This window comes from Vanacampus margaritifer, chromosome 1, assembly GCF_051991255.1.
Source record: "Vanacampus margaritifer isolate UIUO_Vmar chromosome 1, RoL_Vmar_1.0, whole genome shotgun sequence".
Classification (NCBI taxonomy): domain Eukaryota; kingdom Metazoa; phylum Chordata; class Actinopteri; order Syngnathiformes; family Syngnathidae; genus Vanacampus; species Vanacampus margaritifer.
The window spans coordinates 19284110-19428288 of NC_135432.1; the positions used below are offsets into that span (position 1 = coordinate 19284110).

The following is a 144179-nucleotide window of genomic DNA, read 5'->3' on the forward strand; positions in this document are numbered from 1 at the left end:
TCAGAAAGTTTTTTTCATCCTCTACCCAGCACTGCTCAGCAGCAACTCCGTAGAGTCGCTTGGATGGACAACACTGCAGCCGGACAACCAGAGATGCCAAATCCAGGTCCAGAAAGTAAAAACCCTGCCACAGTTTGGCTTTAGCCTCAGGTACTAGTTAGCTAGCTCTCTAGCTAGCTCCCATTAGTGCTGGTTTACCTACTAGGGAGCTAGCCAAACTGTGGCAGGGTTTTTACTTTCTGGACTTTGGATTTACCACCTCTGCAGTCAACCATGTGCTCTTACGCTCGTGCCCAGCCGAAACGAATGGACCGGCCGTACGGGACTTTTCCTGAACTTCCTGATGGCCAACGCCTCTGGTTAAAATCCAGTTTTGACAGAATGAACCAGAACACAGTTTAAAGGTAACAATATGGTTGTTGTATTTATCAAAATAGATTTATCAAAACAATATTCAAATGCCACGTAAATATCCAAGTATGAAAAGAAAACGAAACAACACTGCAAACAATGGAGAACCAAATTAAGCACACTTGGTTAGAACAGTTGGCGCAGCAGTTTTATAATAAATGAAAAAAGTGCATCTCAAACAAACATTGCTGCACAGCAAACACCTTGTAAACAACAAACGTGGAAGGCTCAACAGCAGTTAAGCTGCTTTTCCATTTCTTCAACATTCTGTGTGTCAAGTTTGGGGATTCTCTTCCCTAGGGTATTGAGAGAGAGAGAGAGGAAAAAGAAAGTGTCAACATCCTGGTGTTTACTGTCCATTCATGACATTGAGGGTGCGGGAGAGTAAAATGTACCAAAATGCATCTCAATTTGTCTGATGACGTCCATGCCGTACTTGCTGTCCACCATGTTGATGGCGAAGCCACGCCTTCCAAAACGTCCCGTGCGGCCGATCCGGTGAAGGTACGTCTCGTTATCGGCGTTGCCTTCCATGTCCACAGGGAGGTCAAAGTTCACCACCACAGATACCTGTTCCACATCGATGCCTCAAAACAAAACAAGCAGAATTTTGAAACTTATATTCAAATACATTAAACTCATGACATTATTGACCAGTTAGGTTGCTTTTGGCAAAAGCATCCGGTCACTATTTATTTATTTTTTTTAATTTATTCATTATAATTTTTTTTTAAAAATCTTTGTACAGGAGACATTTGTGAGTTTACAATCACGAGTATAAACACAAATAGCCATGCCCAGCTTATCATTCTTTGATGCTGTGAAGCATCTGTCAGGCATCTAAAAGGACATTTAAAGGACATTTAAAGTATTAACGTCAACATTCCCTTCCAAATGTGCAACAGTGAGTGAGGATTTTTATTTTTGTTGCTATAGAATGGAATCATTTGGCTTTTTTATTTCAAAAGATGAAAATGAGAAAAGAGCGACAGTGGCCTCTTCCTGGATCTCATACACAACTTAGACAAAAGCTTGATTTATAAAGAAACTAAAAAAAAAAAAAAAGACGAGTTAAATTTACTTACTGTGTGTAAATATGGGGAAATACATATAAAACTAATACTCAATCAGTCTTTAAGCTACAAAAAAGAGCCATACGAGTTATGAATCACTCAAATTGAAACCAACAAAGCTTTTATTTTATAATTTGTATTGCATTTACGTGTATGTTCAATATAGCCCCCCCCCCCTAAAAAAATAAAAATTATTATAACAGGCATTGACAAAAAAAATTGATTTAAGAGAATAAGACATTCAGTAAAACCGTTCCATGTTTACCCCCCTTTGTTGTTTTGGAAGCGTTTGTTGGGTCATTATTTTTGCCAAGAAATGTAATCCATAAATCATACAAATTTTCAATGATTGAACCAGATTGACCAGTGTCCCAGAGACTGTCAACCTTACTTTCCTTGGGGTCTCTTTAAACTTCCAATCTATCACATCGAGATTTACCCCCCACCTACATTCTTTTCTATAAGAAAAAAGTGGAGGTTGACCAGCATTCCCGAGCGGATTATGCTCAACCTTAGAGTTCCAAGTAAATTAACCATCAAAGACCAACCTAAATATGCATTTCCCTTAAAAATGACAGTAAAAGCAGTTTGGCACGGGACTTGTTTCTCTTACCCCGGGAACAAACGTTGGTGGTCACAAGCACCTTCTCTTTGCCATCTCGGAAGCGTTCAATGATGCTCGCTCTCTGCACCACAGTTAATTCCCCACTCAGCAGCGCCACACTGTGGCCTTCCTTGGTCAGGTTAGCAGACAGCCAAGATGCCATCTTTCGAGTCTGCACGAGGAGAAATTACATTTACATAAAAAAAAGAACCTATTCATCATTCCATGCAACTAACAACACTCGTGTCCCAACCTATAGTGAGCCAAGTCATTTCTGATTTACATGAAGAAAAAATTCACAGTGCAGCACCAAACAAAAATGATTGTGTTAAGTAGTAGTAGCAAGATCCGCCGGGCCTGTTGCTCTTCTTTTGTATGAATCACAAAAGTTGCATATGCAGGTTAATTTCGGGGGTCACCAATACGGGGCTCACGGGCACCAGGTAGCCAAGGACCACACGAGTAACCAACATGCCTGTTCTAAAAATATATCATCAGCGATGGGATACTGATAGGAATATTGTAAAAGAGATCAATTGAAAATTCAATTAACATTACATTTGTTTGTTTGTTTTTTCTCAGATGTATGTATCAAACTTGCAGCCCTTTGCAGTAATCTGTCCCCAAAAAGTAGCGCTTGGTTTCAAAAAGGTAGGTGAGCCCCTCAGTTCATTGTTCCTCCTGCCATCTAGTAGAAGAGCATTTACTGGTAATTGTTCGGCCTGTCACTGGCATAGATAGATGAACAAAGACCGGGGCATTGCAATCATTTTCATAAGTGGGGGTGGACAAAATTGGTCAGGAGTAAGCTGCCATTTTTGAGCTAATTATCATCCTACCACATTGAACAACTCCTTTCTAAGAATTAAGCTTATGGTTGAGTTGACACCAAGACAAGAAAGCATAATAAAACAGAATTATTCTCAACTCACTTCAAGCTTCAGTATGGATGAGTAGTTTTCAACCACAAAAAGGAAACATCTAGTTATACACATGTATGATTTGTTTGGCAAGTGACATGTATGTACCAACTTAGTTCATAATTAACTCATTCGCTCCCCAAAACATATAAATATGTTCTATTTTAAATGTTTTAAGTCTCCCAAAGACGTATTTATATGTGTTTTATGTTTTTTTTTTTAAGGTTTTTTTTTTTATGTAAGAGCATACAGAAGGCTTTGATGCAGCCTCTCAACTGCAGAGAACGGTTGAAAAAAATGGTAGTTATTACAAAACAGCCAGCAGGTGGCAGCAGAGCAAAAGAGATCAACCAGTGCCATGTTGAAAAAGGCTCATTTACCCACAGTTCTAATCACATTTGTGGATAGTGATGAAATTTAGCTATATTCTAATGCTAATTGTTGCAAAACGGAAACAGATAAAAATACTTTTTTCTGATGAAAGAAGAGTCTCTAATCTGTCTTTCGGTAGGTTCCATGATTTTATAGAAATAGAACACACATATTCTGTGGGCCTTGCAAAATTTGTCAAAATCCAGTAAAACAGCCGGGAGTGAAGGGGATTGCTTCAGTTAAAAATGCCTGGGAGTAAATGAGTTAGGTAGAGTAAACGCACATACACACTATATGCTTGGTTACAGTGCAAGACTTACATGACAGAAGATTATGGCCTGCGCCACAGTCATACTCCCATACAGGTCGCAAAGTATTGTAAACTTGTCCTCCTTGGTACGGCAGAGGACATAAAACTGCTTGATGGTGTCCAGAGTCTCCTCCTCACGGCGCAGCCGGATGATGTTGGCCTCAGGAACGATCACCTCCGCAAACCTCCACACCGCCTCTTCAAAGGTCGCAGAAAAGAAGAGCATCTGGCAGTCTTTTGTTAGCTGCCTGCATTAGCATGAAGCAGAAGGGAAAAAAAACATTTTAATGTGTTGAGGTGTACTGTGTTCAAGGTTAATTTATTTCCCCAAGGTTCAGATATCTTCCCAGGTTTAACAAGTATTTGTGGGCTGTTTTCTTAAAAATGCATTTCTCTTTGAAGAATGGAGAATGAAGCAATATGCAGTCGGACCACACTTTGTGTTCTTGCAAAAGTAAACCTTTTTCCAAATGTCTGAACAGAAAACATGCTACAAAGTCAACTTTAAGACAATACTGAGTATAAATGTATGTGCATGTACTATCAGTCCTATGTAGACAAAGTAAACAAAAACATGTTTTAAAGGTCCCATAGTAGGAAAATGAACTTCAGTGGGGTTTTCTATTAATAATATGCATCCCTGGCTTGTCTACAATCAAACCAGGTATGAAAAAAGTCCGTCTGAGACTTCTTTAGCTTTCTCCTCCTTTCTAAAATGTGTGCTTCAAACGGGCAGATTAAACTTCCTGTAAACTGTAAATATTTTTTTTATGTTAATTGACAAATCAGATTAAAACAAACATTCTATCCAAATGCCCATCCTTTTATTATATAAAAAAACAGCACTGTATTTTAAATTGACTGCAGAAAATGCATTATGATTCAGTTTGGTCTATAACAAAAGGGGCAGGGACGCGACACTGCACACAGACTGCTTTCTAGTTAGAGTTGAAGCATGCCTTTGAAGATTGGGTCTATCCATCCTACTGTATTTATTTGACTGTGATGTTCCTGACCTGTGGATGCGGACGCTTTGGTCACGATGACCCTGAGTGGCAATCATCACGTCAGCCTCATCCAGGACAAACATGGTTATCTTCTTGGGATCAATGACTTTAAATTTGTAGCACCAGTCCAGGATGGTGCCCGGTGTTCCTACGACAATCTGCTCCTGCAAATGACTGTTTCGCTCCACTGGGCAGAACACAAGTGAAAAGGTCAACTCTTTGATTTCTCACATAAGCGCAGAGACGGTGAGCTAGACTTTCTTACCTTTGTTGCCTCTAATACCATATGCCAGCTTGATATCAGGGCAGTGTTTGCCCATCTGCTCCATCACCTGACCGATCTGCAGGGCAAGCTCGTATGTAGGTGCAATACAAAGAGCCTAGGAAAAAAGGGAAAAAAGCTTTGGCAAACAGTCAACAAATGAACATAACAGGTCACATTGCTTACCTGAGTCCACTTGTGGGCGGTGTTCACGTGGCTGAGCATGGCCAGAGAAAAGGCAGCAGTTTTGCCTGTGCCCGACTGTGATTGGGCAATCAGATTCTGAGGTCTGGAAGTAAAGGAAGGAAAAAAGTACAAGTGTTATTTTAAATTCTTTAAAAAATTTCAGCCCTTCTGTCCAAATAAAATCTGAGATTTAAGGGTTAACGGGCATTGGAACAAGCTTCGTCCCCTTCTCGTTCCCAAACGCATGGATGTACTCCGTTGTGGCGTATTCCGGACCCTGTCGACTCCTGGCTGCTACAGATCGTCGGCTCACCCAAAAAGCTTCGGTCGTGCTGCAGCGTTTTGGACGCGGTGCCGACCTCCAGCTTCTGAAGGAGCTTCCTCTAAACCGCCGGACAGAGGGGCCATGCACCCTTGCTGCTCTCAGAAGGATTGCGCTGTTAAATGCGTGGTCTTTGACAAACAAAACATTTATTTTGAGGGAGTTTTTCCTTTCCAACAACCTGGATTTCCTCTGCCTGACGGAGACCTGGACTGTCGCTGGTGAGTCCATCGCTATGATTGAATTACTACTGCCTAGCTGTGCTTACTTAGACGCTCCGAAAATGTAGGGCTGAGGTGGATGAATGGCGACTACTTAAAAAAACAAAAACAAATTTGAATGTAAACGATGTCTATTTACCACATCGATCACAGGCTGTGATTCACAGTTGAAGCGACCTTCTTTGAAGTCGGCCAAACTGTCACTATGCTGTGCTGTGTCATTTACCGACCTCCAAAATACAATAAGGACTTTTTAAACGACTTTGCAAATCTTCTTGCCAAAATCATGCTGAAATACGATCATATCCACTTTATGGGAGACTTTAATATTCACGTGTGCTGCCCTGAAAAAACACAAAGTTGAGTTGAGTACTGTTTATCCGCGTTGTCACTTGCTCTTCTTGCCCTGTGCGCTGATTCGCTAGCTAACAGCCAATCGCAGTGATCAAATGCCCCAGACGCCGATTCAACGATGTCAATTATTTTATTTTTTTTAGTAGTTATGTTTATTACTGTTTTTGTTTTTATTATTTTTCATGTTCAAATAAACTTAAACTCAAATCCAAAGATAGACGAAAATATGTTATTCCACATTTAATCAATGAGACGCCAAAGACTTGTAATGCCTCCTGGCGCTAATCGGAAAAAAAAAGATGCGACGTTACGTCACAAACAGGTGTAATCTTACTTTTCTCTACACGCGATGTTACTGTCTAGAGATCACTAAGCTTTCATTTTTATCCATTTGTTATTTATTCATCGGTCTATAATGATAAGTTGAGTGATTAAGACTGGATGGACTTTTGTTTGTGTTTTACTGACTTACAGCATAATATATACTTATGTTGACGCCACACCGGTGTGGCAGAATTATGTTGTCAGAGTATAAGTTTGTACCTGTAATTTTAGTAGACAAACGGATCTGATATTGTTTGCTGTAATAACAATGTATTTTTTGTTGAAAACTACTTTAGAAAATGACCTTGCAAAAAATAAATCAGTAATTAAATCCAAATTGCTATTGAGGGGGGGAAAAAAATTGCAATTAGATTTTCCATAATTGTTCAGCTCTAAAACCTCATATATTGTAAAAGTGTAAAAATGGACTCACGGTTGTGCCAGCATCATCGGTAGAGCTTTCTCCTGGATCATGGAAGGCCTGTTGAAGCCCATGCCGTAGACCCCTATCAACAGGTCCTGTTTCCTATTCATGCAAGAAAAAAATAAATCAAAAATTACATTCTTCCCAAGAAAGGAGTGGGGGTAGTGTGATGAATGATTGTTACTACTGGTCCAACTCTGTACACCCGTCACTATGGGTGGGCCATAGGTAAAAATTTCAGGTAAATTACTCTGTACCTTCTATTTTTGCTTGAAATTTAAACAAAGTCAAAATGTAACATTTCAGATTTATTTAAGAAAACTATTTACTGTAGAAAATAGGGAGTTATTTACTTGTTTATTAATGTTAAAGTTTTTATTAAACTTTTTGAAGACACGCTAATGACCCTGTGAGGTCTCTGAACTTTTTGTTAGAATTTTAAAACCAAGATGTCTATTGAAGTTATTACAAAACTAAAAATATATAACTATATATTTTATACATCTTAAAAGTTGTTGTTCAATAAACATACATTTAAAAAAATAAATAAAAATTAATAGGTGGAGTTTGTATTTTGACGCCACAATTTTTCCTTTTAGTGCAAATAAATATCAGTTCTTATTATTGGTTATATGCCTATCTGACTATTAATTGTATCGGCCGGGGGGACAAAAAAACCCCGAATTGTTCTGTCTCTAGCATGATTCTCTAAAAATTAAGTGCATACATTATTTTATCATAGTAGCTATTTTATGTGGTGCAGTAACTAGTTTGTCACCGAGATATTAAACATTTAAGGATACAGTGGTGTTATTTTTTTTTTATTGGCCAGTGCAAGATATGTATTGTAAAATGACAATTTTTTTAATTAACTACAATTAACCACAAACACTAGCGCACGAGCGCTAAGTTATAGGAGCTTGCTTCTAGCAAGATATAGCGAGGGAGAAAAGAGAGAAAATGTTCAAAAAGAAAGAAGGCATGTCAGAAGGAAATGTGTGATGCCGAAAAAATAAGATGGAAGAAAATAAAAATGCTTCATGAAAGTGCAGCCAAATGTGCAAAAATGATGGAGCTTTTGAGTGGAGGAAGGGGGCCCCAAGATGCTGAGGCAGGTTCCAGCAGCACGTCGACATGTAGGCCCGGTGGAAAGCACATTTAATATGGCTAAATATTAGACCAAGTCCATACATTTAATGCAAATTAAAAAGTTACTTCCATTTCAGCACGTCTCAAAAAGCACCTCATGAGAGCGTAAATCTGAGTCTAATAGTAACGTACCTATTGAGGTCAATAGCGCCACCCAGCCTATCGAATTGTGTTACTAGCTACTCACTGTGCATCAATTTATTATTCTGAAATGGATTTGCCTCGACTTGGTGAGCAGTGTGACCAATTAGGTGTTAGGACATGCCCACCAAACTTTGATGGGTGAGTTTGACAGATAAAATAAATTAATGAAACGGCGCAACACAGTGACCATGAAATAATTATTTAAATAGAGAAATAATTTTATATATATTTACAAATAATCATAGGTAATTTCATTAATTAATGACACATTTAATAACATTGATTTATTTAATTTCATATTTAATTAATAAATGAAACATTTAATTAATTATTTACACATTTATTTAATGTTGTATTCATTTATTTAATTTTGGCACTTTTGGTCCTCCATAGAAATAGAGTCTGAACTTTATGTAGAGTATATATATATATATATACTCTACATAAAGAACAAAAAGGAAAAGCTGTGGTTGTGTGGACAGACTCACAGGCGCAGCTCTTCGAAGGTCTTGACCGAGAACAGCGGTGACATTGGGTCCCGCTGCAGGACCTCAACCTCGTGTCTACCACTCACAAGGGCGCAACGGATTAATTTGTTGAGCAGGGACGCTTCAGCCGGGTCCACTTTGTCACCTTCCCACTTTTCCCGCTGTTTACTCTCGTCCTTTTCGAGGTTTCCTGTACAGTCGCCAGATTAAATAAATAAATTATTCAAGTTTATTTATTTAGCCCTTCATCACACAAGAGTCTCAAAGGGCTCCACATGCCCTCAGTTGACAAATATCAACGACATCCCCTAATCGAACTACAAGAGGGCAAGGAGGGGGGAAAAAACGTGGCGTAATATGAGAAACCTTGAGAAGAGACCGCAAATGTGGTCATCGCCCTTCCAGACGAATGTATGCCGAATGGTTAATTGTTAGCTGATGAACAAACAAGAGTAGAAAATATATTTCATATACCGTTTACATCTGTGGAGATCCACGAACGATTAGCTACACCCATCTTCTTTGTGGGCTCAAACTGTTGAGAAAAAGTTGAAATTAGTTTTCATGTTACGAAAGTGCGAACCAAACTATTAGCTAGCCCTCATTAAGCTCCCATTAGCCGCCCTAAAAATCACCTGCTCGTGGACAGAGTTCGCCTCCTGGATGTCTGCCTCGAACGCCCACGATTCCTTGAACATTTTACAGTATTTTTGCACTTACTAGTTTATGGTGATAAAAGCCGGAGCCTTTTAGCAAAAGTTTGATGGTTGGTGTGGCCTGATGTCCAGTGAGCGACGTGACAAGCACGGGTTGTCGAGTAGCGCCAGCAGTGACGTCATGCAGCAGACTAATTGGGAGGACCCCGCCTAAAGACCTTAATTTTGTGTTCTCATTTTGGTGTTTTTAATATTTCTTAGTTTAAGACCCCTGGCATTTTTAATTATTACCCCCCCCCCCCTTTTCCCCCCTTTACTGTTATTGTGAGATTGTTGTGTACTGTGATGATGATTGTTTGCTTAATGTTTGCCATGTTTGGCTTTTGATTTCAATTTATTAAATGAAGCAAAAAAAAAAAAAGCCGGGGGGCAGCCTATCTTTTGTAATTTTGAGCTTTCCTTACCGAATGTTTTTTTTTTAACTATGACAATTCATTTGAAAAAAAATATTATTTGATTAATCTTTTAATTTATCTTGTTAAGTTTTATATTCATAAATGTAAATGTGTAAAGTTGAAACCTATTTTTTTCTGTTTTTGAAAAAGATAGATGTCAGTCTCTACTTCCAAAAATAAGAACGCTATCAAGACCTTAATTTTGTGTTCTCATTTTGGTGTTTTTAATATTTTTTAGTTTAAGATCCCTAACATTATTTTTCTTTTTTCCCCTTTTCCTTTACTGTTATTGTGAGATTGTTGTGTACTGTGATGATGATTATTGTTTGCTTAATGTTTGCCACGTTTGGATTTTTGATTTAAATTCGTTAAATAAAGCAATAAAAAAAAGGGAGGACACAGGGAATGGGGTAGATGCCAAGGACTTTCGACTTCCGTGTTTTACACGTCAGCGCCGTTTGCCGCCACTGCTGGCTGCGTTCCAACATTCGCACCCCGACCCCTGCGTCCCCCCAACCACTGCTCCCGCTCATCGGCGGGAGGGCGTTTCGGCTATCTGAAAAGCTTCGGACGGTGAGACAGACACGACTCACTCGCAGCCTCGCACCCGTTGACGAGAACATGCAACCGAGGGGCACAAAAGGCGGAAGCGAAAGTACTGGGACGCGGCCCACACGTCGCAAACTGGAAAAGGAAACTAATTTGATGGGTGAAAACCCGGAAGTCCCGCCTCCTCCGTGACATTATAGTCCATTAGTGCCGACGAGAAACGACCACAACCTGCCAGACCAAATAACTACCACTGGTCATTGTTGTCAAGATGCCTTCACTGACATCCGGTGAATTACTTTACTGAGTGTGGGCCGATGTTTTGTACCCTGATATGTTACATAAACTCAATACATTGAGAAAAAAACACGCTATTGGGGGCTGAAATTTCCCGTTTGGTTAAAACATGTACATTGGGGGAAAAAATGACATGTTGAATTTACTCAATTTCATTAGGGCGCGAGCAGCGACCGCTGAACCATTGCTTCAATTTCAAACTCATGCTCTAGATTTAGTATTTCTATCTGCCGCAAATACATGAAGCCAACATCTACTTCATAGTCTTTTTGTTGTTGTTGTTTTGCTTTCTACTTGTATTAGTATTGCCCTAAGTGTGTGTGTTCTATCTATACTGTAAATGTGCAAAAGCTAAATGTCACTTAAAGCCACAAAAATGCTGTGAATCATCACCAAAATTCACATACACATCTCTACTCGTGTCAACTTCAACCTTTGAAAATATCAAAACAATTTCCACAGTATTTTGGATTTAATGGGCATACGAATAATTAGATGGCTCATGTTAGGCCTGTGTAAAGATGGTGACCGATGAAACAGCCCAGATGCAATGCAAAGGGGTTCATCAATGACTTTTTTGACTTGCGTTGCTGCTGCGAGTGAGCCCTGTAAGCTGCGTTGGGACTTTTGAAAAGTGTGTGTTGGGAGTGGCAAGTGGGGCTCTCATCCTGCTAGAAGCTGATGTGAAGCTGATTACCCCCTCTCAATAGACTGCTGCATAATAATGCAACTGAAGTGCATCAATGATTCTCATCATTGACCACATACAAAAGTATTACGATACGATTTTTCGAGATTGAGCACTACTGTATGACATCAACCTGATCCAGGCAATTTTGAGCTTAACTTTAGCTCAGAGTTGCTGTTGAGCAAATTACTCTGTTTATGTCAGTGTCACAGAGTATATTTCTCCTTCTCAATGTCGTTTTTATTACTTTCAGCGAAAGTGTTACTTCTTGAGTCTCCGATATACTGAAAGAATAGCATATTATAGTGAGAAGTGGGAACACGCTTAACTGATGAGCTATGCTTTTTTTCATGAATAGGCTACTGTACACATAGTCAGTTAAATAAGAAAATCATTAAAAAACATTATTACTACATATTGAATTTTCCCTTAAGAAATTATCATTAAAATCACATCACAATTACACTACGTTCAATCTTATTTTACAATGCATTAAATTCAAGATTCAGATTCGATGAAAACTTATCTGTTCTACATGGTAGATACTGCAGGGGTATGTAACCTGCCACATGTGACTTTTTAGTCCCTCTCCTGCGGCTCCCTGTGGATCTAAAAAAAAGAAGAAGAAGAAAAGTAGAAATGAATGGTTTTTTTTGTTTTGTTTTAATCAAGTCCATGCTTCGGCCTTCCTGGTTGGAGTTTGCATGTTCTCATCGTGCTTGCGTGGGTACTCCAGTTTCCTCCCACATTCCAAAGACATGCATGGCAGGTTAATTGAGCACTCCAAATTGTCCATAAGTGTGATTGTGAGTGTGGATGGTTGTGTGATGGTCTCTGTGTGCCCTGCGATTGGCTGGCAACCAGTTCAGGGTGCACCCCGCTACTGCCCGAAGCCAGCTGGAATAGGCTCCAGCACCCCCCGAGACCCTTTTGAGGACAAGCGGTTAAGAAAATGGATGGATGGATGGATGTTTAGTTTTGTTAAAACATTTTTGGGATAAAATCCTATTTAAATTAATTAATGATAAAATAAAAAAATAATGATTCAATATTCAAAAATTGTCAGAAAAAGAGAATCATAAGGTGGATGAAAAAGTTGTTATTTTTTTCAATACCTAAAAATGTCCAAAAAGGAAGAGGAAAAGCCGAAAATTAACATAAAATGACCATTAAATTGCCAAAATGACACAGAACTGAATAAAAAAAAATGCAGAAAAGAAAATTTTAAAAATCATAAAATTTCCAATAAGAAATCCCCCAAATTACCATAAAATGTCCACAATATTGCCAAAAATGTCCCAAAAATTATAGCAAAAAAGGCAGGAGGGAAAAATGTCACACCACGGTGAGGTTGTCTCATCTGGGCTTTTACTGTCTTGTCATTTCCTGTTTTATCTTGAAAACTCTGACTCTTCTTTCGCTTCAGGTCACTTGCCTTTCCTCATGCGGTGTCAGTGTCAACCCTGATTCCTGATGGTGTCCACCTGTTTCCCCATTACCTTCATGTGTTAAATGGTCTGCGTCTCTGCTGTTTTATGCCAAAGTGTTTTCGTCAGAGTCACTCTAGCCAGTCACAGTCGTAGTCCTCAGCCTTGTTGTCCTGTCTTCTGTGTGAACTTTTGTTTGTAACTTTGTATAGCCACAGTATAGTTTTAGTTTAGGAGTGATTTTGTTTTGTGTGTAGATTAGACATCCTCCCCTTTAGAGCGCCTTTAGTTTAACATTTTATAGCCTTTGTTTTCCCCTCTAAACGAGGAGTTTTATGTTTAATAAATATCTGCCTTGGCGGCAAACTCCTATCTCTGCTCCTGGGTCCTAAATCTGCCACGCCTGTCACAAAAGATGGCCATAAAATGTCCAAAAAAGGAACACGAGAGACGGAAAAGTACCATTTGCCCATAAAATTGCCAAAATGTCAGAAATTTGACAGAAAGGCAGAAAAGTCTAAAAATGTATAAAACAAAAAAACTGAAGTATGAAAAACTGACCCTGAATAAGCAAAGTGGTAAAAAAAAGAAGAAGAAGAAAGTGGGTGAATGTTTGTCAGGTGTGCACAAGAAAGAAAGCAAGTGTGTCTTTATTAGTATTTGTGGCAGTGTGAGTGTGGAGGGGTGGGTGGCTGGGGTGCTGATTCTTATTGGCCACAGGTTAATTCTGTTTTGGGGTGGATGCACACACACGCACACACGCCAACTGCAAAATGAGTGTATAAACACACTCTTATTGCCATGGTAGCCTTGCAAGAAAACAGATGGATCAAACAACGTGATAACAAAACACGGAGGCAGCCAAACGCCCACACAACATTTGAAACGCTAAAACCACCCTCAGAGAGCAGAAAAAGGGTCCTTAGAGTTGATAATGGGGTGCAAAGCTTTACCCATCTGGCCTACACTTTCTTTAACCTGACCACAGGTCCTCTTTTTCCTTTTTATATTAGCATCACAGATTTCATGACCAAAGACTTCAAATTAGTTTTCTTAAATTCAACAATTTCAAGGTCAGATCTACTTAGTTACTGCTTGCATTACTCTGCAGCTTTATGACCCCTTGTTTCTGGTTAAGTCCCGGTTTCCTTCCTAGTCTGACTGTACCCAAATGATTATATTTAAATTGTTGGAAAATGTTCAAAACAATGTTTTTAATACAAAAAAACCCATAAGACATTAGACCCCCACCTCCTCACTATATCGTGACTTATCTATCCATCTATCCGCCCGTCCATTATCGGAAACCGCCTAACCTCACAAGCGTCGCAGGTGTGCTGAACCCAATCCCAGCAGTCCTTGGGCAGTAGGCAGGGCAGTAAACTCACAAGCCAGATTGATAATTGTGATTCACTCAAGGGAGTTCTTCACATTACCAATCTGGAACTTCACTCGGCAGATCCTTTTGGGAAAGGAGGAACTCGCTGTACAATACTTCAAGCTGATTGGACGATGCGGCATCTTTGTACGTTTGCTTTGCCAATCAAGGCAACGGATGAAAATGTCATCTTCGGCCTCGTCTTAGGGGGGGAAAAAAAACACGAACAACCACTCACACTCACTCCTAGGGACAATTCAGAGTGTTGAGGTAACATACCATGCATTTTTTGGTACATAGAAGGAACTTGGAGTACCCGGAGAAAACCCACACAGGTACGAGGAGAATATTTAAACTCCACCGAGGAAGGCCGAAGCCCGGACTCAAACCCAGAACCACCGAACCGTGAGGTGGACGTGCTAATCACTTCCTATTCTAATAAATTCATGACGATTCTCGTACATTTATGACTCTCATGTACACTAGTTATATTTTTTTAATTTTCCGTGTGACCATATACTCCTTAATAGACGTTTATTTTGGGGAAACCAACCCTCTTAAGAAGATTGAATTCAAAGGATACATATTAATTTTTAAGCAGTTTGATATCTATAATTTTGGCAGTGTTTCCTTGTTAAATCATGCTATTGATACACAACCCCCAATTTCAATGAAGTTGGGAAATCTCTGCATTAGACAAAGTAAAAAACTGACATTGAATGCCTGTGTCTTTCGATCCCTCAGGCAACACTGCATTAAAAAACAGCATCATGGCAGAGAGGATATTTGCAACATGCGCTCAGGAACATTGCAGAAAAACACTGTCAGTTAAAACAGTTCATCTACAAAATGCAAGTTAAAACGTAACCATGCAAAGCGGAAGACATACATCTCATAGCTAATCTGAGATGACGCAAAGTGGAAAAGTGTTCTGTGGTTTGACGAGTCCACATTTCAATTTTGTTTTAGAAATCATGGAACATGTGTCCTCCAGGTCAAAAAGGAAAAGGATCATCGATTAATTTCTGTACAAAGTTTAAACGCTAGCATGGCTTGGCAAGGCAAACTTGCACATCTGTGAAGGCAGTAGGCACCAATGCTGAAAAATGCATGCAGGTTTTGGAGCAAAATAAGATGCCATTCAAGCAATGTCTTTTTCAGGGACGTTCCTGCTTATTTCAAGTTATATTTGGCATGTGCTACAACAGCGTTGCTTCATAGTAAAAAAAAGTGTGAGTGCTAGACTGGCCCTCCAGCAGTCCAGACCTGTAACCTTTTGAAAATGTGTGGCACATTATGAAGCATAAAATACGACAACAGAAACTCTAGACTGTTGAGCAAATGAAGTTGTACATCAACTGCAGAGCGCCAACAATTAGTGACCTTCCCAAACACTTTCTGAGTGTTATTAAAAGGAAAGGTGATGTGACGCAGTGGAGCCTGTAACTGATTAAAAATGATGATGATTGATTTATTTAATTTTTAAATATTTTGTCTTTGTAGTGTATTTAATTGAATATGGGTTGAAATTATTGTATTCATTTTACACAACATCCCACCTTAATTTGGAATTTTACTATATGGACTGCTTATTAGCACTTTTTTTTGCACCATATGGTATCAAAGCACTTGAGAAAGCCTTGCATTCACACACCAGTGGTCGACTGCTGCCATGTTGCAGCAAACTAGGGTTTGGTGTTGCTCAAGGACACTTCAACATAGTCACAAGGGCTGAGCATGGAACCCACAAACTCTCACATGAGAGACAATCACTCTTCCACTGACCCATGCCGCCTTTATGGTGGAACGTCACTCTCCACCTAGAAGGTCCACTTTCCCTCCAAGCAAAAAAAAAAACAAAAAAAAAAGCCCACTGCCCCCACCCTGCACCCAGTGCATTGTAACAGATTACCTTTCTCATTAATATGAGTGAAAATGGATGAGTGTCTTGTGCTCTCTCTCTCTCTCTCTCTCTCTCTCTCTCTCTCTCTCTCTCTCTCTCTCTCTCTCTCTCTCTCTTTCAGCAGCACTGTGAGGAGGAGGAAGCATCAGCCAAGCATTTTTTTTAACCACATGTTGCTGTGCTTGATGTGAAGTGCTGCAGCAGCCTTCTTTTTCTCTCGCAAGCTGGCTGGCTTCTGTCACCACCTGTAGCAGCAGTTCTCTTCCACGTTGCATGTGGAACGAAACGCAGCGCTGAAAGAGCGTGGTCGTCGAGGGGGGACGATATCTTTCATCATAAGTGGACTTGCGAGTCGGAGAGCTCCTCAGTGCAGGCTAAGTTGACGCAGATGAAAGGTAAAGGCTATGCTGGCCTCATTTGGCTTTGAATGAATGAATATGTGCAGTCTCTCTCTCTCTCTCTCTCTCTCTCTCTCTCTCTCTCTCTCTCTCTCTCTCTCACTCTCGTGTGTGTATAGAATAAGGTAGAAAAGGCCAGGGAGATGATTAAAGGCAGTCTGTCTTACGTCTTGATACTGAAGCCATCATCCAAACGCCTTTCAACAGGTGGTTACCACAGTAGCAGGGCTCTGCATTGACACTAATGAGTTCACAACGCTGTGACGATACCGATCTGAAACCCTGAGAGCGTTGTGTGTGTGTGTGTGTGTGTGTGTGTGCGTGTATGTGTCTTAGATGAGGCGAGCGAGTCAATAGTCTAATAGATGCCATTCCTAAATTAATGCAGGCCACACCATAAAATAGAACAAATAAGCGCAGAACCAGAAGACAAAAAAAAATTAAATTTACATTAACAAGTAAATTATACTGTATGCAACTTTTGCAATTTTCAAGAGCTTAAAAAGCTGTTAAACATTTCAACATTGACCCCAAAATAGTTCCGAATTATAAAAAGGAAAATAATGATCTGTAAAGATCTGTTTTGGGAGAAATAAAGACATTTCCGAGGAGCTGGATTGCACGTTTGTAGAGTGAATTTATTCAATGAGTAGTGAATGTGTGAAGCCTTATACACCATAACAGTATAGAGCATTACAATCCATACACACATTAATGGCCCTGGCTCCCCTGACCAAAAATAACTTTACTGCATGAGAGGTAGAAAACATTACAGACAGCTCTAATATATTTGCGGGAGTTGCCTCATCTGCGCAGATGTCTTCCGTTGTTGCGTTTAAGACGATAGGCTGCTGGCTCACTTTGGGTCAGCCTGCGGGCTAGTAAGCTGAACCGTCTCTATGGAAATGGATTTCGTCATAAGTTGCCATCAAGCGCTATGATGGAGCTCTGTTGTGTGCACGCCCTAGATTGCAGGTGCAGGATGCAACATGAGCAATGATGCGACATGGATAAGAGCCATGTGGGATTTTATTGATTCATTTCCATAATTGAGAATGCTGCCTTTTGTGCACATAATTTTGTCTCTCCCTTACATGGAACAGAGTGTTGCTTATCCTCTCTTTGGTGTGTTTGTAGGCTACCAGATTCAATGCATTTATTGCTTTGCCCTTTATTTACCAGTCTCTGGTAAATAAACCCATAAAATCCCATCAAGCCTGACACACTCAATTGACAGTTGCAGTTTAACTACTGAACTTGAACGGTGTACAATTTGGAGTGTGACCTATTATATCTAATATTTCACTGGTCACACAAAATGTCAAAAGTTGAACACCGTCATACATGGCAAGACACCATCAACTGTCAAACCAGCAAGTGTGTTTAATTTTTTTTTTGTTTGTGTGGTTTTTAGGTGCTAATCATTCATTCATTCATCCTCCCAACCGCTTAGCCTCACTAGGGTCGGGGACAAACTGGAGCTTATCCTAGCATAACGACAAAGCAGGACATGAATTCTCAGTTTCAACTGCTCAGAACAATATGGCTATATTGAGTTGAAACGAGTGATGGACATTTGATTACTCCTGGGAGAATCTCTCTGCAAGTTAGTTGTGACATAGAGATCTGTGATGTTATGTTGTTCTTTTTACCCTGCAAATTATTTGCAATTGAGTCGACCTCTGCTGCCTCTGCTGGTTGAAATCAAGTAATGCACTCTATTTAGCCTCAATTACTCGGTGTTGTTACCCATCAGTTAATTAAAACGCCTAGCCATATCTTTTGCAAATAATACAAGACGGACTGAGTTTTTACACTTGTGAGAAATTACAATACATATATATTTTTATTCTTTTGAACCTGGAACATATTATTTATGTTACTATTACTTTCATTAAGAGAAAATAAATTCCAAACCACAAATCAAAGGTGCACCAGTGTCCTGACTCCCTGACTCAGGAGATTTATGTTCGACCCCAGACGTTCCACTGTATCTTCATGTAATTAATGACCATGTCTCTCTATCCTGTACCTGTAAATACTCCTAACTGCAGTGCAATGCCTGGACTCATCAACAAGGAAAATCGTAGCGCTCTACCTCTCAGTGTCTCTGACATCACTTCCTGTGTCAGGGGCTACACTCAGGCCATGACCGCGTCCATGACATATGAAAATATTGAGGATCATGCCATTGAAGGTACGTTTATTTTATAAATCCTCTGAATAGCCATCATTATCTGATCTAATTATTCTATTTTCTCTCGGTGGCCTTGCAGGTATCTTCATCTATCCGCTGGAGGAAAAAAACATTGTTGTAGGCTTTGAGGCGATGATCTCCAGTCAGATTATCACGCTGCAAATCAAGGACAAAGCCAAGATTGATGACTGTTACCGTAATTCATGCAGCACACCAAATGGAGCTCCACCAAGTGGCACTGGTGAGTATACTATCTTATTCTATCTAGCTTCTTTTCTTTTAAGACAGTGTACACAGCAAAATTGCCAGTGTTAGATTAACACTGAGAGTGTTAAACCTAACACTAGAAAAGTATTTGTGTCCACACCAATGAGTGTAAATCTTACACTTTTTAAAACGTTACTTTTTTCCACACTTAACCTGTGTTACTCCAACACTGTATGGTGTTAAAAATCTACACTGGTAAATCTACACTGGCAGTGTTGAAAGTACTCTACATTAGTGTCAGTGTTATGAATACAACTCTAATTACACTTAACTCTGGTAAATGGTCCTTAATTTATGTATCACCTTTCCTCTTTACATTTTGACTAAGTATGACACTATCAGAAGCAACTGGGGGGTTCTTGCTCAAGGACACTTTGACATAGTTACACTGGCCTGGGATCAAACCCGCACTCTCAGGATTGCAAAACAACCACTAACACTGAGCCACGCCACCCTGACAACAACAACTGGATGTATTGCTAATGAAATGGCGACAGGGTGCTGGAAAATTGGAAAGTTTTTCCTTCACCGGAAATGAGGGTGTGGTTAATTTAATTTAACACTCAAGGTAGTGCTATTCAGGTCACACCCAACATCTACACCAACACTTAAGAAAATTTACTCTGACAGTGTAACTTTTTATCTTAACAGTGTTAAAATAACACTGCTTACAGTATATTTGATCGAAAACTGGAAATTTAACAGTGACCGATTTGCTGTGTACATACATAGCTCGTTTGGTAGACTGGATTGGTAGGATTGGAAACTACTGGTTTGAATAAACAATCTAGTTCATAGGTGTCAAACTTCGGTCCTGGAGGGCCGCAGTCCTGCAGGTTTTGGATGGTTCCGTTCTCCAACACAGCTGATATATGATTAGCTCAACAGCAAGCTCTGTATAAGCCTGATAACGATCCTGCTGATTGGAATCAGCTTGTGTTGGAAGAGGGAAACCTCCAAAACCTGCAGGACTGCGGCTCTTGAGGCCCGGAGTTTGACACCTATGGTCTAGTTGAAAACCTCCTCCGTGTAATGCTCACACCTTGGAAACATTAATAGCCACATGAATTGACAAATCTGGAAACCATTTTTATAAGTTACAGGAGGTTGTTTGAGGCAACTGATTTTTTTGGGACCTGAGGGCGGCCACACCATCTTCCCTGTAGTTCATCTCCAAAAAGGTGCTTGCACCACATTTGCACCCCACTCATCCAGGCCCGGCCCAACCTAATCTTCCCCAACATGTAGTTCTGCTACTGATGTTTATTTATGATGTTTCAGTTTGCTATCTATATTTAAAATGGATTAACGGACTGGTCCCTCTAAATTGTGGGCCAATCTCTTGTAGTAAAATGTAGGAAAGTAATAATTAAAAGCACTGCATCGGCCCCAAAAGATGCCGGCCCATCAGGCATCTGCCCGTTATGCCAGATGGCCAGTCCATCCCTGCACTCATCCAACATGCATATACTGACCTTACTCGCACTAGGGCACAGTCATGCTGGAACAGAAAAGGGTGTTCCCCAAATGGTTGAAAAGTACAATTGTCCAAATACCTTGCTAAAATGAAGAATTAACAAAAGGTCTCGTGACCAAATTGAATATTTTTTTGATTAAGAGTTGTTTCCCAAAACATTTGTTCATGTAATGCAACACCAGTGATTCCTGACCAGTAGAGTGTTGTGAGAGATTATAAAGTGTGTGGCGGGAAATTAGCCCATTTAACCTCATTTGTCTGAAAATTATTAATTTGGTATATCTTTCTATGCTAGTGACATATAATGGTGACAGGTAGTGCAATTAAATGCATTTCATAGGTGGTAGAAGGTACAATAAACCTGATGCCATTCATACGACAGAACTTAGTCATATTTCTATGAGTATGTTAGCTTCATGTCCAATTCACACTGTGCAAGTCAATTTGTGGGTAAATTGAGACGAGATCATCATTATTTCAGATTTCATATGTGCTTTTTTTGGATGTTTTTACTTGGTGGTGTTTTGTGAGAATTGAATTGTATTGATGTAAAATGGGTGCCTTGGCTCAATGAAGGTTGGGAAACACGGGACTCTACACTATGGGCTCTATTTTCGTAACCAGTGTAGATCATGCACTGCGCGCAGTCTGTGAGGAGGCGGGTTAGACCCGTGTTGGTAGTTTCACAGACGAGCGCAAGCTGGCTGCAAAAGGGAGGTCTGCGCTGCTTTGGGAATGGTCACAGTCGACTTCAGTAATGGCCAATCAAAGCATGGTGGAGATGGGTCTGCAAAATTGACAAATGTGCAGCGAGCCTTGCGCTGATGTGAAAATCAGGATACATTAGCATTTGCGCCATGGCGCAGGTGCGCTGTCTACAAAAATAGAGCTCTATATGTTGAAGAGAACTAATCCAGTTGGTCTTCCAGGACATATACTTCTGGATGAAGATTTGGAGAGGACAGTGCTTGTAGTAAACCTGGGGATCATTCCTCCTTTGGAGACAGTCCAAATTCTGGTCAGTACCTCCTGTGAGCTGTCAACTCTGCCCAGCGGGGGCATCAGTGTGACCACGCCGCCAGTGTGCACACCCCGCGTACAAAGGAGCATCAACGAGGAGCAGGGCTTATCCCCAAACGTCTCCAGAATGTAAGAAATACACAGATAGGTTTAACTGGAAAAACATTTTTCTTTAAAAAGTCCAGTCCAGAGCAATTGTCATCATGTTATGTTTTCTTTAGTATTTGTGTACTTTAACTGGGAATTGAGTGATAAATTCCAGTTTCTAATAGAAAATCGACTGTGGTCATGATGGTTAAACATGCTCCTTTCCAGTCAATATTTCCTTCCTTTTAGGAGGGAGAAACATCAGTGTGGCTCCAGCCCGCACGATCGTGCTCCCACCTCAGCTCACTTTTGTTTGTCTGCTCTGCTGGAGGATGAGGCCATCAACTCCATGGATTACCAATTTAACTTCCAGCTGGAAATACGAGCACCCTACCTCCTTGCAGGTCAGAAGTTGAGCAAAAATCCTAGTCCATGTTTGCTATTGAATATGTATACCAAAAAACCCTAATGGCAGTAACAACTAAACAGACTGACTCATGATGTCATGTTTATGTTTAAGAGGCAGATGAAGGTTGAAGAAAAAAGAAAAGTGACTGTTGATATTTGTGTAGGTGTGGAGAGCCCGTCTCACGCCATCCGAGCCGACGCTGACCCTTTGGCTCGCTCAGCCACCAGTGTGGTCATCACTCTGGCAGACAAATACACTTACGACTGTCCTGTTAAGATCCTCATCTACCCCAGTGGTACGTCTACAAGGTCACACTCAAGATGGTTTAGCGCTCGCTCCAAGCTCCTCCAGGCCACTGATGATGTATTCGTGTGCTTTATGTTGAGTGCATGAGAGGGCCGCAACAAAGTCCTTGTATTTAGTCCATCTGAGGATGCCACTGCGTGGGTGAGATGCTCCGAGTCTTTGTTGTTGTTCTCTCCCAAAGTTTCATCTTGTTGTAAAGTACCCGTGGGCCGCTTGTCTCCCAGAGGTAACAACCTTTTCTGCTGATCCTCTATGTCTCATGAAGGCTTTACTGGCAGACAAACCCACACGCGGTGGTGGCCAGTTTAGATAGATAGATAGATAGATAGATAGATAGATAGATAGATAGATAGATAGATAGATAGATAGATAGATAGATAGATAGATAGATAGATAGATAGATAGATAGATAGATAGATAGATAGATAGATGGATGGATGGATGGATGGATGGATGGATGGATGGATGGATGGATAGATAGATAGATAGATAGATATATAGATAGATAGATAGATAGATAGATAGATAGATAGATAGATAGATAGATAGATAGATAGATAGATAGATAGATAGATAATTTATTCTTCCAATGAGGGAAATTAGATATTATATGTTTTAACCGAGCTCAGTTTAACGCTTGAGTCATAATAACAATATTGGTACTTAAAAACCAAACAAAAACAAAACTCAATATTACTTTTTATACTCTATTTAAGTTCAACTAACACCCGATTCACGCCCAATTCAGACTGACTGCGGAACGGACGTGGTGCGTTTTCCGTACGGCCGCCGCAAGGAATAGATTCGCGTCTGCGTGTCAGTTCACACCAGCTGCAGTGCGTTGTGTACGCGGTGCGGAACGAATGCGGAAGGTTTCCGCAAGCGTTCTATTTTTTTCTGAACGCCGCATGCGGATTTTCATGAAGCTGAAAAAATTACACGAGCCGGACAGGCCGGACAGCAAGTCGAGCGTCGGCATAAAGGTAGATATTTCAAAATAAAACCGTTTGCGAACTCATTTTTTTGGGGGGAGGGAAGCTAGCTAACTACATAGCATGACATGAGTTGGACATTTAAGACAAAAGACGAGCTCAGAATAAATTAAACATGACAAAATAACACTATTTAAACACAAAATGTACTTCATACTCAGCCATCAGCGTGTCTCAAGATGTCTTCAGATGTCTTAATAAGCAAAATCAAGACATCTCAAGACATTTTGGAACATCAAGACGTCTTAAGACAAACATTTGAAGACACCATTTCTTGACAGAGCAGCACATAGGATGCCCCCCAAAGGGATGTTTGTGTCTTGAAGACATTGAATGTCTTAAGACAGCTTAAGACATATTTAATGTGACTTAAGACATGCACATCTTAAGGTGTCATGAGACATGATATGGATGACTCAAAGAAATGGTCAAGCTATCTTGTTTCAATGTCAGTATTATGATGATAATGATCTATTGATATTTTGCTGTAAAACCTTATATAATGTTATTGGAGTGTCAAATAAAAATTAAATTTTTAACTTACACTATTTATAATTTCGAGCCCTGTGTAAGGGAATTATTATGGTACAAACTAAGAATAATGAACTAAACAAGTTATGAACAAACAAGCAATGTTGCTTCACATGGAACAGGATATGGTGCTATAGTGTGATTTTTTTTTTCCTGCAACAAATATTCTCAAAATAAGATGAAGATAAACTGGAAGTTAAATAAAGTTTTTTTTAAGTGCTTAATGAATAAATGACTGAACTAAATTAATATCACACAAAGAATAATCCATTTTAAATATACAATAACACATTAATAATGATTACAACACTATGTCATAATGTATTAAATTAAATGTTGTCATTCAACTTAAAATATAGATTTGAATAAATTAATCTATGTAATACCATAGAGATTTGAGAACAAAACAAAACACAATCAAACCAATTCAAAACGCGCGCGAGGGGAGGGGCGGGGCTGCGCTTCCACAGGTGGACGTCGGTCGCCATCTGATGATCATCAGACGCGTCAAGGAGGCAGCGGTTTTTTCTTTAGTTTTTTTTCATGCTGTTCGACAATCCAGAAGGCAACTATACGGCGAATGGAAAGGTGGGTAAAATAATTATTTCTTCGTACTGTGTATCTGTTTCAAATACCCCGGGATAACAAAGTGCAAGGTAGAGCTGCCATCACTGTTGCGGCAGTGTCGTGTGTTAAAAAAAGTTTGTCAAAGTGGCTGTTCGCTAACCAGGTACAGTATGCTAGTTCAGTGTAAAAGTGAGTATTTCTATGGCTTTACCGTGTGCTACAAACAAATAAATTTCAATTATTGTGGTTACGTACAAGGTTTTCGAGCCGAGGCAGCAGCGAGGGAATCAAACAGTTTGTCTCCCACCCAGCCCCTCTGGCTAATAGCTAGCTAACAACGATAGCTATTGCAATATAAAGTAGAGCATTTCTGTCGTGTTACTTTGAGTTACCCTCAAACAAATGCATGTTTCGGGTGTAATTTTATCTCACGTTGGGCTTGTGCGCGTGTGTGAGGGAGAAGGTTCAGTAAGATGTTGTGTAGTACTGTTGAGAACTCAGGGCAATTGTCCAACTTTTTGGTGCTCACAAAATAGCAATACATCTGGTCAACTTGGTTGACTCTAATTTGTACCAGTAGGCTGGACTGATGTGATTTTTTTTTTGGTGTTGTGTTATTTATACATGCTATTTTAAAGTTGCAGTGAAGTATGAAGATGCAGTACTAGTAAGCATTTCTCAAATCAGTCATGACAAATTGTTGTTGACAAAGTGATTAATTCTTTTTTTCTTGTGTTCTGCTGCACACAAATTTTATAGGTTAAAGTGAAGATTAAAGAATCAGTATAAGAGTAAGTATTTGTTCATATCTTTTTTTAAGATATAGAAGCCAATACACGTAACTGTTGTTGAGGGATTGTTTCTTATGTTACAGTGAAGTGTGGAGAGTGTGAGTAACATCTGAGAGAAACCAGTTGTCTGAACTGATGTTGATGGTATGTGATTGTTGTTTATTTTATGTAATATATGTATTATTTAATTTGTACTGTATTTTGTGTAATATTGTTTATTTTTGCAGTTGATAATATTGTATATTATTTTATCTGAGAAACTCGAATGACTCGTAACTTGTGCCAGTAGGCTGAACTGATGTGATTAATTCTTTACATGTGTGTGTTGTGATATTCAGGTTATTTTAAAGTTATGGTGAAGTATGAAGCTGCAGTACTAGTAGTAAGCATTTCTCAAAACAAAAGCCAGTATTCTGAACTGTTTTTGACAAAGTGATTATTTTTTCTTGTGTTCTGCTGCTCACATACAGATATTTTATAGGTTGAAGTTAGAGTGAAGATTAAAGAATCAGTATAAAAGTATTTGTTAATATCTTTTTTATAAAAGCCAATACACATAACTGTTGTCGAGTGATTGTTTCTTATGTTACAGTGAAGTGTGGAGAGTGTGAGCAATATTCAAAGAAAAGCCAATCGTCTCAACTGATGTTGACAGCACGTGATTGTTGTTTCTTATATGCAATATAATATAATATTATTTTGTACTGTGTATTTTAAGCTATTTTGTGTAATATTTTATATTTTTGCAGTTGATAATGTATATTATTTTCTCATGTGTTCTCTCTGTTTTTTGTCTAAAATATTCATTTATGACTAATTTGTTTTATCTGCACATTTTTTTTGAATAATTGTTGCATTTTTATATTTACAAATATCTAATATTTGTATTTTTCCTCACTTTCTTTTGATCAAACTTTTTTGCACCATAGCTAGCTAATATTTTTGACAAAACACACATAAAGCAGTTTTGCTTTGACTCGTTAGATATATTACTATTATTGTTGTTGTTATTATCGTTGTCGTCGTTATTGTTATTATTGTGAATGCGTATCAAGGTTTTTAGGGTTAGATCCAGTTTCACCTTGCTTTCAATGTGTCCAGTTACAAGGTAGGGAAAAAAACATCTTGTTGGATTCTCTGTGTTCATACCCTGTCAAACGGTTGAAAATGTTGCAATCAAATAAATGTTAAATTTGAATGTGTTGATAGTTAAATTTCTTTCTAGGTTCTGCCTCAATCAAAATACTGTAATTACAAAAAAAAATAAAAATTAAATTACAAGTAGCAGGATGCAAATTAATGTATGCTCACCAAATATGTTCAGCGGTAACAAACATTAGCATTCTGTATATACTGTGCAACAGGGCTTTTCATTCTTTTTTTGACATTAGTCATTAAGTGTGAGGATTAAATGTCTTTTATGGTATCACTATTCACTGTTCCTCTTAATCAGTTAGATTTAACATTTTATTACTTTTGTCAGTTAAGCCCATGTCTCACTCAGGCTTGCGAGGGTGCGCGCACGTAGCGAGAGTTTGTTTTCGTCAGGTTTCATTCAAGACTGCAAAACTTTGCAAAGACGTTCTGCAGACCTTCCGAAACCATTTTTATGCTCAATTTTCTTGTCGCCATCAAATTTTGAAAATGTTAAAAAAAATTCTTTGCGACTATAAAAATGGTTTGCAAGCATAAAAATGGGTCAAGGTTCTGGAAAACACTTGGCAAAGAGCCGACGAAATGCCATCACTCGCAATGCGCGCACCCTCGCAAGCCTTTGTTGCTCAGTGAGACACGGTCTCAACTGACAAAAGTACCGGTGATAAAATGTTAAATATAAAGAGGAACAGTAAAATAGTGAGGCCGTAAAAGACATCTTCAAACGTGTGAAGACATCTACAGACATCTTGAGACCTCTCAAGACATTCATATTTCCAAGACATCTTAGGGCATCTTGAGGCATCTTAAGACTCAAGTCCATAGACATGTCTTATAGACATCTTGATTTATCAAGACGTCTCATTACATGCCTATAGACACATCTTATAGACATGTCTTGACTTTAGAAGACATCTCAAGACGTCTCAAAAATATGTCTTAAGACATAACTTATGTCTTGAGACACATTGTTGGCTGAGTATGTTACCCATAGTAGAAGAGTCATGGTAGAAGTCCCAGAAATAATGTCCAAAAGCATATCGATGTGACAACAGGCAAGTGTTGCTATTGTTTACCAATAGGACTCTATATACACGGTTGTTATCGCGTGATCTCAACTCTCCAGCGTGAACCCTCGTGATCTTGTGGTCTGTCGGGTGCAGATTTCCGGACAGAGACAACTCGCGCAGCGTACTTGGTGTGAATTGCAGTCCGTGCGGATGCTGTACGAGAAAAACATAACACAACATTTTTTTAAGACAAAACTATGGCCTGCCTAAATGATGCTCCTCCCCTCAGATCAACTTTGGTGCTTGGCACTAAGATGCAACCAGATAACACCAAAGCAACTTCTTAATATGAGTAATAGTTTTTATTTGAAGCTAATAGGTGAATTTTTTCAGTGAATGTCTGAGCATAGGTTCTCCGTTTGCACCGTATTGACTTATCTCACTATCCTAACAACTTTTTGTGCTAATGTTTGATTCTGGAAAGCTGGAAATGTACAACTTCTGACTAGAAAAAAAAAACTCGGGAACCCAGGGATTTACAGTGCTCCAACTTCTGCAAGATCTAACAATCAGATGGATCACTTTATGCCTTTTCATAAACACTAAACCTGCTGTTATCCTACCTTCCTCAATTCTTTCCACAAATGCAAACTGGCTTGCTGCAATTACATTTTAAGGACAACTTGTACCAATGAGATATTTGACAAATTGTATCAGAAGCATACAAACACTTCTGACTTGGCCTGGCCCAATGTGATTTCCCGCAGAACCTCACGTACCGGAGGTGATCATCGAGAGCGGAGACATGACGCAGGATGAGTATGATGAGTTCGTCCACGGCCGCAGCGACTTCATCAAGGCCACCAAGAAGGACTCCAGCAATGAGAGGAAGGTAAGAGTGTCATCAAGCAGCTGAGCCGAGTGCCTGAGCGGTTTGCGCACAAAACAGAGTCTGTCCATTACAAAGATGGACCACAGGACCGGCAAACATTAGCGAAAGCTTTTTGAAGCAACGTCAGTCTGCTCCCGTGATTGTCAACCACACAATGACTGATAACAGTGCAGTGAAAACAGAAACAATAAACATTGTCATAGTACTCTGAAAATTGCATAAGAAAACTCATTTCTGTTTTAATGATTATATTAATAAAACAGAGTTGCCTGAACTACACAGACATTACACAGATCACATATATGCCCATCCATCCAGTACACATTTTTTATTCATTTTATTATTTTAGACGATTAGAGAATTAACTGTTGTTTGCAGTATTACATATTTGTTGTTACTTTGTTCACGCATACCAGACTTGCATCTCTCCGTTAATGACTTGCCATTTGCCATTGTGGCTAAAAGAGACAACAAGCTTTTGTATGATTTAAGTGCCATATATTCACAAAAATTGTAGTTGAATTCCAAATTACATGCCCTCTCATATCGATTTCCGAAGTTTTAGTTTGTAAGTTTGCATCGAAATGAATATTATAATTGTAAGCATTATTGTCCTTAAAATGAAATCAAATGTATCTAATGTACAATGTATTAGTCAGTCAGTGTATGCGCTTCACCAATTAATTTACATCTGCAGCATATTTTGAAGATAAAATAGCCTATAACCTATATTTGCCCCACAATGGGTACATCTGAACATTTACAGTAAAAACAATCATCTTGTCAACTGTTTTCACAAGCGCATGCAAAGCCTCATGATTGTTCTTTACAGCTTTCACTGGTGCGGTCATTTTCACATCTCAGCACAACCAGCTTTACATTCAAATTCTGTTTCCATGGAAACTCACCAAGGAGTCCACCACACTCGGCCTGGAATTTTGCTACCATTTGAGTTCATCACTCATTGCATCTGTGTGTTCCGTAGGTGGAAGCCATTCACAGGCGGCTGCATAAGGACATCCTCCACAACCCTGTGGCCATGCTCAATTTCTGTCCCAACCTCAAGCCTGTCAGCTCCGACCTAAGGAAGGTGCACGGAGAGTTCATCTTCCTCATTGACCGGAGTGGCAGCATGAGCGGAGTCAACATCAACCGTGTGAAGGTACTTTGCTCCCTGGGATTACTTTATGGCGTCCATATTAGGCCATTTGGGCCATTTTAGGCTAAATGACATGGGTTGTATTATCAAAACTGATCATAAAGTAGTCACTCTCCAATGGTAAGATGAGCCTTTTCATCATGCTCACTCATTTGATGTGTCACACTCTGTCCCAGGATGCAATGGTGGTGATTCTCAAGAGTCTCGTACCAGGCTGCCTGTTCAACTTAATAAGCTTTGGCTCTACCTTCAAATCTCTCTTTCCCAGCAGTCAGAACTACGAAGAGGTAAAATTGAGAGCTTCCTGTTTTGCATGTGATATTGTCATTTTTTTGTTTGTGTTGTTAACAGCGCTTTTGTCTGATATAATATAGTATAATATACTTTTATTATAGTACAGTGCAGGTGAGCATTGTGTGGTTTCAGTGCATTCAGCAGACATGCGTACAGTGTTTTAAAGCAGAGAGAATAACTTGATTGTTCATGATTCTGAAGCCTAATGTTAAATATTTATTTGTATTATTTATTAAGTATTTATTTTTCATTCAAATTTGGTTGGTTGTGAATAATACATTTCTGCGGTGTCGCCGGTGTGTCAAAATTGACAAAATATCTATTTTCGCTTTACAGGGACTTAAACTATTAAAAAAATAAAATTAAAAAAACTGCCACAAGAAAATGGTCTTATATGAGCATTCTTTGTTTGCACTCACCAGGCAGAGATTAGCCGATATAAAAAACAGTGATATTACCTTAAATTCGCAGTGGGGCTCTTCTTGTCTGAATTTTGGATTTTTTTTATTTAGACACATGACAGCGCATGACATAGCTGTTCTTTTTTGTACTCTCTAAGATGAACATACATAATGACTTTTTGGCCGGGGTTGTTGTGCATTGTTTTGTTTTTCAAAACTTTGCTTCTGTGTGGTGCCACAGAGACTGTGAGTGATCATGCGACTTCCTGGATCTGTTTGATTGGTGAAATGGAATCCAACTTGAGGTTATGCTGGGTTGATCTAACAGTCACATGACAAATCAAACCAAATACAGTAAAATGTGCAAGCAATAATACCGGTACTGTAAAAGTAGCAAGCAGAGTGTAGCTCAGTGTAAAGCACTGTTTCTTCTGAACAAAAGTACTAAAAGTAAGTAAAATAGATCAGAATTTTTAGTCAGTCAATTGACTTGTCAATAATGAAGTGCTACTTAGGAGGCTGTGTCTTGTTGGGGTGTTGGTAAATTACAACTCTTTAAACATCAACTTAAAACCTACTCACAAATGTGTTAAATACATAAATAAATAAAATACAGAAGGCAATAAAATTTTTGAGGTGCCAAGCACTGTTTCAGGTCCAGCACATAGTGGGGTAAAATAAAAGTCCCAGCCGGTTGCAAATTTTTTTCTTTAAGCAAAATGCAAAGTGAAAGGAGAGACTTTAAGTCAAGGTAGATTTATCTCCACTGCAGGACTGTTTCATCTGTCTTTTGTGTAGCTTTTACGATATCACCTCAGCTTCATATTTCAAATAAGTCATGTTCAGTGATGAGGGCAATGGGGAGCTTTTTAAGGTTGTTATTGGTCTGAAACAAAAGCCGACATATTACTCAGGAGCTAAAGTAGGTGTCAGGAGAAATTAGATGGATAAAAATTAGATTTTATTTTTTATTTTTCTCTTGGCAGCCACTGTAGTGTTTTCAGTGATCTTAACATACGTGTCTTTGTAAATAGGACAAAACATTTAGTTGCCAGAGAACAAACAAGTAACGTACAGGTTTACGAACATCCAATACAGTTTAGTTTCCAATGAACAGTGATACACATTTTGGTCTAGTTCTCAATAGAGTACTAGCGGTTGTTGCTTGGTCCTCATTTGAAGACACTGGATAGACTTTGCGTATAACCATGCAATCCGCTTATTTGGCGCAGTGGTCCCCACGTCTTCTTTTTCTTTTCTTTTTTTTCACAGGCCTGTTTCACTTAAACATATTAGGGCTGGGTGATGTGTGAAAAATCCTATCACAATAATTTCTCCACACCAGTCCATATAAATATATCACAATATAAAAGAAATCCTTCTCTTTTTTTTTCAATCCTAAAAGTTTCCTGTTACTCTTAAATACATTTCGAACATATAGAGTTATTTTTAACTTAAATATTTATTTATTTATAACATTTGAACATGACATGGAACATTGTACAACGGTGTCAAACAAATAAAATATGTATGTAAAATATGTAAAAATTCCAAATGTGGCCTGCAGGCAAAAGCTTTCAAGGTTTCCAGTTCGAATAAACGCCCAGGGAAGTTGGTAACAACAGTCTATTAGTTTAATCATCCCCCTGAATCTCTTATTTTCAACCATGCTTCCTGGCACCATGTCTTTTGCGTTATAATACCGGGTAGGTTACTACATTTGTGATAGCTCTGTGTCTCTTCAATTCTTCATCAATAAGGCTTAGAGGTGAAGGTAGTGGACAGGATTTGTTTTCGAGGGGGATTAGCTCTTAATTTAGTCTGGATTGTAACGTCTTGCACTAAGTGCGCTGTAGCGGGCGGGTAGCACTGCTTCAGGTGGTAAAAAAAAAATATTGGTGTTATTGCCTTTTTTGTCAACAATGTCATGGGTTGAGAGAGAACACTTATTTTCTTTTTATTTATTTTTTGTGCTCTCCGACTGCCAAGGTACAAACAGTGCCTGTTGCGAAAGGCTGCTACTGTACTGTTTTGGTCAACCTAACTCGACATGATTTTAATCACGTTACATGACTGGTTCAGCGCAGTGCAACTCTCATTATCTTTGGTTATCATATTGTCGAGCAAAACGTGGATGAATGCAATCTATCAAACTCGATTGACCAAGTCTCATATGTCTACTAAAGGGGAAGTCAACCGCTCAAAAAATTCTTGACAACAATAGCCGCGTTTTCACCGCAGGAACTTCGGGGTAAATTCACGGCTATGAGTGTGTCTTCACTGCAGGAGCCTTCCCAACCGGGCCACATTTATAGGAATTTACGGGGACGAGCGGAGGTCCTACTCAAGGGTAGGTCCTACTCAAGGGTAGGTCCTACTCCGGCCCAATAAACTCCCTATCAGGCTTTCGTGCTGATTGGCTAAAAATGATTTAGTATAAAAAATTATCTGACCTTGAAGAGGGTTTTCTGCCCAGATTTAGTCATAACTGTTTTAATATATTTATTTCCTCAGTAGAACTTTTATCTGTGGATGTGTCTTTGTGAGTGATGTCGCAATTTCTGCCAAGTGTCTGTAATCAATGATGTGTTTAAAATCTTATCGTCATGACTGGGATCTCATGACTGGGATCTCATGACTGGGATCAATTTCCACAACAATGGGCCATTGTCTGTGGTTGAAGTTTCTGTAATCAATGATGTGTTTAAAGTCTTATCTCATGTCCGGTGAACTCCAGGTGGACTGTTTGGAACCGCCCTTCAAGATAGTATAAAAAGGTTGTAAGTGTCTGTAATCGACACACTTGCGAGATGATGCCACCATTGCTGGAAGCTCGCCTGTGTCCGGAATATTCTGTAAAATAAAACCTTTGAAGGAACTGTTCACCGATCTCCAGTCTGTATTCAGAAAATCAACATTCTCTCTACCTGAAAAACAACGAACACGCGGAAGACAAAGATAGTCTTCTAACACTTTCATGCGCGACGATGATGCATTCTTGGCTTAAGTCTCTTCCACCAAATCAATTCTCTTAATAATCCTTTGCCTATTTTCGTTCCACTCTACTGTTAGCCTTTTCAAATTCTTCATATAGACGCCGTCTCCTCTCACGCAAACCATCCATCCACGCCAAGTGCATTAAAAAAAACGGAAAAAAACGTCAACTGCCACAAGTTTTTCTCTTTCCTCGTTCTGATTTTTGCGGCGCCGTGCTTGGGTGACATCACATAAACCGTCACAAGATTACGTGCCGATCGAAACTCGTGACTTTTGAGTGAGCCTTTTCAAATTCTTCATCTAAACGCCTGCATAAAAGTGCATAAAATAAAAAGCAGAGAAAAACAGCAACCACCTAAAGTTTTTTCTTTCCTCGTGATTTTCATCGCGCGGTGCTTGGCTGACGTCACGGGAGAAACCGTCGCATGGCGTTTACGTGTCGATCAAAACTCGTGATGTCACTGGGTCATACTCCGCAGTGGAGACACAGCCACAAAGGCCGGCTAAGAGGACGGTTCCTGTGAAAGTCCCTACCTCCCTCCCCATACCCGAACATCCTGTGGTGGTAACGCGGCTAATATGTTCTAAGCAGCGCCATTAGACTAAATACGGTATTTTGGTTAATATTGCGTTAGTAGAATATGAGTTAATAAATGCAGCCATTTTTATCAATATGAGAAGGCGGCCATTGTGCCACTTGCTATTGAGTGAAAATGACATCACAGTTGCTCAGGTCTCAGGTAACAGCCAATCAATCACAGCTCAGCTTTAGAAAACAGGTGAGCTGTGATTGGTTAGTTGCCTGAGCCCTGCGCAACTGTGATGTCATCTTCAGTCGACAGCAAGTGTCAAAATGGCCACCCCCTGAGATGGATAAAAACGGCTGGATTTTGCTGCATAACTCATATTCCACAAATGTAATATTAATCAGAATGTTATGTTTAGACTAGTGAGGTCACATATAACATATTATTGTCAAGAAAATGTTTAAGGTTGACTTCCCCTTTAAAGAAGTTATTTTGCAATATATATCTTTATCGTTCAGTACTTTTTCTTTTTTTTGTATCAAAAGATTTCCTCGTTTGAACCAGGTTTGTAATAGTTTTGGATTTTTCTTTATACAAAGCAGTTAGTTCTTAATTTCATTTTAATTTTTGTTGTTTAGATTTCTTCTGGAAAATGTTTCACTTTAGTTGAGTTTTTATTCATTTTCTTATTAGATTAAGTTGTTTTAATATATGGAATATTTATTGAGTCCAAAGTAAAACCAAAAAGTATCTTAAGTATAGTGTAGTAAAGTAAAATAAACTACAATTCTCAAATGACTGTTTGACCTTACTTCTTCTGTATGGGCATACAACAATACCAAAATAAATATATTCAAAATAAACCCCGAAAGCTCACGTATGATATTAATTATAGTTAGTTTTAGTTAGTTTATAAATATAAGATCTAGTTTCAATTTTAATCTTTCAAGTTTTCAATAACCTTGTCACCACTAGGCACTAAGAAAACAGAAGTAAATAATACATAAACAAGATTATTGAAGTACTGAAATATAAATATATGTATTATTGTAATTTTACATTTGGATTTTAATAATAATAATAATAATAATAATTATTATTATTATTACAACCATCGATTTAGAGGGTAATCTATATATTACACCACAGGAATGAGTTAAAAAAAAAAAATCTTTTTTTCCTTCAACGTGATCCAGGAAGCATTAGCCCTGGCTTGCGAGTACGTTCGAAAGATCCGTGCCGACATGGGGGGCACTAACATCCTGGCACCCCTCAAATGGATTCTGAGACAGCCAATGTTTCCCGGACACCCCCGTTTGCTTTTTCTGCTGACTGATGGGGCAGTGAGCAACACAGGAAAAGTCATTGAGCTGGTGCGCAGTCATGCGCGCTACATCCGGTAGGTCAACCACATGTGTGCATCATTTTGTTTTTCTGACTGTTTTGTACACAGCACATGCGTACAATGCTCACTGATCCCATGGCGAAGCATTTGAGGAATTGTCAGGCTTTAATTGGAACAGCTACTTATTGATGGTGCTTTAATCCCATCAAAATGCAATTTGTGAACGTGCAACTGAAATAGCACCCCGACTAATAAGATGTCAAAGGCACAATAGATCCACCGCACTGTGGGAAATCATCTTGTTTTCATGCTAGGCTGCGAGTCTCTAAATCCTTCTCTGGAGTCACTATAGAAATGGAGTAGGCCTACTGTACACTGCCTTTGTCTATTCGCTGTTATTGAGCGACTGCCCCCAAATAGTCATGCACACAGAGCTAGCCAGTTCAGACATTAAATCAATCTCTCTTTCCATTTATTTTTATTTTTCCATTTATACTTTATTGGGTTTATCCATCCATCCATTTTCTACTGCTTAGCCCTTTCAGAATATTAACGTGACCTCACCAGGACATCAAACTCAGATTTCTATTTATAACCATCTTTCAGCCTTCATGTGTAAGTTTTGTTTGCACAGATGCTTTACGTTTGGCATCGGGCAGAATGCTTGCAGAAGGATGGTACATGAACTAGCAGCAGTGTCCAGAGGAACAGCCGAGTTCCTCACCGAAGGCGAGAGGCTCCAACCAAGAGTAAGACCTTTTACCAATGTTCCAGACAACTTTTGATCCAACAGAATATTCAAAAGAGACTGACTGTGTTCATGTTTTGAGGGAAGATCATTGAGTCTTTAAAAAATGGATGAAAGGCATTGCATGTGGGGGATAGACAGTGTCATAAGCAAACTCCTCTGTTAATAGATTCCAAAAGAATGATACCGTTCCGGTGCGGTCGTAGTAGTAGTCGTAGTGAAAGGCACCAATTTGTTCAAGCCGTCAATGAATTCCCTGCCCTCTAAGAATGTCACTGTCTTTGCAGATGATAAAGTCGCTGAAGAAGACCATGTGTCCGGTCCTCAGTGACATTTCCATTGATTGGCTCTTTCCTGAGACCAAGGAGGTCCTGCTTTCACCAGTGGGCAACACCTTCCTGTATCCTGGGGACAGTCTCATTGGGTACGCCGTGGTTTGTGATGCCACGCGATATCACGCCAATCCCAAATCTGTGAGTATGATGTTGCACCACTATGAGAGGTGTGTCTAATATGTTAATTAAGGATTACCTTAATTGGTTTCACAAGTTAAATGCTCTATGGGCTGTTTGGTTGAACAGGTTGTGTTTGACTTCTGAGGATTCAATAGAACATCATGCAATGTGTTTTGTTGTTGTTGATCATAGTCTTTGGGATGTGTAAAACCAGTGAAACATAAGAACCAAACCGCTCCTCAGCACAAATTGTCTCACGTGTCATGATCAACAGGACAAAAGACGACGCTACAGCATGATGCGCTCGGTCGGCTCTGGCAGCTCCGTCTTTTATCACTCCCAAGAGGAGGACATGCTGAAGACCTCTGATGATCAGGCATCCTACAGAGAAACACTCAACGAGGCTCTCCATGACTCCAACCAGGACTCTGTTGCTATGGAACATGACGGTGGTAAGAACCCCACTGAGCGGTGGACGTTCGTCAAACCAAGACACTTGAGGTTAATTATTTCTTGTCAGCGTTGGAGGGTCAGACGTCAGCAAGAAGACGAGCGTACAGCACCAACCAGATAACCGAGCACTTTCCAGCTAAGAAGTACACGTCAAGTGATCCCAGCTCCGTCATGCCAAAGAATCCTCTCAGGCGAGCCAAAGTCCAGGAACTCATTGGAACCATGAGCCCCGAGCATGAGGCCCAGTGGAAGAGAGACTACCAGGTGTGGCACTCTTAACACAAACATTGATTCTGAAGAAAACATCAAGTAAGCTTGGGCACCTGAAATTTGTGGGAAACCTTTCATTGTATGACAAGTACATCGCAGTGGTGCCTGGAAACTTGAACTGTTTGTGGTCATTCTCATTTTCAGCCTCAGCTGGTGAGTCTGTCCGCTGCGTCTTCCAAAGAGAATGCAGCAGGCGTTCCCCATTCACTCCAGCCTCCCCCATCAGGGGAGGCGGGCTCGGAAATGCCGACATCAGCCCCACTCCGTAACACTGCTGGTGAGGATGGTTCTAGATCGTCTACAGACAGTCCGTCTTCAGGAAGCGTGGGAGATACAGGTGAGGACCCTCGGGCGAAGTCCAGAGACATAACATTTATTGGAACCTCGGATTTGAACGTACCTAATGTCCTTCAATTTAGAGTTTGTCAGTGCCTGTGAATATACTCATTCATCCAGGTTATTCGCAGGACTGTTCTGCAAGGATTGGTGCCCTTAACCCCGTGTTGACCATTAAAACAATTACAGTAAATTAATTTATAGCATGTTAGTCCACACATTTGCTCCTGAATGCATAATTCACTGTGACACACGGGTTGTCAAACACACATAACACAGCAGATCAGGGCTGTACTGGGACTCATTTTCAGAGAGAGAGAGAGCTCAGTATTGTTCATTCGGTAATCTTACCGATTTGACGTGTCATCACCATTGCTCTCTCTCTTTTTTTTCTCTTTTTCTTTTTTTTGTATGTGCATGTGCGTGCGAGTGTGTGCTCATTAATTCACCTAAACTATTAAAAATTCCATACCGTTCACCTAAACCGAATACTTCAGAATCCAGCTAGAGTCGTGAGGTTGTCAGGAGACCCGAGGAAGGATCAAAGAAAAGAAAGAAAAGTGAAATCCAGCCCCGACCGACACCTACCCACCGGGTTACCAACCAGAATCTTTCACCAACCCAAGAAACATCTAAATTCCAACAAATTAGGGAGACCTCGAAAGACCAAAGGAAAGACTGAGGAAAGGAAGGATAGATAGATGAAGCAGAGTGAGATCCACAGACATCAGCTTCCACCGGTTCAACGACCAGAGGAAGAAGCACGTGTTTGAATTTCGGTAGATGCTGGTGTGGTAGATCTGGCATGCATGAAAACCTCCACCAAAGAAGGGAGCTGTCGACTCCGGCCAGGACAGAGCAAGCACAACCCCCCAGGTTCCCCCAGGCCACGGCAGCGCCAAGGCACAACCACCGGGCCCCGCAGAGGCCAACGGTGGGAGAGCAAACCCAGGAGCCAGGAGCGCCCCACCACCCCAACACGGCCTGTGTCCCAACGCAGCAGAACGGGGAACGGCAGGTCCGCCAGGCCCGCCAGGCACCCCACCGGCCCACAGCCCCCGCTCCCCCCACAACCCTCAGGTCAAGGGGGATTATTAATTTTTAATTTTAACTCTCCAACATCAGTTGAGGGCTGAGAGATGCAATTATAATAAGCTTTGTTGTATTTAAAATATGCAACTTTTAAAATTGATGCATAACGATGCATACCTTTCAAAATGTGTGGACAACGCCACCGTGTGGTGTAACCTGTTTACAGTATTTCCTTATTCTTAGATGTATCAAAATTGGAGAACCTTTAAGATGGTACTTAGTTGAAACAGCATGATTTCTAAACTAATAGCCTACGAGCTGTATGTGTCTAATCTGTACGTATAGTTTATACAGTAGTCTGCTCGTGAGATGGGACTGATAAAATGGCCGCCATCCAGCTTCCGCCCTGTGGCGAACGCCTTTGACTGGCGAACAACAAAGAAAGAAAGCATTTTGGTTGGCTATTGACAATGGAACGAGGAGGCAGTTTGATTGGCTAATGAAATGGAACGGAATGGATCTAATTGGCTGGCTGTAGACAGTCTTCCGACTGCCAGCTGCCGCCCAGGCCGGGCCTGGAGCATGTGATTCCAAACTCAACACTGGCCTGGTTATTCGTAGTCTGTAGATGGCGTGAGTATGTAAATTGTTTTTAATAATCAAATAACAATTCTTTCTCCTTTTAGGATTTATGGGTGCTCTGGCTTCCTCCAATATTTCGACACATGCTTAAGGTTCATTGAAGACTTTGTCCTTAGGTATGAATGTGAGTGTGAATGGCTGACAACCAGTCCAGGGTGTAACCCTCCCTCGCCCTAAGTGAGCTGGGATAGGCTACAGCTCACCCGCGACCATAATGAGGATAAGTGATAGAAGACCTGGATGACTAGTGTAAAGTGAGTTTCTCATAGACCTGTTCTGAGCCGATTTTAGGGGGGGGGGTGTGGGGGTAAAAAGCCCTCTTAGCACACCTTACACTACGAGATAATCTTTAAATACTCGGACTTTGGCTGATTTAAATTGTATTTGGGGAATCGGGTCCAAAACAGGTGAGATTATCTTCATGACATGTACCGCGGTTTAGGAATCATTCCTCGTTGCAGAAGGATACAGCCACCAATTGTGTCAAGCTGAAACGCCACAGGAGAACCGCAGTGCTGATGTGAGCTTGGCGGGCCAGCAACAAGGGGAGTGCAAGGCCGTTGTATCAGGACTACTCTGCGGGAAGGCTGTGAATTGGGAGGTGCTCTTTGACATTGAGCCCTTCCTGAAGGGGCGGGAACGCGAGGAGAAAGTTCACGAGGAGCTGTGGAACGAGACCTTCCACCACCTGGCTGCGCGCTCCATCATACACGACTTTGAGCACATGGCAGAGCGGGAATGCGACATCGAGCATGGTGAGACCAAGTCCTATTAATGACTCATGTATGAAGATAGAGGTGAAATTTGGATATGCTTCTAAAAATTGTAAATATGTATAAGAACAAAATGGATGTCACTCGCTACCACAGACTGGTGGAAACGAAATGTGATATAATACAGCATTTTCCTATGCGACTTGACAGGCTCTGGCAGGAAGTACCACGTTTACGCCATTCATACCAGCAAAGCGTGCAACATACTCAGCAAATACACTGTGTTTGTTCCCGTCGATCTGGACACAAATGAATATCTGCAGACCTGTGTTGACTTCATCAGCCTTGGTGAGTTTATCAACTCGTATAGCTTTCATTGTCAGTTTTCAATCGTACGGTGACAAGTGCTTTACAAGTGCCTCCTTTTCTTCCTTCCTACCTGTGAAAATGTGTCTGTGAGCGAGCTATTCTGCTCTTCCGCTGGGTTATGTAACAGTGGGGCTAATAAATACAGTAAGTAACCACCACCACACAGATGATTTGGGAGCTATGTTGGACAAAGTTCAAACAGTCACTTTAAAATAATGGCTGAAGCACTATCATGTCAAAGTCGAAAGAAAAGTGGCGCTGCAGTTTTATCACAGATTAGCATTAGCTAATTTGATCGTATCTGATAAGCAGCGCTCGGTCGACGTGTGGCTAAATTGTTGACTTGGAGATGTAGTGAATTTGTGTTTGGAGATGTGTCCTTTCGCCACATACACACAAAGTGAAGTGATTGTCTTTTGTGTTAGTATCATGGTTGCTTTTTTCACATACTTTAGAAGAAACAAGCAGTCGGCCACAGCGAACATTTTCTGCTTGCCATGTGAAAGAGTAGATGACCAAATGCCAAATAGAGAGCATTTAGACACTCACCTTGCAAGATCCAGCCCACTTGTCGGCTCACTTGCATGACACAAGAAATTTAGTGTTTTAAATTGTGGAAAAAATGCAACTACAGCATGTGTTTCCCATTTCCTTTGTATCATGTCAAAACATCATCATGTGACTGACATCACACTTTTGTCCAACATTCATCACACATTCTCTTTCTTTGATTAAGTCCATGAATCCACCATACCAGTTCTTATCGATGCAGCCCGGAATGTTGAAGTGACTTCACTGAGTTGAATGGAAAGACAAAAGTAGATAAACCGTAGAAACCCGCCTCAGCCCCATCCTATATGTCTGCCATGTCTATGTAGCGGCCATATTGGATGGCACAATTTCCCATCAAAGACAGGAGCCACTCACATCAACTATAGCCGGACAGAAAATGGCGTTGGTTTTAACAGTAACTTCGTCAAAACGTATTGGCATGTGAGCGGTGGAATTCACCACTTTTATTTTTATCATTAAAGTTTTGTCCCTTTCAAGGTCACTCGGCTGATTGGGAAGGCGGCGCCCTAGCGCTTTCTATTGACGAGCTGCAACTGGTCTCTTTCTTTCTTTCAGCTGATGGTTTAAAAAGAAGCTCGCGCTCCAGTTCAGGAAGCAGGAAGAGCCAAGCTTACTCCATTGGACTGGGCCGCTCTCAATCTGGCGGTGTGTCGGAAGAAGCTGAAGACGGGTTGTCTAACAGTATGCTGCTTTTAATCTCAAGTAGTCAAAAGGCATCTTTGATTACATATATCTGCTCAGGGTGTGGGCAATCTCTGCTAAAATTGACTGCATCCTTAGTTAAACAGATCATTCAGCTCTACCCCTAAAATGAAATTATTAATTCATATAATTAGTATCTGGATCAGTTTTTTGTGTGTATTTTGACAAATTAAAAAATAAATACATAAATACTTAGGCTGTTGTTTTATGCGACACATTGCTGGCGTCAGGTCGAAACCTGATAAATCACATTTTAGCAAATTTCATATTTGATAAAAAAAATGTATACTTTTTGTCAGTCCACACGCTTGGGGGTCATTTTTACAAATTATTGGCCAATCTAAAGCTTTGAAAATGGCTTGCTCTCTTTGATAATGCGTTTTTGGGGTCTCCCGAAATATGACGAAAATTAGGTACAATGTTTTCTACCCGACGCCAGCGATATGTATTCAGTATCATAAAAACAATTGCTGATGATAAAGGCCAAATCAAAAACTCAACACAAATCCATGTCCAATTTTGGGGGGGTTTCTTGTGTCAGGTGTTGAAGACGGCATATCTCCCTGCAGCACTCCAACCTCATCCAGCTGGGAGAAATGTAGCTTCACAGAAGGTACACACAGAAACTCAACTTTATTCAGGTTGAAAACTTGTGTCAGTATTGTTGTTTTTCCAAAAGGGTTGCATTACAAAGTGTTTGGAAACTTCCCAACAACTAAGAAGAGAAATGAAACACTAGCATATTTGTTATGAGGAATGCGCCTGCTTCCTGAGACAACCACAACAAACACAAACACAAGAAGAGCGTCTGCTGTATTCTGGTCTGAAGATGTCCCTAAAGTTTCATTTGACAATTTTTTAGTACCAGCTAGCTACAAAAATGTACCCTCTGCCAAGTGTGTCTATTTCACCTGAAAGTCTAATTGCAATTGAGATACATATTTTTTTTCTTTTACTTTATTGTTTGACCTTTTAAGGTTTTTTCTTTTACAGTTTTTTTTTCTCACAGGAGCTCACATTATCTCAGTAAAGTCCCAAATATTGTGCTAATCGATGTTTTCACCGGTTGAAGGGGACAAGAATAGGAATGTGCCTATGAATTTTGAGGGCCATTAGTACAGTTTAAAGGACACTAGATGACAACAGAACATGATAAAACAAGCGAGGAAACAATATTACGATGATTGCTTCCCCCTGTGATGTTGACAGGATGAGATTCAGCAACAAACAAAGCAGTCCATGCCCGAAAAGGGGGCGGCGAAAAATGTATGAAATGTAGTCATTTAAAAACGTATTAATGAGTTTTTTAGGGAGGTGAATTTTAGTGTTGACATCATTTTTACATAGAGATCTTTCATAAAAGTGCTCAAGTGCTCATTCAAGTGTCCCTTTAAGAGTTGAACTGTGGGTGACTTAAGCTCTTTTTTTTGTATCGGTTTCACTTATGTGTGTATTGATGGATATCCCGGGGAGCAAACATACAAATACTTTTCAGGCAAAAACAAGCTATGCGTGTGAAAATTGTCCATTGTGCGATTGATTTTTATTCTTCTCTTCCCCTTTTCATCTTCTAGGGACTCAAAGGAGTCCATCAGTGACATCGGACCAGTCTCAGAAGTCTGTGGAGAGCCTTTTTTCTGCCAGGTGGGTGGTTGCATGAAGTGTTGTTGTATTGCCGCTGTGTGCAGTCGATGCCATGTCATATGCCTTGTTTGCGTATGCTTTTCCCCAATTCCAATTCTCTTCTCTCTCTCTCTCTCTACCTTCACAGAGCCTCTGTTCTGTTCCAAGTTTCGCCTTTTTTTTCTAACTGTTTCACCATAACGCTTGCTCATGTGGGATTCCGTTTGTTTTCTTGAATCTGTGTCTAGACTAGTCTAGATGATACTGACATGACTTGTGGCCTGCGTCTCATTGGCCAGGTTGGCGCTCAGCAGGACGCGTCTCCTGACAAAGGCTGCCAAAGGATTCATGACCCGATCCCACAGCAAGTCGGGTGATTCTATGGGAGAGAGCGACAACGAGAACAAGGACTACATTCCTCTGGTGGGTACCTGATCTCTGCAACATCAAGGAGATTATGAGATCCAGAAAGAAGCAAGAACTTGACTGGGTGGACTTGTGCTGAGTTAAACCTCCTGTCAACTTTTTTAATCCAATTTCGGTACATTTAGATACATTCTCAAACAAGTGCAAGGAGTAAGCACTGACCTGTGTCAAGGCTAGAATTATGATTAAGGCAGCACAATGCTATTTGTGACTCGCATATCTGTCTCACAGTTGAGATGTACTTGGTTTGTACCTTCCTTCCACACCCCCAAAACATCAAGATTAGTTTATCAGAGGCTCTATAAGATCAGTTTCGGTCAGTCAGAACTGTGAATGCTTTTTTTTTTTGTCCATATGGGCCTGATAATTGGTGAGCACTCCAAGGTGTACCACGGCTCTCACCCAAAGTTATCTGGTATCAGGCTCCAGCTCGTTTGTCACCCTAATGAGGACAAATACTATTAGGTCATTCTGGTACTAATAAAAACATAATCGCACAGAATCAACATAGTCACACATTATGACATATTTTACAATCGGGTGGAGCCATTCTATTAGCTTTGAATGAAGTCCCTCCCACAACGTAAACTCAAGGTTCTTACTGCGTACGTCTATGAAAATACCAACAACAACAAAAGAAAGAAAACTTACGTACGGAAATAGACACTCACACAAGAGCTGATGTCGTCCACAGCTCACGCAGACACTCACATGCAGACTTGGCATCACACACCATTCCCAAAGCCTCGCCTTTTAAAGGCACCTAGACAAGACAATACATACAGTATTTTTCATATATACATCTTGTGCTTGCCATTTTTAGTCTATTTAAATAAGCTTGCAATGAGTTTCAGGTAGAACTATAGAGTAAAAGAAAAGCGGGAGGGAAGATGCCCTACTAAACTTGAGTAATAGTCATTCCCACAGAACAGAGAGAATATGCCTGTGAGTAATGTTGTATGCTACATTTGTTTGTTTCTGCTCCTTGTATGTAAAAGTAGCAATCGTTTGAAGGTTCATAGTTGTAGCAGTTAATGTCAATGCTAATTTATGTTGGCCCATCTATTGTGTTTTGCATTATATGTTAGCATTAAGCTAGCTGACTTTGGTTATTATATGGTTTGGTTGAATTAATTGAATTGATTTTTTGTTTTACTGGGAGCGATGAACAGCTTGAAGCAAGCATGCTTTTGGAGAACTGTGTGAGCAAGATTATTTTTGTTTCCTCAAAGTAATGTAAGATATAATAGTCTCCTATTTCTTGGAAGTGAGAGTGACAAAAATAGGGTGTTTTAATAAGTTTAAAAGTAATTAAAGTGTGTGATGGGGAAAACATTTTTTTTTTTTTATTATTTCTGTATATCTAGGGTGACCATACAGTCCCGGTTATGACCCTTGTGTCCTGATTCCTGGCGGATTTTGCCACCGCCATTGTTTTGTCTCACTTTTACGCAGATCCCATCCCAGTGTCTCTCGCTCTCTCTCTTTTTTTTTCAAGCCTATTGTTTGGGCCATGTGCGTGTCAACCACACATTTATTTATACCTAGTGATTCTGTGACGACTGATGGTGTGGGTTTGATGTTGATGAGGATGGAGTCTGGGAGGGGTCCAAGGCAGGCAGTGAGGGGCTCGGGAACAAATGTTCCGGAGGCACTGGTGCAAGGTAAAAGAACACAAATCTCTAACAAGGACAAGATCACAAAAAAAACTAAAAACTTTGTTATGCGCAGTCAAGGTAGCCAAAATACCAATGGTTGCAACAGGAATCATCTGGCATTTGCATGAAGGTCAGACTGGCTTTTTAACTGGTGATGATTTCTGACGAGGTGCAGGTGTGAGTGGGTGGCCTCCGGAAAGCGCCCCGCCCAGCCTGAAACAAAAAGTTAGCAGCAGCACAGGACTTGAGCAAAAAAAGGCTACATAATGGTGAGTTCTTGGACTTCTTTAGTGCTGTTGAACTGCCAACCAAGATAGCAGTTAGCATTAGCTAAAGTAATGTAGCACGTTGTTTGCCAATGTGTATTTCTATTTAATTGCAATTGAATTATATTTGTTTTGTGAATTATTACTTTTGGTTTTGTATTTTAGCTTAGGCTACATGCTGAAGTGTTTTTGTACTGCGCATGTCATGACCGCAACAAAGAGAGAGAGGTGTAACCGAGCGAGCCTCATTCGAGGAGAGAGTTCAATGAAAAGAGAGACGAGCTTGAATCCTGACCTGCAGTGTCTGCTTAATTGAGCAGGGAAGGCGCCAGAAAACATCAGAAACTCGAAACTATTTGTACCCCGCCATTTACCAAGCCTCCAGAAACAACAACATCTTAGGGTTACAGTAATAAGACAATCACCAGTCACCGGATTGACTAGCTATTAAATTTGATATGAATACTTCCTGGTGAGAATTCATTGTGTACAAAATTTGATTTTCAGCAAAATTGCAGTGTCTCGCTTTATAATTTTAAAAACCTACTCACTCTATGTTTTTCAAAGTTCATCTTATCTCTACAGTATTTTGGGTGGGTCTGGAATGTGAAACGGGGTGTCACTGTAATAACAAAATCCTATTTGCGATTCCACAGGTTTTGTTGCAGCTGGCGTGCGGCGCTTTCCCGCTTGACCCCGCCCTGTGTGACACCATCAACGTGCCCATGGACAAACTCAAATGGACGTCCCCCTTCACCAGCCACCGCACCAGCCTTGGACACCCGTCCCACTCCAGCGGCCGGCGCGCAGAGAGCGCTGAAGATGATTCAGGATCATCATGTGACCCACAAACATGTCCGAAAGTTTCTCTCTCATCCGCCAGATGCCAGACTGACAGCGGACCGGGCGCTCCGGAGACCACCATTCCCGGCGGCGCCCAAAGGAGCATGCTGGACCCGGAGAGTTTGGTGTGGGCGACGGCGGTCGCCCTGGCCTGGCTGGAGCACAGCTCCGCTAGCTACTTCATCGAGTGGGAGCTGGTGGCCGCCAAGGCCAGTATGTGGCTGAGCCGTCAGGACATCCCGGAAGGCCGAGACGTGGAGTCGGTCAAGGCGGCGGCCAACCAGCTCTTCATCATCCTCAGACACTGGGATGACAACCTGCAGCTGAACATGCTCTGTTATAACCCCAACAGTGTGTGACGCTACTGCACCTGCTTGTCTCTCTGGAGTCTGCCAGTGTTGTGGGCAATATGCATGCTCTTTTGTATGTATGTATGTGTGTGTGTTGTGTGTGTGTGTGTGTGCCTTTCAAACATATCAGAGTCAGTACGTTTACATGCACAGTATAGCACCACTGAGACGTTTAATTCAACTGCTTGCCGGCTATAACGACTACTATCAGTAGCACTTTGCCTTCTTTTGGTACCCTACTCAACCTCTTGTCGATCTGTTGTTATGCCACAGACCACCCAAAAATATTTAACCGTGTACAATTCATTAGTGTGTTGTACACCTCTGCTGCAAATGACATGCATACTTGTGTACATTTACACTACATGTATTTTGTTCCCAAGTTTCAACAAGTCTGAATGGTTGTCTGTGTCTGTAGGGGCCCCTGTGTCCAGGGTGTTGTCCGCCTTTTGACCGGAGTCAGCTGGGCTGTAAAAAATGTTTGGATGGACGGATGGCTTCACACAATGTAATATGCATGCCATACCAGTAGTTGGCGACATCCCTTTGAAAAGAAACAACAACATGCATGAGCACCACCTGCTTGTTCTCTAAAAGTGTCTTTTGTTGTACGGAAGTAATGCAACTCACCTGTACAGTGTAGTCGTCAATGTGCGCTTGGATGGACAAGTGTAAACACAACAGCGTTGTGCTTGACGTTATCTTGACGTTATCGTTATCTTGACGTTATCGTTATCTTGACGTTATCGTTATCGTTATCTTGCCTGTTAGCTACTCAAGACACTTGTGCATGTTCTCATCCCATGTTTGAGGTGTTTACGTATTCAGGATCTAAAGTGCTGCACAAATGCAATCTGTTTTCAGATTATTATTATTTTTTTAAGTCTTATTGTCTATTTTTTAAAATTTTTTTTTTTACTTTTACTTTTTCAGAATAATCTGTTTCTTTACCGTATGGATCATTTTCCATTTGCGTCATCTCAATTTGTAAATTTTTAGTCATGCTTACGTTTGTCTTAAAATTCCAGTTCCAAAAGTCAGTTCACATCATGTCAACAAACTGACATGGCGTCTTCATCGTTAAGCAGAAATCAGTGTTAAGTATGAGCTATTGTAGATGTCAACAATTACTCATGTAGCAAAACAAGCCGACTCACTGCAGCCATTTTTACTCACAAGATAAACAAATGGCATTAACAGTGTTAAAGAGAGAGAGAGTAAATGTACTATTTTAATCTGTTTTATAGTATTGCAGCCAGAATGGCATTCTGTAGAAATCCTGGACCTCGTCCATGAAAAAAAAACAGATTAAAGCTCATGAAATGAGCCTTAATGCCCCCCCCCCCCCCACCCAATCCCAGGAGTGAACAAACGAGCTAACTATAGAACAAATGAACCAAACGACTGACTGAATGACTAAGCTAAACATGAATGACCTAAAGCATAATGCTCTTGATGTTTGCACAAGAATTTTCATAACAATTATATTAATTGCAAAACCTCATTCTAAATGCAACCAGAAAAAGACTTGACGATGGTGTAAATGGTAATACAGTATTTTGTCATTTTTCAGAATATTTCTGACAACGATGTGAAAATGGAAAAATAAATTGTTGATGAATTTAAAATGTCTTCTACAGCTAAAAACTGCCACACGTTTTTAATTCATTAGATTGTAGTTTAAATTTTACTTTGCTAGTGGCCCAAATAGCACTTTTAATCGAGTATGTTGCAGAGAAACTGAATAGGAGTTAAACATATCTGCAGCATTTACTATTTAGCAATGCTCAGTTTTATCACAAGTGCCTATATTGCAAACATGAAAGTTTTTTTTTTCTTTCTTCACATTTTTGATTCCTCTGGCTTTTTCAGGGGCATCTCATCATCCATTTTGTTCTTTTTGCGTCACAGTGCTGCTTTACTCAGGTATCCATTCACCTTGTCTTTGGCTGATTGCATCACTTCCTTTGCATGAGCATGGGCGGCTAATTTGTGTCACCCCGGTGATGGTAAAATGAAAAGTGTTTTATTGTACGGCGTTAGTACAGTGTCATGAAGTACTATTTAATATGTGGTGTAGTTGCAGTAACGTGCGCTGCTGTTATGGTGACAAGTTATATTTTTAAGTGAACTTGCTATGTGTGCCTTTAAAAATGAATGTTGACAGTTGTCCTGAGCTCAGACTGGCTCTACAGGTGCATCTAAAAAAATTGAACAATAAATATTTGTACATACTGTATGTGCTGTTTTTTATTGGCTTGGTCTGGTCCATGTTACTCATGTTTACTTCAGTCAAAACATAAACATACTTAAAATGTAACTCAACCTAAATATTTCCTTTACGATATGTTCTAGAGGCTAAGCACTGTATTCTGATTAATTTTGTGTTTGTGGAATAGGAATTAATCAGCAAAATCCACACATTCATATCCATCTCAGTGGGCGGCCATTTTGTTGTTTGCTGTCGACTGAAAATGACATCACAGTTGCTCAGGTAACAACCAATCGTGACTCAGCTTGCAAACTTGACATGCTCAAACACAGAAAACAGGTGAAACATGAGTAGTCATATCCTGAGCCCTGAGCAACTACAGTGGTACCTCGGAGTTTTGAACATAATTCGTTCCTGCGAAGTGTTCAAAGTCCGAATTGTTCAACCTCCGGAATTTTTTTTTCCTATAGGAAATAACGTAAATACAAATAATCCATTTCCAAGCTCCAAAAACAGAAAATTTATATTTTAATTTCTATTTACATTTACAGTACAGTGCAGTATTTAAACAATAAAAAAAATACCTTACCTTTTTTGTTGTGGTGTGATGGCATCAGTGGCTGATAAATGCTATGTTAATGCTTGCTTCAGTTCAGTGCTGAGTTTGTGTATTTTACATTGGGCATATTGTTAGACTACTAAGCGGTCCTTGCGTGCGTTAACGTCAGGCACGTTGTTGAACAGCTAAGGGGGGTCCTCGTGCCAGAATTTACAGAAGTAGTTACAACTGCGCGACAATCTACTTCCTAATTCCACTGTGGTTCGTTGTACTGTATGTTTTTCTTTGCTGCCACTGGCACTGTTGTCTTTCTTTGGGTCCATGGCGAAGAAAATTGTCGTGGAAAAATCAAAATGCACTCGCGAGTATGGTGTACCTCCGAGAGTATTCACGATCTGACTGGATATGAGCAGTTCATCGTCTCAACTACCGCAACGTGAGTATTTGGCTTTGCTCGGCTTCGCTTGGCTTCACTCGGCTACCCGTTTGCAAGGTACGTTCGGCTTAGCTTGCTTTGCTTGGGTGTTCAAACTCCGAAAATGAGTTCAAACTCCGAGGCATTTTTTACTCAGATGTTTTGGTTGAAGTCCAATTTGTAGAAGTTCCGAGACGTTCAAACTCCGAGGTTCCACTGTATTTTCAGTCGACAATAAGTGGCAAAATGGCCGGTGGTTTGTGCTGCTTAGTTCATGTTCCACAAACGCACAATGAATGAAAATGCTGTGTTTACACTATAGTAGGGGTGCATATTATTGCAAAGAAAGTTTGGGTTGACTTCCCCTTTAGTGGAGATTAACTGGAGGACTAAATAAAAACAAAACTGACAAACAGAGCATCCGTAAAGTAATTACAAAGCTTCACTTTTTCTACATTTTCTTATGTTGCAGGCTTATTTCAACATTGATTATTATTATTGTCAATTAATATCATACATGATCTTTTGGGGTTAATTTTAAATGTATTTATTTTAGTATTACTGTACATCCATACATAAGAAGGAAGATCAAATAGTTTTCAAATCAATTGTAGTTTTCTTTACGTTCTTACACAATATTTAGTAACTTTTTTTCTTGCACTCGGTAAATAGATAAAAAAAAAATCAAATTTATACTAAAACTAATACAAAATAAATTAAAACTTGAGCATTTTAGAGACATTTTTTAGTTTTTTTTTAACTATTAAACTTGCTGTAAAAACGTATTAAAACTAATTGAATCTAAATCACAAAAGTAAAAATATAAAATACAATCCAACTATGACAAAAAATCCAAAACCATTAAATTCAATTTATAAACAGATTTCTATAGGGACTTTGGATAACACCTTTTTCAGACCAATACCAGTACGAGTACTCAATGGTGAGTCATCACCAATACCAAGTACCAATACCACTAGTAGGCTACTTTTGATACATAAAATGTTCCCAAAAAAAAACGAACAGATAATTTCAAGAAAGACCTATATATCCTATAGCATTTTTTCCCCTTAAAATTGCATGAAATTAATGACAGTTCCTGATTGTAAAGTGTCCACAAGAGGCTAGCCAATACCTTGATATAAGGCTGGGTATCGGTACTTGCCAATTCCTAATTTCCAATACATTTGCAAAAAACAATGTTTTCATGTCATGGTAGGATATTATGTGTAGGTGAGGAAAAAATAGGCTATATTATTTCATATTTCATTTTGCAATATGACAAAAGATCATTGTGTAAAAGATGTCTTTACTGGCGTGCAAAACTTCTTGATTCATCATGTGACCTGTCAGCGTGCCCCCCTGGTTTTCATTACAGGCATTTTTTCTTTATTTGAAAGAAACGGCAGCCTCAAACAAAGGATCTTATGTGAGAAGACAAGAAGTTTAGGTGAAGTAAGCAGACTCAGATTCAAAATAGTGTCACCGCATAGACAGTTGTTGTTGTTTTTTATTGATTGACATGTAACAGTAGATAAATGTTATTTTCAGAATGTTAAATGACAAGCGAAAGATATGTTAGATTTCATAATCAGAGGTTTGTTGTTGCAGCTAGCTAGTTTGGCCACAGGGTGGAAGCATTGTACCAGTGACCTTTGGATGATGTGGAAGCTGTGGGTGAGTGAAGTTGTAACTCGTCCGTGCCTCTGTCGGCTCTTTCAGCGGGCCACTTTTGTTAGTTCTGCGCTGCAGGGTGAACCGAACACCGGGTTAAGGCACCCGATGGCGACGCTCATCAGATCCTAGAAAAGGTGTCGGTCGATATAGACAGCAGGATGGTGGCCCTGGAAGTTGGAAGCCGCCAAGGAGTGTGTAGCAACTCACCTGCCAAATCGACTAGCCCGAAAATGGATGTTGCTGGAGTCAGTGTGGTCAAATTCAGCAACTTTGCAGTATTTGCATGAGGCTAGTTCAGGATAGCATCCAACAATTTGAATAAAAGCTGAGATCCGTCCATGATCTTCCCGAAAGTAGCGAGAAAGTCAGTCCTCGCCACCCTCAATATCTTTTGAAACTCAGCAATGTCTTTAGGGCCATTCATTGATTTCTTTCCACTGTAGATGGACAAGGGAAAACAAATGGTTATGCATAGTTGCAGTCATAAACACAACTACGTAAATAAAGGCAAATTGCAAATATACCTTTCAGGGCAGGCGCCATTTTAGTGTGGTCAAAATGTGCTGTTTTCACGAGCCTTTGCGCTGCTGATATTATGCAGTATTCGGGAACTGCCGAATCTGGATTGGCGGAAGTAATATCATTGTTAGATGTATCAAAATTAAGATGAAATTCTGAGCCAAATATGACATCATGGGGTCGAGCAGTGACCGTTTTAGTGCGGTCAAATTCAGCTGTCAAAAAGTGTTTTTGATTCTCTAAAACTGCAGCATTTGGAGGCTGATATTTCACGATTGCCTGGACCGATGAGGAAACAAGAATCTAAATTAAGATGAGATTTCGGCCTTTCCATAGATATCCAGCTTGTCCAAGTATGAGCATTTTGCCGTTTTAGTGTCGACATTATTGTGTGTGAAAATCACCACTGAATGAATACGGTATTTAATCTGGGGTCTCCTACAACAAGAATGAAAAAATGATCAAAAATCAATTGTTGGGCCTACAGGCACAAACCAGGTGTCGATGTCCTCATCTGGAGCTGGGGAAGAACCTTGTTGCTTTATTTGGCACGATTTTATTCATTTAGACCATCGTGAGACAGGTTAAGTGTACCGTTCTTTACTGATAATGTGTTGCTGCAATAGCAATCCTGCTCAGTACGAGAGGAACCGCACGCATGTTCATACGCTTGTTGTATGAAGTCAGCCCTCGATCCAAGCTTTTGTCGGGCGGTAACCCAAACCCATGTGAGTTAGTTGGGGTGGGGACGCTCACTAATTACTCTCTTTATTCTTTGACTATGTAAACTTTATGGACTGTCCCCTGACTTGCACTTAGCTTCTCCAGGTGCTTGTATCACATAGCCACTCCCACCTCAAAGCTGGTTTCACTACCCCGAGCCACTAGAGCAGGGGTGGGCACACTCGGCCCTCGAGGGCTGCAGTCTTGCAGGTTTTGGATGTTTCCTTTCTCCAACACAGCTGATATATGATGAGCTCATCAGCAAGCTCTGCGTAAGCCTGATAACGATCCTGTTGATTGGAATCAGCTTGTGTTGGAAGAGGGGAACCTCCAAAACCTGCACGACTCCGGCCCTCGAGGACCGAGTTCGCCCACCCCTGCACTAGAGTGATGGAACCTCTAATGCGTTTGTTATTCACCCCATAGTTTGACTTGTGTTACCAAAACATGCTGATAGAGGTTATGAAATACCAGATGATTGATTAAATCCTCGTCGGATGTTATTCTTAGAGCTCAAAAAGTAGATGTGTTGTGGGAAAGCCGGACATCTGGTCGTCCAAGATAACGTTAAACATTAAAAATCCATATAAAACACAGAATTACTGCACGGAAAGGGGAACTGAGAGCCAATGAGAAACACAGCAAACAAAAGAAAACCTCAATGAGAGCAAATAGGCTAGAATGGAAAATTTAAAAGATGTGAAAGTGCTGAATAGGAAGAAGGAATCCAAATGAGACAAACCAATCTGAGGACACAGACTGAGAGAAAATGACCTCTGGCATCATGCTGTCTCTCACTGATCAGTCTTGGTACTGTGACAGACGTGGTTTTGAGCAGAAGTGTCACAGTTGTTGGTGACTTGGTGGACATTTGCATAGTGTGACTCACACACTAGCCCATTTCCCTACAATCATTTTTGCGGAAATGACAATCAGCGTGCTGACTAGGGGTGCATATAAGCATCTCCTGACATGAGATGCAATACAATTCAAAGCAATTTCAATTGGATTCCATTCCATACGGTGGTATTACGATTAAACATGCTACAGCTCAGTTCGAGAGGGAATGATGCAATGAGTTTGTCATTTTTCATACTGTGCATATGATTGAACTTGTCAGGACTATAAATCTCAACGGTAAATCTCTCCAATAAAAGACAATTCGATGCATATTTCAATTTATTTGAAAGTTCAATGATTCGATTTGATTTCCTCACATTTTAGCAACCAGGGTCTACCCACATAAGTAATGGCGAAAAAATAAGAGTAGCGTTCCTGGTATGGTGCCGCGTAAATGTCTCCATTTACGTTGACCGTGTGTGGGAATTTGTCAGACGTTACTGGGCATTCTGGTGGGCCGAAGCCATTTTCAATTGCACGCCCTCAACGCACCTGACAACTTGCACACAGAAACTAAATTATACTTTAGACTAGCTAAGAGCAGATCTAAGTTGTGGCGTAACACGATTTAGGTGAATTAAATCAAGGCGCAGGCAAACAGATTCTTCGCTTTGCTGATGTGTTTGGTGGACATTAAACAGCATGCATAGAACCTTCTGAATCCTTGCAGAAATAAATTCATTATTATTATTCTAATAATCTGTATTATATATTTGTTTTAAACCCCCCTCTGGATGCGGGGATAGGGTGGGGGGTTTGCCAGGGGCACAAACGAACGCGGTCACAATCTCTCTTCAACTTGACATCATGAGTAGAGGTCAGCTTTCAGTTCCTGATAAACGCATTTCGCATGCTTGCATCTTCTGCATGGACCCCAACGTGCGCCTCTCCTGCGCTGAATTGAAAGGAAATGAGTAGAGTTGCTTTCAATGGCGGAGAAAGAAATCATCTGTGTTCACTCCCACAACGGCCCAAACACAGCTTTCTAACTGCGCCTGTCTGCAAACATTCCAAAAGAAAGAAAAGCCCACCCACGCGGACAGTTCGGGTGCACTTTGGGCCACACTTGGCTGGGCACAAAAACACACTAGAAAATACACTTAATATAATTTGAATAAGACACAGAGACATTGCCTGCTGCTCAGCCATGTTTACTACAGTAATTGTTCCCCATCTACATTTATCAGCACAGCTTGTTCAGTTCTTTTTTTCTTTTGAAAGTTTATTGAGAACACCGTCAAGAAAGTTTCACTCTGAAGATTATGATGCGGCGTGATCAGCCGCCTTCAAACACACTGTACATACAACACACACGCACACACGCACATCCTAGTCTGTTACAGTATATACATATAGACGCAATGAGTAAAAAAATCTACTTTTTACATCTTAATGTAAGAGTCGTACCAAAGATATGGCCACCAAGTGATTAAACAATAGGAAATAGATATAAAACAAATACAAAAATAAACATAAATACTTGCATCAATTAACAGATTATGATTGATTTTTTATTTATTTTTTAAATATCTCAAGTTAATAAATAACCACCAGAGAAAAAAAAAAAAAATTGGTTCTTAAGAGAAACCCCGCCCTCAACAAACGAACAACTTCTGTACATTAGCTTATCATGTCTGACATGATAGGGGTGGGGGAGAGGGGAGGGGACTGGACGAGTAGTAGTCATTTGCAGCACCATTAATGTCGCGTCGCCATCAAAATCGACGAGTTGCGTTACCATGACGACAACACTGATTTGATCTTTGCACTCATCTCTTGCGGGAGACGAGCTCATCATTTTGACACGTGACCTCGTTGTGCTGTCATTATGTACATTCTCAGAAGCAAGGAGACACATGAGGAGTGCTGGAGTGAGTTCAGCCAGCAGCAGAAAATAAAACGAGACTTTTGAGTCTGTGGGGGATGGCTCAAAATAAAATCTCTTTTCATGTGGTCTATTCTTTTTTTAATCTCAAACTCTAAAATGTAACATTCCATGTTCATCCGAGGACGTTCTGGTCACCGAGGATCACCACTATCTATCTTTTATTATTTTTTTGGAGAAAAAAAGATATATACTGCTTCTGGTGATTTGCTCAATGCCAGGATACAATGCATTCAGAATATTCACACCCTCTTCATTTTCCCACCCTGAACTATTTAAAATCATTCAAATGACTTCATTTAAATAACAATTCATGATGGCACTTCAGTAAAAATATCCAATTAGAAGCTTTATAATTGGTTAATTGTAATCACATTCTAGTAGGATTAGAAATATTTGACACAATAAAATGTTTATCCATTTTCTGTATTGTCAGTCCTGTCCTAATTAGGATGGGTTCAAAGTCAATCATGTTTATCCATTTTCTGTATTGTCAGTCCTGTCCTAATTAGGATGGGTTCAAAGTCAATCACTGAGTACATCCCGCTCACATTCACAGTAACAATATGAACAATTCAGTCATGTATGAACCTCACATGCATATTTTTGCAATGTAGGTGCGTACGCAAGCACGGAGAGAACATAAAACTCCGCACAGGAAGGCCAGAGCTGAGTTTCAAATTGTAGACCCTTACCAAAAAGTAGTATACTTTAAGTACATAATATAGAGTATACTTAAGTATACCTAAGTTTATTTTTCGAGTGTACTTATTCTTGTACTAAAAGTAAACTCCATGGGACTAAACTGGAACATTTTAGTACACTTAAAGGTATACCTAGTATATTATAAAGTATATTAATGAGTATACTTTCAAGTATACTTTACAGTATATATAAGTACACTATTAAGTATACTTTGTGGTACACTTATGTCCAGTTATGTTTACAGCAAAAAGCAGCCTGTTTTCCATGTTTCTCTCCACTAACACACCTGATTCACGATCAGGATCGTTAGCAGGTTCTGCAACACTTGCTGATTAGCTGATCATTAGATTCAGCTGCACTGCAGGAGGGAAATGTGGAAAACAGGCTGGATAGGGGCTCTCGAGGACCAGACTTGGGCACCACTGTACTACAGTATGTAAACTTTTAGTACATGTTTTAGTATACTTACAAGTACACTTAACATTTACTTGGTGGAGTATACGTCCCAAAAGTAAATTACAAGTATACTCTCCTAATTTTGAGTATACTTCAAGCATACTTAAATAAACTTCTTCTTGGTTAGGGGAACTCAGAATTGTGAGTGATGCTAAATATTAGCACGCCGTGCTGCCTGACAAATACAGTTTTTGCGGCTTCACTTTCGTCCCGTGGGTGTCAGAACATTGTGCTTTCAAATCGTTGGTGACTGTCGAAAATAGGTTTCCACCATCTTTGGACATGCTAATGCTAATGCTAAAGACAACGTGGAATGTAAACAAAGCATCCTGGAAGTGATTGTATATTCCAGTTTATTTTTAGAGAGGAAAATTTATTGAATTCATTTTGCTATGAGGCTGCTACATAACGGATGCAAAAATAGAGAATGGAGGGTGGTCTGAATACTTCCTCAATGCACTGTATCAAAAACACATTACAATGAAAAAACACAGCCCTCTTAGTCCTTCTGGCACTTCTCAATTCAACATGGATGCATGATGAGCACATCGTGACCAACAGCAATATGTTGAGAACTAAAAAGTGTACTAAAGCAATGCTATTCATGATGCCGGAGCATCTTAACATACTAGCATGTTGTATTCCAGCTATTTGTTTTAAATATGAAACGCAAAGTACTTTTTGAGGAGTTTTGGCTACAAAATACAAAAACCTGTGACAATATCTGTATTGCAACATTATGAGTGAGTTTATCTTTACAAAGTCATGTTTTAAGTGCTAGATGGTGTCAAAATTGTATCATCCTGATTAGGCTGAAATTATCCTTATGCAAATAGTCTCTTCTCTGAGCTTTTCAGAACTCATGAAAATAACACTCATCTCACATTTATGTCAATGAAAAGTATCTCACGTACACCTACTGTACATACAATACTGTACAAAGCTGTTAGTCCATCACTAGCTTTGCTGTTTTGCTGTTGTTTCACACCAGCTTTGTTTTTATCTGCTGACTCTCTATGGTGTCAGTGGAGCTGTTCAATCATCAGAATTATCAACAGAAACATCTTCCGTGAACCAGGAAGTAGTCTGCTAACTAATCAAGAGATGTGCCAACTAACACAAATATTATATGATGCCACACTATTTTTTTCCCCTCCAAATTTTTAATAGTTGATCTATGATGGAGGGCTCTACAAATAACAACAACACATCTAATGGCAGACTAAGACCTTTATGGTACTGCATTGGAGGTGAATCTCTAGCCTAGGAGAGCTGCCTTGAAATTGCATTGCCTTGAAAAAATATTAATTCTCCTTGAACTTGTTCGCATTTTGTGACAATAATTACAATCACAGTCTTGATTTTATCCGACACATAATTGTGAAGTGGAACAAAAATATACAGTACAGTTGACCCCTACATACTCACAGTTTGGCACCCACAGATTGGCATATTCACTTTTTTTTTATTTTTTTATTTGGGGACCCCCCCAGCCCCCCATTTCATTTGTTTCTCATTGAAAACAAATATTGAATGTTTTTTTATTTTTATTTTAAATAATTTTGGTGTTTCAAAAAAAAAGAAGAAGAAGCTTTTCTTCAGCAACAATAGGGAAGCTGGACAGTGTGCATGGCAACTCTGGAAGAAAATCTGTTGGAGGAAGCAAAAAACTTGAGATTGGAGTTTTGTCTATCAGCAAGGCGACGACCCTGAACATTAAGCTAATGGTTCAGATCAGGAGTGTCCAAACTTTTGCAACGATGCAAGGGCTGAAACCAATCCATCACGCGATTATGTACTGAATTTTCAATAGTTTTGAGAAACTACACCTTTCAATTAAAGGTGATAAGGCAAATAGCTTTGGTTTTTTATGATATAATTCAGGGGTTGCCACTGCAGCCCTGTATCCTACCACCCTGGGCTGCAAATGTCCCCGCAGCGGGGCTGAATACAAATGCACAGCACATTTTTATTTTGTGTGTCATTTCCATTCCACTTCACAATGATGTGCTCCTTTATGTTGGCCGATCATATAAAATGTCAATAAGGTGGCAACGTGTGAAAGAGTTGGAGGGGTATGAATACTTGTTTTCTTTCCTTTTACTTGTGAATGTATCTTTAACAGTGAATAAAAGGCTGGTATGTGATTTCCTTTTGTAAACGACACTGCCCTTCAAAAACAAATACACCGTCTAGCTTGACATGCTAATTTGTTAGCCTGGCTAAATGTTCTTTTCTTTCACAATCCCTCCATCCATTTTTGATGACGCCTGGTCCTTATTAGGGTCACAAGCGAGCTGCTGGAGACTATCCCAGCCATCGTGGACAATTCAAACATACTCTGCACAATAAAAAGTGAAAAATGCTGTTGGAGCACGAAGAGGGAACTATGACTCCCTTTCTAAAGTCGACTTGAATGAACATTTAGATTCTGTCCAGTCACTTGTCACCTACAGTAACTACGTGTTCAACTAGCTTATATCTGACATTAGTATTTACTTGACTGTACAAGAGTGAGAAGTGGCTCTCGAGTCACACCAGTCCGTGGTCATGTGATGTAAACACTTAATCCCATCATCTGGACCAAGATAGACCCAGGTGTGATACTTTCAGAGGTCAGAAGAGAGACATGCAATTGACTGGATGGAAGTTGTGAAGATGTCTTCACTCGATGAGACAAAAGTCAAGATGAATTGTACTCTCAACATTAAGTTACGCTGATGAAGTGCCAATTTTTTAATTGACTTTTTTGTTTTGTTTAAATAATAATTATGTTTTTCACATTTTTACACTAAAGTCCAGGTGTCACCTTTTTGGGGGCTACTTTTGATTGAGGACACCATTTTAAAAAGGGAAGTCAACCCACGCTCCCAAAAGAAGTTCTTGACAATAATATGATATATGCAGCTCCACTGGTTTAAATACGGTATTCTGGTTAATATTGCGTTTGTGGAGTATGAGTTGAGCAGCAAAATCCAGCAGTTTTTAACAATATCAGAAAGCGGCCATTTTGCCACTTGCTGTCGACTGAAAATGACATCACAGTTGCTCAGGTAACAACCAATCACAGCTCAGCTTCAGCAAACAGGTGAGCTGTGATTGGTCGTTGTCTGAGCCCTGAGCAACTGTGATGTCATTTTCAGTCGACAGCAAGTGGCAAAATGGCCGCCCCCTGAGATGGATATTAAGAATATTAATATATTATCTATTAAGAATGTAATAATGTCATGTTTATACTAGTGAGGTCACATACAACATATTATTGTCAAGAAATGTTTAAGGTTGGCTTTCCCCTTAAATTTCAGATGCAATGTTTTTGCCAGTATATGATTTTGCTCCACAAGAATTCCATGTCCCATTGTAACCCTTTAATTAAACAGTCTTAGAACTCTCTCTCTCTTTTTTTTTTTTAAGCGCATAGTAGGGGGCGAGGGGTCTCCACAGTCTGGGGCTCATGTTCATGCATCATCTCATTAATCTCATTCTGACATGAAGGATGAAATCTAATACTGTACTTCTCTATCCCACGACGGGAGATTCAATTTCTCCCGTCCAAGCGTTTCAATTAGATGAAGATGATTCCGATTCCTTCCCCCTCATCAGCTGACCGATGGAGCTTCAACCTGGACCTGGTCAAGCAGAGAGAGTGCCTTGGCCAGAGATTGCGATTCACATTTTACAATCAAGTTTAAGACACCCGTCTTTCGTGACTGTCTGTGTTTTATGTCCGAGCGTCTCCTGGCAGAGCGAGTCCTGGGTTGAGAACTGTTCTCTTGGCTGAGCCTTGACCCCAGACCGCATTTCTCAGTTGACGAGCCCCTGTTGGCTTAAACAGTGGTCTCATACTCCAGCACTTCTTTGCTGCCCATCATGCTACTCCTGTACTGTATCCTGGGACTGGATGCTGACGTGGTTTCCAGAAGTAAGATGGTCTTGCGGAGGCGACGGTCAATGAAGTGGGCATCCCAGGCCGGATACCTTTTCCTCGGGAGGTCGATCCGGATCACAGGGCCCTCTTGTGAGGAGGAGGTCCTGTGGAGGAGTGCCGGGGAGGACAAAGGGGACGGACGCACCTGGAAAACCGGCAGGCAACTGTCCCGATCCCTTTCCCTGTCCCTCTCCTGCTCCCCGGGAACCATGTCCCCCGTGTCTTTAGTCCTGGGTAGAGTCCTTGGCGGACTGGTGATGACCATGTCTGTTTGCGAACCTTGGGACGGGGTGAGACAGGCATCGATGACACCCACCACGCCACTTGCGCTCACTATCCCCTCATCCACACACCCTCCCCAATTTGTGCCCAGCACCGGCCCGTCAGGATGCAGCCAGCAGTAATAGACCAACATGAAGAAAGTCCCCAAGGCGAAGCTGCAGGCCACCAGGCACACCACCACCAGGGCGTAGGAGTCGGAGGTGTGAGGGCCGCGGTATGTGTACCAGGCGGCTGTCAGGGCCACGTTCTCAGCCAGCGTGACCGTGTAGTAGACCGTCATGCGGATGCGGCTGGGCCCCTCCTTGACGTTGAACCAGCAGAAGATGTAGATGATGCCCACCACCATGTTGTAGATGATCTCCTCCCACTTGGACATGCAGAAGTCGGTCTCACCTTGGATTATCCAGAATGTCATGATACACCTGAAAGACAGAGAGACATAAAAGACCACCGAACGTATTTGGTTCTTATATAGACTTAGTGTGAGCTAAATTTGGTCCGGGAATGTTTGCGGTGTGGTCGGCGGACGACATGCGCTGAAACCTATTTGTTGACAGGGAAAAGCCAATTTCATTTCATTAAATTTGGTTTTGTCATGCTTTCCCTGCGTCTTTTCATGTCTGTCTGGTTAAGTTATTGTGTCCACCTGTGCTCATTACCCCGGTCTTTTGTGTTTACCAGTCAGCTCCTTCAACCACTTGTGTCTTGTCCCGGATGTTCGCCATTGTCTCGTCAGTTGCTTGAGTTTAACATTCCTGCTTTCTTTCTGTCTGTCTTTTTTGGTTCACTGGTTGTTTTAGCTGTCCTTGTCCAAGTGTTTGTTTGTTTAGATACTTTGAACCTTGTTATTTTTGGACTTTTGAAGATTTGGTATTTTTCGATAAATCCAACTACCCTGTGTGCCTTTTTGTTCCTTTGATTTTCATGTGATTTTTTTTGTGTTGTTTGAGCAAAAACAGGCCTCATTCTCCCTGCTTCCCTGCTTGTGCAGTATTTGTCCAATTCTTGACTATTTTTATATTAATAATATTATCATATAACAAACATATTAAAAAATCACTTAGGGAGCTGAAATTCCAATCAAAATGGCACCATCCATTATTTCTAAATTATTTTTGTCATTTTTATATGTGGGAGATTTTTTATAGACACATGTAGTATTTGTCCAATGTTTGGCTCCATTGACTCCCATTATAAATCTTTTTTTTTTTTCCTCCATATTATTGGTGCACTGCACATCTGATGTGTTATAGTGCAAAGCCTGTGATTTGACAGGTCATTGGGAGCGGACTGGTTTAGAGCAGGCAGCGAGGGCAACATTAGGGATGGCATAAAAGGAACATTGAAACGATCACAACATTTGGAACAATTGATTCTGAAAAATATTATTTTTGAGCCGTCTCCCCACAGCGACATCTGGTGGTCAATTGTAAAATATCACATATAAACATTAGAGCAGTGTTACAAACTCACCAGTAAGGAAAGTAGCTATTGGCTGTCTGTCATCACCTAATTATTATAATTTACACAATTAGCAATTAGCATATAATTGTAATGGATGCCATAAAAGAGAGGAATAATATCATGGGAGAGAAAAAGTGAATCATATTTTAAAATTTGATTTTGCCATCACTAGGCAACACTCTAATTAAAGCCTAGACATGTTTGGCTCACATAATTTTATGTGACTTTTCCATCTCATGAGACCTGGGGCAAGTATCTTACATGTTTAATCATTAAGAAAAAAAAAGAGAGAGGATAAAAACAACCCTAACCGTGTGTGCTGTGCATTTTGTGTTATGGTCGCTCAAGTATGTTGGAGCACGTGGCAGTGTGGGTGATAAATAGAAAGTGCCTATACTAATAGACTTTTCAAGCGTGAGCCTGTCTGATGTTTGCCGACCATGTAAAAAAAAACTGGCTTGACTTCAATTTACATTTCTCTGATGTTCCACACACACATGGACACACAAGTGTGCACGCTACTTTTGTGGTGAAAATTGAAAATGCATCCTCTGGTCAAATGATTTGAGAATGGCAGCGCTGTGCAAAGTTTTCTGCCGTCTTATTTTAGGCGAATAAATTCTGGTGTATGCGGCCAGATGTTGCATTGTCCAGACGTCGCCGCATGCAACGCATGTTGGCGCTTATCCGTTTTTTAAAATGGAAAATTGCTTACGTCATAAGCAGGTATAATCCTACTTTTCCTACATGTTTAACGTGTGACGTTACTGGCTGGAGATTGGTAAGATTTAATTTATATATCATATTTTTACTACAGACATGACACATGAGAGCAAAAATCTATTGATTCAATGCATGTTATTGCACATTTCCTTGGGAAACTCATCTAAATCGGATTTGCTGTGGCGTGTGGTGATGTGACACGCCAGTGACTAGTAATAGGTACATTTCACATTTGAACCGACCGCTACTGTTCCAATACTCGGTACCTGGGAATTGATACCGGTACTCAACTGTACCAATTATCGGTACTTGTACTCTCTTTCTTTTCTTTTTATGTTTTTTTTTAATGTGTTAAATATTATTTATTAATTTTGATGGTAGTAAATGTTCATCATTGCTTAATAGTAAAATATATAAAAAAAATAAATCTAACAATTACCTTTCAATATAGAAAATTTGACAAATAAAAAATAAAATACAATTTCATTCAAATGAGCCAGAGAGGAATAGTAAAAAATAAAGGTTTAACATTCTACAATTACCAAAGTAGAATTAATAAACATGAGTCAATATTACAAAAAAACAAAGTGTGAATCAAAGTTCTGTGCAATGAACAACAGTAAATATATAAATTAATAATAATTTACGTTATCTTAGTTTCTTGTGCAGTTTTTCAAGAACGGAAAGCCTGCCGCGCTATGAGTTCGAAGTTTGAACCCACGTTGGACTCAAATATATATAAAAAAAATAACAGTTGGAAGAGGACATAACATGAACAAAGAGAATAATTGGGTTCAAATTAATTATTTGAATGTACCTGATGTGGTCTGTAATGCTCACTACATTTTGGCCACAATCTTTTGCTAATTTAAATATGGTCACCAGTAGTATATCCAAATTCCAATGTCTATATACCTTAACGATGGTGAAGCCGTGTGCCTTCCAGCATGATTCGATCGGTAATGGAAAACATGCGCGGGCTCCTCATACAGGGAGGACGCCGCAGAAACCTCCCTCTCAGGCGTGCATCGTAAGCCTGCACCCGGGCATACTTCAGAAACTGTATTTCTTTGGCTTGGTGCCGCAAAAAACTCGCTCGTTTCCAAAACCCGGGAATGTATTTTAGCGCGTGCCGTGAAGTCCTGCGTGAGTGGGTGACGTCAGTACGCTGGTGCACGTATAATGTTGCGTTCAAGAGCGCCATGGAAAATCGTCAACTCTTCCACTCCAGCACAGTCGCAACTTTGAAAGACGTGCTTCAGAACTGGAAAAAAAAAAGTACCGTTTTCGATACCCATCCCTACCAGTGACTGACGATGAATATTCCAAAGTAGAGCTGGAAGACGGAGGCAAAGAGGGCAAAGGCCACGGTCCTGGCCCCGATGGTGAACAGGTGCCAGAGGATCTGGGCGATGACGGCCTTGTAGGACATGGGCAGTTTGTCATCACGCGAGTCCCTCAGAACCTTCTGGTAGGATGCGATCATCCAGGCCAGCGACACCAGAGAAGCGGATGCTGACAGACCTGCACCGAGACATCACACAACTTGCATAAGAAAGGGCCAACCAAATTACTTTAAAGCGCTACAGCTTGGTCTTCTATTTCATTCTTTAGATTTAACTTTTTTGAGTGTGCTACTTCCTGTCTGCAGTTTTTGATCAATTAAACTGGGTTGGAATTTGTGCAATTATTTACATACACTGACTATTTTTGCTGATCTTTGTTCACATTCATATTTGTATATGAAGAGCTCTTTCGTATAATTCTATGGATATATTTTGATTATTTTTATTTAACTATAGACCTAGACATTTTAGAAACGTTTGTTAAAAGAATTCATTGGCTCAGTCTAAACTAAATTGTTCCAAACAATAGTTTAAAAAAGTTACAAAAGTTTATTTACTTGTCAGGGCAAGAATGATCATTTTTAAACTTAGCTATTATCTTGTTTGTAAAATATTAAAAACTTTTACCAACATTAATGTACAATCTATAATATATACGAGTGACTATACCGACAATATTCGACCAATAATGATAAAAATAGGCATTTTCGGCATTCGGAAGAAATAAAATTAAAGCCGAAAGAATATGGCAGAAATAGGACGTTGTGGTGACGCAAGCAAAAAAACAACAACAAAAAAACTGAAAATAACATCACAAATGATCAGGACCAATCATGGCTCACGTTGCTAACGTCAATTGGCCAAACCCAGAAAACAGGTGAGCCGTGATTGGTCGTTCCCTGAGCTCTGAGCACCTGTGATGTCATTTTGAGTCGACAGCAAGTGGCAAAAGGAGTTTTTAAAGAAAAAATAATGAAGTTATCAAATTAATTCTAGACAAAATATGAACTTTGAAAATGGTCAAATTAGTCAAGTATCCTGTTATTAGCATCAATATTTTTTAACATGTTCCAAATAAAACGACCTACTGGTGTTTAGCACACGAGATAAATTGCCTCCAGTGGCCAAACATTTATGAAGCCAACATCATCACGTTATCACGGGCTCATGAACCTCGCGCTTCACCTGTGCCTGTGTCTCACCTTGCAGCGGGAGGACGGCGTTTCCGTGGATCATGATGCTTAGCTGGAGCACAAGCTGCGGCGCCGACTTGAGGAACGCCTCCAGGAGACGAAGCATGGTTATGTCAGCGCTCTCGAACATCAGCCGCCAGTGGAAGCGGTGGTGGGAATTGTCGCCGTGCCAACGACTCTGGGCGCCCAGGTAGAGTGCGTGAATGTACCTGAAATTGAGGAAAGCAATTAAGGTTTGAAGGCCGCTATATGTATTGTGATCTTATGTAACAACTTTTTTTGGCACCCTGCTGTGACCTAGTGGTAGGTTACCTATAGGGCAAATTTAAAGAATGCAACGTGTCCCCCTTTCTGGGTTCTCTCACATTGAGCATCCAATCTTTTCCGTCTAGACCCCAATAATCCAAAAATGAGTCCAATTCGTTTATTTCTGCAGTAAACCAAAAACAACTTCAAAGATTAATATAAAATCAGATAATCATTTCAACATTTTGCATTAAATTTTTGTTGTGTTGTGATCTTGGCTGCTTTGGAATCGTTTTTTTTTGCCTCATCTTGACAAAAACAATACTGGTGTCAGTGGTCATGTTTTTGCGATGGAGGACCAAAAATGCCTAAATAAATAAAAGTGAAAATAAAAACGGATTTCGATTTATATTTATTTTTTATATTTAATTTTTGAATAATATTTTTTAGATCCTTTTTTATTTTCACTTTTATTTATTTTTTAATTTTGGTAGTTTTGGTCCTCCATATTTGCAAGCAAAGGATTTGCCCAAATATAAATTCTGTCCACTTCCGTCTATTTAAGACTGTCTGTTGTAATATTATTGCTGACCTTAAAATTATGAATGTTCAAAACCACTTTTTTACGAGTACGAGTAGGCTACTCAACTCTAGTCTTGAGTAGTCACCGATACTGATACAACTAGTAATTTTCCCCCAAAATGACATAATAAAAAAACAAAAAACACCTTTATATCCCAATATAGCATTTTCCCTTAACATTGTATGAAATTAATGGCACTTTTCCATTCTTCTAATTTGTACTTCCTGATCATAAAACGGCCACAAGAGGGAGGCTGATACAGATATCAGCAGCCATGATGAGTACTGATACTTTAAAAACCCAGATGTCTTGAAAATAAATGGTGAAATTTTGACAAATTGTCTCGTACCATGATCAGGCCTCTAACTGAAATATTTTCACTTTTGGGTTTATACTGTGCATCGTATGTCAACACACTTCATTACATTATATACAATCTGACATTAATGCTCCTGTCCCTTCATTGATTCGCAGCATATCAACATGATCAACTTGAATAAATAAAAGAATTAGAAACTGGTAAGGCAAGTAGAAAAGTAAGATTAAAGATGAGCTGTGGGAGAGGAAGAAGTGAAAGAGGAAGAGCACAAGACTTGGGAGCAGGAGGGAATCTTATCTGGTCTGCTTTCAAAACTAAAAATCAGTAAGTCCATACCATGCACAAGCATTTCATTAAGAATCGCATGTGTGTGGGTGTGTGCGTTCTGTTTTCCTTTGTACATTGACAGCTGATTCACTTTGATTGGCACATGGACATTTGTTGTCTGCGTGTGAAGAATGAAGAAAAATGAAAGAGGAAATTGAATTAGATGGAGCGAAAGAAGGAGACCGTGACAAAGACAGCAACAAATGAGGATGTCGATGAGGAAGAGAGGAAACATGGTAGCGTCCTCTTCTTTGACGCCAAAAACTAGTGTCTTCTAGCTAACTAGCCAAAGCGGGTCAGCCAAATGTTGAGGGAGAGGATGCTGAAGAAAGAGCAAACAGGAAAAGTGGGAGGAGTGACCCCCCCCTTCATTCCTCAAGTCGCCTTTTTATTACCTAAGAAACAGGGGGTGCTAATTAGCAAACCACCAGGCTTGCCACTCTGTCTCCCTCCGTTGGTCATTGTTATTTTTCGCGCTTCTCGAGTTTTCTAGTTGTGACCGTGAAAACAAAATCCTTGTACGTTTTTGCATTGCCAATAAATCTGATTCTGATGAAAACAAAACAACAACGGCAATAATACAGAACGCTATAGCAGAGGGTCGACGTGTGAATGAGAAAATGAGCTCAGAGGGGAGAAAGGGAAAGAGAAGCAAGTAGGGACAGGAAGAGGAAACGGAAAAGTGGTAGAGCCAAGAAAAAGGAAGAAAAGAAAACAGAAACTTAGTGAAGGAGTGAGTTAGAGGAAACAGGCTCCATAGGGAGAAAGTGGAAAAACACAATAAAAAATGTGGAAAGGAGGACAAATTAAAACTGATGTGAAAATGAAGGCATAAACAACCACCCCCCGCCCCACTCCTCCCATACACAAAATCCGCTGCACCAGCTCATCTTTAATTTTGTCCAGCATGTTATGGATTTGCTACCATGACAACAGTGTGCGTGAATGCCCATCTCTTTCTACGTCATTTGCAATAATAAAATGAATCTTCTGTTCTTTTTAGACCCAAATCTTCCATTCATCTGTCTACTTTGAGCGAGAGCCGGTTTTATAGCAGACTTTTGCTGAGCTAAGCTAATCACAGGGCACATACAGAAAAAAAATAGACATGAAGGAGAGAGCGTATGAAGAGGAAGATGGCTGAGCTGCCACCTGTGCTGATCCATCACAGTTTATGGAGCACTCCTGGAGAAACAGGGAGGTGAGGATGAATGGACGGACGAGAGAAAGAGAAAAATGAATGATAATGGGCTCATAAAAGTGACGAATGGAGAGTGTCGCATCCTTTTTCTCTTTCCACTTTTCGGCACTTTGCTTGCCTCCATTCATCCATGTGCCAGGAATATCTCAGGTTTAAGGAAACAATTCCATCTTCATTTGTAAGGAATTACCACTGTCTTGTAATGCCACATCGGGCCACATGAGGCATCGGTGCGCCAAAATATCAGACGTCACTACTCTCAATCAGGGGTTGATGCGGATTCATCCATATGTCCTCCTGCAAAGACCATTCATTCTCTCGATACCACTCATCCTGTTCAGGGTGGCAAAAGCCCAGTTAACTTTAGGCAACAGTCTTGAACCTGACATGCATGTTTTGGTGGGGATGTGGATGGAAGGTGGAATACTAGGAGAAAAACACATTCAAGATGAGATTCAAACCCCTAATCTCAGAAATGTGAGGCAGACATGCTCTAACAACTATGGTAGTATGATTCATAAACTATCCACTGATTGTTAAAACATTTAGTGAATTTTGTGAAAATGAAGCTTCATGAACCACTTGAAATATATATATATATATATTTTTTTTTTCTTTCTTTCTTTCTAGATGATGCTCTTGGTTTAAAGAGGCAATAGTACAGGGGTCTGCAACCTGCGGCTCTGGAGCCATATAAAAAAGAAATTATTATTCCCCCCCCCCATATATTTACATTTATATAAACAGAGAATATTCTTTAAATGAATCAATTATTTAGATAAAAAAAGAATAATTAAACACTCAAAAAAACAAACTTTGTAAGTCAGAAAGAGAGATGAATGGCAGCGGAAAAAAGTATTCAGAAATGTCAAAAAATGTCAAAAAAGTGACCTTAAACTGTATAAAAAGGAAAAGGAAAAGCAGAAAATGACCATGAAATTGCCAAAAAAGAATTGAATAAAAAAATGGTAGAAAAGGAAACGTTTAAAAAGTAACCATAAAATCTCCCAAAACAAAAGAAGAAAGGCAGAAAATGACCCTAACATGTCTTTGGAATTAAAAGTCAGAAAATTGATTTAAAAAAGGCAGAAAATAAAATGTTCAAATCCCTAAAATGACCATAAAATGTCCACATATTTGCCCAAATCTCAGAAAATTAATATTTAAAAAGGCAGATTAAAAAAAAAAGTCATAAAAAAAATCCAAAAAGGAAAAAGAGAGGCAGAAAATGACCAAAATATGTCCATAAAATTGCTAAAAATGTCAGAAATTTAACAGATAGGCAGAAAAGTCTCAAAATGTATGAAAATTAAGTTTGAATTTTTTTTGATGAAAAAATAAATAAAATAAAAATAGATCCAAAAACGGAAGATGAAATGTACAAGAAAATGAATCTCAAAGCATTGGATGCAGCATATTTTTCGGTTATGGTGCAGCTCCAATTAGCTCTTGACCCTCAGTATACACTGACACACTAACACACTGTTTCATTCGTCACAATGTTAAAATGTTTTGCTGCTCCAGACAGATTTTTGGACATTTCTTTGGCCTAATATGGCTCTTTTGACAGTAAAGGTTGCCGATCCCCGCACTATAGTATGATTCATTAACTATCCTGATAATTTTTTTGTGTTAATGTTGAGAAAATGAAGCTTCATGAACCACTTTTTTTTACTCCTCTTTCACCTTTAAACCAAGAGCACCATCTAGAGGAGTAAAAAATATCGTAACTGATTCCTGTACCTTACATTTTCCCATTATTAACAAATTTTTATTCAAGCATTTTCAAGCATTCAAGAAAGTTGAGTCACTATTTATAGACTTAACCCAAAAAATAAGGGAATTTGTGTATGGTACTGTAGATCAGTGGTCCCCAACCACCGGGCCGTGGGTCATTTGGTACCGAAAGAAAAAAAACTGCATTATTTTTATTTTTTTCGAAAATGATGTTTTATTTTGAAAAGTGGCCGGATTCTGTCTGTTACATCCGTCTCACTTGACAACTCTGTTATTGGTGCGACGTTACGGACACTGTTAATAAAGTTGCACATGATTACACAGTAGATTTACGTTTATTATTATTATAGAGAAAATACCACAGTTTTTTTCTTGTCATTTTATTTTGTCTTTATCAGCTAAACCTTTAGATTGGGCCGTGAAAATATTGTCAGACATTAAACTGGTCCGTGGTACAGAAAAGGTTGGGGACCACTGCTGTAGATCATTTCTTAGTCGAAAATCTTGAAAATTTGAACGGAACAAGAATTTGTAGGATAAGCAGCAGAGCTGATTTTGCGGTTTGCACCCATTAAAGATTTGCCAGATCTTCTTTGACAATGCCAAAAAGCTTATTTTACTGTTGCCATTGACCATTGCTTTGAGCTTCTGGTACGCGCAGGTATCCGCGAGCACGGGCTCACCTACAATGGTCAGTAGAAGTCTGCTCCAAGAATCAGCATGCCAACAACGCCCATGGAAGAGTGCAACTTCAAGTCATATTAATTGTATTAATATGCACATGCATTCTGTACAGCATGTTCATTACACACAAGTGCACATTTAGGTATTTTTTTGGTTCCTCAGGTTGACAAACACAGACAAAAAAATTCAATTGTGTGTGTGTGTGTGTGTGTGTTCATGTGTGTGAGCCTTACTGTCCAACACAGTATAGCTCTTCCCAACACATTGCTACCATGGTTACGCGGCGACAAGAACCCCCGCCAAAACAGTTGTATGAGCATCCACACTGCTGATCTGTCTCAGTCTTTCATGCACACACATATCCCCCCCCTCCCCCCCCACACACACTCTATAAATATCCATGTGCCACTCAAACTGAATCAGTTGCCTATCCCCAAGCTGCTGTCCCACATAGCCACTCAAGTGAGCTGTGTGTGTGCGTTTGCCAGTGAGTGCTATTTTGAGCCATGTGTTTGAAATCCAGGGAGAAGGAAGTGCTGTGTGTGTGTGTGAGGTTTTTGCAGAATAAACACGACGTCCCCCGCCAGTGATGCAGGCATCCCTCAGGCCAATCAGTGGAGGGAAAACAAACGCGGTGCCACCGCCAGGCTAGTCACGGAATAAGTTTCGATTGATGAGTTTGAAAGGATGCGAATCAAAAATAATAACAACAACAGTGGTGGTGGCAGCCTGTTGTCAAGTTATGGAAGGTGTAATGATGCCAAAAATGAAGACCGAACATGATGAAATGTCAAATGTAAAATGGATGATGTGAAATTGTATCTAAAGTTGTGCAAAAAAAATAAAAAAATCAGGGTTCAAACATTAATGCTTGACATGACCAGACAGGTTATTGAAGTTAAATGAACTGACCAGAAAAGACTATGAAACTCGTCCCCCCACAGTTCAACATAGTTGCTTGGCACAAGCTTGCCACCAGATGGCAGCAAAGCAATATTTTAAATGTTAGGCATGGCCTTGGCCCAGCTGAAAACAAAAGCGCTAATTGTTGAGTTTTTCAGCAAATAACAGAGGATAGCTTCCCCCCATGGAACACAAACAAGCACATTTGCAAAAGCCCACTCTCAAATATGTGGGGGTTTACTATATTTACAATGTTGACAGTGGAACAGATTATTTCCTACAGAATAACAAATCGGAAGTCACTCTTCATCCTGGGACAGCTTATGTTCTGACCGCTGTCTTAGAGGCTCCACTGTATTATAAAAAAAAAAAAAAAAGTCTTATGGCCAGACTACTGCCCATAGTTGTTCACTCTGAGTTTTACAAATATTTTTCTTCTGTTAAATTTCACTTTTGCATGTTCTCTTTGTGGTAGTGTATTTTTTTTTCTGGGTACTCAAGCGTCCTCCCACTTTCTGAAAACATAGATGTTCGGTTGATTTAAAACGCTAAATTGTCCAAATGTGAGTGGGTGTGGTTGTGTATCCCGCTCAGAATGCCAGGAGATGCTCCATCTCACCCATGACAAGCGTTATAGAAAACGGTTGGATGGATGCCAATTTCATATCCCACATTCATGCCTCTTAGTACATATGTTCTAAGTAAGTACATATTCCTTAACTACATTGAAGTGAATACAGGTGATGCGGAATATTTTAAAATGGAAATCATCGTAAGGTGGATTTGGGCCATTCAACCAAATTGTAACCATTTGCTGGTAGTAACAAAATAAATGGTAATTTTAGTTTTTTTGTTTTCAACTCTTAATCTGATAAAACACACAATCAACTACGCAAAATGTGTACTGGCCCTTCACGAGCAATTTATATATCTTTTTTTATGTCATTGTTTTATGGTACTCAGGTATACAGCAATGAAAGTAGTAACAACTGTGCGTTTTTAGCTTTAAAGTATAGTTGGGATGAGGAATAACACAAATGTAAAACATGCTGTATTGTTAAAAGATTGAAATGACTTATGGAAAAGTCTACTTTTAGAAAGCAGGGCAGGCACATTTTATTTATTTTTTAAATAAGTTTAACTTTTACTGTAAATTGTATGTACTGTATTAACTTGGTAATCAAACCAATGTATAGAACACTGCTTAACTCATTTACTGCCATTAACGGCTATATACGTTGAAAATTAATTTGAACTATTTCTATTAGTTTAACATTTTTTTCCACTTTTGTTAACAAGAATATGAAAACCTAGAAAAAAAATTATTGTACATTTAGAACAGATAGAAAATTTGTGATTAATCATTAGTTAACTAGTGAAGTCATGTGATTAATTATAATTTAAAAAAATTAATCGCCTGACGCCCTTAATTAAAAAAAAATTTTTTTTAATTAAGGGGCATCAGATGATTAAAATTTGTATTTGTAATTAATTGCATGACTTCAAACAAATTTTATATCTGTTATAAATGTACAAAACATTTTTTTTCTAGGTTTTCATAAAAAATGAAATGAAAAAAAAGTTAAACTAATAGAAAAAGTTCACATGAATTTTTGACGTCTATAGTCGTCAATGGCAGTGAATGAGTTATTAAAAACATATTTTACAGATAATTTTATTGTGCAATTAGTCTATACATTGAGTTTCCTGAGAACGCAAATGGCACCAACCTGGCAGAATGGTCAATGTACTTTTTTTTTTTTTTAATTAGCAAGGATTTTAACTGAAAAACAAAATAATCATTTGCATCACTTTAAATCCAATCTTCCACCGTTCACATGAATCTTCACACAAGCATCGTCTGTGCTGCTGCTGAAAAGTGGCCAAATAACAGCGGGAGCTAAACAGTCTCCCCACTAAAGTAGAGAATGAGATTTCCACCCACAGATAAAAGGAAGGTTGGAGACAGGACGGGAGGAGGATGCGGAGGAGGTGCTGTTTCTAATTTGGGAGGTGAAATGAGCAGCAGAGGATCATGTGGACAAACAGGTAAAGACAAAAAACCCAACAACGTGAAAAGAGGAATCTGAAGAAAAGATGGCTAATGATGATTGCGAGAAGCGCCGGAATCTATGATCAGATCATTGCCACTTCATCACAGAAGTCTGCAGCTGTTGCTCCATTCACGTCTCTATGGCAAATTTGAATGACCCTAATGAGGAATTCATATTAAGAAGATAGCGGTGTGTGTGTGTGTGTGCGTGCGGGTGTGTATTGCTGTAACTACACGAGCCAAATAAGAGGCGAGTAGATAAAGATCAATAGAGAGAAGACAGAATGTGGCACAATTAACTGTAAAGGAAACTGTTTTTTCGATTTGGAAAATAAAACTCTAAGTACTTAATGACTTGAAGGTCCTTGCGACCACTGAAGTTTATTTAAAGCTTTACACTTAAAGATGGTCCATTAAACATCATTTCAATAAAGCGCTGCACTGTGCGCAGCCACCTACTGCAGTCTGAGCCTCAGAGCGGAACATCACAAATTTTATTTTATGGTTTCATCCAAGCAATATTATTATCCATCACGCCGTATACTTGCTTCACGATGTTGCAACTGAGAATAAGCGTTTGACCAAATTTGACCAAGATCAACTTTCTATAGCAAATACAGTAGTCTGTTGTTCTACTTGAACCAACAGCTTCTCTACTAGTTGCCTCATATGCTTTACGATGTGATTAATCAACAATCAATTTCACGCAATCTATGCCAACTTTAACTTTAATACTAGTCGGTTAGTGTTCCATTTCATGTCATAATCGTAGTGTCAGTAGATCACCCAAACTCAGAGTTGACCTCGGGAGTTGTGATTTTAAATATTTCAAGGGGAAGCTAACCTTAAACATTTTTGGACAATAATATATGTGACCTCACTAGACTAAACATAACATTCTGATTAATCTCACATTTGTGAAATATGAGTTAAGCAACAAAATTGAGCCGTTTTTATCCATCTCAGGGGGCGGCCATTTTGCCACTTGCTCACTAATTACTCATGACAATTTTTAAGCGACATCCCATAATTGGGTCCTCACTGAATTTGTAAAAAAGAAAAAAAAAGGGAAATAGAACTCAAAACTGGATTATTGCAATGTGTGCAAGCACACACAACTTTACATTAAGGTTAAAGGTACTTATCTTCCAGGATGCAAGGAATACTGTAAAAATAATGCTTACTTTGCTCCCGTTATGTTAATCATAGCATTCTAAACAACCAGACAGGCTTCTACAGTTGTTCACATGAGGAAAAATTTGCACCTGGATGACGACATTTCACAAAGACTTGAGAAGTAGGAGGAACGCTGACATAAGAGCATGATGCAAAGACGGGAAAGCGCAGCTGGCTGATGCAGACGAGACTCCAGTACAGCGAGGCAGGTAAAAGCAACATCCCAGGAGGAACTAACAGATTTCAGCCCTCACTCTTGAGGTCAAATCAAAGCAAGTTCACATTCTTTGAGTGTCAAAAGTTTTAGATACCTTTATCTCCAAACTTGTGTTTGCTAGGTGACCTAACAACAATTGACTTACCACATAAACAATTTCTATCTACACTTGTAGCCCTTACTGTCGCAAAAAAAACAATTCTTGTTAACTGGAAAAATAAACAAACTCTGAATATCGACCAATGGTCTAATTTCCTCATAAATCACATTTTAATGGAAAAAATATCTGCCTCAAATAAAAACCAAATATCAAAATTTATAGAAACATGGTCTACGTATACAGAATTTTTAAACCTAATTCTGGTTACTTAATTCTGTCTGTTTGCGAGAGCCACTACATCGTGATAACTTACATTGATGTTTCTACATTTGGCAATTTATTATTATATTATATTATTAGTATGGGATTTTTTTTAATAGGCTTGAGGTGAACTGATGAATACACACACGCTCGCACGCACGCACGCGCGCACACACACACACGCACATACACATACTCACTCACATACAAAAATAATAATAATAATAAAAATATATATATATATATATATATGTATAGAAAAAATGTTTTATTATTATTTTTAAAATAAAAAATAAAAAAAGGAGAGCAATGATGATGTCAAATCGAATGAACAATGCTGAGCTTTCCTAGAAAAAAAAAAAAAAGTGTCAAAAGTATTTGACATGTTCAGGGAATCCAGTCACATAAATTGACTGTGCTTAACGTCTGGTTAGAACACATTTGACTAGTTGAGATACAGTATGAAAAGTCTGACTATGAACCTGAAAGTGTGTGCGTGTGTTCATTGGGCTTTTCTGGCTGTGGCCAACCTAATTTCATTACAAAAGAGCACCTTTTAAGAAAAGGCCAGAGGGCACCTTTCCCAAGTTTTCCTGAGCTGTTTTCCAAAAGATGTGACTCCTAAGTACTGTATGGTCAGGAATGGAGAACACCCCTCCACACACACGCGCAAACACACACGAGTGGTTTGATGATGTAAATGTCAGTCGGTGGGAAACACGGTCTGCACACTGAACAATTGGGGCAGACAATGGCATAGAAGCTCAAATCCAGATCAAAGGAATTTCCCAGGGCGATTCTCAGGGCTTCATCATGCCAGATGATCACAAATATTTTCTGGAACTAAGGTGTTATTCCCTTTTGTGGAGCCTGTGCAGTGCATACACTTTGCCTTAGCTGTCTTCAATTTATTCTGGAAAAGTGGACAAGCCCAAATGTCAGTCGGTTTAAAATTTGTGTTTCAAACTAGGGCTAGGGTTTCAAATGAGGGTTTCAAACTAAGGCTACATATAAAATTAGGTTATTAAGCTAGGGTGTAGGGCTACAAATGTAGGTCTGATTTGAAACCTTAACCCTACTTCTAAAACCTGATTTGAAACCCTAGCCCTAGTTTTAAACCCTAATTTGAAACCCTAGCCCTAGTTTGAAACCCTAATTTGAAACCCTAGCCCTAGTTTTAAACCCTAATTTGAAACCCTAGCCCTAGTTTTAAACCCTAATATGAAACCCTAGCCCTAGTTTTAAACCCTAATTTGAAACCCTAGCCCTAGTTTAAAACCTTAATTTTGAACCCTAGCACTACTTCAAAACCCTAATTTGAAACCCTAGCCCTGGTTCTAAACCCTAACTTTGAACCCTAACCCTAAATTGAAACCCTAATATGAAACCCTAGCCCTAGTTTTAAACCCTTATTTGAAACCCTAAACCTAGTTAGAAACCCTAATATATGACCCCAGCCCTAGTTTAAAACCCTAATATGAAACCTATCACTAGTTTTAAACCCTAATTTGAAACCCTAGCCGTAGTTTGAAACCCTAATTTGAAACCCTAGCCCTAGTTTAAAACCCTAATTTGAAACCCTAGCCCTAGTTTAAAACCCTAATTTTGAACCCTAGCCCTAGTTTGAAACCCTAATTTGAAACCATAGCCCTAGTTGGAAACCCTTATTTGAAACCCTAGCCCTAGTTTGAAACCCTAATTTGAAACCCTAGCCCTAGTTTAAAACCCTAATTTTGAACCCTAGCACTACTTCAAAACCCTAATTTGAAACCCTAGCCTTGGTTCTAAACCCTAACTTTGAAGCCTAGCCCTAGTTTGAAACCCTAATTTGAAACCCAAACCCTGGTTCTAAACCCTAACTTTGAACCCTAGCCCTAGTTTTAAACCCTAATTTGAAACCTTAGCCCTAGTTTGAAACCCTAATTGAAAACCTAGCCCTAGTTTAAAACCCTAATTTTGAACCCTCGCCCTAATTTGAAACCCTAATATGAAACCCGAGCCCTAGTTTTAAACCCTAACCTGAATTTAAAACCCTAATTTTGAACCCTAGCCTTAGTTTGAAACCCTAATTTAAAACCCTAATTTTGAACCCTTGCCTTAGTTTGAAACCCTAATTTGAAACCCTAGCCCTAATTTTAAACCCTAATATGAAACCCTAGCCCTAGTTTTCAAACCCTAATATGAAACCCTAGCCCTAGTTTGAAACCCTAATTTTGAACCCTAGCACTACTTCAAAACCCTAATTTGAAACCCTAGCCCTGGTTCTAAACCCTAACTTTGAACCCTAGACCTAGTTTGAAGCCCTAGCCCTAGTTTGAAACCCTAATTTTGAACCCTAGCACTACTTCAAAACCCTTATTTGAAACCTTAGCCCTAGTTTGTAACTGTAATATATCCCCCCAGCCGTAGTTTTAAACCCTTATTTGAAACCCTAGCACCAGTTTGGAACCCTAATATGAAACCCTAGCCTTAGTTTGAAACCCTAATTTGAAACCCTAGCCCTAGTTTAAAACCCTAATTTTGAACCCTAGCCCTAGTTTGAAACCCTAATGTGAAACCCTAGCCCTAGTTTAAAACCTTAATTTTGAACCCTAGCACTACTTCAAAACCCTAATTTGAAACCCTAGCCCTGGTTCTAAACCCTAACTTTGAACCCTAACCCTAAATTGAAACCCTAATATGAAACCCTAGCCCTAGTTTTAAACCCTTATTTGAAACCCTAAACCTAGTTAGAAACCCTAATATATGACCCCAGCCCTAGTTTAAAACCCTAATTTGAAACCCTAATTTGAAACCCTAGCCCGAGTTTGAAACCCTAATATTGACCCCAAGCACTATTTTAAAACCCTAATTTGAAACCCTAGCCCTAGTTCTAAACCCTAACTTTGAACCCTAGACCTAGTTTGAAGCCCTAGCCCTAGTTTGAAACCCTAATTTTGAACCCTAGCACTACTTCAAAACCCTTATTTGAAACCTTAGCCCTAGTTTGTAACTGTAATATATCCCCCCAGCCCTAGTTTAAAACCCTAATTTTGAACCCTAGCCCTATTTTGAAACCCTAATGTGAAACCCTAGCCCTAGTTTGAAACCCTAATTTGAAACCCTAGCCCTAGTTTGAAACCCTAATATTGACCCCAAGCACTATTTTAAAACCCTAATTTGAAACCCTAGCCCTAGTTCTAAACCCTAACTTTGAACCCTAGCCCTAGTTTGAAACCCTAGCCCTAGTTTTAAACCCTAACTTTGAACCCTAGCCCCAGTTTGAAACCCTAGCCCTAGTTTGAAACCCTAATATTGAACCCAAGCACTATTTTAAAACCCTAATTTGAAACCCTAGCCCTAGTTTTAAACCCTAACTTTGAACCCTAGCCCCAGTTTGAAACCCTAATTTGAAACCCAAGCCCTAGTTTTAAACCCTAACTTTGAACCCTAGCCCTAGTTTGAAACCCTAATATGAAACCCTAACCCTAGTTTTAAACTCTAATTTGTAACCCTAGCCCTAGTTTGAAACCCTAATTTGAAACACTAGCCCTAGTTTGAAACCCTAATTTAAAACACTAGCCCTAGTTTGAAACCCTAATTTTGAACCCTAGCACTACTTCAAAACCCTTATTTGAAACCCTAACCCTAGTTTGAAATCCTAATTTTGAACCCTAGCCCTAGTTTGAAACCCTGATTTTGAACCCTAGCCCTATTTTGAAACCCTAATATGAAAGCCTAGCACTAGTTTGAAACCCTAGCCCCAGTTTGAAACCCTAATTTGAAACCCAATCCCTTGTTTTAAACCCTAACTTTGAACCCTAGCCCTAGTTTGAAACCCTAATTGTGTACCCTAGCACTACTTTAAAACCCTTATTTGAAACCCTAGCCCTAGTTTGAAACCCTAATATATGACCCCAGCCCTAGTTTTAAACCCTAATACGAAACCTATCAATAGTTTTAAACCCTAATATGAAAACCTAGCACTAGTTTGAAACCCTAATTTGAAACCCTAGCACTACTTCAAAACCCTTATTTGAAACCCTAACCCTAGTTTGAAACCCTAATTTTGAACCCTAGCCCTAGTTTGAAACCCTAATTTTGAACCCTAGCACTACTTCAAAACCCTAATTTGAAACCCTAGCCCTGGTTCTAAACCCTAACTTTGAACCCTAGCCCTAGTTTGAAACCCTAATTTGAACCCTAGCACTACTTCAAAACCCTTATTTGAAACCTTAGCCCTAGTTTGTAACTTTAATATATGACCCCAGCCCTAGTTCGAAACCCTAATTTAAAACCCTTCCAGACACATGTCGTTATGAAATGAAGACCATCGAGACAAGCTCTTTTGTTTCTATTCGTATTATCTGTCTCTTCAAATTGTCATCAACTTTCCACCTGCAGTAACATCCAAAGAGGTTCATTACACATGACCACGGATCGTTAATTTCTGAATTATACACTACTCACAAAAAGTTAGGACAGTGTTGGCTAGTTAAGTAGCTTACCGCCACCACAGTGTGAATGTGTGAGCGCATGAATAATGTATCCATTCCATTGTAAAGCGTCTTTGAGTATCTGATTCGATAGAAAAGCACTATATAAATCCGATGCATTATTATTATTATTATTATTACTAATTCCTGCCTTAGTTTTTTGTGTGGCTTAATTCTTGTACCAATGTTGTGTTTTCTCTTTGCTCGCTGTATTAGTTCTGTGACACCTCTAATATATGGTAATGTGATTGTTTCCTTGTATTGATTGTCTGTTCTTTTTCTATTGCCCATCGTGGATATTGACAATTTTTTTGTGCTGTTTCCACGTGTTTTTCTTCTCTCTTTCTGTCCTCCATGTCCGTAATAATGCTTGTGCGTTCGAATAATGTTCTAACAACTGACAGTTTTTGCGCAATGGGATGTTCTGAGGTCCAAAGTAGATACTGGTCCATGTGCGTGGATTTCCTGTAGACTGTGGTCTTGATGCTGCCATCCTATTCGTGATGAATACTTATGTCCAAAAAAGCGAATTGTCCTTGTTGTTCTTCCTCATGTGGTCTGTTAAATCTTATGTATGTCCTTGTTTTGTTGGGTTTATAGTGTGCCGTTGCTGTGGTGATGGTCCTCTTCTCCAGGTCCACCATGAAGAAGTTGCTCATGATGGCTGAAGGAGGATCTCCCATGGCAAAACTTTCTTTTTTATATATATATTAAGTTTTTATATTGAAAGTATGTGGATTTTGCTAAAGTGAGAAGTTGCATAATGTCTACTCCTGATAAATTTGTGCGTTTTTTTTGTGATTTGTCTTGGGTTAGTCTCTCCTTCAGTATGTGGAGGGTGAAGACATTTAACATTTTCAATTTGATGTTTTACTGTTTTTGAATTTACTTATAGGCATATCAATGTGATATAATCATGAGTGTTTAAAAGAATACAGTGGGATGGTGATTTTGTGAACTTTATTTGATCTTCGTACCCTCAATGCTGTTGGAGGGGGAATGTGCATGATGTTGTCAGAGTCTCTTGTCATTAGGGACTGAAGGTCTGGGGCCAGATCTTGATTACATCTGTTCCCCCAATCAAGAAGGGGAACTGTATAAAGATGTCTGTTTACCATCAACATTACACCTTTGTTCAATCTAGGAGATGACATGTCTGTCCTTTGTTCAATCAAGAGCCGGGAGGAGGATCCTTTTATCCTTTGTTATAAATGAGTGGATGTTCTGTAGACTGTTACACACTTGGGGGCTCTACATCGCATTCAGATGTAGGTGTCCTAACTGTGTCTTTAGAAGCTTCTAAATAAATCCTTGCAAGGAACCTTCTTCATCAGATCCTGAATACAATTATTTGGACACGCAAAGATTACACTTAATATAGTAATCAAAATATTCCTTCAAGGGTGACATCTACTGGCGTTTTTGTGACTAACGATACTACGTCATGTGATATTAATATTTAATCCTGTTCTAGTTGAATGTATTTGAGTTCATCTGCCAGTTGTTTTGAGTTATTACAATGATGTTAATTTTTTCCTAGGAAGGGTTTGATTATGCCCAATAATGTTTTGGAAAGATTGGAAGTGACTGATCATGTATTGTCTACTATAGGGCGAAGTGGAGTACCTTGTTTGTGTATTTTGGGAGTGCCATACATCTGCGGGGTAATGCTATCCATTGATACGAGATCATATGCTTCGGTAATTATTTTTCCTGCTTCAACTAATGTTTTACAATGATTTAAATATTTTTTCTTTTCCTCTTTTGTTGTTTTTTTAATTATTTTGTATGTGTCTCTATCTGCCAATAAAGTTTTCATTTGTGTGTCATACATATCTGCAACCATAACAACTGTTGTCCTACCTTTATCTGCCGGGATGATGATAACTGCGTTGTCTTTTTTTAAGTGTGTCTATGGCTAACCTTTCTTGCTTTGTAATGTTACTCTTCGGTAATTTGTTGCGTTTGAGTATGCCTGTAATCGTGTTTCTATGGTCTGCTTTGTCACCTGAATCCTGTATTTTGTTACATGCTAATTCTGTCGCTAGTATTAAATCTTCATGCGGTATCCCTCAGGGTGTTTTGGTGAAATTAAGTCCCTTTTACATTTTACATTACATTACAGTACATTTTCCTCGATTTTTGTTAACGTGCGACTAGATAGGTTTGCTAACCATTTTTCGTTGTTCGTTGAGCAGTCAGATTTCTTTTTTCTTTCTGTGTTCAATTTGTTTATGTGTTGCTGTTTTATGTTCTGAAATTATTTTTCATATATTTGTTTTAAATGGTTTATGACCTCATCTCGTTCCTTTTGTTCCATAGGATACGTGCATTGAAAAGTTACCAGTTCCTCATCTGTGTTGGATTTTAACATTACGATTTTGTTTGACACCATTTATATTCTTTCCTTTACTAACTCCCTTTTCGCTTTATTAATTATATTTTGTATATTTCTCATGTGTAGTGGGTTTCTTATTTTGAAGCTCTGTGGTGTTATTCCCTCATCTTTGCACCTTAGGTTGAATCTCAGGTGGTTGTTAAAACAAGCTTGTGTTGTTTTCATCTTCTCCAAACGGCGGAAAGCTGTGACGCATTGTTGTCTATATCTTCCACGTAAATGGCAAAACAAAATTATCTTGCCTACAAATCTATATCGTCCTGTGTTTTTTCTTTTTTAAGACAAAAAAAAAGGTTGTGCTTTACCTTGACTAGTTTTGAGAACGACTGCCACCTTCCTCAGAAGCTGTTAAACTGACAGTTGTGACTTCCTGAGCATAGCCGGCGTGGCGGAGCTGTCATGTGACTCTCCACGCCGACTACACCCTCCGTCGCTCGATGATCTCCAGAGAAGTGGATCCCATGTGTGGGACAGTTGAAAGGTTCCTTCGTCCCAGTTTAGAGATCAGGAAACGGGGACCGGACACACTTAACGCCCTCTGGCTGAAGTCACCCGCATTACAGCTCCCCTTAATCTAAAACTTTCCAGCAACCATAGTGTCATAGTCTTGATCATGCCATCACAATCTGCCCCTGTCGTTTTAGGCCTTCCACGGTTAAAGATGCATAATCCTGACATTAACTGGGACATCCCTGCCATAGAGAATTGGAGTGTTTTCTGCCATTCCCACTGCCTGAAGTCCACTGAGGACGTCAGTCAACCATTAGACAAACCTAGTCTCGAGGTCATTGAGTTAAATAACGTTCCTTCCGAGTATCCTGACTTGAAAGAAGTATTCAGCAAAGACATTGCCCAATCCTTGCCTCCACATCGTCCACATGACTGTGCTATGAATTTCTTCAAGCGAATCAACTCCAGACAGACTCGTTGGGCGCTGATCCTCGCCCAGTTCAACTTTACTGTGACTTACAGAAATGGCTCCTCTAACACCAAACCCGATGCGTTGTCTAGGGTCCGTGATCCTGCCATGGAGGACACCAGCAACAAGACCATTGTTCCAAGTGACCGGGGTAGTGGGAGCGTTACGGTGGGAGATAGAAAGAAAAGTCCAAGAAGCCCTCCGCCTGTTCCAGAGGGAGGTCCGGAGGGGAGATTGTTCTTCCTTGACCAGCTGCGTACAGAGGTGCTACAATGGGGACATGCTTGGTGAATCGCTTGTCACGCCGGAGTGAGACGCACTCATTTCCTCATCGCTCAGACGTTTTAGTGGCCGAGAATGCGGAGGGACATCGTCACGTTCATCAGTGCCTGCTCAGTTTGTGCCTGCAGTAAGGCTTTCCATCGACCTCCAGCAGGATTGCTACGACCTTTACCCATTCTGTCACGTCCGTGGTCACATGTGTCATTGGACTTTATTACTGGCCTCCCAGCTTCCCAAGGCAACACAGTAATACTGACTGTAGTAGATCGTTTTGTTTTTTTAAATAGCTCATTTCATCGCCCTGTCAAAGCTGCCATCCACCCTTGATTCTGCAAACTTGCTAACCTGCCACGTTTTCCGAGTCCACGGAATCCCCATGGACATTGTCCTCCATTTCATATCCCGTGTGTGGACGAAATCTTGTGCAGCCTTGGGAGCCACAGCGAGCCTATCTTCGGGCTATCACCCACAAACAAATGGACAGACAGAAAGGGTCAATCAAGACTTGGAGGTTGCTCTTCGCTGTGTGGGCCTGAGGAACACCAATGGGTTCCCCGCTCCTGGATTCTTGATCCGTCGTTATTGCGCGACTTCCACTCCCTCCACCCGTCTTAGCCAGGTGGTCCGCCAAGGGGCGTCCTTTGAGGGGGTGGGGGGTGTACTGTGATGTTTGTGCTCAGACTGTGTCCTTTGTGTTGCAACTGCCTGATGTAACCAGCAGCCTATGAGAATCATCCAGACTATATAGGCAACAGCAATGAATGATAGTTAGCTACCTAGCTTCACCTCCCTTGTTCCACGATCCCTTTTCATTGTTTCTGGTCTAGTTTTCGCTGCCTCGTCTAGTCGTGAATAAGTTTCGCGCAAACCGCTTAGTTACTGACTTACTGGGCATCCCATGTTTAGCGTTAGACCCTGGCGGATGCGAAAGTCTTTGTTCTCTTTGTAATGTCACTGTTAGCCTAGATGATTGCATCACCTTCAGTTGAAGCTTTGTGTTACAAAGAAATGTCAAAACTATTATTTGTGTCTGCGTTTTTGGGATCCAACTCCTGAACACAACAGGAATGCCATTCCATATCAAAATGTGACATTTGTTTAAAGGCATTAATGGCACTCTCTTTAAAGAGTAACCTTCACAACATTTGAAAAAGTAGAATCAAATACAGTATGCAAATCAAAATAAATCAAACTATACAGCTGAAAATTGAAGACTGGGCTTATCTGTCATAGCTGCTCATTCTCATGGTTCATTCTAAAAAAAAAACAACAACTCATGACCTTGACCCATAGACTGCTGTTGCCCTTAGTTACAGGCTGCAGGTCACACTCACTCTTCTACGTACACTAAATAAGTACGATCCACTGTCTTACTGCTTTGTGTCCTTTTTTCTCTACAGGATTTTAGGAAATTCACAATCATCTTGTTATTGGTCCAACATTCTCATCCTTGTTTCATCATTGTCCCGCCATCCGTCTTTTCCTCGACTTTCCTTCTTCATCCTGAATCCAAAACATCTCATCTTAATTGTTTCTCATTTCCACTTTCCCTCTCTTCCTCTCCTGTCTTCATCCAGTTTTCACACCTCCTCCTCCCCCTCGCTCAGTCTTTGCTCGCCTTGCTATCTTAATTGAGCTGAGTGCTGGAGAAGATGGCGTTGCTGGACTGCCAGCTGCCTGTATTGTCAGAGCTTGTTCTTATTGTGTCGAACAGAAAAACAAGAACAAGAAAGTCTTTTGTTTCCCTTTGATTGGCGCTTCAACAACGGCTGTTGCAGAAAGGAAATAAAAAGAATGTTGCTCAGTGACTGCCACTGCTTTTATTGGTACTCTGACACATTCTTCCACATTCGATTGATTATTAGAGACAAAGCATAATGACGTTTTACAACAAAGCCTGTCATATAAAAGGCTAAAGCTTTATATCATAATTCACGAAAGCAGGCCACCGTTAAACTTGCCACGAGTTGGTACTCTTGCACCTGGCATGGCGAGGTGTGGCTCAAAAGTAATGTCAAAAAATTCATACACGGGCTGTCTGGAATTCAGATGGAGATATTAAGCCACGGTATTCAACTAACCTAACATGCATGTGTGTGGAATGAAGGAGGAAGCCAGAGAACCCACAGAAAATCCATGGAAATTTCACACAGACGGGAAGCGGTGATTGACTAACACGATTGAAGATGTAAATCATGACCCTTTCTTTTTAGGTTTCCTAATGTACAATTGCTTGTGCGCATTTTGGTCAACTAACTGTGTTTTACCTCCCTTGTTTTTAATCTTCATTAACCATTAGTTCATACATCTACTAACTGTTAGTTTAGTCAAATTAGTAAATGTTTATTAGTCGAGGATTAGAACTAGAACTAGTGACTAGTAATAGTTACTCGTAAAAGTTTCCTCCACTGAGGTTAATTAGATTCAATGCCACAACAAATCATCAGCCACGTCAAACGATTTATATCTTCAGCACATCTCTCGAAAAAGACAATTTGATACGTATCTCCAGAGAGCTCCAAACGTCACATGACTATTCCCGAATACGCCGCCACATTGGCAGGATAGTAGCGGCACCACACAAAGGACTAACAATGGAGAGCAGCGATAAAACTAGCGTTTATCCGTCAACATTCCGTCCAAGTGAATTCACGTCTCACTTTGATGAAAATGACATAATGAAATGCGCAAGATGGACAAGTTGAATATTACAGTATTCTATGAAGGGCCATGAGTGTTTTTTTTTAACTTAGGTATGTTAGCATCTGCTGATTTGGCCGCCGCTGCCGTTTGTGCCGTAAAAATTGTTGTTGATGCTGCTACTGTTAATCAGTTATTAAATTCAACTGTGTCACATCTATAAAACCGTAGCAGCACAAACACAAGTTTTTACAACACAAACAAAACAGACTCAAATACAATTTTGCGTGTGGTGGGAAACCAGTTAGCAAAGCTACAATTTATCTCAACCTAGTGAGCTAAATAAATGTGAGGGTATGTATTTATTAATTTCTTGCACCTAAAATTGAAGAGATGAGAAGATTTCAAATCTGAAAAGTCCCTGTTCCTGCTTCACCTGAATTTGCATCTGGTCAAAGGCATGAGTTTGTGCAGTAGAAGTTTGGTTGACAAATTCCAATATCAGTAGATTTACATGAATAAAACCAATTCACCTGAATTTCTTGATCTCATGTCCGCATAACAAAAACAAACACTTTCATGAACAAAACAAGATTAGTTATTACAATTTAAAGGCCCCGAGTTTAGTTTTCTGAGTGTAATTATAAGCACCCGCAGTCCTAATTATTTCCACAGAGCAGAGAGAATACTAACGCACTTAAGTAGAAGTTGATGAGTTTTAAAATTACATCTACAGCATTTGCAATGTATGTGAGAGTGAAGAGAGCTGACTTAAGTTTGGCTCATAATGGAACCGATGCTGTGTTGGAAGCACTTTGAATGAACATTTAATACAAATAAATAGCGGGAAGCAAGAGCAGTACTGTGGACACTCATTTGTTAGCTATCTGCCAAATAAACAACACGTTCAGAGAGGGCAGAATGCATACAAAAACAAGAGGAAACAAGAATTGCTAACCATACTGCACAAGTGGAAACAGCTTAAAGTAACACAGAAGCAAAAATACTGCAGACAAAAATCTGTGTCTCGATACTGGCTTTTATATATATATATATATATACAGCATAGAATGTGAATTCTGCCCCTCCATCAAACATAGGTGAGCTCAACAAACAACTTGTTCCGTACTTGTTTGCACATCAACTTTGGTTATTGTTGAACCTGCGCCTATAGAAAAAAACATCAAACATGAAGATGAACTCTCACTAACAATGTTGCACTGTTAAGATTGTTGTTTTTGACGGCTGAATACACAAAATCATAGTGAGCTGGATATAGATTAAACCGGATCACAGATTTAACACAGCAACGCAGCTTTCAAAGAACCACAAGGGCAAAACTGATTACATTTGCTTTTATCATAGTGATGCAGCAGTAGAAACCAAGGAATCATCTTGTGTTGTCATGACTCATGACCTTGTTGACAAGTTGAACAGCTCAAAATGAACAAGAGCAGCAAAAGAATCCACCAAGGATCCTAAACCATTTCTTGAAGTTTACACAAAGAGCCCCAGAAATTTCATATGGCCCTCACAAATTGAACCTGTGGCAAGAACAGATGTGTTTCAAATAAAGCTTAGACCGTGAGAGAATGCCATTATGTTCTATGTCTGATTCCGCAGTGAAGAAAGTGCAATGTTTTCGTAAAATGTTTAGGGGTGGACAATGTGAAAACATCAAAATTCAATGATGTGTGATGAATAAAAGTGCTTCATTTATGCCCTTTAAAGTTTATCTTGAGGCAAGTCTTGGTGAGCCGAGTGAAAGCGGAAGCTCAACTAGGTTGGTGATTGATTGTACAGGCCTGGTGCTTGTAGAATTTCATCTGTCACCAGGATTGGGGCGGGCCCAATTCAATTGCAACATCCATCAAACGGAACCAACAAAATGGTTGAAATAAATGCACACAAAACAACACAAGTATTCTATTTTCCTTGTGTTGCCCAATTGTGTTGCGCAGTTTGGTCGAGTTTGTTGTTAGCATATTCTTTTTCATACAGTCGGGACACACATTTTTAGGCTTAGGGGAGGTAACTTAAGATGCTTTCAACCCACAGATGTCCCCTCATTGGTCAGAACCAGTGCACTTGTAAACTTGGATCCTTCCCCCCAGATTGTGTTTTCCTCCACTTGAGAGAAAATAAGGTAATCAATTCCTGACAAAAACAAGGGTGTGTTTAGTAGGTAAACGGTCTCCGCTGTTTGTCAGGAAAAGCTAGAATGAAGATTCACCATCCCTCCCTGCTCTACCTTGAAACAAGCAGGAAGTAACCTGCTATGGCAAATTGGATGAATGCATTTTTGTTAATCACAGGATATTTCTGGGTGGCAGAATGAGTGACTACCAGTAACCTGAACTGTGTTTGAGATTGCGGCCCCAGCTAGAACCCAAAAGGTTTAAAAAAAATTCAAGGGAGGGAAAGGTGTGTGAATGTCTTAAATAGTTCTAGAGAGAAGATAGCAGGAGTGCCTGGTGGTGGAGTAGTAACTTCTAAAGGGGTAAACAAACACAAAACTAAACCATCAGTGAGTTAGTGGAAATTATTTCCTCATAGTTACCAATATGTAAAAAAATGTTAGGACAGGATTCAAGCGCTACTCATTTCCCCATCAAAATAACTATCATCTATCTACCATAGCCTGAAAGATGGCAAGTCTCAAGTCGAGGAGCAGCGGCTCAAATCGAAGTCCCTCCTGGATGAGCGAGCTTCTCATCCTATCTCGGAACGCCCCAACACCCTGCGGAGGACTCTCACTTTGACCGTATGTATCCAGGATCTTGTTCTTTTGTTCCTGTTCTTTTGTGCCTACCCTCACCTATGGCCACGACCAGGGTTAGGAGGGTTACTTTTAAAATGTAATCCATTACAGTCACAAGTTACCTGCTAAAACGTTTTGTTAGTAATGTAATCCAAGTACCATAATATTAAAGTAATGTAACTGGATTACTTTTGGATTACTCCAATATTGAGTATGCTCATGAAGACAAAATTAAAATAAATGTCACCACAATATATATTCAATACAATGTGCCCCTTTTGTTTGCGGGTGACAGGGACCCGGGCAGCCTGCAAATAGCCAAAATCCTTGTGTAATTAAAACGTATGTAGGCTATAGATTGGTTGATTGGTTGGTTGATTGATTGATGTCCATATGCTGTTTTTGAACTGTCACTGAAAGCATAGATAGATAGATAGATAGATAGATAGATAGATAGATAGATAGATAGATAGTCATCCAATGAGGATGACGATGTGTGACATCAACTGCAAAATTAACTTTTATCCCAGCCACAAGTTTAGCCGTGTATATGTTGTGTGTGATGTTTAAATAGTGAATTGGTGGGAGGAAGATTTGTTTGGAAGGTGTAACTCACATTATGGTTGTAGGCTAGCGGGCTAGCTAGCAAGAAGCTACAACGCGTAGCATGCCGCTGGACTCTCAGCTCAAACTTTCGCTCCGAGTAAGTCCCAGTGAATACTGGTCGTCATTTCCTCCTCCCGTCCATGAAGCTTTTTCAAACTGCCCGCGTGTGGATGACTCGACTAGTCAGTTAGTTCGTTCCCACCGCCTCGACATGTAGCAACGGTCCCACTTGCGCGGGCGTGCACGCGCTCTCTCTCACTCTGTCTCTCTCTCGCCCTCTTTCTCATCATAGAAATTGTAATCCCTCAAAGTAATCCCCATTTTTAATTAATGTACCTGTAATCTGATGACATTTTTTTCCCTGTAACTGTAATGGAATACAGTTTAAAAAAAATTGCAATCTAATTACGTAACATATTCCGTGACTCCCCAAGCCTGGCCACGACTAACAGCTCGTGACCATAGGTGAGGCTAGGAACGTATATTGACCGGTAAATCACAACAGACTAATACATGGTCTGCATCACAACAGACACAGCCTATCACCTATCTAATTATGTGCGCCAAGGAGGCCTAATCTAACAAATTCACGGTGCTGTGCTTAATCAAAACAAAACCATTTTGTAAAGGCACACGTTGCACTTACTTTGTATTTCCATCTAGAGAATGTGTACAAGCAACCTTGTTAGCAGATGTATTTCCATGGTTTCAATTGTAATGCATGCAGACTACTAGGGCAGGCGCGCCTTATACGCAGAGTACGCATAGTGCGTAGGGCACCATCGTCCGTGTGGGGCCCCATTTGCCTGTGGGCACGACGCACGCATGCACTTCACATCGCATTCGTGAGCACCCGTGCCGGGGGGGAGTATCACTCGTCGCGCATGCATTGGATGCGACATTACTACGTTTGTTTTCATTTAAAGACATGAAGAACCCATGTATTGCGGTTGTCAGTTACATAAACAAGGTTTTGAAAAAAAAGTGCTTACATGCTATGATCCAGAAATGCGTGGAGAGAAGCACAAGAAAACCAAGCACGTCATTCACGTTCGGCAGTAAACTCTTAATGCGTTCAATGACCACACACACAGTTGGATATTTCAAACATACATAGAAAAAACTCATTCAATGTATCAAACAGAAATAAATACTAAATGAGCACATTGCAGGAGGTACTTGGCATCATTTTATAATTTATTTCCCAGATTAAAAATCACCAAAATCAGAACAGCCGCATGGCAACCTATATTTCTCATAAAGCTCAGATTGCGAAGCATACACACCAGCCTTAAAATATCCCACACTCTGTCGATTACTTTCCAAAGGGCAATATAAATAGGGCTCCGGGCTACAAATTGTGATATCACAATGACATGGAGCATCAGCGAGTAATCAGATACGATGCAAATGTGCGTGACACCAGCCAATCAGAGCAGGTTTTCCTTCTCTTCTGCAGTTGGCAAGTTGAAGACATAAACAGAAAGTAAAAGAAACAAGAAATAAACCATGGCAGAACGCGCAGCTAAACAATCCTGTTGAATCATTAGAACAAGCTAGTAGAGCAACATGTGGAAAGCATGTACCGGCTGTTGACGTTTAGCCGCTACTAAGTAGCCGTGCAGCCACCAGACCAAAGCAGCAATCATTCGTGTCATCTTTTGATCACCCCAACCCGTGTGAATTGCAAATGATTGCTGGTCTGCGAAAACTTGTTTGAACCAGTCCGTGGCGCAACAAAAGGTTGGGGTTGGGTCTTTAAGCCATGCAAACTATTATCGTTGAGAAATGAGAAATGCCCCCCACCCGCAAATTTTATTTTTTTTAATTCGGTGGCACCATCACACTTAGAGCACCCAAAGGGGATGCGGCGGCACTGCAGACTACATTCCCATTATTATTATTATTATTATTATATTATTATTATGTTAATGTTAATATTAGCATATTAAATGTTTTATGTCTGTATTTGCAACGTTACAACATACAGTAAAAGTAAGCATTTCCACCACTAGAATATTAGTGAATATAAAAAAACACTAGAATATTAATGCAGGCATTTACACAGCCAGAATATTAATGTATGTATTTATACCGCTGGAACGTAGTGCACATTTACAGCTGTGTGTGTTTGTGTGTGTGTGCATGCTACAGTTTGTGCAGTTCTCAGCATGTTTGTTCTTTTTACACAAGCTGCATCAAGGTCACATGGGGTTTGTAACACAAAAAAAAATCTTTGTCCCAGTAGGATGTTGTTCAAAATCAATAGGGAGCTAACACTGATATAGATTAATACCGTGGAATTTCTAATGTTGACACTGGTGTGGTTGGTGATGCAGGAAAAGTATGCCTGAAGTTGCAGGTTTTGGATTTTAAACCGCCGTTACACGTCGTCACACGTTTACCTCACGTTTTTTCTTGGGCTTTTTGTTGTTTTTTTGTGACACTTATTCATAAAGAAGTAATAATTAAAGGTTTTATGATGCAAAGAGTTGGAATGAGATTGCAAATGGTGTGTTTCCATTACTTCAGATGAAAAAACTAATATTTGTCACAATATATCTAAACAACTCAGATGTAGAGCATTGCTGTGAAAAAGATTGTGTTCAACGTTAGCGTCTCAGCATTCACCGTAAAAGATTATAAGCCACACAGCGCTCCTTGGCAGCAGGCGGCTCGGACGAGAGGGGCGCGGCAACCACACGGGGAGTGCCGTTTTTTTTTTTTTTTTTTACTCCAGGAGAGCTCAGTATTGTTCATTCGATTTGACATCATCATTGCTGTCCTTTTTTTTAAAAAAACAAATAAATTAAAAAAATTTAATATTTTTTTTTTAATATATATATATACATATACACACACATATATATATATATATATATTTTTTTTTGTATGTGGGTGAGAATGTGTATGTGCGTGTGTGTGTGTGTGTGCGTGCGTGCGTGCGAGCGTGTGTGTATTCATCAGTTCACCTAAAGCCCATTAAAAAAAATCCCATACTAATAATATAATATAATAATAAATTGCCAAATGCAGAAACATCAATGTAAGTTATCACGATGTAGTGGCTCTCGCTAACAGACAGAATTAAGTAACCAGAATTAGGTTAAAAAATTCTATATACGTAGACCATGTTTCTATAAATTTTGATATTTGGTTTTTATTTGAGGCAGATATTTTTTCCATTAAAATGTGATTTATGAGGAGGTTAGACCATTGGTCGATATTCAGAGTTTGTTTATTTTTCCAGTTAACAAGAATTGTTTTTTTAGCGATAGTAAGGGCTACAAGTGTAGATTGAAATTGTTTATGTGGTAAATCAGTTGTTGTTAGGTCACTTAGCAAACACAAGTTTGGAGATAAAGGTATCCTACATTCCAAAATAGCGGATAGTAGTATAGTTTTTCAAAGACTTTAGTCCAGAAATACATAACCGGAGTACATAACCATAAAGCATGAACATAAGTGTCTGTAGTGTTTTGTAAGCATTGGAGACAAATGTCGGAGTCTGAGAGTCCCATTTTCTTCATCATATATTGAGTAATGTATGTTCTGTGAATAATTTTATATTGGATAAGTTGTAAATTTGTGTGTTTTGTCATTTTAAATGCGTTTTCACAAACTTGAATCCAAAAGTCAGGTTCCGGTGCTATAGACAAGTCTGTCTCCCATTTCGAGATGGGTAAAGACATTTTATCAGTATATGAAAGTAACTTATATATTTTTGAAAGTTTTTTTGTTGTTGTCGGAGAAAGCTTGTTAATATCTTTAGCTAAAACAGGCGGTTGGAGCGTACCCCGAAGTGTTGGAATTTTTTTCTTTATCATATTTTTAACTTGTAGATAATGTAAAAAATTTCCGGTTTTTATATTGTATTTTTGGAGCAAGGATGTATATGATATAAACATATTATCTGAGAAGAGATGGTGGAGATGTGTAATTCCTTTCTGCTCCCACACAGCTAAATGAAACGGTTGGTTGTTAAGTTGAAAGTCGGGGTTATGCCATAGGGGAGAAAGTCCACAGGGCTCCACTTGGGCTTTTGTCAATTCTAGTGCCTTCCACCAGGCAGTCACGGTGGCGGAAATCATTGGATTTTTAAAACAATTACGTGGCGGGGTTTTATTGAACCAGGCGTTTTATTTCTGCATTGCAAAAATAGCAAACAAAATACCTAATATTTCATAAAAAATTACATCGCCATGGTGTCAAAGGTAAGAATTAATCACTATATGCCTATAGTTAACTGTGGAAGGTCTTAAAATTCCGTGATGTAATCCCTTTAAGCAGAAGGTGTTTGGAAATGTCATTTGCTGTTGAGTCTTACTCGTCACATTTTGAATTGCAGCAAAAGCCGTGGCCAATGGCCAGCTACTAATGTAAACGAGTGGCAGAACCCCGCACACGCTGCATACGTCGATTTGGACTATGTCGCTCAGTGGGCCTTAGTTATTCCACTGCATCATCATTTGACACATAAAACCATGTTAGAAGGCATAGTCTATTTGTCTTTTCCCTTTTTTTTTTATCTCTTAATACAGCGTTAAGGATTGAAGTGTATCCTATGAGGCGTCACAGAGCTTTTCAGCTTGTGTGGGCCAAGAGCGGTTCATCTCATAAAAGCTGCAGAGAATTACAGCTGATTTCCTTCAGTCTGCCTTTAATGGCCTCCAAAAACCATTAGAGCCCATTCAACAGCAAAATTATTTAAGCACAGTTTGCCTTTCAAACTACATCAGCTGTTTAAGATTTAATTCCACAGATAACTTGAAGCAATTCTGACGAAGAGCTTCATTTGGAGCAAAAGGCTGTGAAACGAGTCGAACTTTGCTGCTCCCTGCGGAGTAGCTGGCAACTCATTCCTGCCACTTGTGAAGATGCAGACGTTTACTAGAGAGGATCTTAACACATAGGTTGGCTATATACATTAGCAAGGTTCTGTCACAGGTTTTGGTGGAGTGGGAGATGTATACCCAAATGCAAGGAATTTATTTATTTTGTGGGATTTTGCACCTTACCAATTCTGCTGTATGGGTGCTCAAAACAAAGTTGTGTTGTTCCTTGAATCTGAATCTGAATCCTGAATCTGAAGCTCAGTGATCAGACAGAGGTGATGAGTAAACGTAGGGTGATTTATTGATGAACAGGTGGGCAGAAACAACCAATACTTGAAGTGGGTGGCCTGGACTTGACGTGACTGGACTAAAATGGGCGTGACGTGACAGGATCTGACTTGCCTTGAATAGCTGTGGAGTGGCGATAACTTGGCTGGGGCTGTGTCTATGACTTGGCGGGGACTTTGGCTATGGCTATGGCTTGGCTGTGACGATGGCTTGGCTGTGACGATGGCTTGGCTGTGACGATGGCTTGGCTGTGACAACGTGGCTAGGCTAACAAGACTCGGCTATGCTAACAAGACTTGGCTGAACTGACAGGATGAGACACACGTCCTTCCACAATTAACATCAACAATGCACCCACACTGACTGGACAAACACAACAGACTAAAAACACCAACACTAACGAGACTGGGAAACACAAGTGAAAAGGGAAGAAACCAGGAACACATGACCAAAGCACCAACCACAGATTAAAAATAACACAAAGACCAAATAAAACTGAGAAAACAAGCTGCTGTCACTGTTTGACGTCATTAGGAGCGGATCCACCCCCCCATCGCCTCTGCGGACTAAACGCACGCCTCCATGGGATAGTGACAAAAGTAACCTTTATCAGTAAACATTCTGTTCAAATGAATTCAAAGCAATTCATCATCATTCATCTTTCACATTTGCAATGCCAAAGTGCAATGACACTTGGCCGTCTTAAAATTCCAGAAAGGGTTCTGGCAAGGTTTACACTTGTGTAAACTACAAGTAAAATCTTTGCGCTGCTGAACCTAATTGAGCAAATAGTGTAGTGGTTAGCACGATCACCCTGTAAGCAGCAGATGGTTTGTGAGCCACCATCAGGTTTGAATTTTGTCCCTCCTTCTTTCCTCTCTCTCTTTCTCCACCTCCACGATTTCTTGCGGTAAGGAGCCGTTTTATTTAAAATGTTTATTGAAGAATTCATGGCTTGCATGGCCAAACGCAGAGATCCAGCAGCCGGCTCGCCGGGGGCGCAGCAACCAAACGGGTGGAGGCGGGGTTTCTTACTGAACCGGGTGTTCTGCTGATCCGGACGTTTTACTTCCAGGAACCAGGAAAACACCTAATATTTCATTTTAAAAAAATGATGTCAAAGGTAAGATTTAATCATTATATGCCTATAGTTAACTGTGGAAGGGCTTAAAATACTGTGATGTAATTCCTTTATATTTGTATATGTACTCCATTTGAATGTTAGCCACAGAAAACCCACCCAAGGACCAGGAGAAAAATTCCACACACAAATACAGAAGTCAAAATTAGCACCCTTTGACTGACTGTGAAGCAGATGTGCTAAGCACTCAGACACCGTGCCTCCCTCTCGGGCTGTGCAATAAATCTAAAATAAATTCAGATTTCGATTATTACCCTCCACGATTACAAAATTGGCATAATCGTAAAAAAACGATTATTAATACTAGGGTTGCAAGGAGTCCTCGTCATTTCTTTCTCGGATGCCCGCTGAGATAGTCGTAGTCAAGCTAACAGCAGTATGCATGACAAGACATGGGGCTAACATTGAGATAAACCCAATTTCAAAATAAACCTTACCTTACCAAGTAGTATATTTAGATCAATGCATTGTAGCGCTGGAAGCGTGTCGTTGCGGTATAGGAGTTGAAGACGTGCTCGTCTATTCAGAGCTTGTGGACAACGGCAGTAAAAATGCCCCAAACTGTTGCAACAGACGTCAGTAACACAAAGTCCTGAAGTCACGTTCAAGTTCCAGTTAAGAACGCTAAAACATAATTATGCTGGCATTGCATTGTATAGCACCTGTTGCCAGCATGTAGCGGTGATTGCTAGCTAACAGCGAGCTACCAGCAGCAAGCTAGCCGCGGTAAAGTGCTGCAGCCGCCTGATTACTTTTCACAGGCGGAAATACTACAGCCCGTAGACAGCTGGGGTTGGCTTCAGCGTGCCCGCGACCCTCGTGAGCATTAGCGGTTCAGAAAATGGATTGATGGACTATGCACACTTTGACGCTGACAGCCGGACTAATTTGCCGTTCCTACTGATCACTTATTGACAAACCAGGCTTACTCAAATGTGCTACTTATTTAGCCGACAAAATCGCTATTGCGGGTCTGACGTCACTTTAGTTCCATTGACCAAAATATATGGAAGAAAATAGTTTGCTGACAAGCACAGTTTAAGAAAAAAAAAAAAGTTGATTATCTAAAAATAAAAACCAGTTGGTTGTTAATTATTACATGCAAATGTGTTTTTGTCTTCTGTATTTATAATTGTTCTTCAACCAAGAAAGTATATACAGGTATATTTTTATTTCTATCCAAATACCCGATTATTCGCTAGGATTTTCAGTAGGATATCCAAATACCTAATATTCGATAGCTGCAGCCCTAATAATATTAATTTTGAGTTGTTTTGAGGCACACCCACACGAGTTCTTTCACCACACACCCATGCCAAAACTAGCTTGCACCCCACAAGTCATGCTGCACAAGCTGCACCCCAATTTCAAAACATAAATAACTCTTTGACTGCCAAAAACGTTAAATAACGTTTAGTAAAATCCTATGGAGGAGTGCCAAAGACGTTAAAAGACGTTTGTTTCAAAACAGAGGTGAAAGTAACCATTTTCTATTGTTGATTACTGAAAAACGGAATAAGGTAGAAACAAACTTTTTTTTCTGATGAAAGATGAGAGTCCAATATTTCATTTGGTAGTATGTGTGTTTCCATAGTCCAAACACATAATTTTCTGTGGACCTTGAAAGATCAGTCAAAATGCTTAAATCGGCTGGCACCCACAGCATCCCTTTTCTGAAAACGTCTGGCAGTCAAAGAGATAATATAATTTATCATAAATTCTGTTTGGTCAAAAGGGAACTCACCGGTACATAATTATAGTGTTTCAAATAATTTTATTTGTCTTAATATTTTTCAAATGTTTAAACATGTTCTTGTTTTGAACAAAAACAATAATTATTTAGAATAATTGTGATTTCAATTGTTACCAAAATAATCGTGATTATTATTCTTTCCATAATCGAGCAGCCTCCCTCTGTCTGCCGCAATGACAAACTAGGGGAAACTAGGGGAATTACACCAAAAACAACACAGGCCAAAGTAAAGATTATGAGGCACGACTTAACTAGATGACCACATATTATAATGCTACAATTATCAGGCATCCAACATGTGATTATGACATTGTACATGTGCATGTAGCATAAAGATTATTCAACAAAATTCAATCAAATGAAACTGTTGTCTGTCCTTTGAATGGCATTGTTTATTTTAGCCCATGGTGGCTCCTCAAGTACTGTTATAAACAGTTGTTACAGATCGAACGCAATTTTCACCTGGTAACAGATACTTTCATCCCCTTTATAGTGTTGAGTTCATCTTTGTTGCATTCATTGGTGACTTTCACACACAAGACAGGATTCACCTTCCAAACCTTCAAATTGACGCGACTGCTTGGTAGAAATGACCTTGGTGGAGGTTTGCGCTCCACTGAGTCACATTTTGGCTTTGAATGCTATCCAGCACAAGATGAAGCCGTGGCCATAAATCCAACCATTTCATGTTTCTCACCTTTTCTCTCGGAGACGTGATTGTCATGCAGTCTGAGCCAAGATTAGCCGGCGCAATAAACAAGTCTTCTACAATCAAACACTTTTGATTTAGTGGGTTTCACTATTTCATCCACAGTTGGGCCTACATATATTGTATAATTATGACCTCTGACACTACGTACTCGTGCGCATTTTGGCCACCAAGACCACATGCTTAGCTAAGTTCTGATCCACAGGAAACATCCATTTCATTGTATTTTTGGGTGTTCACTTTATTCCCATACACTGGACTCTCCTTCAGCAAGTAGAAACTCAAAGCAAATTGTCACAATAACATTTTCTCTTCGTCCAGGGTGCATTTTCAAAGCATAGCTCTTTGTCGCCACAGGTTCAACATCTTCAACAAGTTCCTAAGTTGTGTAAGACATTTTTAAATGCTAAGAGGTCTTATGATCATTTCGCAAACGAAACAAAAAGTGGTCAAATAAACCGCTCCGGGAAACGAAAGCCGGTTTAACAAATGGCTCGCTGCTACTTCCGGTGCTTTACAGGAAGTCACACCCACAATGGTTTTGACATCAGAAGCATCAGGAATAACGTGGATAAGGAAGTGGATGATGGCCGGCTCCACCTAAGGAGAAGGCTAATATCAGCAAGACGAAAAAGGGCGTGTAAAGCTATTTTGTTTTGTTTTGTTATGAAAACACCTGACAACTGCTTTAAAGTGTATGAAAAATGTGTATGTCTTCTTTAAAGACCATTCAAGCTGACTGTTGCATACCTATAGGCATGGAAAATCAAAAGCAGTGAGACCAAGAATGTCCATCACACAAACACACGCAGGACATTTGATTGACAGCTCCCCAGAGGACTGCGGTGAATTATTCAGCAGAGGCTGACAGACAAACATCAGTTGGCGCTTCAGACAGGCAGGTGGCTGCGGATCATCAACACTTTCCCCGCAGGTATATTTTTTATTCATAATCAATAACTCTATTGAATTTTACATGAGCCTCTGTGCACTGAGCGGTGCTGAAATCACATGTTTAAAGAAAAAAAGCCCTTTAAAGACACACTGTTGCTTGATACACTGCCGGCCATTGCCAGGGAGACGCATCGCCGATTTGCCTGACGCGTGGCGAGAAGGTGCAGGAATCTTTCAAGGGTTAAAAGAGTAACAAAAAATAACTGAAGACCAAGTTACTAGAAGAGACAAAAAGTCAGTTCAATTTAAAAACTGATTCGTCGAGTGGTCCATGAGGCGTCATTACTACTCGGCATTCTTTGTTTAAATGCTTTTAAGATAGGGTTGAGCGAGATGGACCAGAATTCATATCACAGTATCAATTGCATTCCTTCACGGTAACGGCATACATCGCGATGTAAAACTAAGGGTAAAAACATTTGTAATTACAATAAGCTTGTTCCAAACCCCACCCACCTCATTGCCAGATCAACACTGTTGAACTACAGTTTGTGCTTCCATAGATCAAGCATTCCCAGATTTTTGACCCTGCCTTATCTCTTGTATCTTCAGATCACCTTGCACCTTGCCTGCCCACCCTGCACTCTGCACCCTGCCTGCCACTAGCGACACTTGGACTCCCTTCTGCAAACTGGAACTGGACAATCCTGTCCACCTCAACATCCAATAGTTTGACTCCTGGGTCACCTGGGTTCTTGACACTTCTAAGAAATTCTAATTACAGAAAATGCACAATAATAATAATAGCAATGTAACTTGATTACTTTGGATTACTTTTGGATTACTCCAATACCGGGTATGTTCATGAAGACTAAATAAAAATAAATATCAACACAATATATATTCTATTCAATGTGCCCTTGCTATTTGTGGGGGTGATAGGGACCCGGGCAGCCTACAAATAGCAAAAATCCTTGTGTAATTAAAATGCATCTAGGCTATAGATTGGTTGATTGGTTGGTTGGTTGATTGATTGATTGATTGATGTCCATATGCTGTTTTTGAACTGTCACTGAAAGTATAGATAGATAGATAGATAGATAGATAGATAGATAGATAGATAGATAGATAGATAGATAGATAGATAGATAGTCATCCAATGAGGATGACGATGTGTGACATCAACTGCAAAATGAACTTTTATCCCAGTCACAAGTTTAGCTGTGTATTTGTTGTGTATGATGTTTAAATAGTGAATTGGTGGGAGGAAGATTTGTTTGGAAGGTGTAACTCACATTATGGTTGTAGGCTAGCAAGAAGCTACAGCGCGTAGCATGCCGCTGGACGCTCAGCTCAAACTTTCGCTTAGAGTAAGTTACGTTTTCAAACTGCCCACATGTGGTGGATGCGACTAGTCAGTTCGTTTGTGCCCACCTCCCCAACATGTAGCAACGGTCCCACTCGCGCGCGCGCACGCACGCACGTTCTCTCTCTCTCATCGTAGAAATTGTAATCCCTCAAAGTAATCCCAATTTTTAATAAATGTACCTGTAATCTGATTACTTGTTTTTTCCTGTAACTGTAAGGGAATATAGTTTAAAAAAAATTGTAATCTAATTACGTAACGGCGGTACATGTATTTCGTTGCTCCCCAAGCCTGATAATAACCTACTTGTGCATATGGAGTACAAAAGCGAAGAACATAATGACGGCTCTGTCATGAAAAAGTAAAGTCAAGTAAATGTAATATTTCTTTACTCTCAATTGTATAAGTGATCGTTTAGTAGAACTGGAAGTCCAACTCTCACATGTAAGAGGCAATCTCGCTGCCGACTTCAACAACAACAAAACCACTAACTTTAAACTTGTGAACAACATTGCGAGCTTCAGGAGAAAATGTCAGATTTAAAAGGCGCTTGCTCCAGGCTGCTGCTGCTGCTTGCTTTTGTCGCCATGTTGTTGTTGTTCAGTCGAACGCCGCTTCCGCCTATACAATGCGGATTTCATGCAAAGCGAATCCCACTGGCCGGGAGGGGAATCGATTCGGAGGAATTCGTTGGATCACTATTGAATTGTGAGGAAAGTATTAAAATGTGTGGCTGAATCTATGTTTGTCTAATACCCCTAGCGATTAGCACACCACATTTGAAGGAGATGAAAGGAGACACTTTGATTGGTCAGCCTGTGCTTGTCTGCGATCGGGTCAGATTTGCACCCTTTATGGGTAACATGCCAGATGTTTTTGAATCAAAACGTAAATTTTCTTTTAGTTTAACTGCACTTCACCTTGGTCAGCTTGTCAACAAATTGCTGCCGTAGCTTTTATTAACTGCATTAAACCGTAGGCACCCTGGAGCAAAATTTTAATTTGGCCAGAAGTTTGATTATTTGTTAGTGCTCGAGGAGGTGGTCCGCCTGCAGGCTTTCACACTGCGCAGCATCGCAACTTGAAGATAAACTACAGACACATTGAACAAAACATATAGAAGGAAAAAAATCTACTTAAAGGCTTAGTAGTAGACAACCACTATCCCACCACACGCACCGTGGTGTGATACAATCGGTTTGACTGAAATGAAATATTTTATTCACTAAAGACAAAATGAGGTGTGACAGCTAAATATGCAAGGATGTTATTGCCGTAATTAAGCACCAACGAGGGGTGAGACCAAAGTTAAGCAGATGACTGCAAGCTCAAGTACATTTTGCTAGGCTAACAAAAAACAAAACAAACACCACCGCCAGCTAAGCCATCTTATTGTCCTAGTGAGGGACAAATCAACAATTCCACGACAAGGCAAAAAACACATACCAATGGATGTTTCTCATGTATTCCAAAACACAAGTGGAGGAAAAGCATATTTAGACAGCATTTTGCCTCAGGTGGGAAGTTGGTGCATTACAGTTGTCAAGTTTTTGACAAAATTAATCAAAACTGAAGATGTCACCTCAGTGAAGGACCTGTTAGCTTTGCTATTTATTTAATAGTGTCCCATTGTCCACAGCAACCACTTTTAACAGCGTCCACTTGACAGGCTGCTGAAATTCAAATTAAATGTGAGGGCAATAATTCACACTTGTACACACACACACACACACACACACACGTACACACACACACACACACACACACATGGCGGAGCTGGCAGTGCTCCACTTGAAGCCAGCGGCCCACTTGGAACCGCTCCAGACCGTTCAACTCTCTGGGATCGATTGATCTGGTTTGGAGCAGAGGGGAACTGATCAAATTGTCTTAAAATTGACATCATGAACAATCACAAATGCCTCATTTACCTTTACAGTGCTTGTATTCATCCTTGTCCATGATTTTCTCTATCCTTCTTCTGTATGATTTGTGAGGACCACAATGCATCCCCTCAGGGATCGTCTGCGTTCTCTTATATAATCCAATGTGCAGTTGAGGAGTACAAACACAAAAGTAGACATTTCCATTTTTTGTTGATGCCAATCCTGTTCATAGGCATGGCTCTATTTTAGTCGAAATGACGCTTGTCGAGTTTTGCGCTGAAACTCGTCAGTATCAAGCATACAATTACAGTCTACGAATTTAATTAAGTAAAACGGTCAACTTCCGATTTGTTCAGATTGCAATACAATTGTCCTATAGGAAATAATCTGTTGATCTGTTTGAGAGGGATAACAATGTCCGTGGTTAAATATGACCCGGGGCATATTTAATCATCTAGACGTGTCATAAATGTGTGTAATCCAAATTCAATACTTCATTTTAACAAGTGTGTCATGTTCAGGTAATTATGTCTCTGGGTCCAAATGACCCGGAAGCATGTTTAATTTTACAAAAATGTAAGAAACTCTTCTCTTTTTTTGTGGAAACAAAGGCAATACTTAATTTCAACACGTGTTTTACGTTTGTTTCTCTGGAATAGTAATCTTGGGTCACTTTAACCTGGGGCGTGTAGTCATCCAAACGTGTCAGAAATGTGTATACAGTAATCCAAATACAATACTTAATTTTAACCAGTGTGTTATGTTAATTTCTAAGGAACACCAATGATAATCTGGGTCAAAATGACCCGGAGCCGTGAATATCCAAAAAGTGTCAGAATTGTGTGTGTGTGTGTGTGGTCTGGTTGTTGTTGCATAGTGGGGCCAACATTCTGGGATTTCACAGAGTTGTGGGTCCCACCCGTCCATGTGGGGCCTTTTTGCTAGACCTCTTTTTGGGGGTCAAGACTTGGTTTTAGAGTTTAGGTTTGAATTGGGTTATGGTTGAGGTTAGGGTAAGGAATAGGGGTAGGCAATAATTTTTTATGATTGGGGTTAGGGGAAGGGGCTAGGAAATTTGTTATGGCCCCACAAAGATAGTAAAACAAACTTGTTGTGTGTGTGTGTGTGTGTGTGTGTGTGTGTGTGTGTGTGTGTGTGTGTGCGTAGCAGGCCGCTCACTAATAACAAAGGCAATACTTAATTTCAACACTTGTGTTACGTTTTGTTCTCTGGATTAACAATAACATTCTGGGTCAATTTGACCAGAGTCATGTGTATTTATCAACAAGTATTCTGAAACATTTTTCATTGCATGTAATCCTGCTTAACGAACAAATCTTGTAATTCAGTTTTTTCAGCAATAATATTCCTGGGTTATTTTGCTTAGGTGTTTGAAATTTTCAAATATAAATTTTCCAATTCCATCAAGCAGTTTTTTAATCTCATAATCTCAATCACTAACAATGTTGATTTATATTTCCTCTCACAGCTCACACTTCAAAGATTTTTTTGTTTTTTTTATTATTAAGTAACAAAATGCATTAACAAAAAATCACATTTTTATTTTGGGAATGCTGAAAAGCAATTCACACCTACCGGGGAATATATAATCTGGTTCCACATTACTAAAATTTTTTGCACAATTTAACGTTTAAGATAAACTCTTCTCCATTCATTTTCAATGGGACTGACATTGAACTTCTTCTAAATCCCACTTTCCACGCCCACTCCCATACATACAACTGATCGTCATCACCAGCTGTCTGATACTGCTCAGTGGCGCAGTTGGTAAAGCGCATTGTCCAGTAACCACAAGGTCACGGGTTCAAACACCACCTCTTCCACTGCAAATATATCTATGGCCATTATGCTAATGCATACCATTTGATTACATTATAATTTCCCTGAAATGATTAAAAGCATGTTAGTGTTCAGGATCAGATGACACTTTTCAAAGATAAATACGCCATTATGCATGAAATTGAACAAGTCGTGTTAGCTCAGTGCTTAGAGCAATTGCCTCCCACCATGGCGAGCCTGGGTTCAAACCCTGCTTGAACCACATTTTAGTACAGTCGATGGTTCGATACCAACTGAGTATCATATCAGGAAATGGATTATAATTTCTCTGAAATGATAAAATCCCACATTAGACAGATTGCAAATTCAAGTTTTCATTTTGTTGGTCATTTAACCACAATAAAAAAATGTTAAATTTTCACAGAATTTATCTTACAATTTACTTCATAAGCACATGCATTCAAATCTTAGCATTCAGCTTTACAGCATTCCCACGCAATTTCTGCAGAAATTGCACTTTGTCTAATTGGTCATGTTGATTGTACATAATATGCCGAGCAGAAGTTTTATAATGGAAAAACGGCTTCCAACATTTATTTCAAATGGGTCAATTTGACCCACAACATAACAGAGTTTAGTTGTAGTTTGCAGAAGTGCACACCAGAAAAGCATCACACAAGAGCCCTTGCTCATATTTTGATGAACATAGCGTGTCGTTTAAGCACAGCCAGTTTGTTGTTAATGTGCATCTCTCAGCATGTTATTTGTTGATTATTAATGCACTTTATTACCATCTCTGCATGTAATTATGTAAACTCCCACATGCTCTCTTTCAAATTTAGCTGGCGTAATGTGAATCACAATGTTTAATACTGTGGTGTGGCCACTCATCTCTCACACGGTAACTCATTTTATTCAGCACACAAGTATTACTATTGAAAATAATGATTTGGCACAGTATAAAACAGTTGAATGGAATTATTTGTGGTTATTCGTGTATTTTTATTGGTATTAATATTTCATATGAAGATTCCACATACATTTCCATGGGATGAATTTGTGGGGACATCTTGTGTCACCCCCAAAAAAATTGACGACAGCACTGGATATTTTTGGACAGGTGCTGCTGACTTGAAGACTTTCAAATTATTTTATTTTTTTTTACTGCTCCAAGACAACAATATTTGTTAAACCCCCCCCCAGTCCGACTGTCTGCAGACTCAGACACACTGACCACATTTTCTATTGCTTTGTTCTACTTAAAATTTTCAAGTATTATTTCTTAAGATTAAAAAATATTTTTGATTTTGAATGTCTGCCACTAAATGTCAAAGTCAGTCACTGTTTTTTTATCCATTTGTCTTTCAAAAATAAAGAATGATTCAATAACAATAATAATCTAACACTAATCCCATATACAGGATCTGCCAAAATACCAAAAAGTATGAATCTCATCTCTGGTCCTCGTGTGTGGAGTTTGCAAGTTTATGCATGTTTACGTCACATATATGGCGTTGTGAGTGTGAATGTTCGGTTCCTTAAAGTACAAACAAATTCAACGTCTGAATAGGAAGATTCTTGTTTTCAGCCTTGGTTGAGGTCTCCTTTCTGCTGAGTATCCCGTCAACGTTAATTACTGTGTTTTGCTTATTTGTACTACTACTACTTTGGTGCCCCTGAGCTACTTTGCATGAAACTGCAGTGATTGTTAAGAAGCAAATATCATCTTGTGGCCGTGTGTAGAGACTTACTGATAATGACTGTGGCATTGTGTTGTATTTATGCTCCTCTACCTGTGTGAGTGGTACAACCTACTACATGTCTTTAGCTGTAAAGTATTTTATAAGTGATCTTATGGAAGACAGTCGGTGTTGTATTGCCAGCTCGGAAAATCAAGAGTGTGTTTACACGACAATGGCCTAGTAAAAAATGGAAACATTTTTACACACAGTAATGGTGTTAAACAATACACATTCTCACAGAACTGTAAAATGGGGGGGAATGTAATATGCCTGCTGGGCCAATAGTTGGCAACGTCACCTTGTAAGGAAACACACACTTGCACACCAACTGTTTGTCATCCCGGATTGTACCTAAAACTGTCTTACGAGCACAGACAAATAGTTGATCCTATGATGTTAAAAATTTACCTGTACCCGACATTAGTGCTGTATGAACTCATTGATGGAACACTCTAAAAACAGTTAGGTCAAAAGTAAAAGTAACCCAATTATGGATCAAAAAAGGACCGATCCACTTAATGGGTCAATTTGACCCAACTTTCTGGGTTGTTTCATACAAAATGACTTAATTTTTTGACCCAAGTAAATGATCTCACCAATGTTTATGAGTTGTTTTACACTAAAAGACCCATTTCTTGACTCAAAGTTGGGTCAAATTGACCCAAGTAGAGGATCGGTCCATTTTTTACCCAAAATTGTGTTATTTTTGACCCAACTGTTTTTAGAGTGAAGTGGTTTTACTAGGTTTTGCATGATTGTGTTTATGGAGAGAGTAGGTTTGGAACGAGGCAAAAATGTGACAAGATTGAGTCAATGAGAACGAGACAAGTCTTTCCAAAAATGTAATGAAAAAATAATGCCTAATATAAATTTTCCAGTTTTCAAAATGCTTTCATTTTATTGAGCAGACTGCAAGAAAATTGACGATCTAGCTCTAAAGTGCAATTGTAAACAAACAGGAGAGTCACTTTTGTTACAGGCTCATTTTTCAAATGCTGCTGCAATAACAGCTGCATCTGAAATCTTTCCTCTTACTTAATTGCACTTCTGGCTCAAAAATAGGGATGGGAAATGATAAGATTTTTACGATTTTTATTCCATTTTTGATTCTCCTTAACAATTTGATTCTTTACCAATTCTTTTAGATATTTTTTTGTAAAAAAAAAAAAAAAAGAGAGAGAGAGAGAGAGAGAGAGAGAGAGAGAGAGAATAAACAGGTAGATTAGCATCTATTTTGCTTTGTCTTAAATGTAACATGACCTTAGAGATACACCGAAATAAATTTTTGGGGCCAAAACTGAAAACCAAAAATGAGAACCGGTAGGCCAAAAACCGAAATGCCGAAAAAATTAATCAAGTCAAGTAAAAAATAAAAAAAAGTATAAAAATAAAAAGCAATGTTTAATTTTACTCAGATTCACCATTTGCTACAGTCCTCTCCACAATTTCAACAAGTATTACTACAGTAACGATTGAGAAATAAATGAGGTGGATGAATGAGAATAACAGTAAGCACACAGTGCAGTCTCATGTCATCACGTTTGTTATTCTAAGATAAATAAAATTCTCATTAGCACACAGACACAGTGCTTTTCTGCATATGTTGGACGTAATTATCTGGAGATGAAGCTTTACTTTTGTTAACTTTTTCAAGTGTCGTCACGCAGCTCTCGTCTCGGTCATGTAAAATAAATACAGACAAAGGAAACAGCCGTCGTGTTGCTTATCAACGAGGGCTTTATTAGCATTTCAGCAGCAAACTATTTGCTATGACACTTCAGTTGCAGAATAACAAGTTTGATTGCTGTAAGCTAGTGCGTAGCTGCTACACGCACACACTTGCCTTGTGTTGTCTTCCGCGTCTTCCTCTCTCGCTGGCGCACACACCATACGGAGATCACGATATTGCTTTCCGCTAACACTTTGTGCCTCTGCCATTATTCCTCGCCGCTGATTTGAGATAGCATCGACCGAGTTAGCCTCAAGACGCTAGCTTTCGGCTACTGCTCATGAATTAACATTAAGGCAGAACGCTCACCCCGGCGTTTAATTCATACATACGCTTGCTAGCAGCAGTTTTTTTCGCTGGCGTTACCCCAACATCCTATTTCGGTCCTATTTTGTCGGCTCCAATTTTATTTCGTCCGAATGCCGAAAATGCATATTTTTCAAATTTTTGGTCCGAATATTTTCGGTGGCCGCATATTGGTGCATCACTAGTCTTAAGAGGTCCACATGGGACTCCCCAATGAAAAACAAATATAAAATATAACATAGTTATTCTATTTTAGAAATTCCAAAATACAAACTGGATTACTTTGTGGCAATTACACAATAATATCTAGTAACGTTTCAACACTCATATATGAACTGAGCATAATTCCTCCTTGCCTCCGTAAAAGGGGAAGCTAGCTGTAGAGTCTGACAGCATCTGAGCCAGGCAGACAGTCTCTCACCATAGTCACCAAATAAAATGAAAAAGAAGATATTCCCTTGATCTGGGCGCAAGTAGCGAGTATTGTTATTTCGTCAGGTTCGTTCTGGCGAACGTCTTAGCACGTTTTGCAACACTGAATGAATCCTGATGAAAAACCAACACTCACTACGGGTCAGATATGGGCTTTAACATTAGCAGTTAGTAACGACATATTCTATAAAAATGCGAAATGGCGCTAACATGGTTACCCGCCGTGTGGTCATCTCATGTTGTGTGTGCAAATGATTTTACACAGTGGTGGTATTTCTTCCATTAGACGAAAGATCGAAAGTGACGCAAGTTGCCGTGTGGTTTAATTTTCTTCTCAAATGTCACCAAACATTGGAGCGTTAGGCGCCATATGTCTTGCTAGCGGTGCTCGTATTGTGCTACATGTCAAACCGCTTGTCTCAGCCTTGTGAAATGGTTTTGAAAAAGTCCACCCACAAGCTTGTAAACATCAACACAAAAAGCTTTCGGAATGGCGAAAAGGCCAAATGATGAGACATGAGGCATTTCGATTCCCAACATCCTATTTTTGTGAAGCAATGGTGGCGACCAAAACAAAATGAGTGGACTCTATAACCCTAAGAAGGGCTTGCTCTAATTATAAGAACTACATTCAGTGTAATGACCAGTTGGATTTTTAATCATTTGTTGTTTTTTTGTTGTTTGTATGTAGTCCGTCAAAATATCACTTCACTTCAAAGCGAGTCGCCGACGTAGTGTCAGTGGACAGCAGGTATCCCCCAAGGACCACATGAGTAGCCCACTTATTCTAAAAATAGCTCACCGCAGATTGGACATTGTGATTTTCTAGGAATGTTGCAGGAGTCATCATTTGAAATGTAAACACTGGCAGAGATCATCAGAAATCATAAACATGATCAGTGTCTTCACATAAATGAATTATTGAAGGTAAATTGAGCACATTTGTTATTTCAGAAGTGTGTATCTAACTGGTAGCCCCTCACATTAATCAGCACCCAAAATAGCTCCCAGTTTCAGACAGGTCGGTGAACCCTGGCCTAAACTCACATCCAGCAGCTCATGTAGACGAACCAGCCACGTTCCTATGATGTCACTTACTAGGCCACGCCCCTTAAAGACACATATGCAACATTACTATGGTCATTGCTGTGACTTGGCTTGTCCATACGTGCATGTACAGTGCTAAACTTACACAGCAAATTTTGTAGTGTTAAATTGAGTTAAAATCTAGTGTTAATTATTTTGGAGTTACTGGGTGTTGATTTGGGTGTTATTTGAACACTCAAAGTTGGTTGAGCTCTCCTTTCTGCTGAGTATCCCGTCAAGTGAAGAAAAAGCTCTACGGGTGGTGTTATTTCAGCCAGTCAAACTCATTGACTCCAGGCTGAGTTTTTTTTCTCTTTTCTCATTTACTGGGAGTCGTGCGGCAACTACAAGAAAGAATTTTGCGGCAACAACCATGAACAATCTCGTGGCGTACTTGTTAGTGTTTTTGCCCCCCAATTGCTAGGTACTAGGTTCAAGTCCCACTGTGTCCATTTGTGATGGAAAGTACAAACTTGTGAAGAACACTAAAACTGTGAGAACACAAAAAGGAATGAAAATAGCGCTTCGTGGTTGAAAGTGACAACAAAGCTGTGAGAAATTAATACCAAAAAATAAAAGGAAACTTTAAAGTGCAAAAAAAATCACTTTTACACTATGGGTGTTGTAATTTCACTCTACCAATGGGGTCATTCTTTTTACTTTTGGAAGAGTAAATTTAATTCGGAACTGGTGAGAACTATATAAACTCAGAGAAAGTGTTTAATTTAACAATATGGGAGTTAAATTTACACTTCCGATTTTACTGTGTATGAATCCAATTTACTTCATTGCATTATCTTTTTTTTAACAGTGGGATTTCTATTAGTTAAAAAATATATAACACAATGATTGTGATTTTTGGGTAGTGGGCATTTTTTATCCATTTCATTGGGGAATATTGAATAGAAATATAGCTTACTGATTCATGAGCTTGGTCACGGAACGAATTAAACTCGCAAGTCAAGGTACCAACCACTGTGCATGCATATGACACACACACACACGAATACATCACAGTAGGCGTGTACGAAGGCAGACTGCAGACACGTGTGTGTGTGCATTGAACAAAAATCAGCATAGTGAGCTCGCGCGCACACGCAGACACACACAAAGCATGCACGCATGTCCTACCTCCACACTTGTCCCAGCTGTAAGGCGTGGAGCACCGTTTGAAAGACCCACATGCACACAGTGCAACATCTCCGAGGTCGCCCTCCCCTCTCGGTCGCTGCAGACGGGCAAGAGGAGGCGGGGACGGCGGTCGCGTTGGTTGCGTTGGCCGCCGCCGCCGCCGCGCCCGCGCCTCGCTGGTCGCTGTCCTTGGTTCCTGAAGCGGCATCACTGGTCGCTTCGCCCGCCGCTCCCGCCGCCCCGTCCGCGCCGCTCAGCTCCGAGTAGTCGTACACGAACCACCTGAAACTGAGAACCTGCACGACGGCGGACGGCACCACGACGAAGACGAGCGTCAGGCCGAACCACCAGTAGTCGTCTCGCAGGTAGTAGTCGGCGGCCAGCCACAGGTCGGTGGCGCCGTCGGAGAAGAAGACGAGAAGGGCGCACAGTACCCAGCAGCAGTCCAGCAGCGTGTACGCCAGTCCGCCCGGGGGGCCGCGCCGGGGCCGGGCTGTAGCGGCGGCGGCTGCGTTGGAGGTGGCGGAGGCGGCGGGGGTGGCTTGGCCTGGCTCCGAGAGGCTCCTGGGCGGGTTGTCATCTTCCACAGCCACCGCTGCTCCATCAGACTTAGCGGCCATGTTGGTTGGGGTAGGAGAGAAAGACGGAGGAGGTGATGGAGGTGGGGAGGAGGAGGGAGGGGAGGGATGACGTCATAAATAGCCTCATCAGCAGCCAATTAAGCGCCAAGGAGCATTTGGGGCGCTCGCAGAAGCCTGCTGCGACGGTTCTGTATATTTGCCTATAAAAATCCACCCAAAGCACATGCACGTGCAGGCTGACAGCATATTCATCCTCGTAGAAAATATCGGAGGGAATAGGAATATCAATTTAAGGGGCCTTTACATCAAAAAGAAATCACAAAATAAGTTTCATGACATGCACAAACATCACTTTACTTAAAAAATAATTACATATTTCAACAAAGGTTAAACGCCACCTGCGGGACAAGATCATGTTAGGACAGTGTTTCCCAACTAATTTTGCATTAGAAAAGCTCACGGAACACCAACTCACCAAAAATGCCACAAAAACAACATATACTCCTACTATTTATTTTCCATGCACACAAAGTGTTTAATTTTGACCCGGGTCAAGAATGTCAAATTCTCTATATGACATTATGAACTTTGAATATTTCCAAAGCTATTAAATGGGTGATTAGAGAACAGTAGAGTTTTTACATTTTTGTTATACATGATTTATTTTTAGATTTAAAGAATCTATGAATTATGTTCTTTATATTTAGTGGTAGTGTAGAATTATTCCTATAGGCTGTTATACTCTGACTTTCACTGTTTCAAAATTCCCCCATGACCTTTCAAAGACCAAAACTTTGACCATGTACACGTTCAATTTTGCAGAGGTAATTTTACTATATTTAGAGTGGGACCAAATAGACTCAGTTTTAGAGTAAATTTTACACTTGGAAGAGAGTAAAATAAAGATTGGGGGCAAAAAAACTAAAACTAAAAATAGCAAATTTCTGCGTATAATTGATGTCCATTGAAATGCATTGGGAAAAAAATAAAATGAATCCAAAATATTGTTCAAAAACCGCAGAGAAACATTCAATTTGTGTTTTCCATGAAAAATGGAGGCGAAATAGGGTTTAAATAAATATACAGTTTTATGTTAAAAATTTCCTTGTTACAAGAAAAACTGTTTGCGACCATGAAAACTTTTGGCCAATTGTGACCTTGAACGAACTCTGACAACAAAAACAACTTGTACTACCTTCACAAACACTCACAAACCTTCGCTGCGTAGTGGGAAAATTCAAATTACCATTATAATTCAATATGTATTAGAGCTCGATGTATTTTAATATACATTATATTGAAAAATTCTTCTTTTGTTTTTTGTCACTGGTGTTACCAATGTTTTAGATGCAATTGTTATTGGAGTATTTATTTACTTAACAAATTTAATCAATAAAAGAACAGGTTAATGACATTCTTGAGACTTAATGAAAAATATATGTTCAAAGATGCACTCATGTTAAATATTTGCACTTGTCAATTTCTGTCATTCACCTTTTTACATAATTTCCATTGAGTCTTCAAATATGAAATATCTTTAAAATTGTTTGGTCGATAACATTTAAATAAACTGGCAATGATGCCGAACAACAATATGCTCTGTAACACCAGGGATACAATATGAAATGAATACAGAAGATATTTCAAACAGATTCACATTTCACCTCCAATACTAACATTTTAAAACTTGTTTTGTTTACAATTATAGGTGGACCTAAAGACAATGCCTAAAATGTATTTATTTGATAACACAAGATGGAAGAGAATTCATTAAATGTGTAGCAACAAAAAAAGGGCTAACTGAACTCAATAAAGAGATCTGATTTTGTCACCTTATTCCGATTGCAGTGAGGTGAAATTGGAGATTCCCTCAAACCCGCAAATGATGATGGATGTCCAAACACAGCGAGCTCCATCATTTACATTGGTAAGTGAGTGTGTGCAATATTTTGGTGATGTTTTTAATTGGACAAACTCCAGTAGCCGTGACAACGCAAGTATGATGAGGCCAACGAGGAGTTCTCCATATTGTTCACCTCCCTTCATTCCCACGTCTCTTTGAAACAAGGCTATAAAATGAAACTCATTTAGAAACTTAGTGTAGTGTGTGTGTAATGTCTGAATTTAAAGTTTTACCCCAACAACAAGCAATGTTTCAACCAAACTGCACCGTTACAACTGCCATTTAAGATTCCTTTTCCTGCACCACATCTTTATTCACTCACCTAAATGCTAAGGCCTACTAGTTCCTGTTTGTTTTTCTCAAGAGTTTCACTGTTGCGGTAATTTCCCCTCTAAGCTGCACGGCTCCTAATAAATGAGGCACAATGAGTTTGAGAGAACAGGAAGCTCATTAAAAGGTCTCAGATCAGTGCGCAATCATACACACTGAATCCCAGGGATTTTAAATGTATCTGTATTGCTCCACCCCTGCTTCAAATATTGATTTTATGTCCGCGAACACATACTACTGTAGTCTGATTTCTATAAGCAAGCATAAGAAAGACCATGAATAGCATCCTAATTTCACAGTGTAACATTTAGCCTGTATTGATACATTACCAAATATCAATGTTTGCACTGTCCATTTAACTCATTCACTGCCAATGACTGGTTATAGACGTCAAAATTCATTTGAACTATTGTGATTAGTTTAACATTTTTTTCACACTTTTGTTAACAAAAGTATGAAAACATAGATTTTTTTATTGTACTTTTAGAACAGATATAAAATGTGTGATTAATCGTGAGTTAACTAGTGAAATCATGCAATTATTCATGATTACAAATTTTTATCGCCTGACGCCCCTAATTTGTAATAATCTTTTTCTATTTAAAAAAATATATATATTAAAAAAAATTATAATCTTTTCTATTTAACAAAATATTTTAATTATCTTTTCAATTTTTTTGATAATATTTTCTTTAGAAAATGTTTATTTTTGATTTTTAATCTTTTTTTTAAATAATTGTAAAAAAAAATGTTGGTCTTTTTAAAAAAATATTTGAATTATTTTTGTAAATTATTAGAATTATAATTTTTTAATCATATTTTCTTCAAAAAAAAAAAAAAATTTTTTAATTTTCAATAATTTGTTCAACATTAATTATTTTTTTTAGTTTTTAATCTCTTTAAAAAAAAAATATATATATATATATATATATATTTTTTTTATAATCTTTTCTTAAAAAAAAGATTATAAAAAATTAGGGGCGTCCGGCGATTACATTTTTTAAACATAATTAATCCGATGACTTCTCTCGTTAACTCACAATTAATCACAAACTTTATATCTGTTTTAAATGTACAATAAAACATATTTTTCTAGGTTTTCATACTTTTGTTAACAAAAGTAGGAACAAAATTAAACTTATAGAAATAAAGTGAATTTTTGACACCTATAGCCATCAATGGCAGTGAATGAGTTTAAAAAAAAGAACAAGAACAAGAAGCAAGTGCTGTTCTGCATACATACAGTCAACAGTGCATACCTAAATGAAAAATCAGAACAGTTTTTATAGTGTAGTGTTTTTAATGATTGGGTTTTTGTGCTATTAGTCCTTCGGGTCTCTGTAAACAATATAGCTTAACACAGTGAAAGTGACCAGAATTTGACTAAAATTTTCTGCAAAAATATGCATTTTAAGAGGACATATTATGGAAAACTGACTTGGGAGAGGCTCGTCCACAGACTCGTGCAGCAGACCAGAATGTTGTCTCCTATGGTGCTGAGTTTAGTGGTTTGGTACAGTAGGAGGATGAGAGCTTGGAGGTTTCCATTGATGCACTTGTGGTTTGGCGGCCGGATTTTGAATTGGATGCTGGACGAAAGAAGCCACACAGTAAATTAAAAAGTAAAAAAAATAAAATGTGTCAGCTATAATCGACTAAATTGCTCTCCTTTTAAGTAAACAGTAGGAGTGGCATAGCTCAGGTGGTAGAGTGACAGTTTCCCAAGGCTGAAGGTCGTGAGTTTGTTCCTCAACCATAGCTTTTATAAGTTTTTTTTGATTGTATGCATTTATTTTTTTAAATAATTTAGTAAAATTTTGTCAAAATCATGAACCTAGAATTTCAAAATGAAAAATCTTTAACTCTTTGACTGCCAGACGTTTTCAGAAACGGGATGTCGCCAGTGCCAGCCGATTTAAGCATTTTGACTGATCTTTCAAGGTCCACAGGAAATTTTGTGTTTGGACTATGGAAACACACATACTAAAAGTTTGTTTCTACCTTATTCCGTTCTTCAGTAATCAACAATAGAAAATGGTTAGTTTCACCGAAATGCTCTGTTTTGAAACAAAAAGCGGAGAAAAAGAGCTTTTTGTGAAATGATGTTATTTCATGCACTCTAGTGAATTGTACACTTCTTTTTGTCCATGAATGTTGCCACAAACACCTAAATAGTGCTTTACTTCTGTAAAACGCTATCACCAACAATGAAAAAGTGTTTTTTGGTTGCAAAATACGTTTATTTCCATTCAACAGTGTAACAATTTGACAAAACAATTTCGCAAACTATTTACAAATGTGTGCAACTGTGGTACTATTTACAATTATGTGGATGTTTCAAATACAGTTTTTCTTTTTGTAACGCTCCCATGCGTGCAAGGAGACGCAGCAGGATTTGCACAACAGATTAGTTTCACTTGCGATGGCTCCTTTCGCGTGCAGACGTTACACTTTCTTGACGGCCTTTTTTTCCGGGGAATAGCAAGTAGCAGACTGTACCCACTCCTCCGATGAATATGCATTGGACTCGGGGCACTCTTCGTCGTCCGATTGAACGTCCGCCTGAGCGTGCTCGGTTGTGCTCCGCGTTTTCCGGTGTTAGCATCGCTAGCCGGTGAACCTTTATGACGTCATCATAGCCGCCGCGTCAATGCTTGCAACTTCAGCGTCAACCTCGGAGTCACCATCATCATCATCGATGATGATCATCGTCGTCATCAATGTGCTCTTTAGCGTTGGTCGATGCCTTTCGTCTCTGAAAAAAATTCCCAAGTGTGAGCTGCTTGCAACCGGTCGCCATTGTTCGCTTCTTCAGCCATCTAGCTCCGCCTCACGTCTTCTACTGCCGCGTCAATGCTTCCAACCTCGGAGTCACCATCATCATCATCGCTAATGATCATCGTCGTCGTCAATGTGCGTCTTTGAAAAAAACTGCTCGAGCGTGAGCTGCTTGCAACCGGTCGCCATGTTCTCTTCCCTTCCCCAGCCATTGTCCCCTCTAGCTCCGCCTCACGTCTTCTACTGACGCCTACCCAATCTTGTCAAAAGCGAGTCATTGCTGCCATCTAGGGGCCAAAAATAGTCATTAGGCTAACTAGATCTGCTTGAAACTTTCACCACAGCTGGCCAAGGCTTTCCTCCACCCGTTTCAAAAAAAATAATTGGATGACGTCTTTTAACGTCATTGGCGGCCCTCCGTAGGTTTTTACTTGACGTCTTTTAACGTTCATGGCAGTCAAAGAGTTAATAGTTGGGATTGGCAAATTATTTTGTACATACTAAAAAGACTTTGAGTAAAATTTACTCTGAATATTTTACTCTCTTCCAAGTGCAAATTTTACTCTGTATAGAGTGAGACCAAATAGACTCTGTTTAGAGAAAATTTTACGCTACTGAATTTACTGTACAGTGGAGTAAGCAAGCAGAGGCCCAGGGTTAGCTACTGCATGTGATGGATTTGCAGATTCACATCAGGACTTTGTTAGCACCACAAGAGAAGGATATTCCATGTCAGCCAATAACACAAGCAAAGGGGAGCATGTACTGTATAAGATGAAGAGAACTGGGCTGAGCATCAAACCCTGCGGAATGCCACATGACAGTGTGCAACCTGGATTAATGTATCCAGTCCTGTCAGAGAGTTATAAAAACATTGGATAAGCTTCCTTTAATCAATTAGGATCACTCTATGTGGCCCGTGACTGACAGGGACTCAAGTGGTGGGGCCCAGAGTCGTACATTGGGCCACAAATCCCTGGTGCAACCTGGATTAATGTATCCAGTCCTGTCAGAGAGTAATAAAGAGCAGTTTTGGTTCTGTCAGATTTTCCAAACATATTGTTTAGTCAAAAGTGGTACTGCAGCTGAAGAACATAGCTGGAGAAAAAGAGAGAAATCCTTGAAATTACTTGAAGAGTTGGATGTTTGGTTTTTCCATTTCCAGAAGTTTTCCCCCCTGGATTTTATCCAGCTATTCCTGATGATTTGCTAAATTGGTTTGCGCCAAGTTAATTCTGTAAAAGCTGCGGAAGAACCAAGATAATAAAGAACATGAATTTACGAGTTTGAAAAGCCACCCAGGCTGATGTGGCTGAGTTGACGGCCTGCCCTCAGCAATTCAGCATTCAGTCGCTCCAAACTTGATGAACTCATCAAGACATGTTGAGTTGTTCTTCCTCCAAAGACAATTATTTTATGAAATGTAGTTGTATTTGGTCGTTTACATATCTGGAGTGACCTCATTTTTAAAACGTGTGTACTACACGTATCAATTGTGTGACTAAACAATACAACGTAGATGTGACAGCTGCAATGTACAACTACTCACTCAACTCTAGTGCGCACGCACATGCACATGTTGGTCTTTGTATCTTAGTGGGGACATCTTCTTGGTTTGGTTTGGTTCTTTATTGAACATATAAACACAAAGAAAACACATTACAAGTCTAAAATATAAATTGAAGCAAAATAATAAATGTAAAAATAGGAGGAAAGAAAAGAGTTTATATGTTCAAAGGGGGTAGGAGGAAGTTAAAAATGTATCTAGTCCTATCCCTTATTCGTTTTATGTTAATAAAATAATAAGGTAATGTATTTCAACAAAAGGAAATACAGATATACAAGTGCACTTTAACATACGCACATTTGCCAGCGACATATGTACATGAAATTAATAGACATATACCATAATACATTTATATACAATTGTCATTACACTCATACGATACATCCAAAGAAATTACAACATATATACATTTTTAACAGCTCATGGCTGATGTAAGTAGTTTTTTAAAACTGTGCTTTGAAACAATTTTTTTAATTCAGCAAGTGACTCACATCTTTTCAGGTCAATTCCAAAATCATTCCACAAATTAACACCTTTTACAGAAACACACTTTTGCTTAATATTTGTTCTTGTTTAAAAAAAAAATGTAAACACTTGTACCCCTTATGTTATAAGAACTCTCTAATTTCAAACAGCTTCTGAGTACTGTGGCAGAGTAGATTGTTGTGTACTTTATACATTATTTGTGCTATTTTAAATTGAACTAATTCGTAGAATTTCATTGTATTTTATTTAATAAATAGAGAATGAGTTGGTTCTGTATATTTTTGTAACAGTCGGCTGTGGTTTTGGACCCAAGTGTGGGGAGGCAGAGCGAGGAGGCCGAGGTAAAGTCCAAAACAATGGGGTTTTATTAATTAAACAAAAGCAATGTGGTGCACAACGTGCCAACAGGAAACAACAAAAACAACAAAGTCCTAAATCGAAGCAAACTCAAGTGCCATGACAAGGCACTGGCAAGACATGGGGGGACCGCCAAAACTTGACAACGACAATGAACCTACCCAGACTGGACAAACACAACAGACTAAATACACCAACACTAATGAGACACACCTGGGTAACACAATAGGCTGAGGGCCCCGATTGGTCAGGCTCACTGGGAAGGGAAGAAACACAGGTGGACGTGATCAGCCATAACGAGACAAGGGGAGAAATCAGGAACACATGACAAACACCAACCACAGACAAAAACAACAAACATACCCATAATAAACAATAATCCAACCACTACAAAACCGTAACATAATTATTTTACACAATGTATACATAATATTTATAATTCCTATGGTTCTTTTTTTCAGATTGAAAACAGGATCGGTATTTGTTTTATATGCATTTCCCCAGATTTCCACACAATAGGTCAGATATGGTAATAATAATAAACAATATAATGTGTATAATGATTTCTTATTCAGGACATGCTTAGTTTTAGAGAATATCCCTATAATTTTTGCCATTTTCCTTTTGACTTTATCTATGTGTGACTTCCAACATATTTTTTCATCACTAGCTACTCCAATAAATTAATTTTCATACACTTTTTCAATTTCAATTGAATTTACCATAAAAAAACATTTTTTTTTAAAATTTGTTCTGCTAAAAACAAAACAGGAAGTATCAAGACTAGTCCTCCATGATTGTTTACTCTGAAGTCACATTTACTCTCGAGATGTTTTGCGAGATTTCCCGTTTAACCAGCAAACATTCATGAATGAAATCGATTCTTGTGTGATGTGTTGATTGTATTGTGTGGCGTTCAAAACTGTTACTCCCGTGAATTTTCCTCATTACGTGTAGGGTCTCTCACAGTTTAGAAGTTGGCCGACCATTTTAAAATCTTGGCATGTGAACCAGGCTTTCTAAGTCTCACTAAAATATTTAGTGTATTTGAATGAGTAACACCACCAAGCTCTTACTGTCTGGAGGCGGCAAGCATCATGTAAACATAGTTCATCATATATGAGCCCAACGGCATCTATGCTAATAGTGAACTTTACTTTATGTGTGGAAATATGCAAAAATCAGTCTGAGAATGTTGCTCATTTGAGGTAGTTTGGAAGTCGTTTGAAAGATTCATTGAGTAAACTGGTTGATGATGTTGTCACGTTTTTAATTTCTAGATGTTGCGGTTACCACTGTGTTTCTTCTTATCTACAAATAAAGGCCACATATGATGTAAAAAGATCTATCAAAAAAAAACAAGGTAAGGGCTTGTTTCTTTCCTTATGGGGGTTGACTTAAAAAAAAGAAAATATCTCATTAAATGATGTGTGCTGCCTTGCCAAGTGATCACTGATTAAACTAAAGAACATCTGTTGTGAGCATAATTGATCCCGATGTGTTTTTTTTTTTTGTGTTCTGTACTTTTATTTTATGTACTTGAGTTCAACTCAGGTAATGTTGCTCTTAAAATATGCTTGAAGCTCTCACTATATCCAATGCTTGCAAGCCCATACCACCTCAAATGTCAAGCAAATCCATCACTCAAAGTCTGAGGGCTGATTGATGTTTCCTTGGAGGGGGGGGGGGGTAAGCGCTGATTGAGAGCCACCGCAGGCTGGTGGCACTGATCCCATAATAAAGTGCACACTTCTTCTTTTCCATACTGCGCACCATAAATAAAGTTACTCTTGCTCCTTTATTAACAGCTTGAAGAGTTGCGATAGGAGACGTACGCAAAAATGTTGATGACGACACAAGCCTGAAGATAACACTGTCCGAAAAAAAGAAGTGAAGGCATTAAACATGAACCTTTACAACTGACAGTCTGACATTCATTTAGGAAACAAGGATGATTGTGTTTTGGGTTGGGTCATGGGGTCTTTGTGTTGATGTTGGTGTATTATGCTTATGCAGTTATTATGCTTATGCGTGTCTGGGACATTGTGTCATGGATGTATTATGCTTATGCAGTTATGCTTATGTGGTTTCGAGTTATTTTGGTATGGATGTATTATGTTTATGAAGTTATTATGCTTATGTAGGACTGGGTCGTTGTGGTATGGATGTATTATGCTTATGAGGTTACTATGGCCCTTATGATGAGTTATTATCCAGAAAGTCATATGGCCATTGTGTTATGATGTTGGTGTATTATGCTTTACAGTTACTATGACCCTTATGATGATGATGTTTTAGCCATATTAGCCACTCTTAGTTTGCCAAGTTTTATGGAGTTACTATGTGCTTTATCATGTGATAATGTGGCCAGTTGCTATGCAGTTGTTATGTGCCTATCTTGGTTTGTCCAATCACTCTTATTTTATCCTATAGGTCTTTATTCTGTCATAAATAGCTGTGCATTGCCCTAGCAAGAGTTGCTGAATGAAACTTTTTTAGCAGAGGTTTCTCTCAGCATGTTGAAGTGTCATATCCCTCTTCTTCCATGCAAACTGTTCTTCCACACAATAATCTCTGCACTCTCAATCGAGGCTTCTCCGTCAACTTAAAATACTGTACTTTCCTAACTAGAAATTCATGATTGTAGTTGCATGGGACTATCATTTATCCAACTCAGGGGCGTGCTGAGGAAAGGGCCAACGAGGCGGTGGCCTCAGGAATCAATCTGGGGGTCATCAACATCCTTAATAGGTGAGCATGCTGACTTGTCCATCAATCTATCACTGACAGACTCCCTTTTTGCTAATAAATGATGTGAAACCTAAGTATCAATTTCCATACTTCTATTTATGTTTTTTCTTTCTGCTTTAAAAGTAGCCATTGTCTCATGCAAAACAAGATGTTTGAGAAAGCAGAGAAAACCCACACAAGCACGCGGAGAAAATGCCAACACCACATAGAGATGTTACAATGGGGATTTGAATCAGAATCTCCAGACTGTGAGGCAAATGTGTGAACCACTCGTCCATTGTGCTACCTCATAAGAAAATGATTGATAAAGAAATATACGACTGTTATTAGACAACTCTGTCTATCAAGGCTGAAGTCCCATTTCTATTTTCACAGGAGAAATAAAAACTGTTTTATAGCCAAGTGCAGTACTTCATAAAAACACAACTGTTGTAAGACAGATTTAGCACCAGAAGGGGTAAATCTCTCTTTTCACAGCCCTCTCTGCATTTTGTACATTTGTGGATTGTTGGTACTTACTGTGAACAGAACAAACAAGGGTAAAGGGAAAAATGGAAATAAACTGAAATTGCACTCATAAGACCATCACACAACAATGGTATACTCCTGTATGTTGCTTTTTCATTGACAGTTTCTAAATATACATTATGCTGCCTGAAGTTCCATAATAGCCTTTGGCCTTCTCCCGGAACATTGCCACCGCTGTTTTAATTATTTAGCCTCAGCAGTGAGGATGAATTACTTGTGTCCAAAAATGGTACCTGTCTCATTATGATATTAATGAGAAGGAGAAGATGGATGACCAAGAAAGACTATTTCTCCCCTCACACACACTAAAATATTCCGTTTTAACAACTCTTTTTGTGTGTGCTCAGATGGAGATTCTCATATGTTCCATTTTATTTTTTTGATTTTTAGAACATTGGGTGACATTTATAATTGTCATGTATGACGTGTTTCAAATGTCAGAAAGTATTTTGGATATTTTTTTTACCCACCCATGCCACAAAACAAGGTAATTGAAACATTAAATGCAGTATGATGCTTTTGAATCCTGCACTTCCGAAAAGTACAACCATAAGATAAAAATAATTTATTGTTCTGACAGTAACACAAAAGCAGAGAGAGAACATGCAAAAAAAAAAAAAAATCCATAGACGAAAGATTGAACCAAGATTTGAACTTGATTGAAAGCTCTCTGCTCATCGTGGTTGCTAAACTAAAGCAGCATCGTGTGTGATTGTCAGCTGCCGCCATCTGTTGGACAAAGTGTGCAAGTACACAACATCAAGGCAAAGCACTTGCAAGCCAACGTTACCTCATTAATGCAAACAGGTTAAATAGAGAACCTTCGTCCAGCAGGCGCGGGTTTTCTTTGGGTACTCTGCCTGTCTTCCACATTCGAATAACTTGCACATTGCATCATCAAAGAGAGCAAGCCGTTTTCAACACGTAAGATTGTACAATCATTTTTATTTTTATTTTTTAAAGAAGTGGTCTGACCAATAGAAGCCTATAGATTTTTGAAACCATTATAAAATTGACCTAATTGGGATTTATGAGGTTTCGGCCCGATATGCCAGCGATATGCATTCTCTATAACAGCTGTTGTCAGACGGTGTCTTTTTCCCAGGCCTGGATCAAGGCAACAGTGAGTTCCAGAGAAGCTGCAGTGCGACGACATGGCAGCTGTAGATGCAACAATACATGACGTCCCTGTGGTGTTTGATTAGATTCACAGCAGTTGGGTACTTCTGGCCCGCCAAAAATATGTGCTGCTCTAGACTGTTACAGAGTTGTAGACCCACTACACAACCATTCACGCTGGAGGATGTTGCAGGCAGCAAAATGCTACCCACAACTTGGTGACTTCCAATTCGGGTGTTCTCCGGCAAATGGCTGGTTGTATGGTGCAATATAAACTACGGAGCAAGTGAGAACTAGAGTGGGCCAACACAATGTTTTGTTACTTTGCAGAATGGTTTAAAGTTTTATAGCAGCAATAAAATTGGACAGATTTATACTTTGGTGATTTATATGGCAATGATTACTTCTTCTGGATGCTCATATTTAATGAAAGTGTGGTTTTCCTCAGATTTTAGTTCATTCAAAACATCTGTGAAACCTAATATTTCATGAAAGATGATAAAAACATTCACTTAACATGCAGATGCACAGGCACCCAAGCTAAAACACAACTGACTTCAGCCATTTTGGAAATGGAAGTTGGCTCAGTTGTTGCACTAATGGACTGCCCTTATAATATATATATATATATATTTTTTTTAATTTTTAATTTTAATTTTTTATTTTATTTTAATGGAACCAAACGTTGATTTGTTTTAGACCAGTATTCATTGGGGGGAAAAAAATTCTATATTAATTTCTGCACTTGAATGAATTTGATTTGTTCTCAATCAAAAGTTTGTCTTTAGTCAAACATTTACATGAATGCAAAGCAAAAATATAATTTCCTACAATTACGCCATGGACTCATTTGACTGCTGTTTCTTACATTGCTTTTAATTTCTAATTTGTTTCTTACTTTTTCTGTCATTGATTCCATTCTTCCCTTCCAACATATCCTCTTTCTTTTTCCTCCTTTTCTTCCTCATTACATTCCTTCACGGACCCCAGACATCTGCTATTCCGCTACTTTCTAGACTAACAAATGTTTGGCTAAGTAAAAACAACAGCAGAATTTGTTCTGATTGAGCAGGGTTCAACATTAACTGTCTCGATGGCCTGGGCTAGTACGCTGCTGCGCTGGGCCACCGCCTACCTATAGAGCAGCGCTGTCCTCCAAACTCGGTCCCCGAGGGCCGGATTCCTGCAGGTTTTGGATGTTTCCCTGCTCCAACGCACCTGTTCCAATGAACAGGATCGTTATCAGGCTTATGCGGAGCTTGCTGATGAGCTTCAGGTGTGCTGGAGGACCAAGTTTGGATCTTGTGATCTTGTGATTCACTCAAGGGAGTTCTCCACAATATCAATCTGGGGCTGCTCCACGTGATTTGCTCGGGAAAGGCGGGACATTCTGTACAATACTTCGAGATGATTGGACGATGCGGCGTCTTGTCCGCGTTTGTTTTGACCAATCACGGCCACGGATGAAAATATCGTCTCCGTTCTCGTCGAAGGGGGGGAAGCACAAAGATTTTTTCAAGCTAAAAATGCACGATGCGCCTCTCGCTGTTCAACAAGGAAACGGTGCGAAAAGGGCCCTTTGCACAAATCCACTACTTTCTGAATTTAGTACCACTCCTTAATTTCCTGTCTTTCATGATTGGAAAAACTGATTAATCCAGGTGTCTGGCCATTGTCGTCATGGTAACTGAGGTCAAGCGCACCTGGATTAATCAGTTTGTCCAATCATGAAAGACAGGAAATGAAGGAGTGGTACTGAGTTCAGGAAGTAGTGGATTTGTGCAAAGAGCCCATTCTGCGAGAACAGAATTAATTAAAGCGTCCATTCGTCCATGTAAGGTAAGGTTGGTTTGTTTGTCCCGGCGTCGGCGCACTTCCTGGTTTTGTCACAGCTGCATATCACGCCCCTAACTCAATGTCGCTCTGTGATTGGTCCGAACCACCTGTGGAAATCAACGGGCTCGGTACAAGATGAATCTCCGGAGTTTGTGAACTCACAAATACCGCGAGAATTCATTTTTGCAGAGCAAGGTTAACAGAGGCTGGCCCAACACCGTACGCACCTGACTGGATAAAGGACATGAATCGGGGTTAGCCTCGGCTAGTCTGGTTGCTGCTAGCCTTAACATAGTCGTATGAGTGGCAGTGAGACTACAGAAAGGCGATAAGGAGCAAGGGCAGTGATATAAAGTGACAACAGATGTGTGCTAACAAGAACTTCATCATAGAAGTTGTGTTGTTGCTGTCATACAATTTGTCGGAATACACATCCGCCTGTGTAAAAAAAGGTAAAGGTATTTGCATTAAAACGGTATTATTATTATTATTATTCCTTTATTTTCTTGTTCCCATGCTGGGATCCCTGTTTGCAACACAAGTAGGGATTCAAACCAAGAACCCAGAACCATTATGTAAATTATAGCCATGTGGCACAAAAACCTTTAGTTTGAAGTGAAAATACTATTTAAGTAAAACTGTTTTTTGGATTTTGATTGAGAGTTTGCTTTCAGTCAAAGTGATACATAGGGGTTTTATTTTGGAAATCACAAATTTCAATTTGTTTCACTCTTGTCAGTACACGAGTTGAAAGGGCACAGCGAAAAAGGGCAAACTAGGCAGGAATCAGACAGGATGATGAATAGCGGGAAATGATCTGTGGCCACCAATTGTATTTGACTTACTACCTCTTGTTTGTCCAATTTGCCAATGACTGACAGTTGTTGCTTCCTAGCTGCAGTGTGATTCACTTGGAGTTGCACTGCAATGTGATGTTTACTACAGTATATGTTTTCCCTTTAACTCATTCACTGCCATTGACGGCTATAGACGTCAAAAATTTATTTGAACTATTTCTAATAGTTTAACCTTTTTTCCACTTTTGTTAACCAGAGTATGAAAACCTAGAAAAAAATATTGTACATTTAGAACAGATATAAAATTTGTGATTAATCGTGAGTTAACTAGTAAAGTCATGCGATTAATTCCGAAAAAAAATTATCGCATGACGCCCCTAATTTTTAATAACCTTTTCTTCGTTTTTTTTTTTTTTTAAGTAATTTAAATTATTTTTTTAAACATTTTTAATAATCTTTTCATTAGTTCCTTTTCTTTTCTTTTTTTTAAAAGAAAAGATTATTAAAAATGGGGGGCGTCAGGCGATTCAAATTTGTAATCATAATTAATCGCATGACTTCACTAGTTAACTCACAATTAATCACACATTTTATATCTGTTCTAAATGAAATATAAAAAAAAGGTCTAGGTTTTCATACTCTTGTTAACAAAAGTGGGAAAAAATTTAAACTAATAGAAATAGTTCAAATCAATTTTTGACGTCTATAGCCATTAATGGCAGCGAATGAGTTAATTATCTGTAATGTATGAGGGAGAGCGAAACACCTGTTGTGGTGTCAGAGGGGTTTCCTCCAACAGGATGTTTACTGTCGGGATTTCCTCTATTTCCTGTGACGCTTCCCTCTCTCACTCTCACGTCGCCCCTACATGTACACCTCCCTCCCCCCTCATCCCTGGCCAGCCATATCTCACATCCAGACAGAAGAATCCCAGCATTGTTTTCAAATTTCACCTGAAGCGGAAGCGTTGCAAGTTGCAACATACAGTGTGACATTGAAACAACATCAGACAGAACTGCAATAAAGGTAGCCTGTCGATAAAGGGTGTTTCACATAAAGTAGGCCTACACTCTAGTAACAATTTAAATTGTAAATAACTGCATTTAAAACACACGCAACTGTAGTTAACAGGAGAACATTTTAAAAATGTATATATATATATATATATATATATATAAAAAAAAATATATATATATATATATATATATATATATATATATATATATATATATATATATATATATATATATATATATATATATATATATATATATATATATATATATATATTTTTTTTTTTGCGTAGTGCACATTTTGAGCTTCAATACAACCACTTCCTGTATACATTGGATACTACACATAGGCTACATAGGACTGTATTTTTTATTATATACTTAAATGATTTGATTACCAATGTTGAATGTGAAAGGAAATTGGTTAAAAAATGGTTTGACCTGAATAAGTTACCTTTAACTCATTCACTGCCATTGACGGCTATAGACAAAAATAAATAAATAAATAAATAAATAAAATAATTCCCTCCCCCCACTTTTGTTAGCAAGAGTATAAAAACCTATATTTTTTAAATTGTATTAGAACAGATATAAAATTTGTGATTAATCTTGAGTTAACTAGTAAAGTCATGCGATTAATTACGATTAAAAATTGGCGATTGCCTGGAGCCCCTAATTTTTAATAATCTTTTCTTAAAAAAAAAAAAAAAAAGATTATTTAAATTTTTCCCAAATTTTTGTTGTTGTTTTGTTTAAAAGAAAAGGTTATTAAAAATTAGGGGCATCAGGCAATTGCCAATTTTTCATCGTAATTAATCGCATGACCTCACAAGTTAACTCACGATTAATCACAAATGTTATATCTGTTCTAAATGTACCAAAAAAAAATCTAGGTTTTCCTACTCTTGTTAACAAAAATGGAAGAAAAAAACGTTAAACTAGTAGAAACAGCTCAAATGAATTTTTTTGAAAGTCTATAGCTGTCAATGGCAGTGAATGAGTTAAATACAAGTAAAACAAAATGTATAATATTTGGTCATCGTAAAATTTGTAGGTGTTATTTTGGATCACAAATTGAAATGAAAAATGCATATAGATTATGTTAAATCAAAGATAGCAAAATCAATTGTCATGTTATATAAGGTGAAGGAACTTTTGAATCATCATGCTTTGTATATGTTTATTATTATTCTTTGGTTTTTCCTTACATAACATATTGATTTTGAAATACAGACGCTCCCCAACTTACGAACGAGTTACGTTCTGAGCGATCGTTCGTAAGGTGAATTTGTTCGTAAGTTGCTTCAGTGCTATATTTTGTATTATAATTTATGTTTAAAGAGAATACGTACAGTGCTGTACTACGTATGTTAGAGAGAGAGAGCGAGAGACACACACAGTATGTACATGTACGTAATAAGATAAATAAAATGAAGTTTAACTTACTTTTGGAAGATGTACTCGATGCTTAAGGATTTGATGGAGGAGGAGGAAGAGGAGGATTTTATATCATGAGAGGTTCTTCGTCGTCGCTGGAATGGGCTTCAAAAGTTACTTCCTCCTCCGTAACTTCAATGTAGGAAGAAGTTGAGGGTCGCGGAGAAGAAGATGAGGGTTGATGAGTATCTTCCTTGGAGGATTTACTAGAAACTGGCCGAAAGAAGCCATCTAACTACGATTGCACAGTTTTCTTCTTTTTTCATCATAAATGATGCGGTAGCACTGTATGGCATCATTCAATTGATTTGCAACCTTTGTGCAACGTTCAATATTTGGGTCTTGCTGCTCCAAGAGTGCGATGGCTTTATCTATGAGCGACAGGCGTTTCTTCTTCTTCCTCCTCCTCCTCGACACGTTGCTGAGCCTCCAATGCTGGGTGAGCTCTCACAGCGCCAAGCGTCGGTATTAGCGGCGGAAAGAAGCACTACAGTACTCGGAAAAAGGTGCGCAGTAAAAAATCGAACTTACAGCATCTCTTTCCGAACATTTTTTGACATGCGCGCATGCGCGCAGACATGTTCGTATGTACCGTTGTTCGTAACTCGAATGTTCGTAAGTAGGGGAGCGTCTGTATGAGGGAATGCCTATTCGACACATACAAGGTCAATATTTATTCTACAAAAGAGACTTATAAGGATAATAACAAAGTCATATAGTAGAGAACCATCAAATGGGTTATTTATTAAGTTAAGAGCTTTGAAATTTGAGGACTTGGTTGATTATAAAGTTGCACTTTTAATGTATAAATTGGATTATAAACAGCTCTCTAGTTAATAGAGAATATGTTTAAGATAAAATAATATAGACACGACCGCCAAAGGAAGGTACGTTTTGAAAGTATAAAATCTAGGACTAAATGAAAAGATCAAAGTATTACTATACCTGGTGTGAAGGTATGGAATCACCTTGATGATGAATTAAAAGGGTGTCAGACAATTTTTCATTTAAAACGTTTGTTTAAGAGTAAAGTTATTGAAAGATATGAGCATATAAGTTGATGCTTGGATCTTGTTTTTGTTAATTTAATTATCATTTATGTGTGATGTTTTGAGTTAATCGTTTTGCGTGGTTTGATTTTGTTAAAAAGGGTAGGCGAAAATAAACGTGAGCTTCGGCCTATGCCTTTGCGGTCTGTATGTTTCTTTTTATGACTGACCTGTGAGTTGTATTTTTTTTTCTTTTATGATTGATCGAAATAAATTGTATTCATTGTATTCATTATCTGCAAATGAGTTCTCTTATGCCAATTGAATTGGAATTTGTCAATAGTTAATGCAATAAAAAATCAAAATGCTCATTTTTCTTAAACAGATACAGCGATGCCTTGTGATACAAGTTTAAGTTTCAAAACACTCGTATCTCAAATCATCTTTACCAACTGAAACAAATAGAAATGACATTAATTAGTTCCAGCTTCCCCTGGCAAAAAAAAAAATAATTGCAATGTTTTTTTATATATGAAAAAATAGTACTTCATAATAACATATTTTATAAAAACGTTAAGTAATGACAAATGGAATTTTAAAAGAATGAAATAGATCTTTTTCTCACACTTTCTAAATGCACCTGCTCATTCTGGTGTGTCAGCCTTGGCCAGCTGGGGGCAGTGTAAAACATTCATCCATACAGACATGCAGATATACCATATCTGTTCCTCTCGGCTTTCCAGTTATTAATCGTTGTTTGCAAAGAATAAAGACTATTTCCCCGTGAGTATTGCTATATTGTCTACATGTCTAACGTACTGCACAGTTTGGGTTCCAACTGATCTGTTGCTTGAAGGGTAACAACAACACCACATAGATGCTAATTGTTTACCAGTGCGCCTAGTGTTTCCCGTTGCATGCTAGCGGAGGCTAGGCAGTTGTTTCAAACACACAACCTGTAGTTGACTTTGTTTTGTTTAGTTTGGCACTAATCTTCAGCTGGGAGTGTCATTAAACAGCTTGGAGATTCTCTTTTGATGAATATTCACTATTTATATCTGCCAAAATCTGCTTGTTGTTGTGAAGGGAGTTGAGTCACTTGGCTACCACCACAGTGCTCGTGTGTCAAGTTTGGACTTACAAGTCAAAGCAAAAAAAAAATAAAAATAAATTATATATATATATATATATATATATATATATATATATATATATATATATATATATATATATATATATATATATATATATATATATATATATCGGCCAATCGGCTGCTCGCTTCTCAAACAACTCAAAAGAACCCTACCCTGTAAATAGCAAAATCAGATAAATTAAGTACCATTGTGTGGTGGTATCGATTTTTTTCTAGAGCTGTACATTCACTTAATTTGTTACAGTGTCAAACAAACAAACACACATACAAACGTGCAGTCAGTCATTGATCCTCACTAAAGTGAGCTCTTGTGAGAATTACTCAGCTCTTGCATGTCAATAGTGAGTAACAGCAGTTCAAACTACTTTGTTTTGTGTTGGTCAAATTACAAATAATACAACCTTGGTGCATTAGACTTTGGCTTTTCCGTTGGAACGTGATGGGAATAATCAGGTCGGATATGTAGCACCAGTGTATGAGTTGTGGTGGACTAAATCCTTTACACATGGTGGTCACATGACCTAGACAGGCGGCCAAATGACTGAGAGAGAGAGAGAGAGAGAGAGAGAGAGAGAGAGAGAGAGACCCTCAGTCCCTGAACACACCAGTGGCTAACCACACACTCCATCTCGTGGCTCCAGACACACACACACACGTACTCACACACATATGCATACATAGACGCCGCCGATGATATGTTGGGAATAACTTGTAGGGGGAAACCTAAGATGGGAAAACTGAGGACAGGAGACCAACAAAAACAATGGCGCCTAACTTTTTGCATGAGTGGTATTGTGCACTAGTGGACATCTGCAGTGCAGGGGTTCAAATAATCGGTCGGCAAGTGTCCCTGGATTCCTCACGATGACCAAATAAATCAATGACAGGAATTATAATCAATTCATGTCATTTAAAAATGTGTGCCAAAATTAACTTATTAATAAAGGGAATATAAAACAAAAAGGTTCATATAATAAACAGTAGGGTTCTTGTCACTTGTTATCAAAGTTAAGATTAAAATTTTTGCTCATAGCAATTTATTATATATCAGTGGTTAACTTCTTTTTGCACTCGTACTAATAGCCTTATTTTAACTGAAAACAGCAACTCATCCAAGCTGTAACTGTTATCTATTCTATCTGTGTTTCATCTGACCAGCAATTCCTAGTCCAGACATTGAGTATATCATTACATAACATGAAGAGCGTATTTTTAGTCTGACTCCTCTCTTGGATATTTTTTCCTCTTGTGTTCTTTTTTCAGTTTCCCACACTACTCTCTTTGCGTCTGCTGGCAGTCGTGCACGCTCACCGCGGCGTCACGCTGGGTCGCCACGCTGCACACACTCCCACGTGGCGTCAGGGCCTCTTATAGTGACAAAACCAGCCACGCACAAATATAGAAAGACGGGCTGAAATTCCATTTAATTTTAGCCAGATTTCCACATCGCTGCTCTGCTCGCAAAGCCAGTGTTTAGACCCACGCATGTCGATTCAGGGAAACCAAGCCAGCCAGAAAGACAAATATTCTGAACTATAACAGAGAGTTTGGACACGCAAATAGCAAGAACGCTTAAGTTGAGGGTTTCGAAATAGACGCTGTGGATCACAGAGAGCCTCCATTCCTAAAAATGCCACACAATGGGTTATCTCTCACTTTTAGCCTACTTTTTCTCCACCTTTGATGTCTCAAACTAGTTGTTTATAGTAAATGAAACATAACACACAGGTTAAGATTTTTTTTTTTTTACTTTTGATATAAAGAAAAATCTGGCACTGAAAAAGCGGGAAATAAATAAAACCAAATTAATCCACTGAGAAAGATTACGATCGTACTGGTGTACGCAAAAAAACGTATTTGGCAGGTTCGCTAAAAATGAATGCCACACACGTTAATTACTACATGAGTTAGAATAATTCAATGTATCCCAGCCTATCAGCAAAGGGAATGATTGGAATGAAAGTTATAATTAAAGGGGTAGACTGATAATACGCTGGGCCGATGAACTGCGCCTATATTCAGTATTTATTAAAAAAAAAAAAAAAAAGGCAGCCGATAACTCAATTTAAAGCTGTGTTTACCTGAGGGAACTATTTATTTAAATTTTTTGTTATTTATAAGAGATGCTGCTTGGCCTGGGAACTCTGTGCACCTTCTTCTTCTTTTACTTTGTTTGTTTGTGTTTAGTTAAAATCACGCTAAGTGAAAATTAATTTTAACATTTCATTGAAATTGCGGAAAACCTTATTCACTGTAGAAAACAATAGGATGCTATTTAGTTATTTTAAGTTTCATTTAACTTTTTAAGACATGCTGATGACCCTGGGAACTCCTTGAACGTTCTGTCTATTGTTGAAGATTAAAAAAAAATAAAAAATAAAAACGTTTTGCAAATCTGAAAATTTGTTCATTATGCTTAAAGAAATTTCAACAATAATAATTGTTAATAATAATATTTTCCCTTTTAGTAAAAGTGAATATTGGCTCCAGATACTGGCTATTGGCGACCTTCACTACTAATAATCAGTATCAGTACTGGCCATGAAAAAGCAAACAAACATCGGTCTATTACTAGTATCTACTATTTCGTGTATGTACATTAAATATGAAATGGGTTTTTATTATTCATTTTGTACTAAGCAGTCAATCTATATGCTATGTTGCATAAGTTCCATTCCTTGTTCTATGGTCATCATCACCTCTTGACATCACTAGTAAAACCCACCAAAGTCAAAAGGTCATCCTTTGAAAATCTCATGAGATTAAAAGAAAATGCCATGATTATGAATATACCAGTATAACCTATTTTATTAACGGATTTATCAACGCTTCATATTAAATCAAAATGTCCTGACAGTTGAAACATGTGCATCATTACATTTTATTTTACAGAAGTATCATATTTTTATCTTACACTTGACTTGTCGGTTGCACGGTGAAAACGTGTTGCTCAGAGCCACAGTCGCTGAAATATATTCTTGCCATTACGTTTCTATTCTGTTGAAGAAGATGCTTTCTGCCTCTTGAAATTAAGATGACTCTGTAGTTGAAAATAAGCAAAATTCACTGCTGAAGCAAATCCCTTATTTAACAAACTGTAACAAATCAACGTCTAGGAAAAGAAAAAAAATGGAAACTAACATTAAGCTCTCCAGTGCCAGGAGCCAAAAATAGTTTATATTTATATTTTCTAAAATGATATACAATCTAATGTATTTACCAAGGCATAAAACGCACCCTTGAATCGCTACTTGTTCAACAAGACCAGAAATAAACTTTATGCTGACTCAGATTCTGGCCGTCTGCTCGGCTGGCTGTTACCACGGTGATAGATGGCCTCCACTAGTCAGTGGCTTCTCGTGGGCTCGGGATTTCAACCCGCAGCCCACGAGACTTTAGGAGCCAAGGCCACTAAACCAGGCGACTCAGAGGCTTGACACCCACACCTTGGCTTGCAGTGCGAAAAGGGAGCGAGCGATGCGAGGAAGAGGCATGCGAGTGTTGAATTTGGGAATCCGGATCAGTGGAGTTGACTTGTGAAATGTGAAACAAATACAAAAAAGGGCTGTCAAATATAAAACTAAATGCAAAGTTGAAAAGAAAATCAGCAGATGAGAAAGTGACATTTTAGTGTTTGGCGAGGCAAGGAGTGTGTTCAATACGTTCAATTTTTAAACAGGACAGATGGGCCAAAGTGATTTGTGAATGAACAACAAAATACTTTACATTCACAATTTATTAACAAATTATTCATTAAGATAAGTATGAAAAAGGAATACAAATTAATGAATATTTTTTGAAACCAACCAATTCCAGGGAAAATGGCTACACCGATGTAAAATCTATGATAGAACTTTTGATAATGTATCAGTGGATCAGAATGAAGAAAAATTTGGGCCATACTTTACTCCCCACTGCTTTTAGATCGTCCATCTTTCTGAACTCTCGTTTCCTTTCACGTTTGAAATAAATACGGGCACGTTTCTAAAAAAGAATTTGCCGTGACCTCAGACCTCATACCAAATTTACTCCTGTAAACTCCCTCTGCTGACTGACAGGAAGTGAGTGCAGATCTACTTCCTGCAGGGACAGGAAACAGGAAGTGGTGGGGGTTGGAAGAAAGGGAAAAGGCGAGCGGAACGCCCTCGTGACAACATCGAGTCCTGGCAGAGTTCAGATGGTGGCCCACGTGTGATGAGAAAAGAATCACTTTTTATCACTTTTTTCATCACTTTTTTTCAATGAAATGATGATAAACGACACAAGCATTCTCGTATAAAAGTACGTTTCACTGAATTTTACCAAAGAACATTCAACAAAATAGTCAAGTCGAATACAAATGACCACAGAGCAATCACAAAATCTCGAACGTCCCCCACCACTTTACGTCCCCTCCCCTTCCTTCCCCTCACAAACACACACGGGGTGCAGGTGCAGCATAAACATGGCAGCAGGGATTGGATTGGAAAATAATGACTACTTGTGAACTTTTTCATGTTTTTAAACTAAATTAATTAATACAAAAATATTTTCAAATGTAGAATAAATGCTGGATGGGCCTTAGCGGGCTGGGCTACACATATTTCTGATGCAAGATAGCATCACTTTGGTGTAGCAACGTGCCTGAGTGAAATCCATTATGGCTCCATTAATTCAACACATAGTGACTACATAACTGTTTTTGATTGATCAAAATCCATATTCGACTTTTATCTATCCAAATTTAACCAATTAAATGTCCATCTATTAGCACTGTAGCTAGCGCTAACACAAAATGAGAAGGATCCGAGTTGGGTCGCCCAAAAGTTTCTGAAATCCCAAGATGCTGGATCACCTACTACTTTGACAACGTTGGCTTCAGAATCCATTCTCCCTCGCACACACGCACACACACCACATGTTCAATTAAAAAAACATGGGAAAATCCCTCCAACTCTCTTTCCAACATTGTCACTCACCCCTCACCTCCCTCTCTTTCTCTCTCTCTCTCTCTCTCTCTCTCTCGAAAACATGGACATCCAAACTCCACCCCTGTGGAATTTCTCCCAAACATTTTGTTTGCCATCACATGGGCCATACAGGCCCCTCCCACAAAGACAGCTGTGATGAGTTCATCAAGTCGATGTCGCACCCTTTGAACATCTTTTATGACACCGCGCAGCTTTTTATTGCGTAAACACACAACATTGTGCAACATGTGCGCGCAACTCATTATGGTCTACGGCCTTAATGAAAAACATCCATCCATTCATTTATCATACCGTTCAGCCTCTTCAGGGTCACGGGCACAGCCGCACTCGGGCGAAAGGCGGACTACGGCCAGTTAGCCGCAGGGCACTCACAGAGAAAGAAGACCAAATTCACTCTGTCGCTGAGTGGGGAATCTGATTTCGGCGAATGAGTGAAGAATAGCACAAATGCAGCTTTCAGGCGAAATTAAACAGCTCTTCAAATGAAATCAAAGCAATAAGAAATGCCATTTTTGCTGTTTTTATATCTGAATAATTCAAACTCTTCAAACAGTTACTGTCACTTTGGTCTGCAATTGTTCAGTTCCTAAAAATACGACTAAAGGTCAATGTTGCGCTTTGCTGAAACACATTGAAAATGTTCATATTTGAAGTTGCGCAACAGATTAGCATTTCGTTTAGCATTTTGGTCCCTCACTGGACCAAACATAAACTGAAGTAAAAACCCAAGCACATACCTAACCTCGATTATTGGTGCACAGTACGACGGCGTATTAGGGCAACATATATATATATACAGTATATATTTATATATATATATTTTTCTTTCTTTTTTTTCTTTAGGGGTGGGTGGAATGGCAAAGTCTAATGTGAGGATTCGCTGGTGGTTGAAATGAAAAGGCAGGAGGTTGGATACTGATTTATTCTTAATTGAAACTTTACTCGTAACACACGGCAGCTAGAGCGTCAACACTTCCTGATTCCCTATCAGCTGACTAACACTAACCAATCAGAAGCTAGCATACTTGAGGTAAATGCAAGTGAATGACGGAGAGCAGCAGATCCGACACATCAACTTAGCCACTTGTACAAAAAAATACCAAAATGTACGAATGTGTAAATGACAATTCTGGAAACATAAATGTACAAGTAAATATACATTTGAAAAAATTCACTTAAATGCTTGATCCTCCGGGTGTGGACCTTTGCAAAGCGAGGCGTCTTTGTCGCTGGCAGTCCAAGTGCGAATGTTTATGGTTAATCTCTGTTAAAGCAATTACTATCTCCTTATTTGAAAACCCGACCAAAAACTATTGTCACGTACGCTACGTGTATTTCTCGTAAGTTTTTTTCTTGCAAATCTGCCACTTTATAACGTCGCAAATTTGCCACTTCATAAAGTTTTTTTTCTCGGAATATTTCCCCCACCCTCTAAAAAATATATATATTTATACGTGGCCCTTATACGCCATACTGTAGTTGAGAGTCTACATATGGGGTTTCATTCTTATAATAACTACGGTATAACTAATCTGATGATCTGGCAAATGGAGAAAACAAGTTTGACACCTGTGGACTAACAAGGGCAAGATCGTCCCGATGATCATATAGGTAAGATGGCATAATGACTAACAGGTTACACTCCAACAAGAAACTTCTTCATTTAATGACCCTCCGTCACAACAGACATGCTGACAATAAATGCGTATCTGTCTGCTGTCTGTAGTTACACCACAATTGTGCCATTTTGACCTGAGATGTGCCAGTTGGCTCAAAACAACCCCAAAATAAAATCTCCCGAAAAACATGTGGGAAAATGTGTTATGGTCTGATGAAACCGAGTTTGAACTTTTTGGTTGTAATTCCAAATGGAATGTTTGGCGCAAACACAACCCTGCTAAAACGCAAAAAACATGCCGTACCTACAGTGAAGTGCAGTACTGGCTCTCTTCAAATGGAAATGGGGCCTTTAAGGTGGACGGAATTATAAACAGTCTCAAGTACCAGTCAGTGTTAGCACAAGCCTCTAAGCTTCTGCTGGAAAGCATTAAAAAAATCTCGGGGAAAGCCTACAAGAACATCTGAACTTTGTTTGAGGTTGATGAGAGGCACTTTTGCGTGTTGACTCCCATATGACATAAGTTTGAATGTGATTGGTTTATTCCCAACACAGCCACATACACAGTTTTAGGGGTGTGCACACTTGTGCAACCACATTTCTCAGGTGCTTATTTTTACTTTGCTACTTATTTCACTTGAGTTGTACAGATTATAGGGCCCATTAATGGTGGAAAAAGTTGTGAAATTACTTATCTACGGAAGCGGATTTTTGGGGAATGCATTGTTTTTTTGAGTATTTTTTTCTGTTATTTTATATTTTATATATTTTTTTTCCCTGTTTTTTTTAATATATATTTTTTGTTTTTTTATTCAGTTTTTCTGAATATTTTTTGTCTTGTTTTTTTTGGTGTAATTTCTCCATTTTATAAAATAATGTTTTTTCTATTTTTCAGATTTTTTTCCTTCTGTTTTTCTGAATATTTCTTTTGAAGGGGTTTTCCCTCAGAGATTAGAGAACAAACCACAATACAGTATACACATTCATTCCTTAATTGAGAGCCACTAAGTAAACATGACCATCTTATTGCATATGGAGGTATGCGGGAAAGTGTCCGCTTCCGCTATTAGCGAGTCTGCAAAAAGTCACTTGGAGTTCAGAGGTAAAAAAAAAAACTCAGAAAAACAGAACACCAGCTCTGTATTTCGGAATTCTTTTTGGGGAAGTTTTTTTGAATATTTTTTTTTAATGACTTTTGTTTCTGTTTTTTTCAAATATTTTTTTCCCTGTTTTTCAGCCTGTTTTTCAGAATATTTTTTTGACAGAAAAAAATATTCAGTAAAACAGAAAAAAATATTCCGAAAAACAGAAATTAAAAAAAATTACTCAAAAAAACAAATCTCCCCCCAAAAATTTGTCAGAAAAACAGGAGTTGTTTTTTTTTTTTCCCAAGTGAATGCAATACGCTTTCGTACTTATCTGGATCTCATTTTTTTCCACAAAAAACTGACATTTGAACAGGGTTGTTTTTCTTTTTATATCCACTGTATATCATATAACGCGTTTTAGAACACTTATCTAAACAAAGTGAACCTTGCCTATTTGTTTGTGTTGTTCATCCAAGCAGAACAAGGTGTGAAATCGTGCATTCAGCATCCCGTGCGGTTTATTGGATGACTTACAACGAAACATCAAGGGAACTGTGAAATTTGTGTTCTTCATAGAAAACCTCAAATCATTTGGATTCAGGATTTGAATGCTTTCTCGTCAGGACCGCAGTTCCCCTGACACTTGCCGTTGTGATGTGGTTTCCTGCAAGAACTTGCGGCTTTGCAACTCAGCTTCTTCGAGGTCGTCCGCGATCCGACACCACAAGATTGGATGTGAAACCTCTCCTAAGTGGCTCTTAAGATCACTTGACAAGCTTGTGCAGCTGAGACGTGGTGATGTCATTATCAGCACCTGCGGATCATCCTGAAGATGCTACACAAATGTTTGTTTGTGCGTTTGTTTGTTGGTTTTATGAGTCTGAGAATGAGCTGATTTGTCATTTTGGGGTGGAAAAAATATAAAAGTAGATTCCTGAATGTATTTGAGCCAAACATCTTAAAATAATGATGTATGTAGTGATAAGATTAATTGAGCGTAGACTTTTAGAAGTCTGATAACTGGATCAATTTGCTTGCTCATCTGTGATCCATACGAGCTAGCATACGTGGCTAAAAATGTGGCTTCAATTGACAAAGTGCCACAAGAATTAAGACAATGACTGAGAACCTCTGAAGTTGACTTGCTGAGGCCGTTTGAACAAATATTTTCACAAAAGGTTGCACCAAATTAGATATAGATATAAGAAGGAGCATCTAAGCAAGGGGTGTAAAATAGAACACGAAAAAAAAAAAAATATTTTACAGGATGTTATATAATGTCATATTTAGAGCGAAAAGGCTCAATAAAGTGCCACTTATCACAGGTTAATTGTTGTACTGCATTTAATGATGTATGTTTAACTTATAATTGGAAGTAAGCATGTTAAAATGTTTAACTATTGCCTTTGGAGTTAATAGAAGTTTTGTGATGGTGACAGTTAGCCTCTTTGGCGCATGATTAGATAGCGGAACTTGTGCTACACTTGACTTATTATCCATGTATTTTTAGACCAGTGTTCTAGAACAAAATATGTTTCAATTGAATTATACATTTAATACAATTATTTTAAAGTGGAGACATCATGGCATTGATTTGATAGCGTGTGGTTCCTAGTCAGCATTGTTTCAATGCATGGAGGATAACAACTGATTTACATTGATGATTTGAATTTCTAGAGAGTCTGAAACCAGGCTGTTGTGTTTATTAAGTGTTTATTTTGTAAAATTCCACCATAAAATAGTACAGAAACACGAACAGACCACCCAAATATTCAAAAAGAAAACACAATAGACAAACAAAAGAACTACGTCGACAAAATGTCCCTGCCAAACAGATTGTGAACGAATGGGGAGAAATCCATCTCATAATTTATTTATGCTGCTTGAGAAAATGTCCTTTGTATCAATCCTCAAATGTTATGTGTCCTTTTTTGTCCCGCCGCCTCAACCCCACTGCACATAATTATAACCAAAAGCCTCAGAGTTATTGCATGACTCCAAAGAAATGCCCCTCTGATGTTCTTTGTGTGTCACAGCTAATTAAAGTGGGAACAAAATGCTGGCGAAGAAGAAGAAGAAGAAGAAGGACTTTTTCAGAAAGTTGCTTCTCCAAGTGAACTTCAACCCTCCGAGGACACACTTGGAAAGATGAACTCGGCCACAAGGAACAGTGTGGTAAAAATTGTACAACATACTTGATATTCTTCTACTGTGTCATGTAGAAAAATGTATTGTGTATGGCTTTAATGCACAACAGATGTAGGGAAAGATCACATTCAAGATCCCGCTCGCAACAAAACTACATGTTGTATAAACATCTACAAAAAAAAAGGGGGGTTGGTTTGTCATTTTTCCCAGCACGGACAAAACCACAAATTCCCGTTACACTCCGCAGTAAAACGGATAATCTGGCTGGAAGGGAACCTTTTCTTGCGATGAGCGAAGTAGAATTTGTAACAGATTTGCCGGGTCATTCTTTATTAGAGTTGCGTTCATAATGCAAAAAAATAAATAAAAAATCATTAGACAAAGATGCCTTCACATCTCCAAGGAAACATGACATTGAAACATTTTCTATAGCAAATTATTCAACTCCCCATTTAACCCTAACCCATCATGCGCTGATCATACACATTAGCAAATTAGCATTTGCGCTGTGTCCCAAACATAACAAGTCCAGACCAAAACAGAGGCAGTGGACTCTAAATAAATAAAATTACCATAATCACTATTTAATTTTGTTTGCTTAAGACATCAGCTTTAAAATGAAATGTTTGGAATATCCTTTAAATTGCCTATAATGCACTTTTGGTGTGTGGAGATGTCATCTTTTAGTTTAGCTAAAAGCATCACAGCTTAGAGGCGTAGCTCGGCCAAGGCAAATAAAGAAAACAACCTCAACTCTTTATTTAAAAAGACAAATGAAAAAAAATGCAGTCCTTTCCCCCCAAAAACATTTAAAAGGACATTTCAAATTGATATTCTATACAGCAAACGTATTAAACCCAGTGCAAAGAGAACATTTTATACTTCAATTTCCCCTTCACAGAATCACACATAAACTCAATATATTATACACAGTTAGCATCTACATTAAATTCAGGTGTTCCAATGTCACACGTGCTAGCAAGCCAGCCATTTTAAAAGGAGAGCTTTAGACATCGCATTTTCCTCTGCGTATTTTGGGATGTGAAGCCAGACAGCAAAAGAAATGTGGCTTATGCTGGGATATAACGTTGCAAACACGGCATACTGACTGATCTTACATTATGTATTAGCATGAGCACCGAGTGCCAATGTGAACAGTGTGGTTTACAGACCATGAACAAAACATGGCAATAATCACTGGCCTTGCGTTATCTGCACTTCCATATTTTTGTTGTACTACTTTCACATTGTGGCCAATTCTGGCCTGTACTAAAAAAAAAAAAAAGTTTCCATGATCTACAGAGCGAGGCCTGAAGCTCCATTTTTGTTGTTGTTGCATACAGCTAAACAAGAGACATGTTTGAGACGCTTACTGATTAAAAGAAAAGACTTCCTAATCCACACAAGGGTCACATTTGCCAAAAGACATGTTGGCACAAAGTGAGGAAATAAGGAATATATCACAATCCCACTCAGAAAGAAACCTAAAGCCATCTTGTAAAACATCCGGATAGTTTGTGGGAGACCTCAGTGGTCCGCCCCGGCTTTGTGGCTGAGGCTTTCCCGGAAACACGCACATGGAAGTTGGATCGAGTTCTCCCATTAGCCCCTTTTTCTCCTGAGTTTGGCCTTCACGCCGCCATTAAATAAGCGCCTTCAATTCATCTAAAGCTCCTCATGACCACACGGTATTTGACTTTGACCTTGCTAAATATCCTTCAGTTTTAGGGTGAAGTCTTCCAGTTTATTAGTGGTTAGCAATTTCCTTGTAGCATTATCGCTTCTGAAGTCACAGCACCTGAATTATGAATCCATACAAGTACATTTGAAATTGTAGGTCCAAATATTGTAAGAAAAAAAATAAATTGAATCACAAGTGCCAATATCGGGACCTACTGGGCCACACTGTTGTTAACTAGCAATATAGCTAGCACAATGTAGCCAAGGAATGCATTCCATTTGTGTGTACCACGTGGGTTTAAGCAAGACTAAAAGTTGACCCAACGTGTGAACCTAAAACAACCCATCGACATTTCAGATGAACCCAAACCAGAAATTGACGTATTAGCCAGTGATACACGCGCTGTAATAGACAGCACTGCTAGCATCAGAAAGAGCCGATATAAGAGGGCTAACTCCTTCTTCGCTGCTGCCATCTCTGTCAGCGCTGCCACGCCAGACCAGGACTTTGGACCCGAGCCCACCTTGTCCAAAGGCCTCCTCTCGGTTCCTTGCAGTATTCACATACTGGTCCAATTCGTGCCTGTCCACCTCTGACCAGAATTCAGCGGAAGAAGATGGCCCCATGTGACCAGCTGAGTCCGAATTGGATGGGTCTGCTATATGCACATTGGGGAGGAAGGATGAGCAGGGAGTGGGGGAGGGCTCAGGAGGAGGCGAAAGCTGGCCTAGGTGAGTCGGGGGGAAACTGGAGGCTGCGCTGCCGTACATTTGGCCGTAGTAGCTGGCAGGAAGGGAGCCTTGGTGGGGTTTAACCGTCTCATGGAGGCTGATTGAGGACTGGGGATAGGAGTCATGGGGCGGTGGTGGGCATTTCATGGGACTCCTCAAGGCAATATGGCGGCCTGATGTTTGCGCTGGGTTCATCCGAGAACCGTTCGAATGAATCGGGCTCATGCGCGACGCCATGTTTGATTCCACCGAGGCCATTCTGGGATTCCGACCTGAGCTCAGAGTGTTCACTCCCACGTTCATTCCTGGACTCGGGCTCTGTGTCGGAGCACTATGCATGGGGTTGTGATGGTTGCCATAGTGATGGCTGTAATGCGGATTATGGTGGTGATGATGGTGGTAGCTGCTCCAGCCTCCCATCCCTGCATCCTCCTGTGCATGCTGGGGGAAGAAGACTGATTCACTTGCTCCGTTTTCCAGAACCTCCAGAGGGGACATCTCCGGGGTGGGCAACCCGTAGCTGTCCAGCTCCTGGTGCCCCGGGCCCTGGAGGTCCCTGAAGTGGCCCAGAGAGGGCAGCAGGTGGTGGGAGTGGTGGTGGTGTGACACATGTCCGTATGGAGTGGCTCCGGAGCCGCTTTCCCCACCCAGGGGCACGATGCCAGGACCCATGCCGTGGCTCTGGGTCAAGCTGTGAAGCAACAGCCCCGGTTCGACACGCTTGAGTTTCTTGGTGGTCTTCTTGCGGCGAGGCCGGTACTTGTAGTTCGGGTGGTCCTGGAGATGCTGAAGACGCAGACGCTCGGCTTCCTCGACAAAAGGACGCTTCTCCAGAGAATTCAATGCCTTCCACGACTGGCCTGACACACATCACATGGAGAGGAGAGTTAAAATCGGTTGCATGACTGATATGCAGAGTGACATTCGGTTAGCTTGCGAGACCAGAACAGTAGTTAAGGTTTCAGGAAAGATGGTGGTTTGGCTTTTGTCGTAACGCACTCTGGCAAAAAGAAACGTGAAGCAGAGAGAAGAAAAAAAAGGGCACAGTAGGAAGTGTGGATTGAACTGTGATCTCCTTGGCATAATCAGCTGTTTTGTTGACCCACTCATCCGCTCTCTTGCTATCTAGCGTTCTGTCATCTGATTTCCTCTTTGGCATGCTGACAAAAATACTCAGACCTGCTTTAACCCTCACAAATTACCCCACTACAACCACCTGTGTCTTCTTGAGCGCGAGCTGTAGTATCAAAATCACCATAAGAGAGCTTGGACAATTGACCTTTGTTATTTTTATGTATTTTTTGCATGATGGGGTAATGAGCTCATTTGTTTAGTTGATGCTTGGTAGTCATTTATCACTGTATGATTGTGCGATGAGTCTGCTGAATCAGTGTAATTATTTTTCTACTTTACTATAAGTTAAAGAAATTCAATTTACAACACAACACAACAACTGAAGAAAACAGGCAGAGGCTGTTGAAATAAGGATTATTTTATGAACAAATTAGGATTTTTAAATAAATTAGGATCAATTATCTCATTAAGGAAAAAAGACCCCATAGTTTTTAGGACTGTGGTAGTACTCAGCGGTGCAGTATGTCATACTACTGTTATTATTATAGTTTGAAAGCTACATATCTACATTGAGTAACCAAAATATGCGAAAAGGCTATATAAAATATATAAATCTTGCACCTCCAAAATAGGCACTTTTCAGGAGACCCCAAAAACGGCATGTTTAATCAACCATTAACATTATATCAGCAAAGAGAGCAAGCCATTTTCAGCACTCTAGATTGGTCAATAATTTGTAATAAATAAATAAATAATAACACTCACATGTGTGGACTGACCAGATTGATCGATATTTTTTTTGAAAAATATTAAATTTACCAAATTGTGACAAATATTATCTTGACAGATTACAATTAGAACAGTAAACAAACTTTTGTGCTGTAATACATTAACTTTGTGTTGGAATTCTTCTAAAAGTAATTCTATGTTTCTCATAATATACAATATGCAAGTCATACAGCATATATTATTTAAACTCTTGTATGATGACAATAAGGATTCCTTCATTGTTATGTTGGCTTCAAATGATTTTCAAACGACACCATCTCACAAAGGTGACAACCAA

General features: G+C 39.3%; 4 protein-coding genes and 1 long non-coding RNA gene across 5 annotated transcripts in view; 2 read left to right on the forward strand and 3 right to left on the reverse strand.

The window, feature by feature from the left end:
• Positions 1 to 397: 397 nt before the first annotated feature.
• LOC144039468 (ATP-dependent RNA helicase DDX19B-like) lies at positions 398 to 9432 on the reverse strand. The gene is made up of 11 exons (XM_077552836.1): positions 9207 to 9432; positions 9046 to 9106; positions 8572 to 8761; positions 6800 to 6892; positions 5146 to 5248; positions 4963 to 5077; positions 4707 to 4884; positions 3701 to 3938; positions 2098 to 2260; positions 807 to 998; positions 398 to 707 (listed from the first exon to the last, which is right to left on the reverse strand). The coding sequence occupies exons 1-11, from the start codon at positions 9267 to 9269 to the stop codon at positions 640 to 642; spliced, it is 1464 nt and encodes a 487-aa protein (XP_077408962.1). The 5' UTR covers positions 9270 to 9432; the 3' UTR covers positions 398 to 639.
• Positions 9433 to 16077: 6645 nt separating this feature from the next.
• Positions 16078 to 48444, forward strand: vwa5b1 (von Willebrand factor A domain containing 5B1). Its single transcript, XM_077543884.1, has 22 exons — positions 16078 to 16319; positions 18377 to 18519; positions 18599 to 18760; positions 21193 to 21412; positions 21620 to 21774; positions 21943 to 22074; positions 27899 to 28023; positions 29009 to 29185; positions 29359 to 29469; positions 34598 to 34800; positions 35381 to 35495; positions 35782 to 35967; positions 36224 to 36401; positions 36470 to 36666; positions 36817 to 37009; positions 39144 to 39437; positions 39606 to 39743; positions 40893 to 41018; positions 41581 to 41652; positions 42614 to 42683; positions 42962 to 43085; positions 45669 to 48444. Exons 2-22 carry the CDS (start codon positions 18381 to 18383, stop codon positions 46212 to 46214), a joined length of 3663 nt encoding a protein of 1220 aa, XP_077400010.1. The 5' UTR covers positions 16078 to 16319; positions 18377 to 18380; the 3' UTR covers positions 46215 to 48444.
• LOC144034818 (uncharacterized) lies at positions 24058 to 26084 on the forward strand. The gene is made up of 4 exons (XR_013288288.1): positions 24058 to 24196; positions 24935 to 24966; positions 25050 to 25110; positions 25559 to 26084. It is a non-coding gene; the product is annotated as an uncharacterized LOC144034818 (long non-coding RNA).
• A 10876-nt stretch (positions 48445 to 59320) lies between the features above and the next one.
• On the reverse strand, positions 59321 to 110816 carry LOC144060861 (XK-related protein 7-like). Its single transcript, XM_077580759.1, has 4 exons — positions 110176 to 110816; positions 65202 to 65401; positions 63958 to 64177; positions 59321 to 60888 (listed from the first exon to the last, which is right to left on the reverse strand). Exons 1-4 carry the CDS (start codon positions 110793 to 110795, stop codon positions 60084 to 60086), a joined length of 1845 nt encoding a protein of 614 aa, XP_077436885.1. The 5' UTR covers positions 110796 to 110816; the 3' UTR covers positions 59321 to 60083.
• Positions 110817 to 141691: 30875 nt separating this feature from the next.
• sox18 (SRY-box transcription factor 18) overlaps positions 141692 to 144179 on the reverse strand; it is a 3896-nt gene continuing 1408 nt past the window's right edge. The window contains exon 2 of the mRNA XM_077578435.1: positions 141692 to 142899. Within this exon, the coding sequence (XP_077434561.1) occupies positions 141692 to 142899 (1208 nt within the window). The remainder of the gene's footprint in view (positions 142900 to 144179) is intronic.

What these genes read in the sequence shown, in the direction of transcription:
- LOC144060861 (XM_077580759.1), bottom strand. Translation starts at nt 110,795, where the DNA reads ATGGCCGCTAAGTCTGATGGAGCAGCGGTGGCTGTGGAAGATGACAAC. An exon ending in CAGCTGGGACAAGTGTGGAG is followed by an intron (nt 65,402 to 110,175) that starts GTAGGACATGCG and finishes CCTCAATTTCAG; the next exon opens with GTACATTCACGCACTCTACC. An exon ending in CGCCGTCCTCCCGCTGCAAG is followed by an intron (nt 64,178 to 65,201) that starts GTGAGACACAGG and finishes GTCTCGGTGCAG; the next exon opens with GTCTGTCAGCATCCGCTTCT.
- vwa5b1 (XM_077543884.1), top strand. Translation starts at nt 18,381, where the DNA reads ATGCCTGGACTCATCAACAAGGAAAATCGTAGCGCTCTACCTCTCAGT. An exon ending in TCCCCAAACGTCTCCAGAAT is followed by an intron (nt 21,413 to 21,619) that starts GTAAGAAATACA and finishes CCTTCCTTTTAG; the next exon opens with GAGGGAGAAACATCAGTGTG. An exon ending in TCAACATCAACCGTGTGAAG is followed by an intron (nt 29,186 to 29,358) that starts GTACTTTGCTCC and finishes ACTCTGTCCCAG; the next exon opens with GATGCAATGGTGGTGATTCT.
- LOC144039468 (XM_077552836.1), bottom strand. Translation starts at nt 9,269, where the DNA reads ATGTTCAAGGAATCGTGGGCGTTCGAGGCAGACATCCAGGAGGCGAAC. An exon ending in TGGTATTAGAGGCAACAAAG is followed by an intron (nt 4,885 to 4,962) that starts GTAAGAAAGTCT and finishes TGTTCTGCCCAG; the next exon opens with TGGAGCGAAACAGTCATTTG. An exon ending in AGGCCATAATCTTCTGTCAT is followed by an intron (nt 2,261 to 3,700) that starts GTAAGTCTTGCA and finishes CTCCTCGTGCAG; the next exon opens with ACTCGAAAGATGGCATCTTG.